This window comes from Schistocerca nitens, chromosome 11 (assembly GCF_023898315.1).
Source record: "Schistocerca nitens isolate TAMUIC-IGC-003100 chromosome 11, iqSchNite1.1, whole genome shotgun sequence".
In the NCBI taxonomy this organism is placed as follows: domain Eukaryota; kingdom Metazoa; phylum Arthropoda; class Insecta; order Orthoptera; family Acrididae; genus Schistocerca; species Schistocerca nitens.
This window is the reverse complement of record NC_064624.1, coordinates 136,555,331-136,699,509: the sequence shown is the minus strand read 5'-3', so window position 1 is coordinate 136,699,509 and position 144,179 is coordinate 136,555,331. Positions and strand designations below refer to the sequence as shown.

At 41.0% G+C, this 144,179-nt stretch overlaps 2 protein-coding genes across 2 annotated transcripts; one reads left to right on the top strand and one right to left on the bottom strand.

Moving 5' to 3' along the window:
• Positions 1-55,291: 55,291 nt before the first annotated feature.
• LOC126213584 (10 kDa heat shock protein, mitochondrial) lies at positions 55,292-57,065 on the bottom strand. The gene is made up of 3 exons (XM_049941432.1): positions 56,911-57,065; positions 56,581-56,748; positions 55,292-55,719 (listed from the first exon to the last, which is right to left on the bottom strand). Exons 1-3 carry the CDS (start codon positions 56,911-56,913, stop codon positions 55,576-55,578), a joined length of 315 nt encoding a protein of 104 aa, XP_049797389.1. The 5' UTR covers positions 56,914-57,065; the 3' UTR covers positions 55,292-55,575.
• A 521-nt stretch (positions 57,066-57,586) lies between these two features.
• Positions 57,587-130,148, top strand: LOC126213582 (heat shock protein 60A). Its single transcript, XM_049941431.1, has 11 exons — positions 57,587-57,745; positions 57,975-58,136; positions 76,037-76,289; positions 84,866-85,014; positions 92,217-92,340; positions 104,174-104,342; positions 108,772-108,979; positions 110,744-110,899; positions 113,679-113,835; positions 125,388-125,566; positions 128,829-130,148. The coding sequence occupies exons 2-11, from the start codon at positions 57,975-57,977 to the stop codon at positions 128,985-128,987; spliced, it is 1,716 nt and encodes a 571-aa protein (XP_049797388.1). The 5' UTR covers positions 57,587-57,745; the 3' UTR covers positions 128,988-130,148.
• The last annotated feature ends 14,031 nt before the right edge of the window (positions 130,149-144,179 follow it).

Genomic DNA, 144,179 nt, shown 5'->3' with positions numbered 1-144,179 from the left:
GCATTCAACAGACACTTGGACAGACTTTGCGAAAACCATTCTGACGGCAATGTGATGGGGGCAACCTCCTAGGAAATGAAAACATAGATGGTGGAACGCAAATTGTGATCTAGCCATTGAAAGAAGAACACAGGCACGGAAGAAATTCAGCAGTAACAGAACATCAGAAACACGGAAGGGATTTTACGAGATTCAGAAACAATCAACAAAGGACATCAGAACAGAAAAACGGGCATATGACAACAACAGGTTGAAAGAAATTGACGAAGATATCAAGAGAAATAACATTAGAAATTTTTACAGAGCATTCAAAGAAAATATGAAGGGTTATCAACCTCCTAGCCTCTGCTTCTGAAGAACAGATGGATCCCTCGAAACGAACACGAAAGAAAATCGTAAAATCCTCAAACAGTACTTTGATGAACTTCTGAATTGCAAGAAACCCACAGAAAAATTAACCTTCCAAAAGGCCACAGCCAACCCAGATTCTAACCCACCCACAATAGAGGAGATAGAGAGAATCATCAAATAAATGAAAAATAACAGAGCAGCAGGAGAAGATGGTATTATAGCCGAGATCTGGAAGCCCCAAGATGAAAACATCAAGAAGCAAATTTGTAAGATTATCTCAGAAATTTGGGTCAGAGAGAAGTTGCCAGAGGAACGGAAATGTGCTTTGATCTATCCTCTACATAAAAAGGGTGATAAGTCAGATCCAAATAATTACAGAGGTATTTCTCTAGTACCAGTCACATACAAAATGCTCACAAAGGTGTTATTAAACAGGCTAGAACCACAAGCTGATCTGCAAATAAGGGAATACCAGGCAGGTTTCAGAAGAGGGAGATCAGGCATAGAACAGATCTGGAGCTTGAGAACACTTTTGAAAGTCAGACAAACAAGAAACACTGTAGTAGTCTTTATTGACTTTAAAAAAGCATACGACTCCATAGACCAACAAACGCTCTTTGACATACTGGAAGAATACGGCATCGACAGAAAAACCAGTCAATTATACAACAGACGCTCACAGACACCACCTAGAAGATTAAGTTCATGGGAGAAATTTCAGAACCCTTCCAGATATACACAGGTGGCCGCCAAGGAGATGGGCTTTCACCAATCTTGTCTTAGACAAAATTCTCAAACAATGGGAAGAACAAGTTAAAGGAATACAGCAAGGAAGAACACGTGAAACAAGAACAATCATAAAATGTCTGGCATTTGCAGATGACACAGCCATACTTAGTAATAACACACAGGAGGCAAAGGAAGCACTGGAACACCTACATGAAATAGCTGCCAAAACAGGTCTACAGAAGACTCAGTACAAGGAACGACAAACCGACAATGTACACATCATGTAAACCATGTATGGATCCCTAAAAACAGTCAAAAAATTTAAATATTTAGGGAAATACAAACAAATAGGAGGATAAAACAAGGCATCCAACATAGAATGAACAGAAAGACTCCAGAAAGCATACAAACTAACATGATCACATTATAATAAGAAAAGCATATCAAGACAGGCCAAAATTAGACACTACAAAAAGTTGCATTACCGGAAGCACTATATGCGTCAGAAACAACCACAATTGGAGCATCAGCCTTTACAGAGACAGAAAAAATAGAACGCAAAATTCTCAGGAAAATATTCGGACCAATACACAAAGATGGCATAGGGATGAAAAGACATACCAATCAGTTATACCAACACACTAACAGACTCACAAACATGATCAGAAAACACAGACTAAATTTCTATGGACAGATACAGAGAATGGACAACACCAGACTTACAAAGAGAATCTTTGATGTAATAAAACATTCAAGCCTTAAAACAAATTGGTATCATGAAATAGAGGAAGACATAAGGCAGCTGGGGATCAACAAACAAATGATAAAAGACAGAAAGGAATTCAGGAACAAAATTAGGAACACAAAATTTATGGTAAATGAGAAGAGGAAGACAGGAGCATTATGGACGGAACAAAGGAAACAAGAACATAGTCGAAGGATGAAGAGATTTTGGGAAGAGAAAAGGAAGAAAGGAAAGAAGTGAAAAGTGTGTTATCATGAGATATTTGAGTTCAAACACTGTCCATAAGGGCAAAAATGATATGAATGATTGAATGAATTAATAATACTTTTATTGTATCTAAAAACAAAGATGATGTAACTTACCAAACAAAAGTGTTGGTATGTTAATAGGCACACAAACACAAACACACACACAAAATTCAAGCTTTTGCAACCCACGGTTGCTTCGTCGAGGGAAGGGGAGGGAAAGACAAAAGGATGTGGGTTTTAAGGGAGAGGGTAAGAAGTCATTCCAATCCCGGGAGTGGAAAGACTTACCTTAGGGGGAAAAAGGGACAGGTATACACTCGCACACACACACATATCCGTCCGCACATATACACACACAAGCAGACATACAATAGGAACCACATTTTATAACAGACTTCCATCTGAACTCGCATATGGTGTGGCATTCAAGGAGACCACAACACTTGACTGGTTTATTTGGCTCCCAGACTAACTGGTCAGCTGTATTTGCAATTCTTACAGAATGAACTGAATCTTGGGATCTCCTATAAGACATTGCTCCTAGAAGATATTGCACTTCAGTTTGCTATGAGGGACTGATTTCAGCATGGTGGTGGGCCACACCATTATTGTAGACAGGTTAGGGAATATCTCAACAATGTGTACTTTGAAGATTAGATAGGTTGTGGTGGTTGCATTCGGCGGCCAGTGAGATTGCCTGATTTAACGCCTTCGGATGGGGTTACATCAAAATGGAACTGAAAGATCGACATGTGTTCAAAGAATAAACTGCTGTGCTTGCACTTCAGATCTGCAGAAATATTAAGAGGTGTCCGTGCTAACACCGAGCGATGCTTACGTCAGTGCATCGAACAAGGCAGACGTCTATTTGAACATTTGTATTATGAATAATGCAATTATAAAACTGTCAGTCTATAAAATAGGCTTAAAGGAACATCATTTATGATATTCATTATGGTCACTGTTCTGTATTGCAATCATAGATAGGATAGCATTTATGTAATATTGCCAGTTGTGAAGCCCGAACTGGTGCCTTACGTGTTGTTAACAATTAGCTGTCATATGTTGATATGCCTTGAAACAGATAATTAATATGCTTTGTCCCTTATGTGGTCAGGGACAATCTTTCTTCTACACAGACACCTTTCTTGAGCCCAGGAAACGAACCCAGCACTTCTTCTACAGCAAAGAAGTTTTCTAGCAACAATCTGTAGGACCAGTTACAGCTGTAAAGTGTTTGTTTCTTACATTTAGCAGAGTCTCTTCTTTGTTGGTGTGGAGTCCCCTTTACTGTTCTGCTTAGGCACACTTTTCAGCATCTGCAGTACTCAGGATTAACTAACGTCATCGGAGGACAGCATGTGTGGACCACCTGGTATATACATACATAAAAAATTTTGCATCACCCCAGTTCCCATAACTCCTGAAGATGACGTTCTGTGGATATTGTATCACAGACATAGTCCATTTGATTGTTCAGAGATGTCACTAAACCTGTCCAAAGCTGTAAACAACCATGCATGAGCAATGCCTATTAGACAGACGGGGTCTGACAGCCGATCAGTTCCAGTCATTCCACCAGGAAGGAGGTACACGGCTCGTTTTGTCTGTAGTTCAACCGTGCCTAGACGGTCAATACCACGGTTCGATTGCATCCGCATTGTTACTTGGTGCCAGGAAGGGCTCTCAACAAGGGAAGAGTCCGGACATCTCGGAGTGAACCAAAGTGATGTTGTTCGGACACGGAGGAGATACAGAGAGACAGGAACTGTGGATGACATGCCTCACTCAGGCCACACAAGACCTGCTACTGCAATGGATGACGGCTACCTACAGATTACGGCTCGGAGGAACCCTGACAGCAATGCCACCGTGTTGAATAATGTTTTTTGTGGAAATAATGTTTTTCGTGGAGCCACAGGACATCGTGTTATGACTCAAACTGTGTGCAATAGGTGGCAACTTCGTTCCCGATGCCTGTGGCGAGGTCCATATTTGCAACCGTGACACCATGCAGCGCAGTACACACGGGCCCAACAACATGCCGAATGGACTGCTCAGGATGAGTATCACATTCTCTTCACCGATGAGTGCCGCATATGCCTTCAACTGGACAATTGTCAGAGATGTGTTTGGAGGCAACCCGGTCAGGCTGAATGCCTGAGACACACTGTCGAGTGAGTGCAGTAAGGTGGAGGTTCCCTGATGTTTTTGAGTGCCATTATGTGGGGCCGACGTATGCCACTGGTGGTCACAAAAGGCACCATAACAGCTGTATGATATGTGAATGCCATCCTCTGACTGATAGTGCAGCATATTGGCGAGTCATTCATCTTCATGGACGACAATTTGGGCCCTCATTGTGCACATCTTGTGAATGACTTCCTTCAGGATAACAAAACCGCTCAACTAGAGTTAGAGTGGCCAGCACGTTCTCCAGACATGAGCCCTATCTAACATGCCTGGGATGGATTGAAAAGGGCTGTTTATGGACGACGTGACCAATCAACCACTCTCAGGTATCTATGCTGATCGCTGTTGCAAGAGGGTGTGCTACTGGGTATAGGAGATCCCGGTGTGTACGGCAGTCTGGACCACCATCTCTGAAGGTCTCACTGTGTGGTGGTACAACATGCAGTGCGTGGTTTTCATGAGAAATAAAAAGGGCGGAAATGATTTTTATGTTGATCTCTATTCCAACTCGCTGTACTGGCTCCGGAGCTCTCGGAACCGAGGTGGTGTAAGACATTTTTTGATGTGTGTATAATAATTGTTTCCCAGCTCTGTTTAACAACTAAGTGCTCTCACAGACCCAACCAAAAGACTATCCCACATCTGACAATCAGATCCAGTTTAAGGTCATGGGACATAAGCCGCACTTGGGGCACCAAGCTGAAAGGTGCCACAAGTGTATGACTTTTGTACAGGATGTATTACAACTAGTAGCAGTCACCTGGGGCACAAAGCTGACACAGGTGTCAGAGGCACCTAAGTGCAAGATCTGTATACAGAACGTATCACAGTTAAAAGTGAGAACTGACACAGGTGAAAATGTACGGGTGGAACGGGAAGGCATCAAATGACAAGTATGGAAAAATGTTCTCAAATCAGCACTGCATATAAGATTCTAAATTTCCCAAACAAAGGTGTCATAAGGCAACCCCCCCACACCCACACAAAAAAAATCTGGAATGAAAATGATAACATCAGCTCCACTTCAAACACATATACTTGAAAATCAACCATTTTGTGAGGATAAACCTGTAAAATCACAACTTCTTCCATTTCTCACTGCTCACTTTGATCTGACTTTTATTTAACTCTATAGGCTTATATCGTGTACAGTGAGTGTATGTGTAACACAGGGCACATAAAGAATGAAAAACATTATCATGACATGAACCATGGACCTTGCTGTTGGTGGGGAGGCTTGCGTGCCTCAGCGATACAGATAGCCGTACCGTAGGTGCAACTACAACGGAGGGGTATCTGTTGAGAGGCCAGACAAACATGTGGTTCCTGAAGAGGGGAAGCAGCCTTTTCAGTAGCTGCAGGGGCAACAGTCTGGATGATTGACTGATCTGGCCCTGTAACACTAACCAAAATGGCCTTGCTGTGCTGGTACTGTGAACGGCTGAAAGCAAGGGGAAACTACAACCGTAATTTTTCCCGAGGGCATGCCGTTTTACTGTATGTTTAAATGATGATGGCGTCCTCTTGCGTAAAATATTCTGGAGGTAAAATAGTCCCCCATTCAGATCTCCGGGCGGGGACTACTCAAGAGGACGTCATTATCAGGAAAAAGAAAACTGGCGTTCTACAGATCGGAGCGTGGAATGTCAGATCCCTTAATCAGGCAGGTAGGTTAGATAATTTAAAAAGGTAAATGGATAGGTTAAAGTTAGATATAATGGGAATTAGTGAAGTTCAGTGGCAGGAGGAACAAGACTTTTGGTCAGGTGAATACAGGGTTATAAACATAAAATCAAATAGGGGTAATGCGGGACTAGGTTTAATAATGAATAAAAAAATAGGAGTGCGGGTAAGCTACTACAAACAGCACAGTGAACGCATTATTGTGGCCAAGATAGACACAAAGCCCATGCCTACTACAGTAGTACAAGTTTATATGCCAACTAGCTCTGCAGATGATAAAGAAATTGATGAAATGTATGATGAGATAAAAGAAATTATTCAGGTAGTGAAGGGAGACGAACATTTAATAGTCATGGGTGACTGGCATTCGAGTCTTTGAGCTTCTTTGTAGAGTTACTGTCATGTGTATTTTTGGGCAGATGTATATGAACTTCATACCACACCTGAGTAACTAGTCCTTTTTATTTTTTTGAAGCATTTTCACTTGGTGGAGTGAAACATAGTTGATTTCCATACTTTCTGATTATGTACACTTCAAACTTTATCCAATATGAATTATTTTCTTCTTCTGGTCATATTTAGGGTGTATATAAATGAATGATGTGGTTTTAAAAATTAATAATAAGTCGATTTATTACTCTATATGAGTAAAGCATAAGCAGTGGGAACTGTCCAAGTTTTTGATGTGTTAATCACAGTCCTTCAATATGTGCACCCTTGGTCACACAACACACATCTACACGGTAATCAAATTGTTCCCATACTTAGAATAGAACAGAATGAAAGTTTATTGTCTCATAATTTCAATTTTTTTTTGGTCATCAGTCTACTGACTGGTTTGATGCGGCCCGCTACGATTTCCTTTCCTGTGCTAACCTCTTCATCTCAGAGTAGCACTTGCAACCTACGTCCTCAATTATTTGCTTGACGTATTCCAATCTCTGTCTTCCTCTACAGTTTTTGCCCTCTACAGCTCCCTCTAGTACCATGGAAGTCATTCCCTCATGTCTTAACAGATGTCCTATCATCCCGTCCCTTCTCCTTATCAGTGTTTTCCACATATTCCTTTCCTCTCCGATTCTGCGTAGAACCTCCTCATTCCTTACCTTATCAGTCCACCTAATTTTCAACATTCGTCTGTAGCACCACATCTCAAATGCTTCGATTCTCTTCTGTTCCAGTTTTCCCACAGTCCATGTTTCACTACCATACAATGCTGTACTCCAGACGTACATCCTCAGAAATTTCTTCCTCAAATTAAGGCCGGTATTTGATACTAGTAGACTTCTCTTGTCCAGAAATGCCTTTTTTGCCATAGCGAGTCTGCTTTTGATGTCCTCCTTGCTCCGTCCGTCATTGGTTATTTTACTGCCTAGGTATCAGAATTCCTTAACTTCATTGACTTCGTGACCATCAATCCTGATGTTAAGTTTCCTGCAGCCATTTCATCTTAGCTTCCCTGCACTTCCTATTTATTTCATTCCTCAGTGACTTGTATTTCTGTATTCCTGATTTTCCCATAACATGTTTGTACTTCCTCCTTTCATCAGTCAACTGAAGTATTTCTTCTGTTACCCATGGTTTCTTCGCAGCTACCTTCTTTGTACCTATGTTTTCCTTCCCAACTTCCGTGATGGCCCTTTTCAGAGATGTCCATTCCTCTTCAACTGCACTGCCTACTGCGCTATTCTTTATTGCTGTATCTATAGCGTTAGAGAACTTCAAACGTATCTCGTCATTCCTTAGTACTTCCGTATCCCACTTCTTTGCGTATTGATTCTTCCTGACTAATGTCTTGAACTTCAGCCTACTCTTCATCACTACTATATTGTGATCTGAGTCTATATCTGCTCCTGGGTACGCCTTACAATCCAGTATCTGATTTCGGAATCTCTGTCTGACCATGATGTAATCTAATTGAAATCTTCCCGTATCTCCCAGCCTTTTCCAAGTATACCTCCTCCTCTTGTGATTCTTGAACAGGGTATTCGCTATTACTAGCTGAAACTTGTTACAGAACTCAATTAGTCTTTCTCCTCTTTCATTCCTTGTCCCAAGCCCATATTCTCCTGTAACCTTTTCTTCTACTCCTTCCCCTACAACTACATTCCAGTCGCCCGTGACTATTAGATTTTCATCCCCCTTTACATACTGCATTGCCCTTTCAATATCCTCATACACCTTCTCTATCTGTTCATCTTCAGCTTGCGACGTCGGGATGTATACCTGAACTATCGTTGTTGGTGTTGGTCTGCTGTCGATTCTGATTAGAATAACCCGGTCACTGAACTGTTCACAGTAACACACCCTCTGCCCTACCTTCCTATTCATAACGAATCCTACACCTGTTATACCATTTTCTGCTGCTGTTGATATTACCCGATACTCATCTGACCAGAAATCCTTGTCTTCCTTCCACTTCACTTCACTGACCCCTACTATATCTAGATTGAGCCTTTGCATTTCCCTTTTCAGATTTTCTAGTTTCCCTACCACGTTCAAGCTTCTGACATTCCACGCCCCGACTCGTAGAACGTTATCCTTTCGTTGATTATTCAATCTTTTTCTCATGGTAACCTCCCTCTTGGCAGTCCCCTCCCTGAGATCCGAATGGGGGACTATTCCGGAATCTTTTGCCAACGGAGAGATCATCATGACACTTCTTCAATTACAGGCCACATGTCCTGTGGATACACGTTATGTGTCTTTAATGCAGTGGTTTCCATTGCCTTCTGCATCCTCATGTCGTTGATCATTGCTGATTCTTTCGCCTTTAGGGGCAATTTCCCACCCCTAGGACAAGAGAGTGCCCTGAACCTCTATCCGCTCCTCCACCCTCAATTTATTTAACATCAAAATATTTCTTTTCCACTGGATAGTCTTTGAGCTTCTTTGTAGAGTTACTGTCATGCGTATTTTTGGGCAGATGTATATGAACTTCATATCACAACTGAGTAACTAGTCCTGTACTCAATGTACAGGATCCTCATCAAAACACAAAAACTGGTTTACAGTTTTCTTTATAATATCCATAACATAGTATGCGGAATGGAATAATTACTTAATTAAGCAACTCATAATTTTTCTTCAAAAGTAACAAACTTTTAAAAATTAACAGTCTTATATACTTGTTCTCTCCTGCTCAAATTTTCAGGTTGTCATTTATGAATTCTTCTACTGAATAGTAACATTTCTGCACTAGTTTCTCATATAAGGATTTTTCCAAAGTTTCTATTGTAGAATGTCCTCTGTGATGGTCTGCAATGCATTCTTTATCTGATCACATGCTTCCTCAAGGGACTCAACCACTGGAGCTGTACATAAATTCAGTTTCAAACCACTCAAAAAGAAATCGCAGGATGTTAAACTCAATGAACGTGGTGGCCAGGGAAGAAGGTTGTTGTCTGCTGTTGCAACAAGTCTGATCCAGCATTAGTGATGAATACAATTAAGAAGTCTCGTACATTTCTGTGAAAGTGGGGAGGAGCACCACCCAGTTACAAAATGTAATCACCACAACCAGTGTTCAGCTGGGTAACAACCAGGTTTCCGACATGTTTCAAAATGAGTTACCAGCCTCCATTTGTTGTTCAAAGACATATAGTGCACTTTCTCACATGACACCGCACAGAAAAGATACATTTCTGGAGAGTCACAGTGATGCTCCATCAGCATGTGTGGTTTCTCACTTCCCCAAATAAGGGCACTTTGTGTGTTCACCTTGTCATTTACACAGCGCTTCATCACAGAAAATGTGTCTTTGTACAAAATCAGCATCCTCTATTTCTAACTACAGCTCTGCACAAAAGTCACACTTTTTCACTTTGTCTGCTAGTGTAAGGGACTGCACAAATCCCACTCTGTGTAGTTTAAAATATAGTCGCTTATGCAACATCTCTTATACTATAATCTTCGGCACAGCTTCCTGCACGCTTTACTAAATGACTTGCAAGGACTTTGGAGAGTGCCTCGCACACTCTTTCAACACTTGCATCAGACACACAAGCTCTTCCCCTTAGAAAGGCATTCAGTTTCCATAAACTGTCACTACCAACTACCCTTGTTATTCTTGTGGTGGATCTTTCCTAAACCATGTATGAAACTCACACTGCACTGTAACCACAGATCTGGACATCTTGAAAGAGAGTACTCAGAAAGCCTTTTCTTGCTGCAGCAGCATCTTGGAAACAGATGCTGTGCCTGTGCAGAAAACATGACAAGCAAACAGTGGGTAGTGCATAAAAAAATTTGACATATGGTTTGCCCATATAAAATAATAAATTGATTTACGAGGTGTATGGGAAAAGTAATGAGATTGATTTTTTTCTCTACAATTTTTTAAAACAACAATATTCTCCCTGACAAAGTAGTTCCCTTAGGCAGCTATACACCAGCAGAGTCATTCTTCCCAGGCTTGGTAGCAGCACTGTGAGGCTTCAACTGATGGCACCTTTAACATGTCGGTCACATTCTTTTGAATATTCTCAGAGTCCCAAAATGACGCCATTTTAAGATATTTTTTCAATTTCAGGAAAATAAAAAGTCGGAAGAGCTCAGATAAAGTGAATAGGGGGGCTGTAGGACAATAGGAATTCCTTTTGAAATCAAAAATTCGACGATGGAAGTGGTCGCGTGACAGGGGACATTGTCACAATGCAGCATCCAATTGTTTGCAATGGCCGGTCTCACTCAATTCGCGCTTTTCCTGAGCCTTTCGAGGATATCTTTTTGAAACACGTCGTTGATTGTTTGCCCTGGAGGAACAAATTCTTTATGCACGCTATGCTTACTGTCAAAAAAGCAAATCAGCATTGTTTTGATCTACTATTTGCTGATTCGAGCTTTTTTCAGTTGAGGAGATGTGTCAGTGTGCCATTCCTCACTTTGTCACTTTGTCTCTGGATCTTACTCAAAAATCACCTGTGGTCAAACAACTGAACCATTGGTGGTTTTTGGTAATCCTGTCAAGAAGATCAATGCACACGGTTCTTTGATTGCCCTTCTGCTCATTTGTGAGGGCACAAACCTTTTGAATGCGCAAAACCTCAGTCAAAATTTGATGAGCATTGAAAGTGTTTGAGTTTAGCGCATCAGCCATCACAATTATTGTTAAATGTCAGTCTGATTTCACAAGAGCATGCACACTTCAACGTTCTCATCAGGTTTTGAAGTTGAAGACCTCCCTGAGCAAGGTTCATCTTCAGAGTGTACTCAGCTTTACATAAATGATTTGTGGCAGCGAAAAACTTGTGCTGTTGATAAGGAGTGTTTCCCACATGCCTGTTGCAACTTTTCAAAAGGCCACACTCACAGATTCCCCAAGTTTAACACAACTTGATGACATAAAGTTGCTTTAAATTCCACTATTGCTTTTTTTCACACACACACACACACACACACACACACACACACACACACACACACAAGAAGAAGAAGAAGAAGAGAGAGAGAGAGAAAAGAAAAAAAATTACACTGAACTTGCACTGTGCATCTGGAAGGGATGAACACACTAGTCTACATAAGCAGAACAACGCAGCGTTTCCAGATCCCTTAAAGTGTTGCCATTCTCATTACTTTTCTCAAACACGCCATACTGCTAATTTTTGAAACTGTTCCATTCTTTATAAACACCCTCTATGCAGAGAGATGTAATGATTATAATACCTAGATTTTGAGGGAATTTCTTTCTTTTTCTTAAAATTATCCAAACAGCCTTTTCTCCTTTAATATGTTATTGCTGTTGTTGTTCTTGGGATCACTTCAAAAACTGCTTTGATGCAGCTCTCCACAGTAGTCTGTCCTGCGGAATCTACATCCTTTTGAACCTACAAACTTAAGTTAAATGTTGATCCCTGTCTACAATGTCCCCCTCTCCCTGTTCTCTCCATACCAAATTGATGATTCCTCAATGCCTCAGGACATGCCCTATCAACTGATCAATTCTTTTAGTCATGTTCTCCAATAAATTGCTTTTCTCTCTAATTTTATTTGGTACCTCCTCATTATTTATTCAATCTACCGATCTAATATTCTAAATTCTTCTGTAGCAAAAGCTTATATTTTTCACTCCCATTCAATGCTGCACTCCAGACAAACACCCTCAGAAAAAGACTTCCTAACACTTAAAATTATATTTGATATTAACAAATTTCCCTTTTTCAGAAACATTTTTCTTGTTATTGTCAGTCCACTTTCCTTTCCTGTTTATTTTGCAGCTATTTTGCTGCTCAAAAAGCAACATTCATCTACTACTTCTAGTACCTCATTTTCTGACCTCTATCTGTCAGCGACAAGATATAATTTGACTACATTACATTACCCTCCTTTTACTTTTTTGATGTTCATCTTGTGCCGGTGGCCACCCATTTGGAGGAAGTGGGGGTTATTTACCAAATTTTTTTATTCTGAACAATATTATGAAAAGGATAGTTGGTACTCACCATATAGTGGAGACACTGAGTTGCAGATAGGCACAAGAGAAAGACTGTCACCAAATTAGCTTTCGCCCAACAAGGCTTTGTCAAAAATAGGCAACTCTCTCTCTCTCTTTTTGTTTTGCCTATCCGCAACTCAGCATCTCCACTATATGGTGAATAGCAACTACCCTTTTTATAATATTGTTACATTTCATGCTGAATTTTCCACTGTTTCTTTCTGTGATAGAGTCTGCTGCTTGTTGGGAGTTCTCTCTCACAACCTGTTCAACATCCCAGCATGTAATTGTGAGCTAAGCACAGTTCTCACAGTAATGATTGATAATAAGTGGATGCCCTGGCAAGTGCCATTCACAACCCTCAACCAACAGGAGTGCAGGAAAAGCTCACATGGGATCTTGGGGACTGGCAGCCAAAGACCAGCGCAGAAATACTTCACTCTCTTAGATGCTGGCTCCTAATCTGACAACACGTCCTTCTCCTGCTCTCCATTCTTCTATCCAGAACTTTAATGGCCTCAGTTGGGTCATAAGAATCTCTAATGACAGAAGAAATGCCACAAGGTTCTTATCAGATTCACCTTGTTTTCATTTTGCAACTTAACCACCCTGGATGTCCACTGGCAAACCTCAAAGTATAAACACACTTTTTATTTCCTGTATCTTTGAGTTTCCCACACATACTGCAGTTGAGGTTCAAAGAGTTTACACTATACTATACACAGAAGCTGTTTGTCTGCATACTGCAGTAGCTGTTTTATAATGAATGCAACCGAGTTGAGTTTCTTACAGAAATTGTTAATACATTGTTTCCATTTCACCCCAAAGTGCTCAGTAATCCACGAAAACTTACAGTTCTTCAATTTCTAAGCTTTAGACAGTGCCATAAAATCAAAATCCCTCCATCCATACATCAAGAATTTTTTTTATAAATAGCAGCCTCTGCACAATAATGGAGACAAAGAAATACATACAATATTGGGTAGGCATCCAACAAGGCCTAATAGGCTGTCTAATGTTCTCAGTGTACACAAATGAAATATCAAATAAGGTCAGCAGCAATTTGAGAGTTTTTGTGATATCTACAAAGCAAGAGATGTAACTAATTTATTGGGAGAGTTGAATAATGAAACACCTAATATCAGATTCATGAAGGAGAAACTGCTATACAGGGTATCCGGGTTAAAGGTATACAAAAACATTAGTTCATATTTCAGTACCTGGTAAGGTTTCAAAGTTTATTTGTCCAACATTGTACACAGGAGATCAAACATTTTTACACATGTTGTTACAGCTCCATGTGGGCATTGTTTGTAGCTTAACAGGTATTGAAATGGTGCTTCACTTCGCACCACATGTTCATAAGCATGACAGGTGTTATGGTCTTATTGCAGTGTAGATCCACTGTCTCAAACCTACCAGATCTCAAACCCTTGTTCTATAAACAATGTCCTTCATAAACCCCCATGCACTGAAATTCAGCAGAGTCAGACTGGATACCGGGCGTGGGGGGGTGGGGGTGGGAGGGGGGGGGGGGTGGGGGGAGCTGGGGGGGGGGCAAGCAGTTGGACTCCCCCCCCCCCTTTTTCCAATCCAATGCTCAGAAACATTTCATGGAGAAATGTGGTAACATCCCCATAATAGTGAGCGCAGGGGGAAGGGGGAGGGGCGGGGGCAAATGCAGGAAAATGACATCAGATGGAATCTGTGGAACTGTATAGTTCGCCAACGTGTTGGCTCAACTGTGCAGTCATCAGCACCCGTACTATGTCCCAATCTTTACACAGTCCGATTTTAGCCATGTTCACAAATAATGATGATGATGATTATGGTGCAATGATGGAGACAACACAAATACCCAGTTCCTGGACGGAGAAAATCCCCAACCTGGCCAGAAATCGAACCCGGGACCCCGTGATCCAGAGGCAGCAATGCTAACCACTAGACCACGAACTGTGGATGCCAACATGTTGAGATAGGTGTGCCTAGTCACTGGTGTGCACGCACCGTGCGATTCAGTGCTATTCATGAAATGGTGAGGATCACATCTTGGCTATGTGTCTCTATTGATCACGTATTTACCCACCACCATAAAATGCTGAGATCTTTAATTATAAGGATTTGTTTGTGTTTATCTCTATCTTAGAGACCCTGTACTTTTCAAGTGAAGTATTCCATACACAGATTTTTTGTTGACTAACATTCATGATCATGCCCCTTTTTGTCACACATATTAATTATTGTTTACCATCATTTACAGTAATTTAACGACTTTCTGAAGGCTAAATTCATCACCTTAGTTCATATGCAAAAATACAAAATTGCACCGATTGAAACTTCATGTACAAATAATTTTGTTTGGTCAATTTAGTAGTTTCAAGCACAGGAAGACAGAAACACTGTTATGTGAGGCAGATTTTGTGTAAAATACGCAAGTTTAAACTGTAAAAATTACTAGAAAGCATAGCTGCAACATGGCATTATTTCAAAATGTAAAGATCTCAAATATTTATAACATTAACACAATTTCAAAGACAGTTTTACTTATGAATTAATAATATTTCAGCACTGGAGCACCTGTAAATGAAAGCAATAAAAATAGTTAATTGATTTATTCACCATTTGTATATTTCTTATGTCCTTGTTTAAATATTAAATATCACTATTTTTTGTAGAAAAGAGTAATGTCCAACAAAAAATATTATTGCAGATGTTTTACTTTTTCATGCAGAATATGCTGTCCTACATAAAACACAGTGAATATTTGGTTATTTGTTGTAGATCAGTACATGTAAAAACAGCACCAATGAATGACTTACCTGTGATTCTTACTAAAGTATTTGAGGAATAATGCCGTATACATATGAATTTCGAACAGTATTCAATTCCAGCTAGCGGCAATCACGAGGAAATGTTTGTATTAAGTTTTGTATTGGTTGTGCATCAGTTTGTGTCAATTTTTGTGAAGCAGTTATCTATGATCCTTTTTGACAAAAACATATATGACACAGAAACCAATATTTCATTCCACAGTTTGTATTACAACCTGAACTTCATACAGACCCAAGACAATGTGTCATTTTCAGCAACTAAGAATTTTATAAATTCTAAATAGTCCTTCTACTGTAAGTGCTAAAATAATTTTCCTTGATTAATGGTACTGTTGCAGCAGCATATTTAGCTGTATACAAGAGGAGATATCAGAGGCAACATCACTGAATGTTTCACTGAATGTTTGTACGGTAATGGAGAGTGACTTACATGGTATGTCTGCTTACTGTCTCGAATAGAAATTTTTTTGGAAAGTCAATAAACGCAAGAGTGCTCATGAACAAAAGAAAGAAACTGACAATACACAGTTATCAGATTAGTGGTCAACTGAAAAGAAAATGTGTAACACAGGTATAAAGTACACTCCGCCACACATTGTATTGTGACCCCTAAATCGTATACATTATGCAAGTGAGTCAAGAAAGCAGATTATTTTTATATATTTACTGGAATACTCTGAAAATGAGGTGCACAGAGAAGGTACTTTCCATTGTACCATGTAACAGGAAATTTTCCAGTTGCATATGCATATGGAACACAGGAAAAATGAGTGCATGTACTGTAATTAGTCCAATCTTGTCTTCAAGATTGGTACTGAGTGATAGCTAATGGGATGAAGGAAGTCCTTAGATTCTGCACTTATTAGTTGTTTTAGAAATTGGTATCTACATTCAAGTGTCTGCCAATTCAGGTTTTTCCATGACACTCTCCCTTGAGCCAAATAAACTTGTAATCATTTGTGCTGGCATTCTTTGTATACCACTCAATACCCCTGTAAGTCTTATTTGGTATGAACTGAAGTCTGTTTCACCTATTATTAAGTCTCTGTGGCCATCCCATTTCATATCCATACAAACATTTACCTCCCAATTTTTGTAAGAGTTGGCTGATTCCAACTGTGAATCACTGATATCCTAGTTGTGTGGCTCTATGATCTTACCATAGTCAAGCAGTTTCATTACAGATAACTGCATCATGTGCAAAAAGACAGAGGTTACTATAATACTGTCTGTTAGATCATTAACTTACAATGCAAATAGCAAGGGTTCCAACATAATGCCTACAGCACACTTAATATTATTGCATATCAATTTTTGCTGCAATCAACATAGGATGGTGTACGGTGCTATTGACAATACTAAAGTGCACATCATTTATGACGGCGGCCGAGTTTAGGTTCGTTCTGCGCATCTGACGTCACAAAACACAGTCAGCCAATGAACAGAGAACGACGTTGCCAGAGCTCGACTGCAGCGCAGAGCACGGACGAGTGTCTTCAGTTTTAGAAACGTTCAGTCATAAATAAAGTACTTGAACAAAAGCAATGTCTTGATAGCAGACAATCTTTTATAGAAAGTTTGGAAAAAGCATTCTTTATACCAATTGCTTCATATTCTATTAATTAATTAAACCAAACATGCAATAAGCCTCCTAATTCAGGCGATAGCAAGGAAAGGTGTTTGTATCATTCTCACTAACCGCTTTATCGCAATAAAGAACAGCGGTAATTGTTTATTTCCTATTGTACTTCGACGGAACGTGAGTAATTTATAATCATACCAACAGTGATTGTCGGTATTTTGCATGATATTTTAAAGTCCTCCAGGAAATATAATTGAATGACGAGCTGCGTTAGCGTAATGGTTCAAGTGTCGCCTGCACGGTAGCTCAGCGTATTCGGTCAGAGGGTTAGCACCCCTCTGTAATAAAAAAACTGAGCTAATCGATCAACAACAAACTTAAATGGATGTCTTACGACGTCCGCCCCGAGCAGATGCAACGAACAAAAGTGAACAAAATGAGATTTTTTTTTAAAAAGTGTATGGCTGCTAAGCGAAAGGTTCTGAGTTCAAACCTTGCTCGGTGCTTAATATTTTCTTTATTTAAAAACGATATCGAAGTGTCTTACTTCATGAATTTTATTCGTTCGGATGTAATTTTTTGAAATTTTTAGTGGCAACTAAAATTGACCATACGGAAAGTATACGCTATGGACTTTTACCTCTGCAAACTCTTCAAAATTTCGTGCAATGGTTTACTACATCGAATGCTGCACAATAACTGCGTTGAACATCGAAACAAAATTAAGTCATTTATGGGGGGAAGGTATCAGTCAAGAAGATGTGTAAAAATCAAATTTTTGGGCCAAATAGTTTTTGTGAAATCGAATGATAAAGTTTGTCAAAGCAGTCGAAACACCATGTGTCTGCACAGGCGAGCGGTGCAATGATGACAAAATCGCGGAATGCGGGGAGCACGTCTCTGTAGCAGCGAAAGGGTTAATGTGGGCATGGTGGCTTTACTTCATAAATTGCGCGCTCCCCCCTAAACGTAAGTTTGCGAACTGTACTATGGCGCTGCTTCTCTTGGCGTGTACAACTGGCAACGCAGCAATCTCCCGCGTCTGGGCGGGCATGCGCGAACCGCCAAGATAAAAGAATTGAACTATAATAAAGGAGCACTTGTCAGTACTACTGATAATACTGTGAAACTACTCCCATCTAAACTTTTCTCATCCTTCTGAAGATACTACTTTTGCAGTGGTCCGTGAGTATTCACAACCATATTGACTGCAGAACAGTACTAAAATTGCTGCTGCATCAAGGAATTAGCATGGTTTCCCCTCAACACCGTGTGGGTGTAGGTGTGGGGCAGGAGAGGGAAGGGGGAGGGGGGAAGAGAGAGAGAGAGAGAGAGTTTCCCATTGCCCTTGGCAATGTTAAATCTGCAGTTTAATAGTCATACACAATCACTGCCACAAATACATAAGAATTGTTCAAGGGACAAAACGCCACTATCCCAAATTCCAGCAGGTTTTTTTAATCCGTGGGAGAATGTCACAGAGATAATAAAGGAACTGATCTGGAAGACTCTTGAAGACAGACGTAAACTATCCCGAGAAAGTCTATTAACAAAGTTTCAATGATTTCTCTAGGGATACACTACAATCCCTACAACTCACTCACATAGGGATTGTGAAGATAAGATTAGAATAATTACTGCATGCACAGAGGCATTCAAACAATCATTCTTCCCACGCTCCATACATGAATGTAACAGTAAGAAACCCTAATAACTGGTACAATGGGACATACCCTCTGTCATGCACGTCACAGTGATTTCAGTGTATAGATATATATGTAGATGTAAGGGGAAAGTGCTCTGTTTGTCCCTATTCTGCCCCCCCCCCCTCCCCTCCTATCATGTCGATGCCTATGACAGAAGCAAAACTTACGGGATTTGTCAACCTATAAAAAGCACCCAACAATGTAATATAGTGGTTAAATTATTTCAAATCCACAGGAAAATAGGCATTATCTTCAGGATAAGATTGAGTAACATACAACATGAAAAAAAAAACAGTTCAGATCAATAACCACAGATGGCCACAACAGAAGGCAAAATTAAGTCACCATTTAGTCCTTGGGGCACTCCATATGACTCCTTTGTCTCTTCGAACAGTCACCATTCAGGACAATGAATTGGGTTCTATTACTTAAAAATCTTTGAAACACACATATCTGACAACCTATTATGTGTGTTCGAACCTTTGTTAACAGTCTGCAGTGGTGCAGAAATCTAAGAATATGGAATCTGCCTGTGGTTCACAGGTTATTGTGCGAGAAAAGGGCAACTGAGTTTCATACGAGTGATGCCTCCTAAACCTGTGTTGGTTTATGACCAGAAGGTTTTCTGTCTCAGGGAAATTTATTATATTCAAATTTAGAATATGGTCATGAATTCTGTGGTGAACCTTGTCAAGGATATTACAAATCTTGAATGCTTGATGTTTTGTAGGTTTTACATATTTGCTAAAAGACATCTTCTAAACACCATGAGATGCATTTAAATGTTTATTAGCCAACAAGTACTTGGGTGTATAAGTGGCATCTGATATCTCTATATCAATGACATGCGTGTGAGTTAGATATTATTTATGACGTTCAACTTGATATGAGCTCACAGTAAAAAGGTTGTCATGTATGTTGCTGCTGACAAATCTTAGGTATTGACAATTCTCGATTACAACTACCTAAAATTTGACAGCAGTAACATACATGTAGTGTAAGAGGCACATCAAGCTGAACATTGTAAAGAATTTATAACTAGCACACATGTCCTTAACGCAGAGATACATAATATGGCACTGACAATGGGTTATACAACCAAATACTGTTTGGCTAATAAACATTTAAGTGCAGCTCGTGGTGTTTAGAGATTTCCTTTAACAAATTAAGGATATTGGTCTGTAATATGGCCAACACCCTCCCTGCACAATGTACACATGGAAGCAGTATACATTCCAATACCTGTCCACAGTCCCCTTAAGAATGCCTCATCCCCTTGCTGGAGAGTGAAATCACAACATTAGTTTACTGTTTCTTTGTGGATGAAGAAGACCCATAATAGCTTGCCAGTCTACATCCAGTTCTACAAGGCTAAGCTGCTGTAATAGACTCGGAAGAAAATGGCCGTAAAGGTGTGTACATCTATACTTGACGTATGGACCCGAATGCACCAGTCCAGATCAAAAACTATAATTTTGTGTCTCACAGGGGAGAAAAGAGAAGTGTAAAATTTTTGTGTCAAAAAGGTACATCTCCAGTAATTGGGATCTTTCTCAAAGTCTAAGGAGTGTAACACAGTGCAACATGGAGTTACAGCATTATGAATTCTGCAGTCCAGTTGGCATGGCTGAGGAAAAACTTGTGAAATTGGAGAAATGAGGACTGCCTCAGCTAAAAATTGTGCCTACTGGCCAATCTGAGGGTAGTTTTGGGAAATTTTCAATGTCATCTTGTGTTGTACAAAACCCTACACTTTACCAAACAGACCAAAGAATTGTAGTTTTCATAACATATTTTGTCCAACTTTACCTATTCCATTCAACATTAAAAAAAGGCATGAAAATAATGCAATAAACCCAGTGACAGGGTCAGATCTGAAGGTCTGTTATCAAACAAAGTGTCCCAGATCATGTCAAAGTACGAGGGGGTATCAAATATAAATGGGATTTTTGTTCCTGAACATCAACAGTTGGTAGGACTAGCCCCACATTTCTGTTATGCTTAGGCAGGACCATTAGGCGTGAGGAGAGTGTGTTGTTAGACATTTCCCACCATTTCGTCAGTAACGCTCATGATGTCCGAGCAACAGGTGCACTCCTCCATTGCGCAATGCATAATTATCAAATTTCTTGCTTGTGAAGGAGCTACGGCGGCGGAAATTTGCCAAATACTGACTGCACAGACTGGTGATAAAACATTATCAAGGACACGTGTGTTTGCCTGGGATAAAAAGTTCACGCAAGGACGAGAACATGTGGAAAGTCAGCAACATGATCACAGTCCTCATACCAACATTACAGACAAAAACATTTGTGCAGTTAAGGATATTATTCACGACGATCGATGGACGAGAGTATCAGAAATTGCACAAAAAGTCAGAATCAGTTATGGGAGCTGTCAAGCGATAAGCACAAATGACCTACAGTTCCGTAAAGTGTGTTCCAGACGGGTCCCTAAACTTTTGACCGAAAATCTGAAGTTGAGTTGTTTGGAGGTCTGTCAGAGGCTTACAGCAAGGTTTGCAGAAGAAGGTGACACATTTTTGAGTCGGATTCTCACCTGCAACGAAACGTGGGTTCACCACTACACTCCAGAATCCAAATGAGCCAGTAAGGAGTGGCCGAGGAAAGTGGAAGTAGCACCAGTGAAAGCCAAGACTCGACTGTCAGCTGGCAAGGTTCTTTCAACCACTTTTTTTCAATCAGCGAGGCATTTTGCTGATTGATTTTTTGCACAAGCGATGCACAATCAGTGCTGCTTACTACTGCAAACTGTCGAACAAGGCTAGAGTAGCATACAGCCGCACAAGACGAGACCATTCGATTTGACAGGTCATCCTCCTCCACGACAATGTGCGACCTCGTACTGCAGTTCTACCTCTCTGTGAGCTACAGGAAATGCACTGGACTACACTCGATCATCCTCCTTACAGCTCAGACTTATCGCCCTGTGATTTCCATTTATTTTGACCACTTAAAGAAGCTCTAGCAGGGCAACGATTTGAAGATGACGAGAGCATGGAAGACTTCGTGTGCAACTGGCTGGTGACACGACCCAGTTGTTTCTATGATGAGGGCTTCAAAAAGCTGCCCATATACTGGGAAAAATGCATTACCAAAGCAGGAGACTTTTTGGAAAAACAAATTATTATTGCCTCGAATTTTTCAATAAATGAATTTAAATAAGAAATAAAATCCCATTTATATTTGATCCCCCCTCATAGAATAGGTCTTTTTGAAATTTATTCCCTGTTTCCTGAGGAGTAGCTTTAATTTGCTGTTTTTATTGATCTCTAAGAGGATTTCCTCAATTGTTCTTCTTCTGATACTCCAGACTTTTAATGTCATATATACGTGTATCTGTTCTTTTGGATATGTCACCACTTTGATCTAGCAGATACTATAAATTACAACAGAAAGGAATTAAAGAAATTAGCTGAAAGTGGGCATTGACTTATGTCAATGGGGCGAGCAGAAAAATTTGTGCTGGACTGGGATTCGAAGCCAGGTCTCCTGCTTACGAGGCAGATGCGCTGACCTCTACACCATCTGGACACAGTGCTCACTGCAACTGCACAGACTACCCAGTACGCCTCCCATCCGACCCAAACTCTCAACTTATCCTCACACTACTAATGTACTGCCACTTGCCCATTATCCTCACTAGTCACGGCATTTTGCAACATTCTGCAAGGGTTCAAGCCTGTAGTGCATCTGCACAGAGGAGATCACTAATCATCCTCACCTTAATTATATACAAATGTTGTGCCTATTCTTTCAGTTACCATTTCCTTTTCAATTTCTTCACACTTTTCCTGCAGCCATTTCATTTTAGTTTCCCTGCTGTTCCTATTGCTTTCATTTTTTTGTGAGTTATATTACTGTGCGCCTTATTTTCCCAAACATTTTTATATTTCCTTGTTTTGACAACCAATTGAAATATTTCTTGCAATATCCAGCACTTCTTCACAATTATGTTTCTTATATTCATATCTCTTCTGTCCAACTTCTATTATTACCCTTTCCAGAAATGTCAGCTCCTCCTCAACTAAACTACCAACAGTAGTATTCAGTGTTCCAGTCCCAAAGAAAGCAGGTGTTGACAGATGTGAAAATTACCGAACGATCAGTTTAATAAGTCACAGCTGCAAAATACTAACGCGAATTCTTTACAGACGAATGGAAAAACTGGTAGAAGCGGACCTCGGGGAAGATCAGTTTGGATTCCGTAGAAATGTTGGAACACGTGAGGCAATACTAACCTTACGACTTATCTTAGAAGAAAGATTAAGAAAAGGCAAACCTACGTTTCTAGCATTTGTAGACTTAGAGAAAGCTTTTGACAACGTTAACTGGAATACTCTCTTTCAAACTCTGAAGGTGGCAGGGGTAAAATACAAGGAGCGAAAGGCTATTTACAATTTGTACAGAAACAAGATGGCAATTATAAGAGTCGAGGGGCATGAAAGGGAAGCAGTGGTTGGGAAAGGAGTGAGACAGGGTTGTAGCCTCTCCCGATGTTATTCAATCTGTATATTGAGCAAGCAGTAAAGGAAATAAAAGAAAAATTCGGAGTAGGTATTAAAATTCATGGAGAAGAAGTAAAAACTTTGAGGTTCGCCGATGACATTGTAATTCTGTCAGAGACAGCAAAGGACTTGGAAGAGCAGTTGAACGGAATGGACAGTGTCTTGAAAGGGGGATATAAGATGAACATCAACAAAAGCAAAACGAGGATAATGGAATGTAGTCAAATTAAATCGGGTGATGCTGAGGGAATTAGATTAGGAAATGAGACACTTAAAGTAGTAAAGGAGTTTTGCTATTTAGGGAGTAAAATAACTGATGATGGTCGAAGTAGAGAGGATATAAAATGTAGACTGGCAATGGCAAGGAAATCGTTTCTGAAGAAGAGAAATTTGTTAACATCGAGTATAGATTTAAGTGTCAGGAAGTCGTTTCAGAAAGTATTTGTATGGAGTGTAGCCATGTATGGAAGTGAAACGTGGACGATAACCAGTTTGGACAAGAAGAGAATAGAAGCTTTTGAAATGTGGTGCTACAGAAGAATGCTGAAGATGAGGTGGGTAGATCACGTAACTAATGAGGAGGTATTGAATAGGATTGGGGAGAAGAGAATTTTGTGACACAACTTGACTAGAAGAAGGGATCGGTTGGTAGGACATGTTTTGAGGCATCAGGGGATCACAAATTTAGCATTGGAGGGCAGCGTGGAGGGTAAAAATCGTAGAGGGAGACCAAGAGATCAATACACTAAGCAGATTCAGAAGGATGTAGGGTGCAGTAGGTACTGGGAGATGAAGAAGCTTGCACAGGATAGAGTAGCATGGAGAGCTGCATCAAACCAGTCTCAGGACTGAAGACCACAACAACAACAACAGTGTCTAAAGAGAACTTCAAACACACATCTTTATTCCTTGATACTTCAGCATCACACTTACTTGTATGCTGATTCTTCCCAACAAATCACTTAAATTTCACATTTCTCTTCATCATTATTAAATTCTGATCTGAATCTATATCTGTTCCTGGATACACCTTACAACCCAGTATCCAAATTTGGAATCTCTGTCTTACCATGATATATTAGTGCATGCTGAAATGTAATTCCTTTGCATTTTTTATGTGAAGACTTTTAAAGCTTTATTAAAAAACTCTAAACATTTTACATTTTCATCCCTCATGTCTACATGTTTATTTCTCAACATTCTCACCCTAGCACTGAGCACATTTCTCCCAACAAAAGACCAGTTTGTTAATACCATCACAACTTCACCTCTGCTTGCACCACTTCAACACTATTAATGTGAAGTCCTCAAAAGTGTTTTTTACATTTTGAAAACACATGAAAATCAGACGGGGCCTAGTTGGGACTATGTGGAGGATGATCCGTGACAGTGAACCCAAGGCGTCAGACTGTTGCAGATGTCACAGCACTCGAGTGTGTCCAGAATGAAATTTTCACTATAAAGTGGAGTGTGCGCTGATACGAAACTTCCTGGCAGATTAAAACTGTGTGCCAGACCGAGACTCGAACTCGGGACCTTTGCCTTTCGCGGGCAAGTGCCAGGAAGTTTCATATCAGTGCACACTCCACTACAGAGTGAAAATATTCTGGAAATATCCTCCAGGCTGTGGCAAAGCCATGTCTCAGAAATATTTTTATTCCAGGAGTGGTAGTTCTGTAAGTTTTGCAGGAGAGCTTCTGAGAAGTTTGGAAGGTAGGAGGTGAGGTACAGTGTGTAAACTTTTAGACGGCAGACCTCTCCCTAGTCCTGAATCGGCAGAAGTCGGTAAACGTCGGGAGGCTTCGGTAGGCACGCAGTTTAGACTGCTGCCGACATTACGTAGCTGACCGTGTTGTACGAGGTAGCCATTGTCGTCTGCTTAGTTATTGTTTTGCGCTGTACTGTTCTGCGTGTTTTTATTGTGCAGTCGTGCTAAACATTATCAAAATGAGTGAAGAGGCAGTTGCTGGCCCATCTCGGGAGTCGCCAACAACCCCTGCCGGTAGGCCTACGGTTAGAAGGAAACCAGTATTATGTAGCGATGCTCGCAAAATTATATTGCGTGTGATTGAATGCTGCGAAAGGGAAAGGGAGCAGAAAAAATTGCTTCACCCCATTTACAAATCTTCAGTGATAGCTGCTACATACACAGGACAAAGCATGCGTAGCATTGGAAGATTCAAACAGTTTTCCAAGAATCATCCTGGCGTATCACCACAAACGCCTGGCAAGAAAAGGTGAGTTTCCATTTCAGATATTTTGTTCGTGATCACTTTGAAGGAATCACCAAAATTTCATCACAATCGGATGAATGGTTTTGGAACGAACAGAGGGCAGACACACATACATTCATTTTTATATATAGAGGTTGACAGTTACGTTATACTATATGACCTGTTTAAGGATATTTAAATTTTATAATTAATAGTTTAACATTGCGGGGAATGAAATAAAATGAAAAAAAAATTGCGAGTAATGGGAATCGAACGCGTGACAAGCCTTTACCTAATCAATTGCACTACGTATAAAATGGTGACCTAACTGTAGAAACAGTGCCCATTACTGTTTTCGGGCGTTCGGAGAACAACTCACCAAAGTTTCATTGCAATCGCATGAATGGTTTGTGAGCGCATAGTAGAAACATACATACATTCATTTTTATATATATAGATTTTAATGTACATGACGATTTCAGTTTCGTTTACGAACAACATTTAAAGCGAGTTTTACTTCCAAGCCTTTCGTCTGCTTTCGTGTAAGCATGACACACAATTTGTAGTGCCAGCACTGCAACTGGTAGGCGTGCCTTGTCAGCCCCAACGGCTCCTCTCCCCTCGCCAGCCAATGCTTGCTTCCTCCTCTCCCCGCACCCCCCCCTCACAACTCTGTCGTCTTACAGTTAACACACTGTACTGGTGGAAGTGAAGCTGTGAGGATGGGGCGTGAATCGTGGTTGGGTAGCTGAGTTGGTAGAGCACTTGCCCGCGAAAGGCAAAGCTCCCGATTTCGAGTCTCGGTCCGGCCCACAGTTTTAATCTGGCATGAAGTTTCACTCAAGCGTGGTCTGACATTGTCATGCTGAAAAAGAGGGTCCTCCGTGTGTGGGCAAACTCTTCAAATTTAAAACTCGGTTACAGCATACTGTTCCTCTTGCACCAATGTATTTATGATACACACCACCATGTTAGGTGCAACAATTTGTAGCCAGCCCTCTAGCAGCATGAGGCTGAAAATATGTAGATATGAGGAATAAAGATGTAACAATATTATGAAAAGGAAAGTTACTACTCCCCATATACTGGAGATGCTGAGTTACAGGTAGCCACAACAAAAAGACTGTTACAAATAAAGCTTTTGGCCAGTAAATATTTGCACGAGAAAGTAGTTGTGCAATAGGGGAATTTGTGATGTATATCCGAGTGAGCTTGATTTTGTAAAAGGCAGCCAGAAGGGGTGTGGAGTATTAAATACAGGGTGTCTCAGTCAAACCTCCCTGATTTCAAGGACCCAGGAGAGAAAAACCACAGTAGGTACAACAGTGAAAAATGCACCACATTGTAGAGCATCTCAAAGAATTTATATTCCCACATCAGAAGTGCCAAGTATCATCGCCAGAGTACAGCGTGGTCACATGAAGTGAAAATGGCGACTCCACAGCAGTGCGCACAAGCAGTAGTGTGGTTTGTAGAAACAAAATCCTGGAAAGATGTTTATTTTCAGATGAGGCAACCTTTCATCTATCAGGAAGGGTTAATAGGGATAATGTTCGGATTTGGGGTTTGCAAAATCCACACATTGTCATTGAACATGTTCTTGATAGCACCTAAACTAAATGTCTGATGAGGGCTAATGCACAATAGGATTGCTGGACCATTCTTCTTTGTGGAACAAACAGTGAATGGTTCAGTGTATCTGGAATGTTGGAGCAGTTTGTGTACCCTCAGATGCAAGACTTGCAACCCATCATCATTTTCAACAAGATGGAGCTCCATTGCATTGGTCAATTGCTGTTTGCAAGTTCCTGAATAGGAAATTTCCCAATCGTTGGATCAGACACTGAGGACTCACTGCCTGGCCACCACATTCACCCGACACTATGCTGCCTAATTTCTTCATGTGGGGATTTGTGAAGGACCGCCTGTATGGGACTGAAGTGGATGATATTCCTATGTTGAAACATCGTATCACTAATGTGATTGCAACAGTAACAGAGGAAATGTTACAAAGAACTCGGCAAGAAAATGAATATAGACTCGATATTCTTCGCGCTACAAATGGTTTACATGTAGAGGTGTATTGATGACAAATGAATAAATTCTTCCAGGTGCTCTCCAATGTGGTGCATTTTTCATAGCCGTATCTACTGTGGTTTTTTTTTCCTGGGTCTTTCAAATCAGGGAGGTTTGAGTGGGACACCCTGTATATCATAATTTATTTTGTGGAAAGGAATCATACTGGCTGAAAGCTTTATTTGTGACAGTCTTTTTGTTGTGCCTATCTGCGACTCAGCATCTCTGCTACATGGTGAATAGTAACTTTCCTTTTCATAATATTCAATAAAGATGTAGAACTTTAATAATATTTCCAGAATGAGATTTTCACTCTGCAGCGGAGTGTGCGCTGATATGAAACTTCCTGGCAGATTAAAACTGTGTGCCCGACCGAGACTCGAACTCGGGACCTTTGCCTTTCGCGGGCAAGTGCTCTACCAACTGAGCTACCGAAGCACGACTCACGCCCGGTACTCACAGCTTTACTTCTGCCAGTACCTCGTCTCCTACCTTCCAAACTTTACAGAGGCACCCCTGCGAACCTAGTTCTCCAAGGTTCGCAGGAGAGCTTCTGTAAAGTTTGGAAGGTAGGAGACGAGGTACTGGCAGAAGTAAAGCTGTGAGTACCGGGCGTGAGTCGTGCTTCGGTAGCTCAGTTGGTAGAGCACTTGCCCGCGAAAGGCAAAGGTCCCGAGTTCGAGTCTCAGTCGGGCACACAGTTTTAATCTGCCAGGAAGTTTAACAATATTTGTTTGAATTTAAAATCTTTAAGAGCTTTCACATAAAAAATTCTGGGGCCTTAATTTTTAGCACACCCTCATAATTCAGCTTGCATCTTTCTGCATCTCGTAATCTCTTCAAAATATTCATCCTCTTGCAATTTTTGAAAAGTGTATTTACTGCTGCTAGATAGAACTGATTGCAGAACTCAGAGAGTCTTTTGGCTGTTTCATTCATTTGTATAAGCCCATATTATCCTACTCCTCCTCTTATGACAACATACCAATCCCCCATGATTATCAGATTTTCATCTACCTTTACATACTGAATTACGAGGTCAGATCCTCAATATTTTCCTATGTCTTCATATTCTGCTCATAGCACTGGCATGTGTACCTGAGCTATTGTTGTTAGTGCTGCTATCTGTTGATTCTGATAAGAATAATCCTATCACTACACTGTTCACAATAACTCACTCTCTGCTCTACCAGTATAACATGTCCTCCTCCTCCTCCCTTTTTTTTTTTTTTTTTTTTTTTTTTTTTTTTTTTTTTCCCTGACCAGAGATTTCTATCTTCTTCCCCTTTCACATCACTGACCCCTAGATCCCTAGTACACCTTGATTCGGCATTTGCATTTTTTTTTTTCAGATTTTCTAGCTTCTCTACACTGTACCGGGTGATCAAAAAGTCAGTATAAATTTGAAAACTTAATGAACCACGTAATAATATAGACAGAGAGATAAAAATTGACACACATGCCTGGAATGACATGGGGTTTTATTAGAACAAAAAAAAAAAAAAAACAAGTTCACAAAATGTCCGACAGATGGCACAGGACAGCAAAATGTCAGTGACTGCACATGACAATTGTGTATAAAAGGAGCTGTAATGAGAGAGAGAATCAGATGCACCAGCAGTCGCAGCATGTTGACATTACCTGAAAAGGCGCTTTTAGTGAAGCTGTATTATCAGAATGGGGAATGTGCTAGTTCAGCGTTACAATCCTATCGCCATAGGAAGGGGATTCGAACGGGTAAAGGTCCGTTGACAAATGCAGCTGTGGCGAGAATGATTTCGAAGTTTGAAGCCATGGGTTGTTTAGATGATAGACCCCATTGTGGCCAACCGAGCACAAGATGTAATGCTGCTGAGACAGTTCAGGAAGAAATGGAGACTGTAGCAGGTTCATCTATGCACGGGGAAGCCAGTGTTCGTGCAGTCACATGTCGCACCGTCATTCCATACACTACTGTTTGGGTGGCACTAAGGCGTACCCTCTGATGCTATCCGTACAAAATCCATCGGCATAATGACCTGGCGATTTAGTGAAGCGGAGGGCATTTGCGGTGTGGCCGTTTCAAAAGATGGTGGAAGATGACGATTGGTTGAGTAACGTGTTGTGGACCGACGAAGCTCATTTCACGCTCCGAGGGTCTGTCAACACCCACAACTGCAGAATCTGGGCTACCGAAAATTCTAGAACTGTCGTGGAAACTCCATTGCACGACGAGAAAGTCACGGTATGGGTTGGATTTACCACATCTACCGTTATCGGGCCTTTTTTCTTCGAGGAAATGCGTGATTCTGGTTTTGTAACTGCTACCAAGACGGGTGAGAGGTACGCCGATATGTTATAGAATCGCATTATCCCCAGCCTGGCTGATAAACACCTGCTGGAACGTACGATGTTTATGCAGGATGGCGCTCCACCCCATATTGCTAGACACGTGAAAGATCTCTTGCGTGTGTCGTTTGGTGATGATCGTGTGCTCAGCCGCCACTTTCGTCATGCTTGGCCTCCCAGGTCCCCAGAGCACAGTCCATGCGATTATTGGCTTTAGGGTTAACAGAAGTCGCAAGTGTATCATGATCGACCAACATCTCTGGGGATGCTGAAAGACAACATCCGACGCCAATGCCTCACCATAACTCTGGATATGCTTTACAGTGCTGTTCACAACATTATTCCTCGACTACAGCTATTGTTGAGGAATGACGGTGGACATATTGAGCATTTTCTGTAAAGAACATCATCTTTGCTTTCTCTTACTTTGTTATGCTAATTATTGCTATTCTGATCAGATGAAGCGCCATCTGTCGGACATTTTTTGAACTTTTGTAATATTTATATATATATATATATATACAAAGATGATGTGACTTACCGAACGAAAGCGCTGGCAGGTCGATAGACCTGATAATGTGTGTCTATCGACCTGCCAGCGCTTTCGTTCGGTAAGTCACATCATCTTTGTTTTTAGATATATTTTTCCCACGTGGAATGTTTCCCTCTATATATATATATATATATATATATATATATATATATATATATATATATATTCTAATAAAACCCCATGTCATTCCAAGCATGAGTGTCAATTTGTACCTCTCTATCTACATTATTCTGTGATTTATTCAAATTTGTACTGACTTTTTGATCACCTGGTATAGATTTCTGACATTCCATGTTCTGACTTACAGATTGTAACCCTGTAATTGGCTTTTCATCATCATCTCCCTCTTGGCACTACCCTCCCAGCTGGGGGAATAATGTGGAATCTTTTGATAACACAGATATCATCTGACATTTTTTCAGTCCTTCTTATCTTCCTGAAAGACTATTTACTCCCTGTTATTGATCCCAATTTTTCCTTGACCTTATTTGCTTTTTGGTTTTTATTTCTGTATTTTCACTGGTAAATTTTACCTGTACTTTTACTTGTAATCTTTCACTCTTTGTAGTTCAGTCCAATATCTCTTATTTTCTTCTGCCTTTTTATTATAGTGCATATGTTTAAACAATGGAAAAGCCAGAATGGAATATGACAATATTATAAAAAGGGTAGTGTGGTCATGTTTGCGTGAGTTGCATTTGTGTGAGTGTGCATGTGTATGTTGTGTATTTCCAATGAATGCTTTGTTGGCCAGAAGCTTACTTTCTGACAGTCTTTTTGTTATGCCTATTTGTGACTCAGTATCTCCACTATATGGTGAGTAGCTACTATCATTTCCATAATATTATCATACTGCCTATGTTTGATTTATTTGTTATTATGTCCCTTCTTTTTACATCATTTGGTACTTCCTAGAAATGTTGTCTCTGTACACTGGACATGCGCCGATTGTTTACTATATAAAATTAACTTTCATATAATAGTGCTAGTAGAACCTGCCAGGGTAGCCGAGAGTGCTAACGCACTGCTTCCTTGACTCGGGTAGGCACGCCGGCCCTGGATCGAATCCGTCCGGTGGACTAACGACGAGGGCAAGTGTGCCGGCCAGCCTGGATGTGGTTTTTAGGTGGTTTACCACATCCCACTAGGTGAATACTGGGCTGTTCCCCACGTCCCACCTCAGTTACACGGCTTGCATTATTCCGCGGATTACACTAGACGCAGACAGTTGGGATACACAAATTCCATTCCGGGGGATACGGGTTGGCGTCAGGAAAGGCATCCGACCACCCCTTAAAATTAACATGCCACATCCGATTAACCATAACAGCAGACCTCACAAGTCAAGATTAATGCTTGGAAAGAGAGAGATAATAGTGCTACTAGAGCAACAGTCTTATAAAACTTCAATTACAGATGTTTGAGAATTTTATGTGTGAGATAGCAGGTGGTTTTCCCAAATATTGGTAAATGTGTTGAAACATATTAAGCTAGCATAGGGCATGTTGGCCATCCTGGTATTGGTTACTGCTTCCTCCTCCTCCTCCTCCTCTGCCCCTCCCCCCCCCCACCCCCCCTTTGGATTTTTCCTAGTAGCACTGCATAGTAGGTGAGGATCAGTGCTGAGAGCTAGCTGCAGCATGTCGTATCAGAGCCTGCTAAGAGCAGTTTTGAAATCTGTTCTCTGTGTGGCTAAAAGAGACTTAGACAGGTGCTAGGGGCTGTTCTTTCAATTTGAGTAATAATGATTTTTTTGTGAAATTTACTTATTTCTGTGCCAGTTACAGTGACAAGCCAAATTTCCTGTGAATACACACACTGTGTCTGGCAGGTATATGGGCTAGGCATGTGATACACTAATGTAGGAGCCAGTGAGGAGAGGTGCACACTAAAGGTGACTTGGGTGTGTCAGTTGGCTAGGAGTGAAAGGGTAGAAGTAGGGGAAGAAGGGGAAACTGTTCGATAGAGGGTGTAGGGACAATGGGTGACAGGTAACCCACCCCACTACCCTCATCGCTACCAGTCCATCTGCGGAAATGCAGCACTGTTAGTCCATACAGCACCAAGCAGGAGCCTGTATATCTGTGGTGTTTCTTTTTTTCTACTCTAGCGCATAAAAGGATTAAACAGAAACTGAAATACTCTGAACTGTGACATAAACTGTTCCAACAGTTTATAATGTATTAAATTATTAAGATTTGTCATCTTGCAATGAAAGCGTAGCTTGCTGTCGAGCTGGGGGGAGAGCAGATTTTGTTCGGTTCTCATACTGGCACAGCTGACGCTGGCTATTGGGCCGTCTACTTGTCTAACGCTGCGTGCAGTATGTTACACACACTCTCTATGAATCTGAAGAAGTACTATTAAATATTAATTGATCTTTTTCATACTTACAATAATAAATTCTATGGATAACACTACCATACCATTAAAATTTCAAATCAATAATGTCAATACTTCTGGAGATATAAATTTTTGCCTAAAACACATAATAACCGTGCTGGCATTGTTAAACTGAGTTAGGGACTGTAATGTTTTCATGCATAGTATAAATTCAAACTACAACCTGGAGGATAGGTTCACATAATCTGATTTTCCAAAATTTTCTATAGTTTCATTACCACATATTTCTGATGTAGTTAAAAGTACTTTGGAAAATTATTATTTCATCATGTTTTAGTTCTGTGAGCAATTTGGAGAGACAGAGAGAGTGAATGGAGGACATAAGTAAAATGAGAATACGATATTGTATTAAAATTATGTAAATATATGCGTAAGAAAGTTGTTGTGGAATAGGGGAATTGGTGATTTATACCCAAGTGAGCTTGATTTTGTAAAAGGCTGCCAGAAGGGCTGTGGAGTATTAAATATATTACCAATGACAACTCGCATTAATTAGATCCTTTTATCGCCCACATGACTCATCTCCTGCTTTAACAAAAAACTTCAGAGAAAACCTCAGTTCACTTGTACGTAAGTTCCCCAGTCATACTTTAATTATCAGTGGAGACTTTATAATAATCCAACAATTAATTGGGAAAATTACAATTTTGTTAGTGGTGGGCATGATAAGGCATCCTGTGAAACTTTACTAAATGCCTTCTCTGAAAACTACCTGGAACAGACAGTTAGGAACTCCACTCATGATGAAAATATACTGGATCTAATGGCAACAAATAGACATGATCTCTTTGAGGATGTCCGCATCAAAACTGGTATCAGTGACCATGCTGCAGTTGTGGCAACAATGATTACCAAAGTACAAAGGATAACTAAAACAAGAAGAAAGATACGTATCTTCAGTAAACTGGACAAAACATCAATAATGTCATATCTCAATGGGGAACTTAAAACTTTCAGCTCAGGTAACGAGCAAGTAGAGGAACTCTGGCTCAAGTTTAAAAGAATAGTTGACCACCCACTGGATAGATATGTACCCAGTACAACAGTTCATAATGGGCAGGAACATTGTATACAGTCACTGTAAAGAAACAGAGATTACTGCATAATAGGTGTAAAACAAAGTGTAGGGCTATATATAGAGAGATGCTGAATGAAACACATTTGGCTGTCATGAGACCAATGCATGATTCCTTCAATGACTACCATAGCAGAATATTGTCAAATGACATTTCACAAAATCCATATGTAAAGGCTGTTAGCGGTACCAAAGTTAGTGTCCAGTCCCTAGCAAATGAGAAAGGAACTGAAATTGAAGGTAGCAAAGCAAAAGCTGAAATTCTTAATTCTGTTTTCAAAAGTTCCTTTACAATGGAAAACCCAGGAGAACTGCCCCAATTTAATACTCATACAACTGAAAATATGAAATTTCCTGGCAGATTAAAACTGTATGCCTGACCGAGACTCGAACTCGGACCTTTGCCTTTCGCGGGCAAGTGCTCTACCATCTGAGCTACCGAAGCACGACTCACGACCGGTCCTCACAGCCTTACTTCTGCCAGTATCTCATCTCCTACCTTCCAAACATTACAGAAGCTCTCCTGTGAACCTTGCAGAACTAGCACTCCTGAAAGAAAGGATAATGCAGAGACATGGCTTAGCCACAGCCTAGGGGATGTTTCCAGAATGAGATTTTCACTCTGCAGTGGAGTGTGCGCTGATATGAAACTTCCTGGCAGATTAAAACTGTGTGCCCGACCAAGACTCGAACTCGGGACCTTTGCCTTTCACAGGCAAGTGCTCTACCACATCTGTCTACAAGAAGGGTATAGAAGTGATCCACAAAACTACCATCCAATATCCTTGACATTGATATGTTGTAGAATCTTAGAACATATTCTAAGCTCAAACATAATGAGGTATCTTGAACTGAATAACCTTGTCAATGCCAACTGGCACAGTTTTCGAAAACATCGATCATGTGAAACCCAGCTTGCACTTTTCTCACATGACATACTATGTGGTTACATCAAAGACACTGTTTCCATGCCTCCACTTTCCCACAACATCTCTAACTTATGAGGCTGTACCAGGGAAGCTGTGACTTACAGCAATGCAGACACTTTGGGGGAACAGTGAGCCTAGCTGGACAATAGGCTGGATATGTGTCGTGTGACTAACGGTTCACAAGATGAACATTTGTGAATATGATGCAAAAAACTTTGGGAGTTAGTGTTTCTATACATATATTACCTTACCTCAATACAAACACTTTTTGCAATCACTTGAAAGAGTCTCAACATTTTGAATACCCCTGCACTTACAACAAATTATGACCAGTGCTAACCTACTTACACTGACCACTATGGGAATTACTACAACATTACTTTATTAACACTTGAAAAGCAGCTATGTAGGAAAACATAACTGCCCTCAAATAGGTGTCACGTTACTTTCAAAATGGTCAACAAGTAACTGAAGTCAATGCACGAGAAGGAAACAGTATACATGTATACCAATTAGAAAAACAGAACATTAAATATGTTGTATCCCACAGCTTAACTGTAGACCCAATATGGGTCCTACTTTACATATATGACTAAGAAAAATCCAACCTTTTCCTAAACTGTATGAAATTTCCAGATGTTAGCCCACATATCTCATAATCAGAAAGAAGACTGCAGATGAGCTGCAGAATGAAATGGAAGCCTGTGTATCAAGGATTTCACAACAGTTCTTCAAAAAAATCACACAATTAGAAATGCAGAAAAAACAGATGCAGTGCAATTTCATCCTTCACAAAGGAAATGCCTACAAACTCCAGAAGTAACTCCATTTAAAAAGAAACTAGAAATGGTATATGCCATTAACTTCCTTGGTCTGCAGATACAAGATAATTTAAAATGGGATGAAAGGGAGAATTATACAAAAATTACACTAATTACTAAACATTATAGTGTTTTTCATATTTTTTTATTTTTTTTATTCATCTCTCCACATATCATCCAGTAATGATGTAGGGTTTGTCATCACAACACAATGAAAATAAGAGGGTAGTTTGGAAAGTAAGTTCCCTTTTGATTTTTCTCAGCAGCACTGCTGCAATTGCAGCTCCACTCATAAACAGTAGTATCTCTGGTTCCAGCAGAATGAAATGATGCCATTTTGAGCTTTCTCTGTGTTGTGTCTTTCTCTGTGTTGTGTCATTCATAATCATTGTTCATAATGGTATCAGTGATCAAAAATCCCACAGCATGTGAATTGAGATCTGTAGTTTGTTTTCCAAATGTTAAGAAGATTAAATCAAATGACATTCAATGACAAATCTGTGACGTTTGTGGAGAAAATGCAATGAGTGCTTCAGCGCTGAGAAGATGAGCCCGACAGTTTAAGCAAGGGCACGATCAAGTGCATAGCGAAGAATGAAGTGGACTTTCATTTGTGTCTTCTGATGAATTGGTTAGTGCAGTCAAAGAAATGATTAAAATCATAGGTTTACAATTAATGCTATTGCTTATCAACTTCCACAAATTTCACAGTGTAATTTATGAGATTGTTATTGAAAAAACTGGGTTTTCTTAAACTTTGCACATTCTGGGTGACAAAACTTCTTAGCGAACAACACAAACAACAGTGGATGGGTAGCACACTTGATATTTTGACATGTTACAATGATGATGATGATGATAAATTTTTATTCCAGATAGTCACAGGGGATTAAACTTAGGTTCCTTATGACACCCCTGAAATGAAACAATGATCAATGGAATGAAGGCACACTTTGTCCCCAGGAAAGGATAAACCCAAGCAACTCTTGACACCCCAAAAAGTCATGTGCACAGTGTTTTGGGACAGACAAGGCATTTTACTGGCTGATTTTTTACTGCAAGGTAAAACCATCAATAAAGATGATAACTGCAAGATGCTTAAGAAATTGCACTGTGCAGTACCAAACAAGCACAGAGAAATCCTCTCAAAAGGTGTGGTTTCCATTCACAACAATGCCTGACCACACACTACAAATGTGACAAAGCAACTCCTCCAGAGCTTTAGCTGGGATGCTTTTGGCCATCCTCCATTCAGTCCCAATCTCACTATTAGCAGTTTTCATCTCTTTCAGTATCCGAAGTTGCTCCTTGGTGGTAAGCACTTCAGTAATGAAGAAGAGGTAAAAGGAGATGTTACCACATGGTTGAAAACACAGGTGGCAACATTCTACAGGGTGGTCCATTGATTGTGACCGGGCCAAATATCTCACGAAATAAGCGTCAAACAAAAAAACTACAAAGAACAAAACTTGTCTAGCTTGAAGGGGGAAACCAGATGGCACTATCGTTGGCCCGCTAGATGGCACTGCCATAGGTCAAACGGACATCAACTGCATTTTTTAAAAATAGGAACCCCCATTTTATATTACACATTCGTGTAGTACATAAAGAAATATGAATGTTTTAGTTGGACCACTTTGTTCGCTTTGTGATAGATGGCGCTGTAATAGTCACAAACATACGGCTCACAATTTTAGACAAACAGTTGGTAACAGGTAGGCTTTTTAAATTAAAATACAGAACATAGGTACGTTTGAACATTTTATTTCGGTTGTTCCAATGTGATACATGTACCTTTGTGAACTTATCATTTCTGAGAACGCATGTTGTTACAGCGTGATTAACTGCAAATACCACATTAATGCAATAAATGCTCAAAATGATGTCCGTCAACCTCAATGCATTTGGCAATACGTGTAACGACATTCCTCTCAACAGCGAGTAGTTCGCCTTCCGTAATGTTCGCACATGCATTTAAAACGCGCTGACACATGTTGTCAGGCATTGTCAGTGGATCACAACAGCAAATATCCTTCAACTTTCCCCACAGAAAGAAATCCGGGGATGTCAGATCCGGTGAACGTGCAGGCCATGGTATGGTGCTTCGACGACCAATCCACCTGTCATTAAATATGCTATTCAATACCGCTTCAACTGCACACGAGCTATGTGCCAGACATCCATCATGTTGGAAGTACATTGCCACTCTGTCATGCCGTGAAACATCTTTTAGTAACATCAGTAGAACATTACGTAGGAAATCAGCATACATTCCACCATTTAGATTGCCATCGATAAAATGGAGACCAATTAACCTTCCTCCCATAATGCCGCACCATACATTAACTCGCCAAGGTCGATGATGTTCCACTTGTTGCAGCCATCGTGGATTTTCTGTTGCCCAGTAGTGCATATTCTGCCAGTTTACATTACCGCTGTTGGTGAATGACGCTTTGTCGCTAAATAGAATGTGTGCAAAAAATCTGTCATTGTCCCATAATTTCTCTTGTGCCCAGTGGCAGAACTGTACACAATGTTCAAAGTTGTTGCCATGCAATTCCTGGTGCATAGAAATATGGTACGGGTGCAATCGATGTTGATGTAGCATTCTCAAAAGCGACGTTTTTGAGATTCCCGATTCTCACGCAATTTGTCTGTTACTGATGTGCGGATTAGCCATGACAGCAGCTAAAACACGTACTTCGGCATCATCATTTGCTGCATGTCGTGGTTGACGTTTCACATGTGGCTGAACGCTTCCTGTTTCCTTAAATAACGTAACTATCCAGCAAACGGTCCGGACACTTGGATGATATCGTCCAGGATACCAAGCAGCACACATAGCACACACCCATCGGGTATTTTGATCACAATAGCAATACATCAACACGATATCGACCTTTTCCGCAATTGGTAAACGGTCCATTTTAACATGGGTAATGTATCACGAAGGAAATACCGTCTGCACTGGCGGAATGTTACGTGATATCACGTAGTTATATGTTTGTGACTATTACAGCACCATCTATCATAAAGCGAAAAAAGTGGTCCAACTAATACATTCATATTTCTTTACGTACTACACGAATATGAAATAAAAAATGGGGGTTCCTATTTTAAAAAACGCAGTTGATATCCGTTTGACCTATGGAAGCGCCATATAGCGGGCCAACCATAGCGCCATCTGGTTTCACTCTTCAAGCTAGACGAGTTTCATTCTTTGTAGTTTTTTTGTTTGATGCTTATTTCGTGAGATATTTGGCCCATTCACTATCAATGGACCACCCTGTATAACGAAGGAATACATAAAATTATACCACACTATGAGAAATGCTTGGAAAATTATGAGGGCTATGTTGAAAAGTAGTGTGTTACACATTTTTGTGAAATAAATTGCTTTCTTTATCTGTATCCAATTCCTTTTTTATTACCAAATGGAACTTACTTTCACAATTGCTTTTGTAAATAGCTCAACCATGCATGCACATAGTATAACAACAATGAAAATTCCTGGATGGAACAATACATAAAATAACAGAAAGGCAACTCTTCACCTATAGCCGATTGACACTAAAAAGCATTTATACTACCTTTCAAGCCCTTGCTCTTTCTTTAGTAGAAGTACACACTGGTGTGCATGGTACGCATTTCTTATAGCCTGTTGTGTTGTCTATCCTGTGAGAATTTTGATACAAAATGATACTGCAGAATAGGGACTAAATGGAAGAGGCAGTGCTGTTGTTAGGACACTGACTTCATATATGTCTGGCCATCCTCATTAAGGATTTCTCTGGTTTTCCTAAATCTTTTCATTTCACGCAAATGCTGGGATGGTCCCTTCAGCAAGGCCGCAGCTGATCATCTGTCTTATCCTCATCAAATTTATTTATTTATTTATTTATTTATATACTTGTTCCATAGATCTGTACATGTGAGCAAGTCACTCAGATGTGGAATGTGTCAATGTACATAATAAAATACAGTAAATAGAATAAAGACATTGTTATAGTATTAATAACAGTGCACAAAAGTCATACTTACTAGCTTAAAAACTAGTCAACATAAATGTGAAGATAGCAGTTTCATATTTAGGGCATTATTGCATCTATTTAACCTTGAACAGTAATCAACTTCCCACTTTGGGTTTAAAAGTGACCCAAAAATGGAAATGAGAAAAACAGGAATTTTTACATTAGGGCATTATTACATTAGTTTAACAGTAAACAGTGTCAAAAAATTTAAAAACATCTTTCCAATCTGGGTTTTACTTATTTCTCTGAAAGAATTCCTCTAGTGAATAAAGTGAGGTCTCAAGTAAATAATTTTTCAAGCTACGTTTAAATACTGATGTACTACTCCTTATACCTTTGATGCTGTTGGGTAGCGAATTGAAAATTTTCGTTCCAGCGTACTTTACCCCTTTCTGAATAAGTGTCAAGTTCTTTAACTCACAGTGGAAATCCTCTTTTCTTCTGGTGTTATGTTCATGATGTAGGCAATTCGTTTCATACACAGTGGGGTTATTTATTATGAAGCACATCAGTGAATATATGTACTGAGATGTTGCTGTCAGTATTTCAAGTCGTTTAAAAAGATTTCGACACGAGGTTCGTGGGGGTACACCACAAATGATTCTTATTGCTCTTTTTTGTGCTGTGAGGATTTTCTTTGCGGCAGGTGTATTGCCCCAGGAGATGATGCCATAACACGTGACTGAATGAAAATAGCCAAAGTAAGCTGACTTTGAGACGGTAATGTCATTGAAGCGTGGCAAAATTCGTAAAGCAAATGTTGCCGACGTCAGCCGTTTTAGTGTTTGTAGAATGTGATGTTCCCAGTTCAGCCTACTGTCCACGTATACGCCTAGGAATTTTGATAAGTACACTTGCTTTATCATCTGATCATTCTGTGTGATAACTATTTCTTTTGGGTTTTTGTGGGTTGTCTGGAACTGGATAAAATTGGTTTTTTTTCAGGTTTATTGAAAGGGAGTTAATACCAAACCAACCCAGAACTTCTTTAAGGATATCATTGACCTCGGATTCTAAGTCAGTAGTTGACACATTATCCACCACAATGCTCGTATCATCAGCGAACATTGTAAATTTACACTGCTTATTGATGGATAAAGGCAGGTCATTAACATATATGAGGAAGGGCAAGGGCCCAAGCACTGATCCCTGTGGCACTCCATGCTGCACAATTCCCCACTCAGAGTCCACTATATATTGTGATACACTATCTGAAACATCTAGAATAATCTTCTGCTTCCTATTTTCGAGGTACGATTTTAACCAGTTCCCTACAGGTCCTGTAATTCCATAATGACAGGCCTTCTTGAAGAGTATCTGGTGACCTACACAGTCGAACGCCTTTGATAGGTCGCATAAGACACCAATTGGCAGCCTCTTGCTGTTTATAGACTCTAGAACATCATTTGTGAATGAGAAAATTGCATTATCTATTGAACTCCCTTTTGAAAACCAAACTGCTGACTGTTAATGATGTTCAGGTCACCAAGGTGTGCCACAATCCTGTTGTACAGAGCTTTTTCTAGGACTTTTGAAAATGTTGTTAATAGAGAGATAGGGTGATAGTTTGACACATTTGTAGCAGCATCCCCTGCTTTGTACAGGGGCCTGACAACAGAGTATTTCATTCTGTCTGGAAACCCTCCTTGTTGCATGAATGTGTTGCAGATGTGAGACAAAACTTCGGTCACTTCACTACAGCAAGCCTTCAACAGCTTGCTTGAAATATCGTCGATACCAGCAGAATGTTTATTTTTCAAAGACTGTATGATTTTTTTGATTTCATTGGCAGTAATGGGAAGCACACTTATTTGACTGAAAGGTTCTGGAAAATTGGAAAATTATTTTTCATTATACAGGCAGCTTTATCTACAGAACCATGGCAACCTATCTGTGTTGGGACAGTTAAAAAATGTTGGTTAAAGATTTCAGCAATTTCCTCACTATTAGTTATCTCTGAGTTGTCAACAGTTAAAACAATATTTTTGTCTTTGGTGTAGTTTACAGTCCCTGTTTCTCTCTTTATCACATTCCAGATTGTTTTAATTTTATTTTCAGAATTAGTAATTTCAGGTGCTATACACATACTTTTAGAGTTTTTAATTCCTTTGGCAAGAATTTTACAGTAGAGTTTATAATGTTTTAGCTGAGCAGGGTTGTTAGAAGTCTTTGATGCAAAGCAAGAACTCAGAAGCTGCTGTAAATACAGTTTCTTGTTGTGTGTTTCTATGTGTGCAATGTTCTTTTGTATGAAAATTCTTATAGGTTACACAGCACAGAAGGTTATAAGAAGTACGTACCATACACAAGTAAAATCATTGTTAAGATATGGAATCATTTTTGTGGGGAAAATATCCTGAAAATAGAAACAACTTACAGAAACTCATGCAAGCCACTGTTTAAAAATGGATGGCCCCTTACATTGGCTTGCCTATATTTCTTTGAGATCACATAATTTGCCAAGAAAATTCTAGAGAACAGAGACAAACTTGTTTATACAAACCAGGGTGTTCACATATACAAAACCAGACAAAAGCTGCAACACACAAAATTGAAGCAAAATGGACCACTACAACAGTGAAAAAGCATTAGAACAAATTACCTGGCCACATTTAAGCAATACAAAATATTACATGCTTCAAGACAAACATCTAAAGTGCACATTCTATGATAGTGCTATTATAAAATAGTGCAATTACAATGTCAATAAATATTTAACAGTATAAAGTACAGGGTGTCATACAAGTCTTTTCCTGATTACAAACATGCATGAGGCAGAGAATATGATAAATAGACACATATCTTTTGTCTTTAAGTTCACGTAACAAATATAAGTTTTTGTGCATTCTCTCTCTCTCTCTCTCTCTTAAAAAAATTATTGACATGTGCTCCTTCCATTACTCAAAGAATATCCAAACAATATTCCAATTCCACCTGTGTGTTGGTCTACATTTCATGGACGATGGATGTTATGATGTCATTAACTCTGCATTTGGTGTTTGGTAGACATGATCTCTGGCCTAACCCCAAAGTAAGAAATCCAGTGGTGTTATGTCCATTGATCACAGAGGCCGGTTGATGGGATCATCACACCTGATCCATTTCACCAGAAATGCTGTATCAAAACAGGCAGGAACATCTAATGGCCAAGAAGGTGGTGCAGCCTTGTTGTAAAATTAAATCTGGAATGTCCTGAATCTGTGGCACAACAAACAACTGGAACATATTAAGATAGGTATTGGCTGTGATTGTCATTTCACTGAGGAAAAATGGTGCTACAATTTTATGGTGCATAAGACCACATCACATGTTCAGCTTCAGGCCACACATGTATGTACACAAAAACTTGAATATGTCACATGCAATTCAATATAAAAAGTATTTGACTATGTGGCATATTTTATACATTATGAACATTTGCAATGAGGGAGACACTTCTGGAACACACGGTATTGTGTGCCAATGGCCTTCCAGTTGTTATCGACATTTTTAACAGTTTGTTAATATTACTTGTTTAATTGTCAGCAGAACTTCATTTTTATGCCATATATATAAACTGTAAAGTGGTAAATGTTACTTAGTTAACAAAACATATTGTTAGTACTAAAATGGTTAAGACAATATGCTGTATAATATGTGAAAAGCTGTATGATTTTTCACTATCTACTATTGCTAAATTTTGTGTGACTCAACACTGGCCCCTATAGCTCTATCGGTAAGCACATACCTGAAAACCGAAAGGTCCTAGGATCAAAGCCCAATTAGACTACAGATTTTTCAGTCTGCCTTTTAACTTATCATTCACCTCTCTTGTGGAGACTTGCCAGAAATGACAAGTGGTTCAGATTCTTGTTAAACCATAGGACCCCTTTCTCTGGCTGGATTATTGGAGTAGGTTAGGGTCACAGAATCTACTGAGATGGCATCCAATTGAAACACTTGCACCCAATCACTGAGCCACACAAAATTATTTATTGCTATTCCAAAGGCACTGCAAAAGTTGTATCCATCATATCATACTACTTTACTTTCATGTATCTCACTGTATCTATGTACACAAAAAGATAAGACAATATCAGTAAAATACAATAATATATTTTTCAGTTGCTGCTTTTATCTAATATTTCAAACAGAGCATTTATGTAACAATACCACAGAAGGAAAGTTGCTACTTTCCATATAGCGAAGATGCCGAGTTGTGATAGGCACAACAAACAGATTCACACAAATAAAGCTTTCAGCCATTAAGGCCTTTGTCAGCACGCGCGCGCGCACACACACACACACACACACGCACACACACACTCTCTCTCTCTCTCTCTCTCTCTCTCTCATGGAAATGCAACTTGCACACACGTCTGCAGTCTCAGAGAGCTGAAACCACACTGCGAGCAGCAGCACCAGCGCATGATGGGAGTGGCGACTGGGTGGGGGTAAGGAGGTGGCTGGGGCGGGGAGGGGGAGGGATAGTATGGTGGGAGTGGCGGACAGTGAAGTGTTGCAGTTTAGACGGAGGGTAGGAGAGAAGGTGTGGAGGGGGGAGGGGGTAAGTAGGGGAAAGGAGAAATAAAAAGAAATTAAAAGACTGGGTGTGGCAGTGATATGGTGGCTGTGTAGTGCTGGAATGGGTACAGGGAAGTGGCTGGATGGGTGAGGACAGTGACTAACGAAGGTTGAGGCCAGGAAGGTTACGAGAATGTAGGATGTATTGCAGGGAAAGTTCCCACCTGCGCAATTCAGAAAAGCTGGTGTTGGTGGGAAGGATCTGACACGTTCAGAGTACCAGGTAGAAGGACTGGTGGTGCGCGTAAACACATTCAGAGCACATAGGGACAGGTACACAAAGGCGCACGTGTTAAGACGTCCAGAGCAGTTAAAGGGTTAATCTGCCAGGAAGCTTCAAATGAATTACACATAAATCCAGAATTTTGCAGTTTTTATTCAGTTATAGTTGATCAAACTGCCCTGATAGCATGTTAAAGTACTTGCTTCCGGGACACAGGAATGTGCGCCAGCCCCAGATTGAATCTGCCTTGCAGATTAATGATGGGATTTTGAGAATGAAATCATGGTCCAAGCACACTGTATTCTTTTTACTATCTGTGCAATTGGAAAATTTCAATTTTTGGTCACTTTCCAGCGTATCTCTTAAGGGGCTACGGAAAGGCTCAAAATCATGAAAAGTTCAATTTTTACTTTTTTGCGTTTTCTGAATCTGCAGACTATTACTTTTTAATAGATATATAATTGATTCAATTCCGAAGACTACAACTATTTTTAAATTTTTTTTGAAATGTGTTCTACATGGGCGTGACCCACTGTGGCGCTGTTAAACTGCTGTCAAATGGTGTTATTATTAACGTCCGTGTTCATCAGGTACATTTTAGTGATGTGAGATAAAGTATGTGTTGTGGCTAACCTGTGATGGTTCAATATATATCGCTGGTGTGATTGTCGATTGTTTCATGTTTATTTACTCTGTTGTTATCTCGAAAATATTCGTAATTAATTCTGTTTCTTGAGTCTCTGTTTTGTTGAAGTATAATAATGAGTAAAAGTAAAGTTATTAGAAATCCTCTGAAGGCTTTTAAGAAAAGGAGAAATTTTGGAAAGCCAAAGGTATTTAGAAATATGGGAATGAAGATAGGTTCTAACATGGTACGAGCGATGCTTGCTTTAGACAAGGAACGCCTTCGGGCTGCAGACAGGGCTGTAAAGAGTCTAGAAATACAAGCAAGAGTAAACAGGAGGAGGAACAAGAGGAAGCTGGAGGAGGAGTTTGCAGAGGATGAAGATAATCCATCCTATGGACCTGAAATGCACTAAAAAGTTAATCCAATCTTTGTCGCTCGATTCCCAAAACTTTTATTTTCTCATACTAATTACATGTTTTCTAAGGATCTTCCCAACATATTTGTTTCAAACTTTCAGTAAATGTTACACAGTACCTTCTGCATAATTTAACACAGCCTTTTTCCAAAAAACTGTATATTTTTGAATATATAAATAAAAAATTGCAAAAAAATGTTGTGAATTTTCATTACAATTGAAAAAAATCATCTTTAATAACTGAACAAAAATTTTGTAAAATCCCTGTGTTAAGTTGTAGCCCATATTCCAATAAATAATCTGTAAAAAGTTCAACTTCCTACCTCAAATACTTTGTGAGGAAAGATGTAATTTATAAGCGTTATTTTAACATTGCAAGTATAGGGCGTTCCGGAGCCCCTTAAGCTTTCAGCTTTATTTTGCATTATAATAATATAACCCTGATACATTTGGGAAGCATAGTTCCATACTCTAATGTAAAATGAAGCTGGAAGCTTAAGATAAGTGCTTGAAATTGACCAAAGATTGAAATTGGCCAATTGCATAGATAATAAAAAGAATACAGTCTACCTGGACCTTGTTTTAATTCTCAAAAGAGGTTGAGGCTGTGGCCCCCACAAAAATAAAATTTTCAGATACTAACAATGGGGCCCGACATGCCCCCTCTGGTGTGCCACAGGTGAGTGTTATGGGACCATTGCTTTTCACAATATATAGAAATGACCTAGTAGATAGTGTCGGAAGTTCCGTGCGGCTTTTCGCAGATGATGCTGTAGTATACAGAGAAGTTGCAGCATTAGAAAATTGCAGCGAAATGCAGGAAGATCTGCAGCGGATAGGCACTTGGTGCAGAGAGTGGCAACTGACCCTTAACATAGACAAATGTAATGTATTGCGAATACATAGAAAGGAGGATCCTTTATTGTATGATTATATGATAGCGGAACAAACACTGGTAGCAGTTACTTCTGTAAAATATCTGGGAGTATGCGTGCGGAACAATTTGAAGTGAAATGATCATATAAAATTAATTGTTGGTAAGGTGGGTGCCAGGTTGAGATTCATTGGGAGAGTCCTTAGAAAATGTAGTCCATCAACAAAGGAGGTGGCTTACAAAACACTCGTTCGGCATATACTTGAGTATTGCTCATCAGTGTGGGATCCGTACCAGGTCGGGTTGGCGGAGGAGATAGAGAAGATCCAAACAAGAGCGGCGCGTTTCGTCACAGGGTTATTTGGTAAGCGTGATAGCGTTACGGAGATGTTTAGCAAACTCGAGTGGCAGACTCTGCAAGAGAGGCACTCTACATCGCGGTGTAGCTTGCTGCCCGTGTTTCGAGAGGGTGTGTTTCTGAATGAAGTATCGAATATATTGCTTCCCCCTACTTATACCTCCCGAGAAGATCACGAATGTAAAATTAGTGAGATTCGAGTGCGCACAGAGGCTTTCCGGCAGTTGTTCATCCCGCGAACCATACGCGACTGGAACAGGAAAGGGAGGTAATGACAGTGGCACGTAAAGTGCCCTCTGCCGCACACCATTGGGTGGCTTGCAGAGTATAAATGTAGATGTATGCCAGACAGACTGAACTTTGTTTTTAGGCAGTGTTTCACATGCACTTAGAAAATACCTGGCTGCTTCCAAGACTCCGCATCAGTTACACGATGTACAAACACTTTAAAAAATGATGTCACATCTGGCTATGTGATATACACTAGATACAGACAGAAGGCACAGGTATGCTCCCCAGGGCAACTGGTGACCCCACTGAAACCTCCTGGCAGATTAAAACTGTGTGCCGGACCAAGACTCAAACTCGTGACCTTTGCCTTTCGCGGGCAAGTGCTCTACCAACTGAGCTACCCAAGCACGACTCACGCACCGTCCTCACAGCCTCACTTCTGCCTGTACCTCATCTCCTACCTACCAAACTTTACAGAAGCTCTCCTGCGAACCTTGCAGAACTAGCACTACTGAAAGAATGGATATTGCGGAGACACGGCTTAGCCACAGCCCGAGGGTTGTTTCCAAAATGAGAAAAAGAGAAATTTGTCATCATCTAATTTAAGTATTAAACAACGGAAAATCCAGGATAGTATGTAACAATACTGAGTCACAGATAGGCAAGACTTCACAATGTGTGTGTGTGTGTGTGTGTGTGTGTGTGTGTGTATGTGTGTGTAGAGAGAGAGAGAGAGAGAGAGAGAGAGAGATGGTGAGTAGCAACTTTTCTTCTCATAATATAATTTAAATATTAGTAAATCTTTTTTGAAGGCATTTGTCTGTAAGGTAGCTGCTATGTTGTCCGAACAACACACACGCAGGGCTAAAGCACCACAGGTGCAAAGACGCGAGGTGGTGTCAGTGCCATAGGGACTTGTGTGAGTTTCACCTGCGCCACGGGTGGCACTGAGGATGAAGATATCGACCTCGCCTCACCAAATTGCCAGCCGAGTACAATCCGCCAATGACTGGACGACAACAGACAGAAGCCTGCTCGGAAGATAGAAGAGCAGCTCTTGCCCACTTAGTTATAAATCATCGTCACGGCTGACTTAAGACAGGGAATGTCATTTAGTGAACTCTTAGAAGTGAACTCACAATTGTTGTAAATTGCATTTGCTATGTGCTGTGAAGTTTACCTACAGTTACTCAGCCATTGAGGGCCTTTATTTTGTGTTATACAGGGTGTTACAAAAAGGTACGGACAAACTTTCAGGAAACATTCCTCACACACATAGAAAGAAAATATGTTATATGGACATGTGTCCGGAAACGCTTACTTTCCGTGTTAGAGCTCATTTTATTACTTCTCTTCAAATCACATTAATCATGGAATGGAAACACACAGCAACAGAACATACCAGCATGACTTCAAACACTTTGTTACAGGAAATGTTCAAAATGTCCTCCGTTAGCGAGGATACGTGCACCCACCCTCCGTCGCACGGAATCCCTGACGCGCTGATGCAGCCCTGGAGAATGGCGTATTGTATCACAGCCGTCCACAATACGAGCACGAAGAGTCCCTACATTTGGTGCTGGGGTTGCGTAGACGAGAGCTTTCAAATGCCCCCATAAATGAAAGTCAAGAGGGTTGAGGTCAGGAGAGCGTGGAGGCCACGGAATTGGTCCGCCTCTACCGATCCATCGGTCACCGAATCTATTGTTGAGAAGCGTACGAACACTTCCACTGAAATGTGCAGGAGCTCCATCGTGCATGAACCACATGTTGTGTTGTACTTGTAAAGGCAGATGTTCCAGCAGCACAGGTAGAGTATCCCGTACGAAATCATCATAACGTGCTCCATTGAGCGCAGGTGGAAGAACGTGGGGCCCAATCGAGACATCACCAACAATGCCTGCCCAAACGTTCACAGAAAATCTGTGTTGATGACGTGATTGCACAATTGCGTGCGGATTCTCATCAGCCCACACATGTTGATTGTGAAAATTTACAATTTGATCACATTGGAATGAAGCCTCATCCGTACATACTGACAAAACTAAAATGAGCTCTAACATGGAAATTAAGCGTTTCCGGACACGTGTCCACATAACATCTTTTCTTTATTTGTGTGTGAAGAAGGTTTCCTGAAAGTTTGGCCGTACCTTTTTGTAACACCCTGTATTACAAGTTATGTTGCAAACTTCATTATTCAACAAGTTAAAAAGATCAGTAAACGTTTTTAACTCACTTGCGTGACTTTGTCACTAATTTGTTGGGACCGATGACCTTAGCAGTCTGGTCCCTTTAATCCCACAAACCAACTAATTTGTTGGAGTGTTGTAGATCCTTCATTCTCCTATCATGTTACCTGACTCTGGGGTACAGCTGTGTAATAGTGGCAGGAACACATTGTCTTAGCAGCGTACTGCACCAGAAGCCGTTTCATGAACTCACAAACTCGCCTACCGTAACAACGGTGGCAAATCAGCCTCCACAGCAGCAGTGATGAAGCCTTTACTAAGCTGGCGACAGGGGTTAACAAAAGTAGCCTTCTATGTGGGTGAAACACGAATGATAACACTTAAGACTGGAAGAGATTGGAACCTTTCGAAACGTGGTGCTACAGATGAATGCTGAAGATTAGATTGGTAGATCGGATAACAAATGAGGTGGTACTGAATCAAACTGGAGAAAATGAGGTCACAACTTGAATAAAACAAGAGATACTGAGGCATCAAGGAACTGTCCATTTGTTAATGAAGGGAAATTTGAAAGGGGGGAGGAAGGGAGGGCGGGAGGGAGGGGGCTAAAAATTGTAGAGGAAGCAAGGCATTAAAACGGTACGCAGGTTCAAGTAGACATAGGCTGGAGTAGTTATGCAGTCATGATGGGACATGCAATGAGTACATTAAGATGGAGAGCTGCATCAAACCTGTCTTCAGAGTGAAGACAACCGCAACAACATCAGTCTATCAGCAGAAGGCTGCTACAATTTTTGGCTCCTGAAATTATGTAGTGGTCAGGAATTCCGTCTCAATTGATAGTTTTCGCAACTGAATTTTCCGTTGATATAAGTCTTTGTGAGACTGAACTGCTTGTGAGATGCACTTGCATTCCCTTTGAGTTATTACCTGTGCTGTGTCTGGTAAAGTTGAGTTTGGCCCCATGATTACATCCACATCGATACTCTGCAAACCACCATGAAGTAGTATGTCCCCCATTGCACCAGTTATTAGGTTTTCTTCCCAGTCCATTCATATATGGAGTGTGGGAAGAATGACTGATTAAATGAATGCCTCTGTGCATGCAGTAATTATTCTCTCTACTCTTATCCTCACAATCCCTATATTAGCGATATGTAGGGAATTGTAGGACATTCTTAAGAATTCTTATTTAAAGCCAGTTCTTGAAACTTGTTAATAGACTTCCTCAGGATAGTTTATGTCTGCCTTCAAGTCTTCCAGTTCAGTTCATCTCCCACATATTAAACAAACCTGTGCCCATCTGTGTTGCCCTTCTCTGTATACATTCAAGATCCCCCATCAGTCCTATTTGGTACAGTCCCACACACTCGAGAAATATTCTATAACCAAGTTGCACGGGTTATTTGCAAGCAATCTCCTTTGTAGATTGATTGCACTTCCCCAGTATTCTGCCAATAAACTGAAGTCTGCCGCCTGCTTTACCCATGACTTGAGCCTATGTGGTCAGTCCATTTCATATCCTTTCAAAGTGTTACACACAAGTATTTGTGAGTTGGCCAATTCCAACAATGACACACTGATATTATAGTCACAGGTCACTAGGCTTCTTTCTTTTTCATTTTGTGAACTGAACAATTTTACATTTCTGAACATTTAAAGCAAGTTTCCAACCTTCCCACCACTTCAAAATCTTCAGATAGTACTTCATTACAGATAACTGCATCGTCTACAAAAAAGTCTGAGGTTACTATTAATATTGTCTGCACAGTCATTAATATACAATGAACAGTAAAGGCCCCCAAAACACTTCCCTCGAGCACACCTGAAGTTACTTCCACATCTGATGATGACTCCCCATCCAAGATAACATGCTGTGTCCTCCCTACCAAAGTGTCCTCAGTCGAGTCATAAATATCGCTTGATACCCATATGTTCATATTTTTGACAGTAAGTGTAGGTGTGGTACCGAGTCAAACGTGTTGGTTTCTAAATCTAGATGCACTGCATCTACCTGATTGTGTTGATCCAAAGCTTTCATTATGTCATCAGAGAGAAGTGCAAGTTGGGTTTCACATGATTGATGTTTTTGGAATCAATGGTGGTTGGCATTGAGGATGCCATTCTGTTCAAAATACCTCATTATGTGTGAGCTCAGAATGTGTTCTAAGATTCTGCAACAAATTGATGTTAAGGATATTGGATGGTAGTTTTGTGAATCACTTCTTGTAGACAGGTGTTACCCACGCTTTTTTCACAGAACTGGGCATGGTTTTCTTGATAGAGGTATCTATAGATTACAGCAGTTAGAAGAGGGGTGGGGGGGGGGGGTGCTATCTCAGCTGCAAATTCAGTACAGAATCTGACAAGGATTCCATCTGACCCTGGAGCTTTGTTCAGTTTTAACAATTTCAGCTGGTGCTGAACACCACTAGCACTAACATAATTTCATCCATTTTTCAGTGATACTAGGACTGAATTGGGGAATTCTCCTGGGTTTTCCATTGTAAAGGAACATTAGAAAATGGACCTATGCATTTAAGCTTTCACTTTGTTACTATCAATTTCGGTTCCTGTCTCATTTGCTAGGGTCTGAACACTAACTTTGGTGCCACTAACAGTCTTTACAAATGACCAGAATTTCTTTGTGTTTTATTAAATTTCATTTGAAAATATTCTGCTACAGTAGTCATTGAAGGCATCACATATTGCTCTCCTGGCAGTCAAACACGTTTCATTCAGCATCTCTATCTATAGTCCCATGCTTTGCTTCACACCTGTTATGCAGTGGCCTATGTTTCTTTACAAGTTTTTGTACAGTGGCTGTATACCATGGAGGTTCCCTCACTTTAACAACTGTGCCATGGGCAAACATTGTAATTTCTGTATGAAATTTTAAAATTACTAGATTATTTGTGTGTGATCGAGAAGCTCATTAACATATGAAAATGCAACTGTTCACGAAGAATGGAGGTAGAGAGGTAAAAATTGACACACATGCCTGAAATGACATCAGGTTTTATTGAAACTGAAAGCAAGTGCAGAAACTGGCCAACAGATGCTGCACGACAATCGTTTATAAAATGAGCTGTAGCGAGAGAAGCATTCAGATCACCTCTGGCCTGACTGTTAAACAACTGCTGGAAGGTAATACTTTTATGTAGCACAATGCTCCTCCCCATAGTTCTAGACATGTGGACGATCTCTTGCATTTGGTGAGATCACGTGTTGAGCCACCACACCCACCATGCTTGGCCACCCATGTCACCAGAGCTGAAAAAGTGTGATTATTGGTTGTGGGGTTACCCGAAGTTGCAAGCCTTCTGCGATCACCTGGCCTCATTAGGGATGCTAAAAGACATCTGATGGCAATTTCTCACCATACCTACTGAAATACAGTGCTGCACAATACTGTCCCTACAATATGTGTACTGTTTAATAACGGCCAACATGTTGAGCATTTGTTATAAAGATCATCATCTTTGCTAAAAATCAACCCATTTGTTGGTCATTTTGTAGTTTTCTTTTCTGTCAATAAAACCCCATGTCATTTCAAGTAAGTGTCAGTTTTTACCCCAGTGCTTAGATTATTCTGTGAAGTATTGAATTCTCAGGTGTTAACAGATTTTTTGGTCACTTTGTGCATTAAGAATAACATCAGTCACAGTACAGATCCTTCTGAGGCACCTGGAGTTTTGTTCCCCCATACTGAGGTTAGTTTCATTCTTGGGACAGTCCGTCAATAATCCCCTTTTTTTTCCTCTTATGAAGCCCTCCACACAAGAGGGAAGTTGTTACAGTCATAACGTTTTAGTCTGCCTTGTAGAATTCCAAGTGTCCCTCCATAGCTGAGTGGTCTTAGTAGATGGCTGCCACACAATGGACTTGGGTTCAATTCTCGTTACTGCCAAGGATTTTTCCTCAGTGAGATGACTGGTCGGGGTGCACTCAGCCTTGTGACGTCAACTGAGGAGTCATTTGACTGAGGAGTAGCAGCTCTACAGTCTGCACAGTAAGCAAAATGATGGGGGAATGGTGGGCTAATCACTTGCACAACCATAATGCATATGTATGACACCTCATGACAGAGGATGTCACAGATGACACCCCTTGCACCTACTTGGTCTGGATGAGGAGCTCGTTTTACGTAGCATTATGTGGTCTGCACAAAGGATTTGGAAAGCTCACAGAATACGTTGTAGCTGCAGTCACCAGCCCAAAGAATAGTCTGATTCAGCTCTCCACACTAGTTACACTGTGGAAATCCCATCATCTCTGCATGTATACTGCAATCCACTTATTTATTGAAGCCTCGTCTGTCTACAATTTTTACGCCAACCCGCATGTCCCTCCATTACCAAATTTGTGATTTCTGGATAACTCAGGATGTGTCCTCTCCACCAACCCCTTCTTTTAGTAAAGTTGTGCCACAAATTGCTTTTTCTCCTCCATTACTTGACATTCCCTCTTAGTCTTCAGCCTTATTCTATAGCACTACATTGCAAAAGTTTCTATTCCTATCTCATCTGCTTATCAACCATGTTTCACTTCACTTCAATATAAGGCTACCCACAAGACAACCACCCTGAAACCAAACTTTCCTAACAATTTTATATTACATTATAACAACTTTTTCTTTTTCAGTGTTGCTTTTTTACAGCTGTCAGTGTTGAGTTCATGTTGTTGTGGTCTTCAGTCCTGAGACTGGTTTGATGCAGCTCTCCGTGCTACTCTATCCTGTGCAAGCTGCTTCATCTTCCAGTACCTACTGCAACCTACATCCTTCTGAATCTGCTTAGTGTATTCATCTCTTGGTCTCCCTCTACGATTTTTACCCTCCATGCTGCCCTCCAATGCTAAATTTGTGATCCCTTGATGCCTCAGGACATGTCCTACCAACCGACCCCTTCTTCTAGTCGTTGAGTTCATACTGTCTCTAATTCAGCCACCATCAGTTATTTTGCTCCCCAAATAGTGAAACTCATTTACTTCTTTAATGTCATGTTCTCCATCTAATTCTGTCAGCATCACCTGACTGAATTCAATTTCATTTCATTAACCTTGTCTGACTTTAGTTGATGTTTACCTTTTAACCTTTCAAGACACTGTTCCACTCAGCTGCTCTTCCAAATATTTTGCCATCTAAGATAATTACAATATTAAAAATACAATTCAAAGATCAGAAAATCACAGTATTCATGAAGACATTACAAATATTTCTCTGTGATACCCAATGCAAAGTACAACCTTAAAATGTCACAACAGTTCGTTTTTATTTCAAGCGCAGTACTAATCTAAAATTTTAGTAGAATATAGTTTCATGTTTGATGACATGCATCATACTCTTCCACCACCCCTGACATTTACGAATTTCACAGCTGCATTTTTTTTTTTTTAAGGTAGGCATACCTAACGAAGTACAAATTAAAGAGCGAATAACTTGCGCTCGCACACTACGTAAATCTTTCCTTAATGTAACACTAGCAACTTCTAACTCATTAGGTGTATCATTGGATATCACGCGCGGCGAAGGCAATCATAATCAACATCTCTTGCACATTACTTGAATTTACTTACGTATGTATTACAACTTGCAAAAACCACTAACCTAATGATTTGATAATATGATCTTATGAGTCAATTTGCCGCTGCTGGTAGCGCATTACACGGGGCGTTATTTCAGCGCTCCTATACCCCGGTACGTCTAGTCCGCGCGTCTATTATATGCACGCGAAGCGCACCACGATGAAGACGGATTTGTAGGCGAACGATTACAGATAGTGCATAAGAATGACGCCCAGAACTTCACATTCTCAGGTCAGCCATCTCATCCGTGAAATGCTGGCCCGACAGTTTATCGATTAGCATCAGCGATGTATGTACGTCGGTACATTCGCTACCTTCAAAGATTACACAGTCTCCCGCTGCGAATAGGTGTGACGAAAGCAGTTAACCTGTACACATAGATAGCAATTTTCGGGCAAATTTATGTCACAAAAAGTCAGTATTACACTTGTGAGCTGCGTTTCCCAGTTTTAAAGTGTTACTGTAATGGTGGTCCTAGTAGAAACATGTTATAAGGAAACCCCAAACAAGCTTTTACGGCAATTAGCTCGCACATGCATCATTCTCCAACACACAGAATCTTTATCGACACTCTGCAGCTTGCTTCACGTTCCACGAAATTAAAGAGGTAATCATGGAAAATTAGTTGGGGGCAGGCGATGCGTACTTTAAATGCATTCTGAACAATCTCGATGCCACAGTCCACAGATTATCATGTTTACCGTAAGAATTTGTTAAATTTAACTCCCTAAAAATGGCCAGTTGGAGGGTTTTATAAGATCAACTCTTTCTCATCTTTCCAGAAAGCTTTTATTGAAAACTTACTGTAAAACAGATGAACACAGCTTATACTTTATATAACACAATTATAGTTACCTAACGTTCGGCAAAATTAACTCAATAACAAAGATAGCTCAGTTTCAGGGCTGTCAGATTTAACATGTGCACACTGCACTAACACAGTTCCTGTAGTCCAACATTCACTTCCAACACAAATTCATGGTTCAGATCGCACAGTTCTAAGATTTACTACATTTGCACATCTGATTTTAGCTTCACAAACTTAATATATCAACCGTCTAGTTTAGCCAAAATGTCTGACTCCTTGAAGAGATGGTACTCTCTATTTTCATCCAAAATTACTTTTGTTCCCCCATATTCTGGTAGCAAGACTTGGTCGCCAACTTTTATTATTGGGGGAATGTGTTCTCCTTTCTGGAAAAAAAAGAGGCCAGCATTAAGTACAATGAACACACAATTCAACTACTTTTAACAACATTGTAATTTTAACAAGCAACTAAAATGCACAACATACGTTTGTGCTCAAACTGACCAAATACAGAGCGAACATAACTGGCTACACTACAGATCAATCTGCTAGGACAACATATCTGTCATTCACAATCATTGGTTATCACCTCAATCTATCCTAGACCTTAAGCTACACCACATATCGGTCTGTCATCACCAAATTTACCAAATTCGGCTAAACGCCTGTTTTACCATACTCATTTTTGCGATTAACGTAATTTTTCGTGTCAAATTATTTCATGATTACAGATAAACATTGACACAGTTCTAGATAGTTTTGCCTTGTACAACCATACAGAAGCTGAGTTTAAGACTGATGCCATTTAGTCATTCTGGGCGTATATTTGCTGAATTGCCACTTTCCACTGTTATATTATTAATCAACTAGCACAATATTTTTCGTTGTCTATAATGCACCGAAATGTTTACAGTATTAAAGTTGTGATACTATATCCCCCAAATACGACTTCTGCTGAACTACTGAAAAGTGACAGGCCGGTACGAAAGTTTGATCTACCTTTCTCCAACAAGTTCGTGTGGATGCACGAATCGTACACAATCTACTGGTTATGTTTAACTAATTATTAAGGCACACCATAGTCCAATAAATAACACCAAATAAATACTATTTCCCTAGCAACTTCACTAACAGTGAAGTTTACGAACATTTCACACGTAACTCCCCGTACACATACGTACTTTTGCGTGTGTTTCGTAATTCTAGCATAAGAAGAAAACAAATTTTTCTTACACGTTACTACCTACATTGTTTCTTACGCCAGGTCCTACAGCTACTACAGTCGCCTTCTGCACTTTCTCCTGCGCCTTTTCAGGGATTACAATTCCTCCTTTCGTCTTCGTTATTGCCTCTGCCCTCTGAACCAACACTCTATCAAACATAGGAAGCAATTTCTTCGCAGCAGCTGCAGCAGCCTGTAAATTAGAATGTAATGCGTAAACACCTTCCTGCTACGCAAATTAAAACATTCGAAAACAAACTCAGCGTAAGTAACATTTCCAATTTTAATCTTTTGGCGCAGCCCAAAAAAGCTGCACACCTCGCATTAATTCCAACCAGTAGAGATTAGTTCTTACCATTTTCTACAATGTGCACCTCTAAAGTTAGAATAACACCGGCTTTTCCAGCAGCTTCGTTTCTACCACGCGATAACCCAAAGTTCAAGACCGCTACAGATCCCAGTTGTTTCTCTTTCCAATAGACTGTTAACATCTAATGACACACCTAGGCCCAACTTGCTGGCGACATCTCTTAAGCAAAGTTTTTAACTACATCTGTTTTCTAAGTGATAATACGAATTACCTTGATTCGTTATTAATTTTCAACACTAGATGGCAGCACAAATAGTGAGTAGGACATTTCTGTCTACATGCTACTCTTCAATTTATTCATCAATGAAAAGATAAGAATGGTCATTTAACTGTGTAAACAAATATTACCTATCGATATATCAAAATCTGAAAAGTTATTAGCATTGTAAAATGCTTAAATCGAATAAAAATTTATGAAAGAAGATTAATATCAAAGAGACCGATACTTTACACTGTTACATCATCTTCTGCAGTAGCTTCTAGAATGAGGCCCTGAATCAAGCATTTACCACTTTTTTAACTCATAAATTTCTTTCCTTCGAAGAACTACAACTTGTAAATGGCCGTAGCGCTTTCTGTAACCACATTATAAGTATCTGGGATGGATATAAGTCCTCACAGGAAACATTTTTCGTCACATATCTGGACACTTTATTAGGTATATCAACAGACATGCTCGATTTAGGTCCTCGCATGATTTTACACTTCCCATGTGCCACCACTTTCATCTGAAGCTGCGTGCGGCGTGGGAGAAGCATCTTGCCGGCGTTTGGTTTACTATAAACGTATAATTCTATTAAGTTTAGCAATATTAAGCAAGGTACGTATGAAGTAAACACCCCCATAGCTTAAGCAACGTATACAGTTAAAATATGTTTATTATTTTCACGTATCTATTGGAAAAAGAACGAAAGGATGGTAGCCCGGTTTAGGAGCGGCGATGTTTCATAACTATGTAAAAAAACAAGTAATATTGGACTGGTATTTTTCTTATACTGTTAAATTACTTGAGGAAGGCATAATACAACATTATTTGTTACGCGTTTCAGATGTACCGCCTACCTAGAGTACTTCGATCAAATGCTTTGCAGCAAATTTATCAAGTGCGATCTTTCGCAAAAGATGTTCGGTTTGGTCCAGAAGTAAGAGCATTGATGTTGCAAGGTGTAGATATTCTAGCAGATGCTGTTGCTGTTACCATGGGACCAAAGGTAAGTCTACGGCCAAGTTGCTTACATTTTAGTTCAATGTTAATGGAGCTCTGGTTAGGCTACAGAATAAAAGTAAACGTTTACGAGAATTGAGTCTAGCATAAAAAATAAACAATATATATACGTAACAATGCATAACATACCGTCCTCTTTAAAGAGGAATTTTTACATGTTCGTACAGCAAATATATTTCTCTATGTATGAAGTTGACAAATTGTACACAGTTATAAAATGATCATTGAATGAATAAATAGCAACGATCTAAGCTAACGCGAAATCTCGTAGTGTACACAAGCTAGAGCTTAACTGGTCACTTTCTACAACAGTTGATCATGTGTAAAGGTGTAGAAAATAGTGCTTAGTTGTTCTGTAATGCAACAGAGAAACGAATAGATTACGGAATCAATGTTCTTCGTTCATCAGAGTTTATGTTCCAGAAAATATTACAGATAAGCTCACAGTTATTCACAAATTGAAGACATTGTGTGCTGGAATTTTGGAGTAACATGATCATGTAAATCATCTAGAAGCAGTGAGGAATTGAATGCTAATCAATGTGTCCTGTATCAGAGGATGAATACAGTATGATAAAGGAAGCCACTAGTCAGTTTCCAAAACACACAGTTGATCTTGAAGGACACACAGTTTGCTTGATTGAGCAATTCAGTTGTTTTATTTTATATGTGGCCTTCCCTTACACCTGTTGACAAATTTCCTTCATTTGTTTTCAGTTTTATTTTCAGCAACATTTTAGTAGTAGCCTACTGTTAAGTATGGTGAGTAGAGTGAATCGTCGCATGTATGTATCATAACAAGGTCCGGTCTCAGGAAAGAAAGTCAACTTTTAGGGCTTATCTTATACAGAAATGTTGCAATACACAGTAAAATAGCTGCATTGCTAAGTTATCATGAGCTCTGTTTTTGTACAACTGTAATGAGATACCTAACATGATTTCACTCAGTCCATGACAGGAGCAGATAGACATTCATTCACTGTCTAGTATATCTTTAGTGTTGTTGCTGTGTCATTGCACGTTCTCTAAACCCTATCACATACTTGTTGCGCATCATGGTCTGTGATGTACTAGTTCTTGTACCTTGTATACTCAAAATGTTAAATTTGTCAATTTTAGGTACGTTTTTAGTGTGAACTGAACTGCCCATGATAATGTTATTACATTGTAATTGCTGGTAGAGGAAGGGTTTCTCTCTCTTTGCGCTATTTTTATAGATAAGTAGCTTGTATAATTTGTTTTTAATGAACTTTTTGCGAGGTGTAATAAAAATGTTCAAATATTTAAGTTTTTTAACTTTCTAAAATATTTAATTTACCATCATTTTAAAAAATGAATCAATGAAGTTTGTACCAATTTCTGTAAGATGTTGAACTATTACTTTTCTATGATGGTGAGTTCCTGAGGAAAATATACCTTAATGTTAAAAAATAAAATCTCAGGAAACAGGTTTTAAAGTTGAACATAGTTTGTAACTCGCCTCAGAAGATCCATGCACCATATCCTGAGTCATCTGCGTTTTCATCATCCTCCCTGGTCCTCCCAGCATTCTTTGAGTGCATTCTTGCCTTCCTAGCTAGCATAGTCATTTCATAATTTGCTTTCTTCACGCAGACAGCATCCAACTCGTAACATACCATCACCATATTTTTCCTAGGTTGTATGTCGTATCTTTTGAAGCATCCTAATACTCTCACGTTGCCATCATTAAATGAAAGAACTGCATCATAAACACCCAGATTCAATGTGTCCTTAGGCCTATCTAAAAGTACAGTTTTAGGAATTGTAGACCATACGACGCTCTTAAATGATTTGATTTTCGTGTTTTTCCATACAAACACTTACGCAACAGGTTTTGATCAGTCAGACTTCTTAAAACAGACTTAATTATATTGTACACTCCAGCAGGTAATGAGTCCCTATGACTGTATACTGTTCACCAGCTGCTAAAGCACTGTTGTAGTTGTAAAACACAGTTGGCACTTTTGGGTAAAAGGAATGACAATGCTCCTCATCAATTGATAGTAAATTGCCCAGATATCCTGCTTCATTTTCATCATACTGTCACAGTTCCATCCAATTTCCGTACCATAATTATTATGCTAACTGTCTCTCCTTATCTGTGAGATTACCTTTCACAGATAGTGGTTTTCAGTCCAGTAATTTTATGCCTTTCATATCTTTCTTCAACTTGCGGAGGGGGGTTCCCATTATTTTCTGGACGTGCCCAATACAGTCCAGCTTTTCTGCACTGACATCTCCATACGGCTTTGTTTCTACCACAATCTCGAAGCTCTTGGTGTTCCGTACCCTAAATCTGTTGCATACCTTAGCCCCAACATATCAGCTGACCTGGAAAAAATATTTACTGCACCTGCGGCTCCAATGTTCCCCTTAAACCCTTCAAAATTTACACCACATTCAGAACTCCCTTGAGATTTAAGTTTTTCTTAACCCTTTATAAATGCATACTTATGACAGTACTTACGCAGTACCTCTACATATAGCCCTCCCCCCATGAACCATGGACCTTGCCGTTGGTGGGGAGGCTTGCGTGCCTCAGCGATACAGATAGCCGTACCGTAGGTGCAACCACAACGAAGGGGTATCTGTTGAGAGGCCAGACAAATGTGTGGTTCCTGAAGAGGGGCAGCAGCCTTTTCAGTAGTTGCAAGGGCAACAGTCTGGATGATTGACTGATCTGGCCTTGTAACAATAACCAAAACAGCCTTGCTGTGCTGGTACTGCGAACGGCTGAAAGCAAGGGGAAACTACGGCCGTAATTTTTCCCGAGGGCATGCAGCTTTACTGTATGATTAAATGATGATGGCGTCCTCTTGGGTAAAATATTCCGGAGGTAAAATAGTCCCCCATTCGGATCTCCGGGCGGGGACTACTCAACAGGACGTCGTTATCAGGAGAAAGAAAACTGGCGTTCTACGGATCGGGGCGTGGAATCTCAGATCCCTTAATCGGGCAGGTAGGTTAGAAAATTTAGAAAGGGAAAAGGATAGGTTAAAGTTAGATATAGTGGGAATTAGTGAAGTTTTGTGGCAGGAGGAACAAGACTTCTGGTCAGGTGACTACAGGGTTATAAACACAAAATCAATTGGGGGTAATGCAGGAGTGGGTTTAATAATGAATAGGAATGCGGGTAAGCTACTACAAACAGCATAGTGAACGCATTATTGTGGCCAAGATAGATACAAAGCCCACACCTACTACAGTAGTACAAGTTTATATGCCAACTAGCTCTGCAGATGATGAAGAAATTGACAAAATGTATGATGAGATAGAAGAAATTATTCAGATAGTGAAGGGAGACGAACATTTAATAGTCATGGGTGACTGGAATTCGGTAGTAGGAAAAGGGAGAAAAGGAAACGTAGTAGGTGAATATGGATTGGGGCTAAGAAATGAAAGAGGAAGCCGCCTGGTAGAATTTTGCACAGAGCACAACTTAATCATAGCTAACACTTGGTTCAAGAATCATGAAAGAAGGTTGTATACATGGAAGAACCCTGGAGATACTAAAAGGTATCAGATAGATTATATAATGGTAAGACAGAGATTTAGGAACCAGGTTTTAAATTGTAAGACATTTCCAGGGGCAGATGTGGATTCTGACCACAATCTATTGGTTATGAACTGCAGATTGAAACTGAAGAAACTGCAAAAAGGTGGGAACTTAAGGAGATGGGACCTGGAAAAACAGAAAGAACCAGAGGTTGTACAGTGTTTCAGGGAGAGCATAAGGGAACAATTGACAGGAATGGGGGAAAGAAATACAGTAGAAGAAGAATGGGTAGCTTTGAGGGATGAAGTAGTGAAGGCAGCAGAGGATCAAGTAGGTAAAAAGATGAGGGCTAGTAGAAATCCTTGGGTAATAGAAGAAATATTGAATTTAATTGATGAAAGGAGAAAATATAACAATGCAGTAAATGAAGCAGGCAGAAAAGAATTCAAATGTATCAAAAATGAGATTGACAGGAGGTGCAAAATGGCTAAGCAGGGATGGCTAGGGGAAAAATCTAAGGATGTAGAGGCTTATCTCACTAGGGGTAAGATAGACACTGCCTACAAGAGAAAAGAGAACCACTTTTATGAATATCAAGAGCTGAGATGGAAGCCCAGTTCTAAGCAAAGAAGGGAAAGCAGAAAGATGGAGGGAGTATATAGATGGACTGTACAAGGGCGATGAACTTGAGGACAATATTATGGAAATGGAAGAGGATGTAGATCAAGATGAAATGAAATGAGAGATATGATACTGCGTGAAGAGTTCGACAGAGCACTAAAAGACCTAAGTCAAAACAAGGCCCCGGGAGTAGACAACATTCCATTAGAACCACTGACAGCCTTGGGAGAGCCAGTCCTGAAAAAACTCTGCCATCTGGTGAGCAAGATGTATGAAACAGGCGAAATACTCTCAGACTTAAAGAAGAATACATAATAATTCCAATCCCAAAGAAAGCAGGTGTTGACAGATGTGAAAATTACCAAACTATCTGTTTAATAAATCACAGCTGCAAAATACCTACGCGGATTCTTTACAGACGAATGGAAAAACTGGTGGAAGCCGACCTCGGGAAAGATCAGTTTGGATTCCGTAGAAATACTGGAACACGTGAAGCAATACTGACCTTACGACTTATCTTAGAAGAAAGATTGAGGAAAGGCAAACCTACATTTCTAGCATTTGTAGACTTAGAGAAAGCTTTTGACAATGTTGACTGGAATACTCTCTTTCAAATTCTAAAGGTGGCAGGGGTAAAATACAGGGAGCGAAAGGCTATTTACAATTTGTACAGAAACCAGATGGCAGTTACAAGAGTTAAGGGGCATGAAAGGGAAGCAGTGGTTGGGAAGGGAGTGAGACAGGCTTGTAGCCTCTCCCGATGTTATTCAATCTGTATATTGAGCAAGCAGTAAAGGAAACAAAAGAAACATTCGGAGTAGGTACTAAAATCCATGGAGAAGAAATAAAAACTTTGAGGTTCGCCGATGACATTGTAATTCTGTCAGAGACAGCAAAGGACTTGGGAGAGCAGTTGAATGGAATGGTTAGCGTCTTGAAAGGAGGATACAAGATGATCATCAACAAAAGCAAAACGAGGATAATGGAATGTAGTCAAATTAAATCGGGTGATGCTTAGGGAATTAGATTAGGAAATGAGACACTTAAAGTAGTAAAGGAGTTCTGCTATTTGGGGAGAAAATAACTGATGGTGGTCGAAGTAGAGAGGATATAAAATGTAGACTGGCAATGGGAAAGTAAGCGTTTCTGAAGAAGAGAAATTTGTTAACATCGAGTATAGATTTAAGTGTCAGGAAGTCATTTCTGAAAGTATTTGTATGGAGTGTAGCGATGTATGGAAGTGAAACGTGGACGGTAAATAGTTTGGACAAGAAGAGAATAGAAGCTTTCGAAATGTGGTGCTACAGAAGAATGCTGAAGATTAGATGGGTAGATCACATAACTAATGAGGAAGTATTGAATAGGATTGGGGAGAAGAGAAGTTTGTGGCACAACTTGACCAGAAGAAGGGATCGGTTGGTAGGACATGTTCTGATGCATCAAGGGATCACCAATTTAGTATTGTAGGGCAGCGTGGAGGGAGACCAAGAGATGAATACAATAAGCAGATTCAGAAGGATTTAGGTTGCCGTAGGTACTGGGAGATGAAGAAGCTTGCACAGGATAGGGTAGCGTGGAGAGCTGCATCAAACCAGTCTCAGGACTGAAGACAACAACAACTACATCTAGCACTTCTGCCAGTACCCATGTGCTTGTTATACACTGAAGAGCCAGAGAAACTGGTATACTTGCCTGATATTGTGTAGGGCCCCCACCAGCATGCAGAGGTGAGTACAACATGACGTGGCATGGACTGAACTAATGTCTGAAGTAGTGCTGAGGGGAACTGACACCATGAATCCTGCAGTTCTGTCCATAAAAACATAAGGGTGCGAAGAGGTAGCAATCTCTTCTCTCATACTTTCCTTTTAATGTATGTGATATACGAATATGTATTTAATATGAAAAGAGGAAATATTACCAAAAAATCTCAGAAAAGTACTTTACTGATTTACTTCAAATTTTGACACATTATTCAAATAAACATTCAGATGGATATAAACTTCCTTCATATATGTACAAGTGACACTTCGTTACCAAAAATTTCAAATTTCTTGATTATTTTTTTCAAATTTTCACACAAAACTCTAATGAATGTCTGAATGGACATAGGCTATGTATTTTTTTACTATGCGAATACATATGCAATATGTAAAGAGGAAACATTGTTACAAAAAATCTGTTTGTCAGTCGTTTACTTCAGATTGTTACAGAATACGCTGAATACATTGAGTTATGTAGGCTCTATATTTTTGTAAATTAGCAATGCATACATTTTCTGTTAAACCTGACTGCAAGAGAGAAAATGCTGTGCTGCACTTGTTGTCAAAATGTGGGTTTGTTTTCTTTCTCTCAGTCAGTTTTAACTACAGTAGCCGAGCATTAAACCATTTGACAAATTTTCTCCCATATATATACCTACTTATGATATATATTTTTTTAAAAAAAATGTATACACCACCATGTGGAATTTTTGTTTTCTTTCTCTGTTGGTTGTAAAAGAAAACAGGAAAGTTACAGGCTCATGCACACCGCTACAAAATCTAAAATTAGAATGACAATAAACAAGGCTCAGGATGAGAGAGTGAGAAGATAGGTGGCAGCAAGAGGAACATGGTGATGGACATAGGAGAGGGTTTGGGGGGGGGGGGTTCGAGGAGGAGATTAGGACATATATTTAGCAGTTGGAAAGCATCCCTGGGTCTGCTACTAGTTTATTAATTACCAAAGAAGAATTCAGTGGATTTTCTTGTGAAAGTCTGTCGCAAATTCTTTCCGTCCCTGAGAACTGAAGGAATAGGAAAAGTGTCAGCCAAGCAACCCCCCCCCCACACACACACACACACACACACACACACCAAAAAAAAAAAAAAGTCAAATTTCTCAGGGATCCACCCTCAAACTTCACGCCGTGCAGGAACTAAGAATTCACGGGGTTGATAGAGAATTGAAAATTGGGCATGTTTTCATCAGTATATATGAGAGGCTGACAATATTTTCCAAGAAATTGAGGAAAGAAGCTTTTACGACTGTCGCTTATATATCAGTAGGAAAATGTAGTTAATTGAAAGCATTGCTTTCATAAAAACCAATGCGTCTGGTATTGGGGCACAGAACCTGTGTTTGATTCCCAAATGCATTCTGCAGTTTTTTGTATTTTTTCCACTTGAAAATTGGTAGGAGCAGGAGGGTTAATAAAGTAAGGAAATCAATAAGGAATAATAAGCTAGGCAGCTAAATTTCTCAAACTACTTGGATTATAAAAGAATTTTTGGCTTCATTGTGTGAAAAAAGTTCAGAATAAGACTGCTGCAAAGACAACATTTGACATGCATTATTGCAGGAGGGAGAAAAATGAACCCTTGTTGCATTTAGTAGTATGTACAAAATAACACATTTGTACATGGCACAGTATTCCACCATACCATCTGTAATATAGTTGTCTAAAGTTTTCTTGTGAAAGTGATTAGTAATTTGGTCCTTGGGATATAGAAGAGGTCAGACTCATTGAAAAAAGTTTGTCACTTGTTCTGTGTCCAGGAAATTGAGTAATTCAATTTGCAAGATTTACTTTGAGAAAATTTTAAAACCATATGTTGCTGATAACTTCATTCATGTAAGATTCATGGGGTGGGCATACTAATGTCAAATAGTGCATTTATTGATGACGTGGGTCAGCCGACTTGCACGGCAGAAGTAGTACCGACATAAGGCATACCTGTGTGCCAGCCTTATGATTATTTTTATTACAGAGTTAAAACCTTTGTCAAGCCTTCAGGCAATCTGCTGTTGGAAACTCAGTGGGAATTTCACAAGCAAGCAGATACAATGATTCATAGCATAATTCGTGCTCAACTTTACTGGTATTGGCATCATCTGCATGTTACACATCAAAATTAATTCCCAAAAAATAAATATTTTTAAACGTAAATGAAGACCATTTTCTGCCAAGTCTTCGGAAAGAATGATGTAGTTGCACAAAGATTGCATTGATCAAAGGTTCTTGGCATGCTAAGTATATTTGCTTGGAATGTTTATATGACAAGTAGCAAGCATCTATTTGTTCTGAGGAAATTGAGGACATTGTGAGTGAAAGAGCCAGTGTAAAGTGATAAGGATTAAAATTTTAATTCCTTAAGAATCGAAATAGATTGAGAAATTTATTGGCCCACCTTGTTATTATTACTTATTGATTTACGTACAGTATTGTATCGTATTAACCCTCCTATTCCTACCAATTTTGTAATAGAAAAATGAAATTGGAAAAAAAAACTGCAGAATCATTTGGGAATAGAACACAGGTCCTTTACTGCATAGGAGGCCTGAAGTGCTACATCAGCGGCACTTTATTTTACAGTGTTTACATTACAGGTACATATGTGGCAGTTGTAAAAGTTTCTTTCCATGATTTATACAAAATATGCATTTGTGGACCCTAGATTTTTGGTAATCCATTGAGCCTGTGAATTTTGAATTGTTTGTGCATTTTGAACTTTAGGGGTCATTTTCTCATAAATGAGGGCATTTTGAACAAATATCTTAAGTTTTCATTTTACGTTTTACGCAAGTGACCTGCCAAATATGAACCAAATTGATTGGGTGTGTCTTGAGCTGCCTCTTGTGAACCAAGTTAGTTTACGTCTCTGGCCGGTCTCGCAGTGTTCACATCTGATTTGATTGCTTGTCATGTTGGTGTGGAGATTTAAAATTTAATGTTACTTTATGACATGAACAACCAAGTGGTGAATGACACCACCACAAAAGCAAAACAAATTCTCATTTTTTTCTGTCTCCCCAGTCTAATTTATTTATTTATTTATTTATTTTTTAATTTTTTTAATTTGACACTCGTGTTTAGAAAAAACAGAACACCTTGAACGATTGGAGATAGGACGTGCATATTCGCAGAACATGTACATTAGTATGTTCTGCAAAAACGATTAGTATTTCAGTCATCTTGGTTCAGCATGTGTCCTGTTACGTAGTAGGGACACGGTCCGTATTAGCAATGATAACTTGTTCTATGCCTGAGGGCATCAAAACCTATAAGGCACGAATAGGGTCCTGTGGTATAGCCACCTGTGTTGCATTCATGTAGTTGATGGTGGACATGCGCTGGCTTACAGGAACAGAATGGGAGGGTAGATTGAGCTGAAATTTGCTTTCATTTATGTTGATGTGTGTGTGGTGGCCCTGAAAAGGGCCGATTGTTTACCTGCGAAGCTGGGGTGCCGGTGCATTGCATGCAGGAAGCACACAGTGCTGGGCGGAGCCAGGCCGTGTCAGTGTGGTGTTTACACTGAGGAGAAGGCCTAAATGGCACGCCAACGCGGCCCCACCCTGCCCAGCCAAAGTTCATCTGTGATGGTTGGCATTGGCTTACAGCACTGCTTCCATTGTTTCACTGAATCCCACACATTTTCAGTTGGTGACTAGTCTGGTGACCTGGCGACTAGAGCAAAATGTTGACATCCTGTGACACTAAGAAGGCACGTGTTCATGCAGCAACATGTGGTCACACATTCTTTCTGAAAAAGGTATCTGGGATGTTGTGCAGAAAGGGTATGGCTACAGGTCTCAGGATGTCATTCACGTAGGTCACACTGGACGCAGTGCTCTGGGCACACACCATCTGTGATGTGTGGTTGTACCCCCACATCAGAAGGCCCCAAGTTGGCGTTGTATATCTTGTGTGAATGCGGTCACTGCAATGCCAGTCCCCGTCTGTGGTAATCATTTTCAAACTAACTGTATTCGTCCAAAAACACTATCTGGTGCCATTCCTGTCCCCAATGATCTCCCCCTCACCAGGGGGCTAATGGTCTTTTAGTCTTTTCGCGAGTACGTGTGTGGCGAGCACGAGGCCCCGAGCTATTGCAGCCTTCCTTCCTTTCCTGGGCTGCATTTCCTTTCCCTTCCCTTCCCCTCCTTTCCTGTCCTTGCTCCTTCCCCTCCACCCTCATCTCCCTCTCTTGGTGTCCTTGTTTATGTTGGCCCTGCTATCCTCCTGGTTATGTTGGCTTTGCGATTTGGTTTTGTTGAGTAATTACCTAATCCTTTTATCATTCTCTGGTCCCCCTCTGACCTCCATTTCTAAATTTCTGTTCTGTAGTGTGAGCCATTCTGGGAAGAGCACTTTACCTAGTGTCTCCAGCGTGTGCCCTCCTAGTTCCTTCCATCTTTTCCTGCACATTATTGTCTGATGCTAGGGTACATAGCCATCACGGTACCCAGCCTCCTGCAGTGGGGTCGCTATGTACCCTTTCGGTTGAGCCCCCTGAAAACACAGGGATCACACTTCTGATACTGAGCTGTGACCACCTCATGTAAGCCTAGGAGTGGTTGCTCATCATCCTGGAGCATCAGAACTCCCGGCAATGGCCACCGTGCCTGTTGGACCTTGCAGTGGCTGGGTGGCACCTGTGGGGAGAGCCCCTGATCGGACTGGGTGGTATCAGGGCGGACGCTATGCAAATAAAATGCATACGGGTCCAGAACTCTGCCCGTTCTACTACAGCCGTCTCTGTGAATGGAAATTATTCTTTTTGTGCTGCCTCTTCTGCCCCTTCGGCCTTCCCTTCCATGGCTACCCCATGGGAGGAGGGTCAGGCTCGTTGACTAGGGGCGAAACATGTCCCCCACTATCTGGTTTGCGCCAGGACTGATGGGGATACTTTCACCAATACCAAACCTTTATTTTTTTGTGGTACACATTGAAGACAAGTTTGGTGAAGTGGACTCTCTGAGCAAAATGCGGTCGGGTTCATTGTTGATCAAAACTGTTTCAGCTACCCAGTCTGTGGCCCTTTGTGCCTGTGACCACCATGGCACAATTCCTGTGTCCATTACCGCCCACCAGTCTTTGAATATGGTTCAAGGTGTCATTTTTCACAGGGACCTCATCCTTCAAACTGATAAGTACCTTAGGGACAACCTAAGATGTCGAGGTGTTCACTTTGTTCGGGCGTGTTCACAAGGGCCCGTAGGACAATCGCATTGATACTGGTGCCTTTTCCTGGCCTTTGAACGGGGTACCCTCGCTGAGAAGGTCAAGACTATGGTTTATCGATGTGACATGAAGCCGTACATCCCACCACCTATGGGATGTTTTAAGTGCTTGTATTTTGGAAAGTTCTTCCCACTGTTCACAGACCCATCTGTGGTGACTGTGGACGTCCACTCCAAGAGGGGAGTTCCTGTGTTCCCTCACCTGTGTGTGTTAATTGTCATGCTAATTATTCTTCACGTTCACCAGATTGCGCTGCTTATAAGAAGGAAAAGAAGATACAGGAGTATAAGTCCCTTGATTGTCTAACCTACACTGAAGCTTGTAAGAAGTATGCACGTCTTTATCCTGTGTCAATGACGTCTAGCTATGCTTTTGTTACATCTTTACCCCTTCCTCCCCCAGTCCTAAACCCCTCTCCTCTTCCCCCCCCCCTCCCCTGTGGTTCCCACACCCTCCCCTCTGGGTGCCGCTCCCCCTACCCAGCCGGAGAAGTGTCCCACTTCTTCAGCATCTGCCGGTCAAGGGCACCCCTCCCAGGACTTCCCCTTCCCGGCACCTTTCCAGGCCGAAGGTCTGCTGCCACGCGACGAGAGGGGGGGGGGAGGAGGAGGAGGAGATTAGGACATAGATATTTAGCAGTTGCAAAACATTCCTCGGTTTGCTATTAGTTACCAAAGCAGAATTCACAGTGGATTTTCTTGTTAAAGTCAGTCTGGCAAATTCTTTACATCCCTGAGAACTGAAGGAATAGGAAAAGTGTAAGCCAAGCATATCCCCCCCCCCCCCCACACACACACACACACACACACACACACACACACACACACAAAGTCCAATTTTTCAGGGATCCACTCTCAAACTTCACGTCGTGCAGGCAACTAAGAATTGACGAGGTTGATAGAGAATTGAAAATTGGGCATGTTTTCATCAGCATATATGGGAGGCTGACAAGATTTTCTCTTTCTGTTCCCGATCTTGCTGCAGCTGGGTCCATTATGCCGCACAGCCCTCCTCGATCTCAAACAGAAAAGAAGAAGAAACATAACTCCCAGAACAAGGAGCCTCTGGTGTCGCCAGAGGTCCTGTCCCCACCCTCGCCACCTGATTCTGACCTGCTGTTCATGGATGTTGCCCCCTCCTTGTCGGTGACAGCTGGTGACCAGGCAGCATGACTGGCTTTGGTCTGTTCTTTCCCCCCTCCCCCCCCCCCCCCTATTTGAATCATCATTCTGTCGTTATCCAATGGAATTGTAATGGATATTACTGTCACCTGCCGTAGTTGAAATCCCATATTTCGTTTCACTCTGCAGCTTGTGTGGTTCTACAGGAATCTCATTTTACTGATGATCACCCACTGACCCTCTGTGGGTCCCTCGCTTTCTGTCGCAATCGGGTCTGCCCCCTGCGGGCCTCTGGTGGTGTTTGTATGTTGGTCCGTACGGACATTGCTAGCACGTGGGCCCTCTTCAAACTACCTTGGAAGTGGTTGCTGTTAGGGTCCACCCAGACTCTGGAGTCACAGTTTGCAGTCTTTATCTCCCTACTGACAGGACTCTTACACCTGCTGCCTTAACTGCCCTTCTTCAGCAACTTCCTTCTCGGGGATTTTAATGTTCATCGTCACTTGTAGTGCAGTGCATTTCCTTCTAGTTGGAGTCTTCTCATAGACAAGTTTCTTGCAGACCATGACTTGTGCATTCTTAATGATGGCTCCCCTACCCATTTCAGTGCTGGTCATGGTACCTTTTCCGCCATTGATCTTTCTTTTTCTTCTCCCTCCCTCTCTCCCCTCCTCTCTTCATTACACTGGCTGCCACATGACGACCTTTGCAGTGGGTGATCACTTGCCATTGATTCTCTCACTCCCTTCCCGCTCCCCTATGGACAGGTTACCTCGTAGGTCTTTCCACCGGGCCGATTGGCTTCTATATACTGCACAGGTCATTTTTTCTCCCTTTATGTTGGTATTGATGATGTCCTACGTGACGTGTTTGATGCGATTGTTCACGCTCCTAGCCTTGCTATCATACACTCACCTGGACCGTTTCGCTGCCAGCAAGTCCCGTGGTGGAGTGCGGCCATTGCCATCTGTGATCGCCGTCAAGCTTTGCAACACATTAAGAGGCATCCATCCTCTGTCAGTCTTATTACCTTTAAACACCTTCGTGCCAAAGCCCGTTACTTAATGAAACAGAGCAAACGGGTATGTTGTGAACGCTCTATTTCTTCCCTAGGTTCTACTGCCCCTATGTCACGAGTATGGGCTACACTTTGCTCTCTCCAAGGTTGCCATTGGCCGTCAACCCTCCCGGGCCTTGCCCTCTCAGATGACCTTTGCACGGACCCGTTGATTCTCGCAGAATATCTTGTGACCCCATTTTCCAACAGCATCAGCATCAACCTGCTATCCAGCTGCTTTCCTTCACCAGAAACAGTGGGCAGAAGCTTCTGCCTTATATTTTACCCCTTGTCAGTCAGAATCTAACAATGAACCTTTCACTGAAAGGGAACTTCTTTCCGCACTTTCTTCTTCTCATGATATGGCCGTGGCCCAGACTCCATTTGTAACCAATTGCTTCAACATCTCAGTGCTTCACGACGACATCTTTTCCAGGTATTTGGCTCCAGGGTGACTTCCCTTCTCAGTGGAGGGTTAGCATCGTGGTTCCCGTCCTTAAGCCTGTTAAGAACCCCCTGTTTGTCAAAAGCTATCGGACAATTAGTCTGACAAACATTGTTTGCAAGTTACTTGAACAGATGGTAGCCCGTCAGTTAAATTGGCTTCTCGAATCTCGGGATCTGTTGTCCCCTTACCAGTGCGGCTTCCGAGAGGGACGGTCTCCGATCATTTACTTCGCTTGAAATCTGCTGCTCGGCAGGTTCTTTCCCAGCGCCGCCTTTTGGTTGCAGTATTTTTCGACCTTCGCAAGGCCTATGACACGGCTTGGCGCCATCATATTTCACTTACATTTCATGAGTGGCGTCTTTGGTGTCCACTCCCGATTTTTATCCGCCAGTTCCTGTTCCATCAGTCATTCAGGGTTCGGGTTGATACTGTTTTTAGTTCTCCATGGACCCAGGAGAATGGCATCCCACAGGGTTCCGTATTGAATGTACTACTTTTCCTCATTGCTATAGATGGACTTATGGCCTCAATTAGTCCTTTGGTCACCCCTGCTCTGTATGTGGATGATTTCTGCATTTGGGCGAGTTCCTCTTCGATGACCTCTGCAGAGCAACAGCTCCATGGTGCTATACGGCATGCCTCTGCATGGATCCTCGCACACGGGTTTCATTCTCTCCTTTAAAATCACAGGTGGTCCACTTCTGTCGCCGTACTACAGTCCACCCCAATCCAGAGCTTTACCCTGATGCACGATTACCTGTGGTCCCACAGTTTAGTTTCCTGCGTTTTGTTTTCGACAACAAGCTCACTTAGCTGCCTCATACCAGACTTCTGAAGATAGGATGTTTCTGTAAACTTAATGTCCTTCGCTTCCTTGCCCACACCTCTTGGGGTGCAGATCGTTCCACTCTTCTTCACCTTTATTGGGCTTTAGTGCTGTCTCGTTTGGACTATGGCTGTCAAGTTTATGGTTCAGCTGCTGCTTCCACACTGCACCTTTTGGATCTGGTCCACCATCGTGGTATCCCGTTTGGCCACCGGTGCCTTCCCTACTAGCCCTGTAGATAGTCTTCTGGTTGGAGCTGGGATCCCCCCCCCCCTCCCTCCTTTTGTTCTGCTGTCTCAGCTTCCGGTTTCTTATGCAATCACTGTCCGTTCCTCTCCCACTCGTCCTTCCTATTCTATCCTGTTCCCAGACCAAGGACGTCGCCCACCAGATTCCTGCCCTTGGGCGGGTCTTCCTTCTTTGTCCTGTCACCCACGTTACCTCCCCAACACCACCCCCCCCCCCCCCCCCCTGGTTAGTTCCTCGGCCCCGGATTCGGATGGATCTCTGCCGAGGTCCGAAAGATTCATTTCCCCCAGTGGTGTTCCGTTGTTTTTTCCACTGAATTTTATGGGAGTTTTGGGATGCTGTTGATTTTTTACTCCGATGGCTCTAAATCTGCTGATTGTGTGGGATATGCCTTCATGTCCTCTGTTGGCATGGAAAATAATCTCCTGCCAACTGCATGTGGGGTGTTCATTGTGGAATTGATGGCCGTTTCACAGGCCCTTACCTTTATTAAACAGTCGCAACTCAACCGCGTTTTGTTGTGTACTGTTTCAGTGAGTGGCCTTTAGGCTATTGATCGGTGTTTTTCCCGCCATCCCTTGGTCTCGGCCACCCATGACCGTCTCGCTGATCTTCACCATGCTGCTTGTTCCGTTGACTTCCTTTGGGTTCCTGGTCATGTGGGTATCCCAAGTAATGAGCTTGCTGATCGTTTGCCTGGGGAGCAGTCTCTTACCCCGCCTTCTCTGTAATTCCTCCTGTGGCGGATTTATGGCTTCATATCAAATCCCCCTTCACACAGTCATGGGCCAATCTTGGGAGGTTATCTCCCTGTCTAAGGAACTCCGTGCGATTAAGGTGACACCTGTCCCATGGCGTTCTTCCTTTCGCCTCTCCCGAAAAGACTCTACCACCCTGTGTCATCTCCGCATCGGCCATACCAGGCTGACCCATGGTTTTCTTTTGCGTAGTGAGCCACCCCCACTTTATGGTCGTGGAGGCTTCCAGTCGGTAGCCCGCATTTTTGTGAAATGCTCCCTTCTTTTGGCTCTGCGTACTATGTACTGACTTCCCTGCACTTTACCTTTAATATTGGCAGACGATTCCCAGATGGTTGAACTGGTTCTCAGTTTCCCCTGTGAAAGTGGTTTTATTTTCAGTTCTAAGGTTTTTAATTTCCCTCTGTAGGAGGGCAGGGCGGTGAGGGTTGGGGTGTCTCCCACTGTAAGCTGTGTTTGGAGATTCCTGATTCCCCTCCCTGGCAAAGATCCTCTTTTCTTTCCCTTTTACTCTGTTTTTATTGCTTTTTAGATTTGGTTAGTCTCCTCCTACAATACGCACTTTTACATTCTAGCAGGTGAACGCTTTTGAATAGCAGGTGGTCTTGCCTGTACTGCATCAGTGGTGGGATATTTCCTGCCTCTGGCATAGCGTTGGGGTTGCCCACCTGCGGACTTCCCTCCTTTTGTTTTCACCATTGGCAACACAGCTGCACTTTTAAGTTTTTTATCCTTTTACTTTTTATCGTGTGATGTAAATCTGTCCAAATAGACCACCTTTGAAACAAGGGACTGATGACCTTGCTGTTTGGTCCCTTCAACCCCCAGTCAACCAACCAACCCAGTGATGTCATTCCACACACCATTGCCATCTAGCATGTTTGTGCTCATTCATCAAAGGTAGTCCGAGAAGTGGGCAACAGCCACATAACCCATGCTGTAATAAATGGTGACAGACTGTCATCCCTGACAGCGTACAATGTATTACATTGTTCCACCATTGTGCCAGAGGCGAGGATGACACAGATCTGTTCTGCAGTGGCATTCGGATGAGGTGTCAAACTCGGGAGGTGGTCTGGGTGGCGCGACTTGACCCATCTCTTAGTGTTCTGTGGCCTTCCGTGAACCATTCTGCACACACCTGTTGCACTGCCAAAACACTTCTTCCCACACGAGCAGGAATTTCCCCGCATCACATTCTCTCGTGGCAAAAATGCGCCCTTCTTCAAACAAACTGATCTGACGTTACAGTTCGTGCATTCGTCTGTGAGGCATTTGCGCATCCATTACCTTCGGGTCATAGAAACAACACGAGCCTCAGGCACATTTTGCTGGTAGGTTGTGTTGCACCATGATACCGATGTTGACCTCGAACCCTCAGGCCGACATGACTCAAATGCTAAATTATTTCTGCAGAACGTATTAATGTACATATCGTGTGAATATGAACGTCCTCTCTAGTAAGTCAAGGTGTTGTGTTTTTCCTGAGCAGAAACATATTTTGAAGAATCTTCTTCTCCCAATAACATGAGAAGAGAAAATATTTTTGTGATTTAATTCCATATAACTCCTATTAGTTACAAGCAAAATTACAGAGTAATTCGCTGATGTCAGTGTTTCAACTTTTTTAAGGTCGATTCCTGCTATCGTGGCCTCCACCCACACCCCTCTCGGAGATACTTCAGAATAATTTGACTTGTTCACTTTCCGAAGATAGAAAATTCTACTTCTTATCCTGATGTACCGTAAAAGGATTTTTTTGGATGAAGTAAATGTCCCTCGCAGTTTAAATTCCAGTAATTCTTCACTATGAGAACAATTTTATTGCAGAGTGTTACAGTAACTGCAATGTACAATATCGGATCACATTCGTGAATAGTAGACTCGGCAAGAACATACTACCACAGAATTCAACCTGTTAAAACATCTTTTGTAACATATTTTGATAGTTGATATTATAATAATATTCAGTGAAGCTCTTTACAATGCAGGCAGTATCTTCTTCCAGTCGCAGGCAATTGGCAGTCATATTGGCCTGTATCGTGGCATCTGCTGAAATGCACCAGGCCTCAATGTCCCAAGGTCATGTGCTCAAACGAAACAGAAAATCCACAAATTCTTTTTATATGTTGACATGTTGGATAAAATACTTTATACGAAACTTATATAGATTCATCTGTCGTCACTCAGCAGGAAAAGCATTAGTGTTACAGGGAATATTTTGTAACTCTACAATCTTTACTTTTTTGAGTAGTATTTTGACTCAAATCATCGTTATAGGGCCGCAACGTAATATTGGAGCAGTCCTGGGGCAGTCCGAAGATAACCAAAGACGGCGTGACTGTCGCGAAAGGTGTGGAGCTGAAGGACAAGTTCCAGAACATCGGTGCCAAGCTGGTGCAAGATGTCGCCAACAACACTAATGAGGAGGCTGGAGACGGCACGACGACTGCCACCGTGTTGGCACGCGCCATCGCCAAAGAAGGCTTCGAAAAGATCAGCAAGGGTGCCAACCCTATAGAAATTCGCAGAGGTGTGTACCGTCTCACTTAATTTCCTGTTGGTAAATGTTTCTGTATAAGAAGCCATCTTTCTGATGTAGGGGGTGAATCTGGGTACAGTGTAGGTTTACAGGCTAGGCTTTGTGTTGATGGTAAATAGTTACTGAAACTAGTTTGCCTTCTTATTTCAAGGTGTTATGACCCATGTTGGGCCTAATCTGTACCTGCAAAGTTTCTGATTGAGTAATTCATCCGAAATATTGAGGTATTTGTATGTGCGACTTTACAGTGGTGGGGAGGGGTTACATGTGAATACAAAATCGTTTGCGTGAGAAACAATTTTACTACAAACTATAAACAAAATATATTAGGGTGCCACTCATCAGAGATCTTTCCAAAACTCATTGCTTTTTGCTTGGTTACATTTCCTAAATTGGTGGGAAGTTCTACACCAGTGTATAAAATCTTCACGATTCGAAGGAAGTTTTACAGCTCCGAGGGAAAGTACATTGTCACTTAACTTTAAAAAAAGTACTTTTGCCAGCAGTGTAGTGTCTTTTCACCTGGGTAAAAGTGTATTTTTATCTGGGAAATCTGTGAAAAATCCAGGACTTTTTTTTTCCCCTGTGTGCGTATATACCTGCAATTGTAGATATTGTGTAGAGGTTGTCAGAAGTTTGTGTGTTTCTGTAGACATTGTGTATAGGCCCATTATATAAATGGCTGAATTGTAAGGTGGGGAAAGTAAGGAAAGTATCCCTCGAACTTCATAGCATACAGACTCCACTGTCGCAGCTCGTGTTAGTCCCCAGTCCGGCAGACGTCTGAAGTCTTCGGGCTAATAGTACGTTTACATTGTGGTAGTTGGAGCTGCATGTAAGAAGCAGTATTGTTGTACAACCAGTTTCAGTGACTGCTATCTGTTGACAGTGACAGTGGGAGGCATTAGGGCTTCCATCACCACCGCCACCCTCCCCTCTTCAGTTTCCGGTTTGGCTGTCCTGCGCTATACTTAGTGGGTCATTTCATCTGTACTTCAAAGTGTAGAAGGCTTAATGGAGTTATTGAATGTGTATAATATGGGGGGTTTTATAGGAAAAGAGACACTTACTTCTAGCTGCTTAATTAGCAACACTTACTGTGTTTTGCAATGTGTTTTGGCACCTTTGTTTCTGCAGCAAGTTGACAAATTGGCTTGTATGCTTTTCAAAGAGGTGCAATATGAAAACTGCATTGCATAACTACCACACAGTTCCTTCTCCTGGATGTGTGGATTTAATCATTGCAGACATTTTATGTCAGTGGTTTTAGAAACACGCTGTAGGTTACTAAAATGACAGAACTTCTAAAATCATCAACAAAATGAAGAAAGCAACTGTTCACCTTTAGCTGCTTGATGATGTGCATTACTCGTGTAAGAGCACAGAAGGTGGTGCTACAGGGTGGAGCAGATAGCTGTAGCCATGTAATTATAAAGGAAATGCAATGAAATTACAGAAATTGAGAGTTGAAATGGACTTATCATTCATTTACAGTGAAAAATACATTTATAGAAGATGTTGAAAGTGACCCCCTGCCACATCAGTACACAGCTGTGCACGTCTTAGCATATTCACATACATCCGGCGTAAAGTTCAGATATCAGTGGCGACAACTACACGGCTGCTGCTGTCATTCAGTTCCTGTATTGTGTGTGTGTATTTGTATCGTTGGCCGTGCTCTTAGTGTCTCCACAGGAGAAAATAGCATGTTGTTGGATCTGGCAAATGTGGTTGCCATTAATATTTGCTGACACTTCCTTCCTCAGTGAAGACATCGTGGACTAGCTCCAGGGATACTCTAAACCTGGGGCCTGTTGCCCCATCTTGCTGGAAGAGGTAATATTGTCTTTCATTTTCAGTGAGTTGAGTGCAAAATGTGTCAAATTTCCGTATATGCAACCGTTTTGAGTGTAATGTCAAAAATATATCGGTCCAGTGGTGTGTGTTCCTGTTACACTGCAACAAACGTTGACTTGTTTTCGTTATATAGTAGTTACTGACGCACAATGTTAGAATTCTCCATTGCCCAGTACCTTGTGTTCTGTGAATTCACATGACCAGAAAGATGAAACCATCTTCTTCACTCAAGATGTAATGGAAAGTATCTAACAAACCATCATCAATGTTATTCAAGAGCCACATGAAGTAATCTTTAAAAGTTTCTGTGAGCCTCCCATAAATGCTGTACAACTGTCACACGATATGGCTTCAAATTAACTTTTCGATAGCCACTGGCAACTCCTCCCCAATTTACCTGTAGACTTCTTTGGACTCTGAATAATTATTCAGTGAATGTCTGCAATAACTTGTGGTGTGCGAACTGAAGGAAGTCTGTCATTTTACGTTTTGCGCAGATCCGTAGGTCCGCCAATTTTTATAGAGACTCTGAATTGCTCTCTGTGCTGGTAGTCCTCCATCTGGATACTTGACCTGAAAATTTTGAGTTTCCTGAATCAGACCTGTTTTCACATTTGCTTCCGGAATTTCAATTCTTTCATCTATTGAGGAAGTCATTTTGCACACCACAAAGAGAAATGTCTAACTTGACTGATGAAATAAACAGAAATGCCGACAGAAGAATGCTAACAGTGGATTATTGCATAAAACTGTCCATTGTCATAGCTGTGTACTCCATTTCAGTGGCTGAAATATTGCATTCGCATTCAAAGGGTATGGGGGACTACTTTTAACTGTGCTACCCTATAGCTTCTGAGTTGTCACTGTGTGTGTGTGTGTGTGTGTGTGTGTGTGTGTGTAGCTGCAGCCACATTTTTAGGTTTCTAGGGCTAAAAATGCATGCACGCGCACTTGTTCCTTTGTTTGCCATAGTTACAAAATTGTCTTTACTGCTAATGAAGAACCACATAGAGGACATTGTATAATTGACAATGCAGGTAAAAATGACAAATTGTGCAGTATGATATTGGGCAATGAAAACAGCGCAGAATAGTTGACTCCATAGCCATGTTGAAAGTAAGGGTAAAGTCTGTGTCACATGGGATTAGGTTTGCTGTAAGTTTGCTCTGTGACTGGTGTAACTGGTCTCGAGTGGATGCCACAAACTGCTATGTTGTTTATCCGTTCGCAGCTTTGCATGTTTCCAAATTATAGCATGTGGAGACTCTTTAACAGCAGCAGAGCTATGTGCTGCAGCCAATCAGGATTCCTGTTGGTGTCTGATAATGCAACCTGAGGTGTGACTGCACTAGAAAGGTGTGTAATTGAAATGTAACATCAGAGTTAGTTTTAATTACTGCAAGTGGCGCCACAGTGCTGTAAAGAAAGTGCTATTGATTTGATTTTATAAAGGCATCAGTTGTGCTCATATTCAGAGAAAACTGTGTTCTAGCAGCATATGGTGTATGAGCTGAAACTTCGGCTAGAGTTTAAAGTACTAAGTGTCTTGATACCAGCTATAAGTTTCACCAGTGACATGGGGTGGTGAAACATGGTAGGGGTGTGTTAAACCCCACTGTCTGCACAACTAGCTGGTTATTTGCAGAGGATTTTTTTTGACAAAGTCGTTACATGCTGAAAGCATATTACCAAAATGCTGAAGATATGGTGAAAACAGGACATGCCTTCCTGCATCATTTTAAGATAACTGTGTAACTGGATTGTTCCATCAGGTGATATTAATAAAATTTTGATAATCAATGTCCACAAACTGAATCAATTTCTAACAAAAGTGGTCACAAGTGAAGGACTGATAGATCTGAAAACATCAGAGTCGGAAAAACATGATAGAAGTCTGTACTGATCAGACAATATGGTGAAACATCATACTAGAAGTGACACATGGTGATTCTCCATGGAGCCTCCAGTTATCATTCTTACAAACTTCATATACTGTACTCTCTTGACCTTAGGCCATTATCCATGACAAACTTATGTGGCAAAGTGCTCCAGATTATTTGGAGACCAGGCACTTAATATTAATATTGGATCTAGGAAACTGGCCATTTGTGCTTTTATTAAAAGTGTTACTGGCACATACATAATTGATGTGTCTTCAGGAGTAATAATACTAAAAAGGGCCAAGCTTCAAAATTTATTTTTCATATTTACTGTGGTTCTTTGAGAGAATACAAATTTTAAATAAGTACAACAAAGTATAATTATGCTCCCAAGAAAAAAGCACGAGGTGAGTTATTGAGCAGTTTCATCCACTTGAGCTTCTGAAATCTCTTGCTCACACGGCAAATGTGACATATTTATAGCAGAATTAAGGCAAACTGCAAACCCTAACAAATGCACACACAATATTACATTAATTCAATTTTATTGGCTCACCCATTCGCGATGGCTAATGCTTCTTTCAATATAATTCTAGAAATTTGCAACAGAATGCTGCACCAGTTAAGTGGTAGGTAGCGAGATGTCCCTACATTGGTCTTATATGAAATGAGTCCAGTTGTCGAGCGATACATGGCTCACGCATCTAAGAAATGTGGCCCAACCTATATTCAGGTGTGGGCTTTGGAACACAGTTGTGCCCCAAGCTATGCTCAGGCTTGGTCTCAAAAGTGATCATTAAAATGATGCAAAAGTGAACAACGTAGGATGAGTGAGTGTGCGCGCACGCACACACACACACACACACACACACACACACACACACTCACTCACTCTTCTATGGTTTACTTATAAGAAGCCTCTTTATGTTCAGGAAGTTAGTGTGATGTGCAATTTTCGCAAATGGCTTTGTGGATTTCTGTCCTTTCCATCAGTATAAGAACAGTAAGGATAGTGATGCAGTAACTGTTAATTCTGTGCCGTATGTTAAAATGATTCCCTAATTTCTAACTCGACAACTTGCCCTTTATCCAGTGAATGATGACACATCTTTGGCAATAAGATGGAGCTACAAGCAACACAACAGGAATGTTAATGAATGGAAACTTCTGACAGATTAAAATTGAGTGTCTAGCTGGGACTCGAACCTGGGACTTCTTTTAGTAGAGTGCTCTACTGATAAAGCTATCTGGGGAACTCAGGGGTATAGAGACAAATTTTTGTGAAAATTTGATGGTAGGAATGGAAGTGACACCGTATGGGCAAGTCATGAGTCACACCTGATGTAACGAGAAATGATTTATTCAGCTGGGCAGCTTATCCACAGTCCATTCTCAGTGACCTACATCTATGTGATTTCTCTGCAATCCCATGCCCACTGGAGCCATAATTAACAAGGTTGTTGGGTTAATGTGGGAACATGTTTGACATGTGCTCAACTGCGTGCAGTGATACACTTCTGCCTGCAGCAGCATTTTACCCTGTCATCGAATCTTCCAAAACTTGTTGCCTAGCCTGCTTAACCGAGAAGGTAAGCTTCCAACTTCCATGTTGTGTGATGAAGTGTGGACATTTAATACCTCGTCACCTACTCACGGTTTCACCATCCTTCAACTACTTTGCGTAGTTGCTCGCAACAGTAGAACAGAAACAGCTGACTGGATTTGCCATTTCAGAAATGCTCATTCCCATGTGCCAAGCCATTCTTTGTCAGAGTTGCTTATCCCCTTACTTGATCCAGAAATACATCCATGGTAGAGGCAGCTGACCATTCAGATTAAACACAACTTTGAAATATGGAAAGTTCTTGATTACGCATGTTTGTATTAAACGTTACACATTTCAGAAGTTCATTATTAGACTGAAGCTGTGGAAAAAGTGTAGAAGAAATTTAGCTATAGCATATACGTATACAGAATTTTCAATTAGTGTTGTACTTACATTTAAATCCAGCTTTAGTACAAACCTTATGAAAGTGAGCATGTAGACTGAATGTAATACAGATATCATCTAATGTAGGCACATTTGACAATGCCACTGTCAATTCGAAGAGAACCAGTGCCAAACTGTGTTGTGATTAAGCTATCAGAGAACTAAATGAAGGCCAGTACCTTTACAAACACTTAGCATTGCAATTAATTAAATGTCAGATCCTTAAGAACAACTTGACATTTTATTCCCCCCCCCCCCCCCCCCCCCCCCGAGAGGAGAAACTTGTCTGCTGACAGCAAGAAATGTGCATCGTTAGGTAGCATCGTGAACATTACCAAGATAGTCTCTGGTCACTAATCAAAACAGAAGAACAGAAGACATATTTTCAACCAATAACTGGTGCAGTACAGTAGAAACATAAAACCGGTGTAGATAAGAAATAAAAGAAAAGTTGTGAAAGAATAATTTTGCAAAATGTTACATAAGTTTCACCAAATGAAGTCATGTTACTATAGACGAACATACAATAATTGGTGAAACTACCTTTCTATGGTTAATGCTAGGGGCACCGACTGGTCTTTGTTTACTTCTTTGATAGCTGAATCGCTGCACTCAATTTGGCACTGGTTCTCTCCAAATAGACAACAGCTCTATCAAATAAGTCTGCAAGAGATAGGGTCTATGAACTTTAGTACTCAAGTTTGATTTAAATGTAAGTACAGTACTAATTGAAATTTCTGTATGTGAAATTCTATTATGTACATTATTATGTACATTTTTGCTTTTCATAAATTTTCTTGTACAATTGTCACAGCTTCAGTATGCTGATGAAATTTTGAAACACGTAACACTTAATAAAGAATAGTGCAACGAAAACCTTTGTATTTTTCAAAGTTGTGTGAAGTTTCTTACATCAGTGCACTTCAGCCCATATCATCACTATGATTATTCCCCATTCATCTCTGTTCTGCTTATATACTTCCCCCATTGCTTCATGTGCTTGCAATGCCATCAGGTGGCATTCAGTCATGCAGTGTACAGTGGTTGTAAATGTTTTAGATCATTAATATATTTGAATGTGAATCCACATGTGGAATATTTCACTAATGCAGGAGATGAGCATCTTGTGGCCAAATGAAGGTGATGAATTAAAGGAGACATTATGCCCAAAAACGACCAGTTTAGTCCTTCAGAATAGAGTTGTAGCTCTGAAACGTGTTGGACTAAAAGATTGCAACTGAAGGCAGCTTATTAATAATAAAAGTAAACTGACTGATCAGAAGTATCTAAATACCTGTTAGTGGACATTGTGAGGTATATTAATCCTTCCCCCTGTTGGCTAGAACTCAGTTGGGGACACTTTCAGTGAAATGTCTGAATGTTTGTAAGAGAACGACAACCCATTCTTCCTCAAGAGCCAAAAGAAGAGTAGGTAGTGATGTTTGACACTGATTGTGGATGAAATGGATTTCATAACTCATCCCAAATGTGTTGCATTGGGTTTACGTGTGAACTGTGGGCAGGTTGGTCCATTTCAGGGATGTTATTGTCCTCAGACCATTTCCTCACAGATGCTGCTTTGTCAAGAGTGCATTGTCATGCTGGCACAATCAATCGTAGTGTCCGAACTGTTCCTTTATCGTAAGCAATACACAATGTTGTAAAATGTGTTCATCTCCTGCATTAACCATTTTCTGAAGCGCAATAAGGGGACTTAATCACAAAGACCACTTCCATACAGTACTTTTGTTGGCACTACAAGTAACGTTTCTCTGGCATTCGCCAAACCTAAACCTTTTCATCGAAGTTTCACAGATTGTAGCATGATTGATAACTCCATATCACTCATTTCTAGTGATCCACTGTCTAGTGGCATCGCTCAACACATCACCTCTGGCATCACTTAGTAATGACTGTAGAAATAAGAGACTTGTGTGGAGTAGCGTAAGCATTGTGTCACATTTAACTCCCTATGCACACTGGACTGCTGGTAACACTTCGGAACTCAGGAGTGATTCATCCCACTGATATAGAGTGATCTTCTGTAACTACTCTCTGCGGTGCTAGATGGTCACTGCATGCCAGAACAGTCTTCCTGGTCTCAGTTTAGCTGTGGTTGTTCCTTCACATTTTCATTCCACAATCGCACCACCGACAGTGGACTGTGGCAGCTATAAAAGAGTTGAAATGTAACTGATGGTTCTACTTGACTAGAAGGCATTTGTTTTGGCTGAAAACCCAAATGTATAGCAGGTTCCCCCCCCCCTCCCCCTCCATGTGCGACTCAATGTTTCCTTTGTATCATGAATAGCAGTCAGACGGTATCATAATATTATTATTAAATAATTGAGGCAGCACTTCTGCAAGTGCTACTCAGAGATTAAGAGGTTGATACAGGCGGAAAAGTTGTGAAGGGTGCGGAAAAGTTGTGAAGGGTGCAGCAAGCTTGTCAGAAGACTGAACACCCAACAAAAAATGAAATGCACTGTGACAGTTAAAACCGTTTTTGTTCGTAGTGACTTTTATGCGTTTATCCAGTCTGGAGCTCAAAGGTTTGCTATTTTGGCAGACTCATTTTGTTCTACATATGTGACTGTCATGGAAATTGAGTTTATCTATTTTGTGATACTCGTGCGTATGTCTGTTCTGTGATACAGTTATTCACTATAACTGTGGATATTTATAGTGAACTTCTGTTCTGTTGGTGTGACACAATTGAGAAATGTGTGTTCATCTGGTCTGTGTTAGTCTCAAAATGTTACTTTTATTCAGTGCAGGTGTTCGGTAAATGTGTGTATTGTAAAAGTATCTCATTCTTAATGTGTCGCATTTGCCGGCAGGTGTGATGATGGCCGTTGATGCCATTATTGATCATCTGAAGACACTCTCTAAGCCGGTGACCACACCTGAGGAGATTGCGCAGGTGGCAACCATCTCTGCCAATGGAGATGAGAAAGTTGGTCAACTTATCTCGGAGGCCATGAAGAAGGTGAGTGTTTCAGAATTTGACAAATTCATTTCAGGGTAGTGATTTTCTGGAAAATATGGGAATGGAATTTATTGGAAAAATTGGAACCATGTCTAAGCATGTTCCCCACAGGCAGCGCTTTACCTTCCTCCGCTCCTACCCTGCTATTTCTCCCCACCCCCATCCCAGCCGCCTCTTTACCCTATCACCGAGATTGCTTCTCCCATCAGGCGCAGTAACTTGCAGTCCAGCCTCAACGGCCAGAGGTAGGTGTGTGTGGGGGGGGGGGGGGGGTTGTCTATTTAAGTAATTTCAACACGTTTGGCAGTACTTTTGTTGTCTTGTCTGCAATTCAACATTTCCTCTAAATAGATAGTAGCAGTCTTCCCTTTTCATAATATAGTGTGCAAAGAATATGTGGGCAATATAAATTGAAACTGTGTGTTTCTGACATCTGAAGTAAATGTTGTCACAACAGGATCAATGATACAGCATCAAACAAAATGCACTATATTGTCACTTAGGAGGTGTAATTAGATGTATGACGAACACTAACTTCACTTAATGAAGGTTTATTCAGCACTTGCACATACAAGAGTGCGGAGCAAACTGCCTCTGGCCAGAACACACACAGTATATATACAGCTACAGAACATTCCAGTACAATGATTCTTGACATGTGTGGATACTTCTGGAATGTACTTTAACCGAATATAGAAATTAAAATTGTACAGTCCAGGTGAGTTTTGAACTCGTGACCCTCCATGCAGCAGTTTAGTATCATAACCACTACACCACAGTGCTACTCAGCTTCTTCTGCAACATTGCTCCCTCCTTACGAGAACAGCATCTCAGTGGTACATCGTCCTAGTCCGGGAATGAGTCATTGGTCCTGCTTGCTCAAACTTCTGATGACTGATTCTCACTCTGGCGGTGTTCTTCTTAGAACTTCTTTTGCCGCTAAGCTCTTCGTCGCCTTTGCGCTTGTTGCCTGTCGCTGGAGTTTCGAATTTACCCTGGGTTGCAGGATTCTTATAGGGCTTCATATGAAGTATGTGTACAGTATCTCTGATCTTTGTCGTCTTGTCTTGGTCAAAATCTTCAACTTTATAAGTAACATAAGACAACTGTCTTACAACCTTATAAGGTCCAAAGTAGCGCCTGAGGAGCTTCTCAGAGAGACCAATCTTCTGAATAGGAGTGAAGATCCAGATGAGGTCACCAGGCTGGTAGACAACAGGGCAGTGGCTTGCGTCATACCTTCAGTGATCGTTTTCTTGAGCCTGCAGCATGCGGAGTTGAGCTAGGTGCTGAGCTTCCTCAGCTCTGGTTAACACCTGGCCGATGTAGTCGTCGTCCACTTCATGAGCATGTAACGGAAAGTGTCCATCGTCATTGTCGCTTCACGCCCATGCTCCAGGAAAAATGGCATATATCCTGTGGTGTCTTGTTTGGCGGTGTTGTAGGCAAATGTCACAAAAGGTAGCTCCTTATCTCAGTTGCTCTGCTCAACATTGACGAGCATTGATAGCATGTCAGCCAAGGTCTTACTAAGGCGTTCAGTAGGCCCGTTAGTTTGTGGATGGTAGACAGTCGTCATGTGATGAGTAATGTTGCACTGACAGTTTCTCTGTCACAAGATTCGATTGAAAAACTTTCCCTCGATCTGTAATTAACGACCTTGGAGCACCGTGTTTTAATACAATGCCATCCACGGTGAATTTGGCTACCTCGAATGCTTCAGCTATTTTCACAGCTTTTGTAATGGCACAACGTGCCAGATAATCAGTGCAAACAGTAATCTATCTATTGCCACTAGCAGACGTTGGAAATCGTCCAAGGAGGTCAATCCCAACACACTGGAAAGGCATTTTGGCTGGTGGAATTGGTATGAGTTGGCCAGGTGGTTTCTGAGGAACTGCCTTTCTCCTCTGGCACTCTGGACTGTGTGACACAATGACGGACACTCCTAAATAAACCTGGCCAGAAAAGTCTCTTGCGGATCCTATCGTATGTCTTAATAAATCATTAATGTCCAGCCTCAGGTGTGTCTTGGCATTTCTGAAGAACATGTAAGTGCATGTGTTTAGGAATAACTGCTAGCCACCTCTTTCGAAACGGATCAGTTTTTCTTGCAAAGTGATCCATTAACTGTCTTAAATTGTCCTTTCACATTGTCTGACCGATTTAAGGCAAGCATAATTTGAGATACCTTGGCGTCCTTCTGCTTAGCAGAGAGATTTTGGAGTGCAGCGAGACAGTCACTACCTTCATCAAAGTCTTGATAGTCTTGCACAGGGTTTCTTGAGACACAGTCGGCATCTTGGTGTTTTCTTTCACTTCTGTACACTATGGTAATGTCATACTCTTGACGACGTAGTGCCCACCTGGCGAGTAGTCCTGTTGGATCCTTAAGACCTGTCAACCAACAAAGTGAATGGTCTGTAACAACTGTGAATGGCCTTCCATAGACTGTCGAAATTTGCACATGGCCGATATCACAGCAAGGCATTAACTTTTCTGTAGTTGAGTAGTTTCTCTTGCCTTTTGTAAGTATCCTGGAAGCATAGGCTATAACCTTCTCTTTTCCAACCAAAATTTGCACCAGAACAGCACCGATCAGATACCTGGTGGCATCTGTGTGTAGTTCTGTAGGTGCTCTCATCATGCAGACCAAGTACAGGGCCAGTCAGTCGGAGATTTTCGCAGAACATCGAAAGAATCTTGTTGAGCACCACCCCAGATAAATTTAGCATCAGCTTTTAACAACTCTTGGAGTGGCCTGGCTTTGATACGAAATTCTTTGACAAAACGATGGCAATAAGAACACAATCCGGGGAAGCTTCTCACATCTCTAATACTTTTAGGAATAGGAAATTCCGTTATAGATCTCACCTTTTCTGGATCTGGCCGCACATCTTCGTTTGACACAAGGTGTCACAGTATTTTGATTTCTTTGTCTCCAAAGAGACACCCTTCAGACGATCTGGTGTATCGTCAATTCGTGGAAGAGGGTAAACGTCATTTTTAGTTGTCTTATTAAGCTTCCTATGCTCTCTGGCTTATTGGTTGATGGTCTCCAGTGCTAATCCGGTGCTTCGCCGTCAATTTGTCTAATTTGCTCTTCACCTGTCGATTGAAGCATTCAGAGAACTCTTGAAGAATAGCAGGTAGCTTCTTCTGTTGTTCCTTAGTGAGATCTGGTGATAGTCGAGCTAGAAGATCTTGTCTTGTAGTGGTAGCGCTAATTTCGCCACAGACGCGGCATGGGAGGTTTCTATGAATGATACTTAGCTGTTTTGCAATTAACGGCTCATTGTTTGCTATGCACTTGCGTGTTGGAAGGATCTACGGTTCTCAGTGACAGTTAACTATCCACAATTCACCTAATCTGTTCTTAAATGAGGCAACAGAGGCTGGGATGACCAAATTATTCTTCAGTGGTATGATTATCTTACATTCCAATACAAGACCCATGGGTTGATGCATGGCTTGACATGTGACAGTTACCTCTCTACCACTGACTGCAGGTATGACCACTTCTTCCAGCACACAGTCTCCATACATTCGGATGCACGTCTTCCTGTCAACAGTATCTCATCCCGTCTAGCATTATCTTCGAGTGAGCACAATCTCTAGTTGCCTGAGAATCTTTCAGAGTCCCATCCAAGAATGTCATCATGACTACACTCTTGTAAGACAATGAATTCTAAGGGCTGTGTATGACCACTTATACCGACAGGAATGCTGTAGGTTTTACATATTTCCCATTACACCTTCAGCAGAGATGTTTTGTTATTGACAAATACGGTTTTCTGCTACTGGCGAATGTACTTCTCCGAAATGACTGAATATGATGCTCCAGAGTCCACAAGAGCTTGGGCCAGTCGGCCATCCATGAGGATATCAACATAGTTTCCTATCATTTTTGTAATGATGGACGGCGGAGGATTTTTCTCATCGGCGGCCTCACCTTCGAGGAAGGTTGCACCCTTTTTAGTTTCCCAGGTTGCAGCGGCTTGGTGATCGGCTGGAGCTTCTAATCGGTGATGGAAACCGTGACCAGCGTGTTGGGGAGTGTCCTCTCCAGCAACTAGCTTGCAGCGATGGTGACCTACATCGTCCTGCACCCACATCTTCTGTCTTCTGGCGCTGCAGTCATCAAATATCCGCTGCCTTTCTAGACAATAGCACACCACCTGACCTGGTCGTCGGCAGTGGAAACATAATGGTTGGTTATCCTGAGTCCTCCAGACGTCAGTCTTCCTTGGTGCCCAAACAGGTTCCTCATGCGGCATTGTAGGAACGTGACTTTGCCCGAGTCTCAACTTTTTCACTGTTTTAAAGGGAAATGAAGGACAAGACATTGGGTTCAATGTCTGTTCCACTTCCTCCCTTATGACCTCTCGAAGTGTCTCGGTTGTTTGTTCGCCATGCAATCAGAGTGCCTTCTGAGTTTCCTCTCTCACTATCTGACGAAGAACACTTGCGAAATCAGTTTCTTCTTCCATCACAGACATCGATACGACGTTCGGAAGCCATTCTAACTTCTTGCATGTAATTCTCTTTAATGCATTGTCTCGATATACCTGCACCATTTTATGAAGTTGTCTTCTGTCAAAACCTCCTTCAGGAGTAGGGCTTGATACATGTCCTCAGCAACACCTTTCATTAGATGTGCAACCTTATCTTCCTCCTTCATTCTAGGATCCACTATTATTACACAGCTCCAAGATACTGTAGTTTCTCGTGAACGCTGCCTTGCACTTCTGTCGTTGTGTGTCACCGAAATACTTGTGCAGTTCTGCCTGGAATACTTCCCAGCTTGTGAACTTCTCATCGTTGTTCTCATACCATTGCTTGGCAGTGACCTCCAAGTAGGAAAAATACTTTAGCCTAACACATGGTGTCATCCCATTTGTAAAATTTGGCTATACGATCATATACCTTCAGCCACTTGTTTGGATCTTGGCGATCATCAACAGAGAACCCAGAAGGATGTGTTATGTGGTGGCACACAGTTGCTGTCATCGTAACTTCCTCTTCTTCATCTGTCTCCGATAGATAGCGATCTGTTGAATATGGCTCGAACTCAGGTTTTTCGCCATGTAAACGGTGGCTGTCGTGGCCTGATGGGAGCCACTGTGTCGGCGATATGTGTGCTGTCAGAAGTTCCAATAGCCAGCATCTCCACCAGAATGTCGCGTAGAAGGAGGTGTAGTTAGATGAATCACTAACACTAACTTCACATAACGAAGGTTTATTCAGCACTTACACATACAAGAGCGCGAAGCAAACTGCCTCCGGCCAGAACACGTACATTATATATACAGCTACAGAATGTTCCAGTACAATGATTCTTGGCATTTGTGGATACTTCTAGAATGTACTCAATCCGAATATAGAAATTGTACAGTCCAGGTGAGTTTTGAACTCGTGTCCCTCGATGCAGCTGTTTAGTATCATAGCCACTACACCATGGTGGTAGTCAGCTTCTTCTGCGACGATATGTTGAGCATAGGCTGCAGAGAACAGTGTAGGGGAGCTACATTAATTTCTGTTGTGTATCATCTACAATCGAAATTGATAATTGTCTGTGCTCATCATCAGTTAATTTCTAAATGGGCATTTGCCCACTAAAACAAGTAATTTTTGTAAAAATTCCCAGTTTCCCAGCTCTTCCAGTGGCCTCTCTCTCTCTCTCTCTCTCTCTCTCTCTCTCTCTCTCTCTCTCTCTTTCTCTCTGTGTGTGTGTGTGTGTGTGTGTGTGTGTGTGTGTGTGTGTGTGTGTGTTTCTTCTTTCCATAATGCTTCCTTTTCATGTCATTCACTGCCACGGCACATGATACAGTGGCTCCAGTGAAAGCAAGGACTGCCAATTTCCTTTTAGCGCTTGACACCAGGGTAGCTTGCTCTTTGCACATGCAGGAGTGGTGGGCGATTTGTGGCTCATCCGACCACACACAACTCGCAAGCCTCTACCCCCATTCACTTTTTGCCATGTTGAGTGCTTTAAGGAACATATAAAGTACACTAAAGAATGGTGAAGTAGTTCATTGAGTTGTAGCAATGTTTCTTGCTCAATCGTGTGTGTTTCCTGCGTGCTTTGTTGTTGGGACTCTTCATAGTTGTCAGTGAGTTCTCAGGCTGAGAGGCCATTTTCGAATGCATGATGACTGAAGAATTGTTTATAGAACCTTACACAGTATAGTGTGTTAGGACAGCACTCTCGCCACATGTTATTAGTTTCCATTCGATAAGCTATTTGAATGGGAATAATAAGTCTAGTCCGAGCACAATTTCAGCACGAATTTGTTAGTAGTTGCTGAAAGATTACATACCCAATAACGGCAGATCTCGTTCGTCTAGAGACTTTCATCGTTTTCTTTGTATGCAAAATGATCATTCCAACATCTAGCATGGCCTGGGTTTTCTTCCGTTTAAATAAACTCCACCGGATTGGAAATACTTGTCGCTAAACATTATATTTATTCAAACTTTTTGTTCCGAACTACATTCTTTGCAATGTAAGTTTGCACTTCTTAGCATTTTTACTATCAGCATTGTTTATCTAACTCCATTATCCATCACTGATTACAAAAGCACGACTGTCTTCATCCAGGACTGAAAAAGAAGTGGCGGGCAAGCCAACATGTGTCTGGAAGTTGCAGATATTCCCACTTCTTAGCTTCTTTGGTCTACTGACCTTATACACTCCAAAGATTATATAAATAATCATTTAACATCTTAAACAAGTTCATTATTCATAATTAAATTAATAAATTAAGCACGCTTTCTGGCAGCATAATACAGTCTTAAAATTATTCAACTCTCTACTATGGATATCGCACTCTTCACTTTAGATAAACCTTATTTCCAGCAGTTGATTATTACGCTACCAAAACAAGTAGCATAAAACTTGCTCTCAGTTACAATAAAAATTGATTCAGGAAAATCTAGAGTTTAAACCTGGGAAATGCCACCCTGCTTCTGCAAGGAAGGGGGGGGGGGGGGGGGGGGTGACGGAGCAATGGTTAGTGTTACACACAGTGACAGTGCAGTGTCATCTGTTGTAGGGAAACTTAATTCATATCCTGTGAATGAGTATCAGGGTGCACAGTCTGTGGTGTTCTCCTATTGTAAACCAAATTTTAAAATTGTGAGCAGTAAACTTAACATACTTATAACTTAACACTTGGACATATTGTACTCATTTCTTCCAGGTTGGAAAGGAAGGTGTCATCACGGTTAAAGATGGAAAGACTCTTCAAGATGAACTCGAAGTCATTGAAGGAATGAAGTTTGATAGGGGCTACATTTCACCATACTTCATCAACACTGCTAAAGGTAATTAAACTTTGTTGTAAAGAGCTGCAAGTACTGCACATGGCTACACCAAGTGGTGCTGTTGTAATGTAGTAGGAGTTTGTCAGCCAAGCCTTATTTAGATTGTAACTTCCCCTTCACTGCTTTTGTAGTTCAGTCATGTTTTCATCCCAAGACTTGCTTTTCCATTACTCAATCCAGCAAACTGTGTTTGGAATAATAATGGTTCTTTCTGGAACTACTCTAGGTCCAACTGCAGGGAGACAAACTAGATGATTGGGTAAACATATCCTGGCCACTGTTCAGATTTTGAATAAAAATAATTATCAATGACAGCTGAAGACTTTGTTAGAAAGGGACACCTTTTGCTGGCAGCAGCATTACCAAAGTTGGTGAAGGAAGAGATAAGGATTCAGGGCAACATACTGGTCTTGAGGTGAGAAACTTCCACCTAAAGGTGGGAGAATTGGTAATTATCAATGACATGAGGAAGCAGAAGGCAATGGAAACAACTGTGCTGGTGATTGTCTTCAGCCTGAGGACTGGTTTTGATGCAGTTCTTCATGCAAGTCTCATAACTATTTCAACCTTTATCCACTTGAACATGCTTACTGTATTTTAATCTTGGTCTCCCTTTAAAATTTTTGAACCTCCACACTTTCCTCCATTATCAAATTGACGACCCTTCATGCCTACCAACGAGTCCCTTCTTTTAGTGCCGGCCGCTGGTGGCAGAGCGGTTCTGGCGCTACAGTCTGGAAACGCGCGACCGCTACGGTCGCAGGTTCAAATCCTGCCTCGGGCATGGATGTGTGTGTGTTGTCCTTAGGTTAGTTAGGTTTAAGTAGTTCTAAGTTCTAGAGGACTTATGGCCTCAGCAGTTGAGTCCCGTAGTGCCCAGAGCCATTTGAACCCTTCTTTTAGTCATGTTTTTTCCATGAATTTCACTTTTGCTCAGTTTGATGCAGTACCTTTTCATTTGTTCGCTCTACCCACCTACCCTTCAGCATTCTTCCATAACACCACATTTCGAAAGCTTCTATGTTCTTGTCTTAACTGCCTACTGGCCGTTTTTTATTTCCATGCCATGCTACTTTCAATATAAATATCTTCAGAAAAGGCTTTACAGCAATTAATTTTATCATAGATATTAAAGCAAATTCCGCTTTCTTAAGAATGCTTTTCTTGCCATTACCAGTCTGAATTTCAAATGTTTCGTACTTGTCAGTTGTCAGTTATTTTGCTGCCCAAATAACAAAACACATCTACTACTATTAATGTCTCATTTCCTAATCTAATTCATGTAGCATTGCCAGTTTGCTTTGACTACATTTCATTAGCCTTGTTTTACTTTTACTTATGGTCACCTTATAATATCTTTTCACGAAACTACTCATTCTGTTCAATAGATCTCCAGAGTCATTAGCCGTCTGGCAGAATAGTCATCAGCGAACCCCCAAAGTTGTAATTTTTTCTCCCTGGACTTTATTTCCCTTTCCAGATTTCTCCTTGGTTTCATCGACAGTTTTCTCGATGTTAATTGTGGCACTGGAGTCACATTACTCTTACCATTTCAGGCTGAAAAAAGTCATAGTGTCAGCATTGCCTTGTTTTCCTACATTTCTCTGGAACTCAAACTGATCTTCCCCATTGTTGGACTCTACCAGTTTTCCGTGTTCTGTAAATACTGTGTCAATATTTTGTAGCCATGATTTATTAAATTGATTGTTCAGTAGTATTCACACCTGTCTTCTTTGGAACTGAAATTACAGCATTCTTACCAGTGCATTAAAGACACACAATTTTTATCCACAACTTTAGGTCTTTAGCGTTGCAGTTGTCATTGTTTTCTGCGTTCTCATGCTGTTGATAAGTATATCTGCAGAAAATAATTCAGGTGGCCCAGGGTATTTCTGCCTTTTCCTACAAAAGCAGAAAAATATGTGAAATTGTGCTGGACGGCAGGTACTTGGTAGAGCAGCTAAAGTAGTCTGCCAGGAAAAACTGCCATATGTATTCTCATACAGGTTCTGTAGTGTCTTGTGTAACAAATGGGTGATGGCTGAGTGGGAAACAGTAGCAGGAAGGGAGAAGCATGATGATGCAGAACGACAACCCGACCGTGGCACATTTCTTTAAGTCACAAAGAAGGGATGAAGTGGCCAGTCTGCCCACTGGCACAAACTTACTGCTTTTTGTACAAAGACCATTTGGAATACAGTATTTAAGCTAACATGAAAGTGAATTGTGTTTTAAAATCAGTTTTATACGCTGAGAAGAGAGATGTTTTGCCTTCAGAGTGATTGTGTTTGTAGATACAGTCTTTATTTTTAATTTTAACAGTGAGTACTTGGGCTGCTGTATTAAGAACAGGCACTGACAACCATACTGTTTAGCACTCAAAATTAAATCCACCCGAATGGCCAGGAGTGATGGGCTGCACAAAACTTGTCAGAACACTAACCAGTAGGACCAGTGAAGTATTTGACTGATTTTACAAATTCAAAAGGAATAAAATTTTACCTGTAAATAAAGTGAGCTGCAGTAAGACTAAAATAAAATCCATTGTTTTCCACTTTTTAAAGTGGTGAGCCTAGGTAGTAGTGTTCTGTTTGGACGGAAACTATTGTGGCACTGGAGGCACAATTACTCTTAGGATTTAAGACTGAAAAAAAAAGTATCGTGCAGTGGGGGCTGTTCCAGCTTGAATGCCTATGTATGTGCAGGGGTAGTAGACGCTTTACATGTAGACAGCTGAGATGCAGCCTTCAGTCATACGCCGCGAATGAATGCCCAGAAATGGGGGTGGGCAAAGGCTCAGTCAAATGGCAGAAGGAAGCAAGAACGTGGTGCAAAAGGGCCACCAGATGGGTATCCTGTCTGGAAAGTGAGTCGCAGGTACCTTTGTGCGGAGGGCTGGGGCGAGGGTAGGGGAGGGGGACGACATTGTTGAACCAGCCTCTTGTAGTATGATGAAAATTACTTAGAGCTATTGACAAGGTGGGTGTGAGATGAGGTGTAGTAGTTTTGCTGTTATGTATAGAGTTCTTCTATTATTTTAGAGCAAAATAGGGACATTTTCAAAATATCACACCAAAGAAAACAGTGATAATTGGAATGTGATAGTTTTCACGTGTGCAGATGTACTATTTATTTGTAGGAAATACAACTTTATTTGGCATACAGCTTTGATAAGACAAAAATGAGTAATAGTCGTAAAGTTTTAATTATCCCCTTGAAAACATAGGTAATTTATTTATTTAAAGGTTTCTGTCTGCTGTTATAGTACATATTGAAATAACTGAACCACATTATTGTAGCATGCTGTTCATCACTAGAGGAGCCAAAAGATGCAGGTATTCTCCACTTTGTCAGTGAGCTGTGCCATAACGTTTTGACTCTTTTTTCACACTGTGTTACGGCACTGTGGTATGGGGACCGGCATTGATGGGAAATGCCTGACAAACAAAAATCTGCAACGTTATTTTTCAAAGTGATAATTAGAAAAGATACATTCTACATACTGGAAATTTTTCTTTAAATATAAAAGTAATAAGTATGAGACTAAATTGTAATTTATTCTCTTTATTATTAATGGTTACCAGTTTCTGTAATAGTAACCATTACTAGACTACACAAAGAATTGGTGCTTGGAGCTGTTGTGTACTACCGTGAAGTACCATCACTAGCTGTGTAAAGCTTTGAAATTTTGACTACCCCCTTGTAATAAGTCTTCTGAAGGCAAAGCAGTAAGTTTGTGACAAGAATCATTTATCAGAAATGGAACCACTGAATAAAGTGGCTGCAATCATTAGTAATTACTTAAATAAATTGTGCACTTTTACAGTGATAATTATTCATAGCAAATTGATAACTTCTGATCGAATAGTGGTTTGTGTCAGCTGTGCAATTGGTCAACCTAAAACAGTAGTGGTACTTCCATCTGATACGCAAATGTACCTACTTGCTTTTCGCTCCCTGTTTTTTACCTGTGCTGCCTGCCTGTGCTGAGTATTCCAGTCAGCATTGTTAAAAGCATTCTCTAAGTCTACCATTGCTATAAATGTAGGTTTGCATTTCCTTAACCTATCTTCTAAGATAAGTGGTACAGTCAGTATTGCCCAGTGTTTTCATATATTTTTCTGAATTCCAAAGTGATCCTCCCCAAAGTTGGTTATCTGCCAGTTTTTCCATTCATGTCAGTATTTTGCAACAAGAACTTACAAAACTAACAGTTTGGTAATATTCACAACCAGTCAACAGCTGCTTTCTTTGGAATTGAACTACTACTTTCTTCTCGAAGTCTGATGGTATTTCACCTGTCTCGTACATCTTGCACACCAAGTGGGATAATTTTGTCATATCTCTCTCTCTCTCTCTCTCTCTCTCTCTCTCTCTCTCTCTCTGCCTAACATCAGTAGTTCTGGCAGAATTTTGTCTACTGCAGAGACATTGTTTTGACTTAGGTCTTTTAGTGATCTGTTAAATTTGTCTTGTAGTGTCATCTTTTCTGCCTCATCTTCACATAAACCCTCACCCCTTTTACAACATCAGCTTCAAGTTCATCTCTCTTGTACATCCCCTCTGACTTTCCCTTGTTTGCTTAGTACTTGTTTTCCATTTGAGCTCTTGACATTCACACAGCTATTACTTTCTCCTCTCCTCAGTTAAATTTAATATCTCCTTTGATATTCAAGTATTTCTACTGGGCTTCATCATTTACCTATTTGATACTCTGCTGCCTTCACTATTTAATCTCTCAAAGCTCTCTTGTTATATTCCTTTTCCCTGTTTCAGTCAATCACTGCATAATGCCCCTGTGGACCTCTCAACAACCTCTCGTTCTTTCAATTTATGCAGGCTCCCTCTCCTTAATTTCCAACCTTTTCGAAGTTTCTTCAGTTTTGATCAACAGTTCTTAACCAGTAAATTGTGGTCAATTTACATCTGCCCCTGGAAAGGTCTTACAATTAAAAATCTGGATCCTAAATATGTATTACCAATATGTAATCAATTCGAAACCTTCTGGCATCTCGAGGTCTGTTCCAAGCGCACAAACAACTTTCATGATTCGTAATCAAAATGTTATTGATTATTAAATTGTTCTCTGTGCAAAATTCTGCTTGGTGGCTTTCTCTTTCATTCCTTTCCCACAATCCATATCCTTGTATTACTTTTCCTTGTCTTTGTTTTCTACTATTGAATGTCAGTACCCAATCAAAATGAAACTTTTCTCTCCCTCAACTATGTGAATAATTTCTTTTAGGTTATCAAGTTGTTGTATATTCAATCAATCTCTTAATATGTGTAGCTAGCTAGCATATAAAATTGTACTACCATGGTGGATGTTGGCTTCATGTCTGTTAGTCTGTTGAAATGCAAATTAAAACTGGTCATTAAGGCAGAATGAATTTTTAAAAAATATGCAAGCACTGTTCTAGTTTCATTGACTGAAAAATGTTAGGTAGAAAATTTTAGGAAGGCTGCCAATGGGAGTCAACATTTCTAGAGCTCTGAAGAATTAAGAAACTGTAGACTTAAATATGAGAAATGACGCTTTAACAAATATACTGGAAAGAGTCAGACATATTACAAGAGTGAAAAAGAGGAAAGTTGATTTTTTTCTGGCTCTCGTGCACAGACAGAGAACATATTTATGTTTAATGAGGATAGGATATGTTGTTGGCCAGTGTCTTGCTTGAAGGGACCATCCAGGCATTTCCAGAAATTATTTAGGAAAATTAAATAAATCTGAATGGCCAGAATGAGCAAACTTCATTCACCCGAAATTGAAATCGTCTTCCCTGTGTCATTCAGTTTATCCTTATTGTACAGTGTTCTTCTGATCATACACAAATTGCACAAACTATTTTACAAGTTCGGCATTGTGCATCATTGGACATCCACTCGTGACCTCAGGACACAAACATGCTACTATGCCCCATGCACATCTCTGGATCATCCGTTCAGTCCACCTGAAAAACTGAGTCAGCATCCCCCCCAAGGTGAGAGAGATGTTGCACTCAGGAGAAAGAAGAGATATTACTAGCTTGCATTGTAGATCTTGGCAAATGATTTTCTTTTTTAAAAGTTACATTGTGAGCATATATTGTAATGTGGTAGGGTGTTGTAGTTGCCCCTTCTGTCATTAACCTCTACTGTTGAGTTTTGTAAGTAATCTTTGTGTAGTATGCATTACTTATGCAGTGTGTTCTAGCTGCTCTTTTTAAATAGAGATTTGTTTTAGTAAACTTACTCACTTCCTTGTGCATTTCTTTTCTGATAGAAAATGCTGGTTTTGAGTTTTTTTGTTTGGTTTTTTCCTTGGCAAATGCAAATCTAAAATGGCTCTCCCACCATGATTCTATATATAAGTATTAGTGAAACACTAACTAATATTTCTCCTGGAAGAGAAGAGGGAAGAATTAAAAGTACTGTCCTCTGCTAAGAAGAGTGAACAGCATGCAGTAGCAAGCCTGTGCTTTTTGAGACTCATTAAAGGTGCTGTTCTGTTGACATTTTTGAAAGTGCAATTATGAGACTAACTGGATGAAGTTTGATTGACATAATATATTAAATCTTCTAACCTCTTCAGAACACTAATATTTTTTGGAGCAATATTTGTCAAATTCACTCTTCTTCAGTAGTGTTGAGACTGTACGGATTAAGTTACATTTTGTGAATGTACGTTCCCTTTTTTGCACCTTGTCTCAGCATCAAGTTGTCAAGTGACTTGGCTGCTTTGCGTATGGGTGCAAGAGGAAAAGTTCAGTGCATAACTACCACAAAACTCCTTCACATGGATTGTGGATTTAATCATTGCAAACACTTGATTAAATTGCTCTTTGGTGTTTCTGAAATCATTACTGTTCTTGTAATGTGAAGCATGAAGAACCCCCTCTTTTGATATTTGACTCGCTTTCTTTTACGGCTTGATAGATGCATGGTGGTTGACTGTTAGTGCCATTTGGGCAGTGAAAACTTGCTATTTTTGTGTCTAACCTGTTGTTGCTTACAGAAATATAATGGCTTTAAGTCAAATAAAGGAGCCTATAGAAAAGGTTCTCTGGGAGAGGGGGAAGGAGCTAATCTTTGTGAGTGGCTACTTGTAAGATTCCTCTACTGTGGTTCTTTTATGTGTAATCCTGTTCTAGGGCAGTTTTGGATGTGGTAAATAGCTTTGAGAAATTTTACTGAAACATAAAGATAGAACAAATGGATATGACAAAAAGCTCCCTTATTTTTAGCCAGGTGACAATGTGGAGAAACTGTGGCATTTCAAAAAGTGCTGTGTTAGTCACCTTTTGGCAAAGTTTTGCGATATCACAGGTGTCCTTATATTAATATTTGAAAGCTGCTGTCCCCTCCATCCGACTGTGGGCGATAAGATCACGCTTGGGTGGGACAGAAGGAAGCGGTTGGGCATTCTCAATCCTTCATGGCTACCCATGTCATACAGATCGTAAATGAGATAAGTAAGAGTTTCAAGTTGAGTGTTAAATACGTCAGGAATTGAGAGGCACTGTTAAGTCAGTGCTACACTCGCATCCATCCTATCCATTGTAGTTCCAATGAGCATAACAAGTCTGAGAATGGTGGCACTGTGATCAGTTCCTGCTCTTTGACTAACTCCCACATACTAAAGTGTGCAGGACTGTAAAGCCATGATGTACCACAGATGCTGAATGTACAATCTTGCTGGTGAAGTGCAGCAATAACAAGGTCAAAATGACAAACTTGGACTCAGATAGCTCTAACAAAGCTATGTTTTGAGAGACCGTGTGGGATGTTCAGTGCTATAGTCGACACTTGAGATACAGAGTTCATCCAGTGTAAAGAAAATGATTCTATTCTTGTTTAATAAATTTACACTAGCCTTCAAAATACATTTTTGAGCACGCACGGGGGGAATATTCACTGCTAACAATTAGTCAGTGTACTGATAATTGCCGTGCACCGAGCAGTTGTGTGTGTAGTGGCAACAGTGAATGTATCTAAAAGTTCATGTACTGTCACCATTCTACACTAGTATGGTCCACCTGTACCTGACAACAGGCTAAAGCAAGAAGTTTTCAGTTAGTAGCAGAGACAGGTGACTTGTCTCGGAGCATATGGAGGCAGAGTTCAGAGACAGTGAGGATCTGCCGGTGAGTTAAAGTAAGTATACAGACATCATTTCTTATCTCTGCGGCCTCATTTAGCATGCTGTGAGCACATTATTGGTTAGCAAGCAAGAGAATTGAGAATGGCCATACAGAGATTTGAGACCACACATAAGACTGATGCCCACAGCAAAGAGGAGAGGGTAGTCCTGCCTTACATAGAAGTATAGAGGAGTCTGCAGAATCTAGACACGTTACCAGAAGATAGCGTGTATGGTGTTTGTCAAAATGTTCTGTACCTCTGTTCTGCCACCTGGCCAGGAGAGACTATAGAGATGATTCTCAGCATACTTGCCATGTCAAATAGGGATAAAAACTAAAATGTTTGGTGTGACAGCCAGCTTTGTCCCGACTACTGTTGTCATGCTGCTGGTGATCGTATTGTCTACAGTGCTACTGGTGCCTGCTGGAACATAAAAAGTGTAGCCAATTTCTTTAGTCTCTTTGACGTGGAGATGTGTACGGTACCAGTTTCATCCTGCTCAGTGTGTGTCACCTACTGGCCCGTATGGGTCACCCCACAGGCCTGGCTATCTACAATGCTGTCATCTACATTGTGCTCTCCGCTTATGTCTTCGCCTGAGCTGAGGCGCGTTTTGCATTTGTCGGCAGTGACAACTTGCCAGGGGGAAATGGCAGTTTGACATAGTATACTACTTGGCATCTATGACACATCATGATTGTCAGAGTGCACCCTAAAGGAATGGAAAGCTTTTATTTCCATCAGCATATGCTCAATGTGCAATATATAGGAATTAAGGAGTATAACTAAAATAATCTACAGAGCTCAAAAATATTTTGTAATATTTATTTCTGACACGCGCACACACACACACACACACACACACACACACACAAATTACAAAATAAAAAATACCTAACATGGATACGGTAACTGGGTGGAGGTGGACAGAATAGATACTGGCATTAAAGGGAAACAGGCAAACTTGACCATCCGTTCAGCTGTCGACGTCCCATTGAAAGAAAAGTAAAGGATGATACGGGGATTTTCAGATGGAGGTACAGTGTAATGCAGCGGACTTGATAGGCCAGCTGAGATTACTTGACTTGGCTGGGGCAGCGAAAGGCAGGGAGGCACGTCAGCTTGGCAGATTGCGCTTTGCTGCTTAGTCCGGCAAAACAGTGTCCCGAGCAGGCCAGTCCACTTAATGTGGATTGGGCGTGCTGAAATGCACTCTGTACCGATCCAGTTCAGGGCCCGCTTCTACCCACCACTAGCGTTATGCCCCCTGCTAAACATTCTAGTGTGTACTGTAAAGTCCTTTTTTGTTCCGCCAAGCATACTGTTCTGTGCATACTAAATCACAGTTACTAATGTGCCATTGGTGCCTGGGAAATCGTAGTGATCAATTGAGCTATTTTAGTTGCTTCTGCTTTGTCAAGGGGTGTTGGAAATTCTTGGTACAATGAGGCAAAGACTGTTCTCAACTTTATAAAGCTTCCACCTTTTTTGTCCCCAACATTTGAAGCTTTAATGAAAAAAAAATTGGTTACACATGTATCATTCAAAGGCAACGGCCTTGCCGCAGTGGATACAACAGTTCCCGTCAGATCACCGAAATTGAGCCCTGTTGGGCTTGGCCGGCTCTTGGATGGGTGACCATCCAGGCTGCCATGCATTGTTGTCATTTTTCGGGGTGCACTCAGCCTCGTGATGCCAATTGAGGAGCTACTTCACTGATTGGTAGTGGCTTCGGTCGAGAATGCCATCGTAACGACGGGGAGAGCGGTGTGCTGACCACGCGCCCCTCCTATCCGCATCCTCATCTGAGGATGACACGGCGGTCAGATGATCCCGATGGGCCACTTGTGGCCGCTGGCCACTACTTTCCCCCATCTTTTGTGCAGTGTACGAACCCCGCGTCGAAAAAATTGTTCATCTTTTGAAGCCATCCACGAATCGATCCAATTTGTGACTTCATCATGAGATCAGAAATGTTGGTCAGCCAGGCCAAGCGCCATTGATCTAAACAGGTGATAGTCAGAGGGAGCAACGCCTGGAGAATACAGCAGGTGGGGTAGGACTTCCCATTTTTAACATTTCCAAGTAAATTTTGACCTCTTTTTGCAGTGTGGGGTCGAGCATTGTTGTGCTGCAAAATCACTTTATTGTGCCTCTTGCTGTATTGCGGCTGTTTCTTTTAACGCTCTGTTCAAATGCATTAATTGCATTTGATAACGAGCACCTGTGATTGTTTCACTTTGTTTTAACTCCTCGTAATACACGGCACCGAGCTGGTCACACCAAATGCAGAGCATTATCTTGGAGCCATGCCTGGCCGAAATAGCTCCACGATTTTTTTGCGTTTAGGATTATCGTTGTGAACGCATTTTCCGTCCCCGGTCACAATGCGATTCAGAAATCCCTTCTGTTTCTGCCTCTGAAGCAATTGTTCACAAACACACACATGCCGTTCAACATCTCTCGGTTTCAGCTCACATGGGGCCCAAGTTCCTTTTTTCTGAATCATGCCCATAGCCTTGAGACGTTTTCAAATGGCTTGCTGTGTCACTCCCTCTAATCGTGCCAATTCTTCTTGAGTTTGAAGCGAGTCTTCACTCAGCAATGTCTCCAATTCTGCATCTTCGAAAATATTCTCTCTTCCACCACTATGCCAGTCTGACGTTAAAATCCCCATTCTTGAAGTGTTGAAACCACTCGCAACACGTTCTTCCACTGATAGTGTCCTTACTATATGTACTTGAGAGCATTTGATGAGACTCAGCCGCTGTTTTCTTCGTATTGAACCAAAACAGTAACACCTACCGCAAATGACGAGAATTATGCTCGTAAACTGAAATTTTCAATCGAGAACAACTTTATGATGCAGACACAAATTGACTAACGTGTGAATGAGGTTATGTTGACAGAGGTCCAACCTAGTTGTCTGACATCTGTGATCTGTTTCTTCCGACCGCTACTTACTGTTGTTGCCACCTATCGGCAAACGGCGGAAGCAAAGTTGTACACCTTTTATGTTTTGACATTCGCCACTAGCATTGCAGGTGCAGGTACAGTCTTGTGTTGTGTGAGAGGGGGAGGGAAAAAAAACCAAAGGTCAAATTTTATAAAAACAGTAGCTATTAAAACACTACATGATAGTCAGTGATTGGCTACAGATGACAAGAGCCACATTTAGTCTTTCGTAATTAGTTTCTTAGAATGATGAAAGGGTGTAATGCACTGAGAACACTCTGGTAAGACAGAAGGGCCATACCTACCTTGCTGCTGGAATGAAATGGAAGGTGGTAGAAGAAACTGGAATAAATGCACGGTAAGGATGAATAGTGATAGGGACTACAGTTCAGAGTGTGAGACAGGAGAGAAAATTTGTACTATCAATGAAATTGTTAGGCTCAAAATAGGCTGATGTGCAAAATTGTTCTGCTGTTTGAATTGTGTTCCTATTCTTTTCAGTTTGTCCTTTTGCAGTAATATACTTGAATTATGTAGCCCAAATGTATATTCTAGAAATCTTCATTCAGTGTAATTCTGCATGTGAAGATGGTGGCAGAATGTATTGTAGTTACGTGAATAGTGTTAAAATTTTGGGTACTAATTGCTGTACGCACCGTTACCTTTTTGTACTGTATTCTTGTCATATAGGTTGTAACTCTCCCCATTTACCAGTTCAAGATTCATTTTTAATGGCTCTGGTTTTGTTTTCTAGGTGCTAAAGTAGAATTTCAGGATGCATTGTTGCTACTTAGTGAAAAGAAGATATCCAGTGTTCAGTCAATAATTCCAGCATTAGAACTGGCTAATTCTCAGCGCAAGCCCCTTGTGATAATTGCTGAAGATGTCGACGGAGAGGCACTGAGTACGCTCGTTGTTAACAGGTAAGAATTGTTATCGAGCTCTTGAGTAATAGCTACATGTACTTCTTTTCTTTCTAATGGGGGGGGGGGATGATATGCAAGAGAAAATGCTTTACAAAAATGAAATTACTGCAGAATGTTGGTATAGTTATGGAGTGGTCCTTATCGTTAACTTCCTGTTTGCCATAGCAGTAGTTTCACTTTCATAACTTTACTATAAGTTAATGTAAAGTTATTGGTGACCTGCATACTATAATTAATGCTCTCCTCCTCTGCAATTTTTACCACCCACACTTACCTCCATCATGAAATTAACGGTTTCTTGACGCCTTAGGGGGTGCTCCTATCAACCAATATCTTCTGTTAACGAAGCCATCATTGTCCCTGCCCCTCTCCCTCCCAATTAAGTACTTCTTTAATTAGTGATCTGATATATCCCATCTAATTGTCACCATTCTGTAGAACCACATTTTGAAAGAGTTTCTTAATTATCAGTGTTCATTGACCACATATCACTTCCCGTAAAAGCTACACTTCAAGCAAATAACCTCCAGAAAACACTTCTTAACACTTCAATTTCTATTAAGTTAAAATAATTACATGTTCCGAAAGAAAAATTAATAAATTTTTCTTTTTCAAAAGCATCTTGCTATTGACAGTCTGCATTTTATTGCCCATTGTTATTTTGCTGCCCATTTACTCATGTCATCCTTGCATTACTGTTGTTGTTGTTGTTGTTGTTGTTGTTGTTATACCTTCCTTCTAAACTGTCCATTTGACAAACTGGAATGATTTGCAAATGTTTCCATTAAGGAGGCTATTATGTCCCAATTCAGCATAACTGAAATATTTTGCAGTTCAGTGGGAAAGTATGGCCTAACATGTCAAACAGGCATTGTAAAGACTTCACTGATAAAATCGCATTGTAAAGGTGAAACATTGGCTCAGAAGTGTAGTATTTTAGTAGCATAAGTGATCAGAATGCAAGAATCCAAGGCTACTGCACAAATATGAGTCATTCACAGAACTACTGAGCTTAACAAACTGGAATTTGTGTTAAGGCACTTGTTCATCAATAGTGACCGGTGTCAAAAGTGAAGTCCCACTCTGTGACTAACCATTCAATGGGGTGGAATAATACTGAAACATCGCCAACATCTGTTGGTCGAGTCCATGCTTTCAATAACGGAGCAGAGAAATATAGAAAATAAGCATTTTATGAAGACAGATATCTTGAAAACAATACGGTACATAGATTACAAAATAAGTAGTAACAAAGATTTTAACTTCTCGCTCTACATCTTATAATGACATTGATGCAATAAATAATGGATATTTGTAGCTTTTTCCCTCACCATTCCATCCACCACCTCGTCACTGTAGTCTCAATCAGTGCCATAGCAGTCTTCATGGTTGTCTCACAAAGACTAATCAAATAAATGTCTTAGCCCACAATTTTGTACAAGAATACATTTAGAGCCTGGACTTGCATTCGTCTAGTGCTTTGTAATGGAAATCTGTGCTTTTCAGCTCTGTTTTTAGTGACTTTTCCCACCCTTGAAAAGTTAATTTTTTTTTAATGACACTAGTAACTTAGTTCTTGTAGCATACTCTTTCATATTGTAGTAAGCATAACTAAGCCTGTGACGTGTACCAGTCTTGAAACAACCTAAGTCGATGACATGGTGAGGCCGCTTTTTCTTCTTTCCAGGAGTCGCTAAAAATATGTTACCTGATCCAGACCGTTTGGAATAAGTACGGCCCATGTCTACAGCTTCAACTTTTGCAATAATACATCTGCTTACTACTATTTTGCACTGATTCCAAGAGTGTTTGATGTCTGTTCCACTATTTCATTGGCAGGAACTGATGGCTCTCCGTGAATGCTTGCATATTCTTTCTCCTGCACGTAAAAGTCAAGATTTCTCTGTAGTAACTTAAGTGCCTCGCTGTCTAGCTGCACATGTTGACACAAAGAATTGCAAACAAAATTTTTTTTTTTTAGTATCAGAATTTTCTAAACCGCAGTGAAACTAAGCGCAGTACAGCACAAGCACATGTTAGAAATGATACACAGTGCACATTGTTAATGTACACACAAAACAAAGCCGGCAACACAGGAGCTTTGAAATCACGACCAGCAGCGATTACCACACTGGGATTAGTTCATGCCATCCATACACCTAGTGCCTCGTATTCTTGTTCTTCACTTGTTAACCCTTTAGAAATGAATACATCAAGTGCAAAGTTTCAGCAGCTTGGGTGTAAAAGGCCAACAGTATAGTTGTCGGCAGATTTAGGTGGCTGTTATTGACTGTTAGTAAGGGTGTCGATAATGGTATCCCTACAACACCCCGGAAGAGTTACTTGCACATACCTTTTGCGAAATCGGTGCAGTTGGAAAATTTATTTGGAAATTTAAGTGAAAAGAGGGGAAGCAATATGGTACTACCTTCCCGAGTACACTTCAAAGTGGTTTGTGGGGCATATATGTAGATCATGTGAACCAATGCAAAATAAACAAAAAAATCTAGTATAGTGGTCAACATGTAGAAGGCATGTTTGTGGGAAATAAGATTCTTATCTTTTAAACCATCAAGATATATGTTTCCATGCTTTTCTTACAAGGGAACCTCCCCATCGCACCCCCCTCAGATTTAGTTATAAGTTTGCAGAGTGGATAGGCCTCGAAAAACTGAACACAGGTCAATCGAGGAAACAGGAAGAAGTTGTGTGGAACTATGAAAAAAATTAGCAAAATATACGAACTGAGTAGTCCACGTGCAACATATGCAACTTCAAGGGTAACTTGCAGTCAGGAGTGCCATGGTCTTGTGGTTAGCGTGAGCAGCTGTGGAGTGAGAGGTCCTTGGTTCAAGTCTTCCCTCGACTGAAAATTTTAATTTTTTTGTTTTCAGGCAATTATTACATGTCCGTCTGTCCGTTCGATGCGATCACTTTTTTGGGAGTGATTATCACATCCACAAGAAAACCTAAATCGGGCAAGGTAGAAGAATCTTTTTACCCATTCGCCAAGTGTACAAGTTAAGGTGGGTCGACAACATATTACTGTCATGTGACACACATGCCGTCAACAGTATCGTATAGAATATATCAGACGTGTTTTCCTGTGGAGGAATCGGTTGACCTATGACCTTGCGATCAAATGTTTTCAGTTCCCATTGGAGAGGCACGTCCTTTCGTCTACTAATCGCACGGTTTTGCGGTGCGATCGCAAAACACAGACACTAAACTTATTACAGTGAACAGAGACGTCAATGAACGAACGGACAGATCATAAGTTTGCGAAAATAAAGAAAGTAAATTTTTCACTCGGGGGAGGACTTGAACCATGGACCTCTCATTCTGCAGCTGCTCATGCTAACCACAGGTCCACGGCGCTCCTGACTGCACATTACCCTTGAAGTTGCCTATGTTGCACGTGGACTTCTCAGTTCGTATATTTTGCTAATTTTTTCCATAGTTCCACACAACTTCTTCCTGTTTTCTCGATTGATCTGTGTTCAGTTTTTCAAGGCCTATCCACTGTTCCAACTTGTAGCTAAATCTGAGGGGGGTGCGATGGGGAGGTTCCCTTGTTAGAAGCCAGGAGGTTCTTTTTACCAACCAATGGGCTCGCTCTCTCTCTCTCTCTCTCTCTCTCTCTCTCTCTCTCTCTCTCACTCACTCACCCCCACCCCCTTTTTCCCAAAATTCAGATATAATATTGGTTTCAAAATTTGACAAATAATTACAAAAAATACCCCAAAGGACTTTGAGTATAAGATCCTGCCCCCAAGTGGAACATTCAACAACAACACATGCATGAACTCAAAGCATGTAAAAACATGTTAAACATATTGTTAAGGATACTTTGTATACTGTCTACATACCTGAACAGGTTAACTGAGAAACCATAATGCCACTGGTAGAATTTAAGTGCATTTTGTCTGGGTTTGGAAATTATCTGTTGGTGTAACTCAGGACCTCTGTTTTCTTGGAAACTGCATTAGTACCACAGCTCTGTAAGGAAACATTTCTGTGTTGGTTGAGGGCAGCATTTGGTTACATGTGTGAGTATTAATGGAATGTTGCCAAAACAGATTTGTTTTGTTAATTTCCATCTGAGAGTTGGAAACATTGTGTGTTCCAGTTTCAAACATTGGAAGTTCTTGTTGCACCATTGTTATAATATTGTAAACATTGGTAAACGTCAGTGAGAGTCATGTCCTCTCACTGCTCTTCCTTCCTTTCTTTCTTTCCTTCCTTCATTCTTCAATTTGTTTCATTCCTCTCCTTGTCTGACCTTTAATCATCCCTTTCCTTTTTCTTCCTTTTTTTTCTGTTCTCTTTTGATAGTAAGACTATCCTTTGTATTCATAGGTTATGATGCTACGATTTGTTGTTGAGTTTCTCCTGGTTTTGTTGAGTAACATAATTACTGTTGTAGGTTGAAGATTGGTCTTCAGGTGGCAGCAGTGAAAGCACCAGGGTTTGGTGACAACCGTAAGGCTACACTGCAGGACATCGCAATAGCGACGGGTGGCATCGTATTCGGCGACGAGGGGAACCCAGTGAAGTTGGAGGACTTGCAGCCGTCCGATCTCGGCCAGGTCGGAGAAATTGTCATCACGAAAGATGATACACTTATGCTCAAGGTATGAGATGGTAACAGAACCTCATTTTGAAATTGCTGAAGTGTGTTATATGCAGTACTGCCATAGTAACAACAGGATAGATTGCTGCGTGACACACGGACCCGGTGTTGACAGACAGGCACCCGTTCCAGGTTTCAGTGTGTCCTAGCGATGTATTTAGGGGAGCAGAATTTTTCGATCATGCAGCTATCAAATGTGTTTTACTGTGCATACCAACACAATTCTTAAGTTGTACAACCAAGGTACAAGTGCTCTATCAGAGCATTGTCAAGGGAACTACACAGATCCTTTAAGGGTTGAGCACTAGTTTCGCAGTCAGCCGATTGTCGAGTTGGTGCCAGTGGTAAAAGCAGTCTTCTACCATCAGATAGAAATGATATTTTGATCTCAACCTCTGTGTGGCCATTCTTTCAAATAGCAACAGAACATGACTACCTTCGTTTGAAACTTGGGCATCTGCAGTGTATAGTTGGAACACTGACAGCAATGTTCCATCTACAACATAACACACAATCATTGGAAATGTAGTTAATGGAATTATACAGTCATCTCTGACAAAGATATTTGAACTGTTAATAACTTCAACACTTGTTAATAGAGCAATGAAGAATACTATCATGTCTTGACAATGATTGTCTAGTGCTTCATACTTTCATTAGAAGTTTGAATATCTTTGTTGACAGTATTGTAATGTGACAAATAAACACAGTTCCCCTTAGTTTATATTTCACACTTATGAGCTTTTGTTGTATATATTTAAAAATTGTAGGCTTTTCTTAATAATAATAATAATAATTATTATTATTATTATTATTATTATTATTTTAAGTTTCTTTGTTTTGGTACCTAATGTATTAGCCCTTTCTTAACCCCGTGGCCTCTCTGCCATGAGTGAGACTCATTGTAAAGTTGGGCCGTAAACAGTAAGCACGAGCCTGCCACACACTTGGTGTGGACCACATGTACACAAGCCAAGCCTGGTCCCTTAGTTCAGTTTCGGGTACTCCTTCATTGTATGAACATTTCAGTTATAAATCCCTAAAGTAACTAAAGAACCCATATTCCCATGTCATGTCAATAAAAAAACATCTAAAATTGATGATAGTAGTGATAAGTGAGTTGTTATATGGACAGTAATTCAGTAGATTCTCCCAATAGTGATATTGGTGGTCGCGGTATTGTATTTCCTGCCCAAAAGTCCAAGGAGATTAATCATTGAAAATGATTCCCAATGAAGACAGTAGCAGTCATGGAAGCAATGGGTTTGGAAAGAAATAAGACAAAAATCTGGGAGTGTATGCCAACTCTTGGGGAAAGAGCACTAGTTTTAGAGCAGACTTCTTTATATATAATGTCCAACAATGTGTTTTTGGATAATATTGTTGCTGAAATGAACCAGTACACAGAACAAACATTGATCAGTGAAAATATAAGAAAGAAAATTGATAAGAAATGGATCTTTGCCAATTGTAATGAGATTAAAATGTAAGTTGCATTACGTGTAATAATAGCTCGTGTTAAAAAACAGGTGTACTGGTCTAAAAGAGCCATCATAGAAGCATGCCACTTAAAATATTTTTAAATTTTGTAACTAACTGTTCCAGCCCTCTGTAAGTAGTTACGTAGGTGAGTAGTGTGTCACCTTTCCCCATTTAAATTGGTTCCTAGTGTGAATTGAGAGTTAAATTTCAATTTGAGCACATGTTAAATGGATAAACATTGCACCTAACGATTGACTGTCAATATTCTTTGCCACATTAACAGGGCAAGGGCAAGAAGTCGGACATCGACAGGCGCGCTGACCAGCTCCGCGACCAGATAGATTCGACAACGTCGGAGTATGAGAAGGAGAAACTGCAGGAGCGGCTGGCCAGACTCGCTTCTGGAGTCGCAGTCCTGAAGGTCGGCGGATCCAGCGAGGTCAGTAATTGCAGTGTGTGGTCCCGAGCAAAAGTTTTAATGTCCTGTGATGGAGTAATCAGTGTTATTCTGCAGTGCATAATGCAGATATTCAGACAAAAAGCAGTTGCTCAGCTTTAAAACATAAAATACTAATTTTAAACAGAGTAGGAAGTCAGTAGTTCAATGAGACAAGAATGCAGAAAGGTTAGATCTCAAAATAAGCAAAAAGCCCAGGAGAAATCTTCAGATACGACTGAAGCATTCGGGGAGGGGTTCTGTTTGAGAGAAGAATGCTAGCAGCTTTTTGTATTTGGAGGGGGTGGGGGACTTCTCCTCATATCAGGAAATGTGAACACCATATTTCCAGTTCTACAAGATTTATTGAGCAGTTGAATTCTGTGACTTGGTCCCTTGGATTTGTTTGTGAGCTTGGATGTATTGTCTCTTTCTACTGTGGTTCCTCTTAAAGAATCCTTGATTCTAATTTGTGAAAATCAGAATATGGAACTGACAAAGCTTGGCCATCATGTGATGTCTACATAACTTCTATTTAATGACAAATACACTCACGATCAGAAAAAAGGACACCTCGAACAATTAGAGATAGGAAATTTCTGTAGAAATGATCAGCATTTGAACCACGAAAGCCTCTTCGTCGCTATAAACCGAAGGTAATGAATCGGAATGACTTGAGCAGATGTGCAGTATGTCACACAGATGTTACACAAACCATACTGTCAAATCGGTGAGTTTGAAAGAGAGCACATTATTGGCATGAGAGAATGTGATACATCCATCTGGGAAATTTCTGCTCAAGTTGGACGAAGTGTTCCGGCAGTGCAAATGGTGTGTGCAAAATGGTCATAGAACGTGACGAGGTAGGTCACGTCACGCCGCCCAGACTACTGCCGCCCCTGCTGCTGCCACCACCACCACCACCACCACCACCACCACCACCACCACCACCACCACCCCACACACACACCCAAGAAGATTGACACCTCATCCAAAAGGCATTGCTGGATAGATCTGCATCTTCCTTGGCTCTGGTGGCTACAGTGGAACACCGTAACACATTGTACACTATCAGGGGTGACAGTCTGTCGCCGTTTATTACAGCTCAGGTTATGTGCACATTGTCCATTTCTCTGCCTACTTTTGACGAATGTGCAGTGCCGTGCTAGATGGCAGTGGCATATGGAACGATGTCACTGGGGACAGGAATGGCATCAGATAGTGTTTTCGGACTAATCCAGGTTCTGTTTGTTCGAAAATTAGGGTATCATTTTGGTTTGCCACAGACTGGAAGCGGCATCGCAGTGACTGTAGTCACACGAGACGTACAGTGCCAGCTCTAGGCCTTGCAGTGTGGGGTGTTATTGAGTACAACCACAAATCAGTCGGTGTGTGTTCAGGGCACTGCGAGCAGTGTAACCTACGTGAATGACATAGTGTGACTTGTAGCTATATCCTTCATACGCAACACCCCAGACACCATTTTTTGGCAAGACAATACATGGCAACATGTTGCTGCTCGAACATGTCTTTTTTTGTGTCACGGGATGTCAGCCTTTTGCCCTGGCCCACCAGATGCCAGACTTGTCTCCAGTCAAAAATGCGTGGGATGTGGTGAAACGATGGGTGCAGCACTGTGAGCCAGTGCCAACTACCACAGATGAACTTAGAAATCAGGTGAATGCAGCACGGATGGCTGTACTGCAGGACACCATTAGTGCCTTACCGTGCGTCGATACCATCACACACGGAACAATTTAATCTTGGCTCGTGGTGGACCCTGTGCGTACTAGGCAACTGGACATAATGTGTGTTTTTCTGAACATGAGTGTGTATGAATAAACTGATGGAGTGGCTAGAGACACTCCATTACCCCACTGTCACGAACATATTTATGGAAGATTTTGAAGACAGTATACTTTGAATCGTGGTTTTAAAACATACCTGTTTTTGGAGGAATATTGATGTTTTTGATGTGGCCTTATGGAATTAACAAAGGGCAGAACAATGTGTAATTGTGCTCCAGTTTTATGTTTTTCTAGTAAGCTTGCTTTTCCTCTCTGCATACTGTCAACCCCCTCCCCACAACCATTACCGTGGGAGAAATGTCACCAGTCTGTCTAGTGACCTCGACAGCTTGGCAGTTAAGTGTTGCCCCTTCTCACCCTACCCAACCAGACGGCATGAAATGTCATCGGGATCTGGACTGTGACTAATTAGCCAGAAGTTATAACTGAGACAAGTCGGTGGCATTCCTCTCTGTCACCACCTTCGTGTGCCATGGGGTGCTAAGGCATGTCTTACTCCCCACTTCCCCTATTGCCCCATACAGTGATACACGGATCACACTGTATCGCTTAATTGAGTGTATTTTGTATAATGATAGGAAAGAAGCAGCCTGTTCATTAATAGATCCGTCCCTAAATTTTGTGATGAGGAAAGATTATTTGTTTTGTGTGGCATTGACCAACATAAACTGTTAAGTACATTTAAGTGTGTGCAAAGGATGGCCAGCATACCCAGTTACTGGCCAACCCCAATGTCCAGGCTCACTCTTCTTTCACCATTCCTGTATTTTCATTTTAATAGTGCATCATAAAAACCTTAATGTAGTTTGTTTTACTGATGTGTTCTGTCACGAGCATGGGAAAGAGCAAGTGTGATTTTACATACCTTTTGACATGTCGGCATTTTAAATTTCGTCCACATTAATCTGGTAAAGTATTTATAAAGGAACTGGAACTCTTGAAGAGTTAAATTAACTGCATGGACTTCGTTGCAGGTGGAGGTGAACGAGAAGAAGGACCGCGTGAATGACGCGTTGAACGCAACACGAGCGGCTGTGGAGGAGGGTATAGTGCCCGGGGGTGGCACAGCACTGCTCCGTTGCAGCCCGGTACTCGAAAAACTAAAGCCAACCAATGCTGACCAGGCAACAGGTGAGTGTGTACATTTCTAATCTGGCCTTTATCTGCTTTTTTTTTTTTTTTCCCCAGATGTTCACCCAATATCTGTAATAATGCATTACCTCTTTGCTGTAATGTGACTGGTGGCCAAAGAGGACACTAGTGTTGGTGCAGAAATCATATCACTGCAGGAGGGGACTTAGATGAATGTGTCATATTTCTCTCCACATAAGATTTTTATGAACTCAAGCTCTACACAACTTCATCTGTTGCCATGACAGGATTTAACCGTTGTGTACTAATAGGCCATGAGGTACTTTAATGTTGTGGAAATATCATGGAGCTTCTGCGTGCTTGATGTCTGTGATGGAGGAATGTTAATAGTTGCTCTCCCCTCCCCTCCAGCTTGGGATGTTCAGCTGATTGCTAGTGGCAGATAGTTTGCCACCTGCAATAGAAGATTAATCTGTGATGATGGCAGCAGTCAAATATCCCGAGAGAAAAAAGCATATAGGCAACATGTCAACAAACCCTAAAACGTTAATAATTTTGTAACACTAGTAGTGATACTGATTCTGTTAGACAGTGGATAACACAGTTCTTCTGTGTAGCATTTTGGCATTGAGCGCCCATTTCCTTGTGCCATTAAGGCTATAGCTGCTGTCCCAATTAAACTGGTTGTTGCACATTGTGAACTCAACAGCTTCTTCAATGATAGACTCACGGTTGGTACATCTGTTGTATAAGATTTTAGTTTATCAAACATAATTGTGTGTTTATGAGGCTGCATTTGGCTGCTGTAGAGCTGTCAAAATTGCTGAATTTAATGTGATGTCTGTGCTTCATGCATTCATTAGTCTGAAATTGTGCATAGACTGTCCTGTTTATCTGCTATCACATTCACAAGAAATTTTATGAATTTGTAGGAACTCATGAGACCAAAGCTGTCTTTTGCTGGGTTCTAATTTTCTTTCATAGACAGAAAAAGTGTTGAATAGATTCTATGCCTCAGGCTGCACAGTTTGTTGGAGCTCCAAAGAAAGGAAATGTGCTACAGGATGATTATATTATGATGATTATCTCAGAGTTTTATTTCTTTGAGGTGGATAATCAGGGTTGCCACAAGTTCTGGAAATCAGGGAATTTCAAATGCGTCACGGAAATCGGAAATTAGAGGGGGGGGGGGACGCTGGGAAAAAAATAATTGGTCTCATTTCATCAACATGGTGTCTGTGACATGTAAATAGCTGGCCACACAATTCGAATTCCACGACGGGCCAAAACCACAGGCCATTTCTGTGGGTATCTCTAATGGATCGCCCTGCCAATCTGAAGCCCAACATTTCCCACTAATGTGTAAGCCCTGCCCATTGGATCTAGTCTCGCCAATCTGCCTGCAGTTGGCGTCTTCGTGCATGTCGCATAATGCGGAAGATTTTCATGGTTTATCCAAGGACCCAGGAATGGTGCTCCTTGGCAGACCAGAGGCTACAGGTGATTGATTTCAGGAATTGTGACTGTGTATTGTCCAGTGCGGCATTTTATACGCTTTCATTTATTCTAGTACATTTTGTCACTTTGAAAATAATTTGTATATTAGAAAGTACGGACGACAAGAAGAAGAAAATTGTGGCAGTCGCTGACGATTTGTATGCTATGTACTCGTATTTCTGGAAAGAAAAATTACACAATACCTGTAAAATAATAGACATAACACAGTGACTAATATGAACATAGTAGAACCAACATTTTATTGGTGGTCCCCCATAGTGTTGGTTTATACACCTCTTCCCTGCCTTGTACACTTATTTCAAGAAGACTACTTTTTTCTTAGGTTACTTCTGAAATCAGTGAAGGTATTTTATATCTGTAATCCACCTCCAAGGAAATGCGTATTTTTGTCACAAATGTGTTTAATTTTATTGAAATAAAATAACAGTGGTCTTTTTGGAACACACTTACCATTTGCCTTGCTTTCTCCATCTAAAAACAGTTCATTATAGAAGATGTTGATGTTAATACTTAAGATTTTTGCTCCCCGGGGGGAGAAATCTACCACCTCAGCCTTGGCAGCATCTTTTCCCTTCTGTGCTACATGTCTATCCTCTTGCTGTTCTCTTTCCCCCCGTCTTGGGGAACATGTCTGGGGTGTTTCTGGGAATGTTCTGCACTGTCTGTAGCTGACATTAGTCTCACCACTGTTCTGCATGCCTTTTTCCATTCTTTGTTCACCTTCTCCTATCCTCCCTCTGCTTCAGAATTTGAGGCTCCTTTTTTCTTCTTCCTTCCAGTGCACTCCTGAAGGCAACCCCATGCATCTGATGCGTAACAGGTGACTGGATAACGTGTAATTCCCAGCCCCGGGTCAACAGGTAGGGCTCGCATGTACCCTGTAGCACAGGCCAGGTCCAGAGGGGTGGTTGCCTGAGCTGCTACGTTCTCAAATTGCGCCAAATGGAGGTGTGAACAGGTACCTAGGGTGTGTGTGCCCCCTTGTGTAGGAGGACCCAGTTGGAAAGAGTGTGCAATCAGAGACGCTGGAAATCGTGGGGAATTTTCTCACAATGAGCCGATCATCTTCACAGTTGACATCTACAAAACAAATGGAATGAGGCTAATGATTCAAACTCTCCCAGCTGCACCACGGTTCCTCGTGGTTTTACATATTGAAGGCAGTCAGTCCTTCACAATGGTAAATCCGTTTATTGTTCAGGAAGGTGTTGATGCAGTTGCTGGCCTTGTGAAATCGTGTTCTTGTTTACAGAATAGCACTTCGCCTTTGGAGACTACTACTGGTTCTCGAGCACAACTACTGCTTGCCGCTTCACTCCTCCACGGCTATACTGTTCGTGTAGAGGCCCGTCAAACACTTAATTCTTCCTGTTGTGCTATTTACACTAGGCTGCTCGACGGTCTGACAGAGGCCAAAATCCAAATGTGCCTCTCTAATTAGGGTGTCATTGCCGTCCATCGGCTGATGAAAAGGGTAGATCCGTCTCGAGTGTCCACACACACACTTTTTTTCTCAAGTTTGATAGAGTGGTGGTTCCGTCCAAGATCAAAGCAGCCAATGAGGTTCTCATAGTCTAACTGTGCATTCCAAACCTGTTGCACTACCACCAGTGTCATCATTTCGACCACACTTGAATGTCTGTCAACACCTGGCCAAATACGTAACCTGTGGTAGGGATCCACACCAGGGCGATTGTCCACCTCCTCCCTGCTGTATCAATTGCAGTGGCGACCGTGCCACTTCCTCTGGAGAGTGTCTCGTGTATCTCGATGAGCGGGCTCTCCAGGAGACCCGGGTAAAGGAAAAAGTTCCTTACCCAGTTGCTCGCAAGTTATTGGCTAGTAGCAAACCCTGCGTTCTACCGTCTGGCATTTACAGTACTGTTCTTGCTACATCTTGCTCCAAGAAGGACATAGCCACACACACATGCGACCTCAAATTCTGCTCTGAGGTTGTGAAATTACCCAGTGTCGTGGTAGTATTGTAGTCCCCTTGTCCAGCTGTGCAACAAACTATCAAGCTCTCGCCTCACTCAGTGAGGACTCTGCAGGCCGACAGTAGAAGAAAGCTGACCCTTCTGTGGGCCTCATGGAGCAGAATCCTCCTACCTCAGTGTCTTGTAGCAGGAAGTCTTTGAAGGCTTCGTTTTTTCCTCATCGTGACTCTTCCAATGAAATGTTCACAGCCTTCCATCCAACAAAGAGGCTTTATGGCTGCTTTTAAAATTGCAGCGTCCTCGCGACTGCTATGAGCTTTTGCATTTCTTCCTTGTCCATTTTGTCGTTCAGCGAGTTTGTGTGGACCCCGGGCCACATCGGCATTCCGGGAAAAGAACGTGTCGATCGGTTGGCCAAGCAGGCCACCACTTCCCCACCCCTGGAGTTTGGTCTCGTGGAAAGAGACCTCCGGTCAGCCCTACATCGCAAGGTCCGCTATGTCTGGAGCTCTGAATGGTCTGTCTTGAACACGCCAAATAAGCTCCGCATGGTAAAGTCATCCACGGCCGTATGGAACTCATCCTTGAGGAGCACGCGGCGGGACTTTTCTCTGCCGTCTCCGAATTGGACATAGGCGGTTGATCCACAGCTATCTCCTTCGCTGTGCTGCAGGGCTGACAGTGGTCCATCTTCTGATGGACTGCCCCCTTGCGGCAGTCTTTTAATTTACCAGCTGCACTTCCTTTAATTCTCACTGACGATGCCTCTATAGCTGACTGAGTTTTACGTTTAATCTGTGCAGCTGGGTTTTATCACTTGCTCTAGTGTGGGTGCTCTCGCATGATTTCTCAGGCTACATCCACTCCAGTGACTTTTGTGACGTGGATACCAAAATAGTGTCTTTCATGGTAACAAGTTGTGTTGGTACCTGTATCAACACTTTCCAGTTGGAGGTTCTTCATTTGTAGTTAAGTGGTTGACCTTTTACCTGATCCATCAACCATTGTAGTCTGTTTCACTCTAGTCAACTATTTGCTCTGGTCCTTTTAAGTGTCCCCTATTTTGTGTTACTGCGGTGTTCATTTTAGCTCTGTACCCCTTGGTGTTCCCTCCCTCTGGGTGCAGAGGTTACGCTTTTACTGTATAGGCCTTTTACAAGTATGTCTGTTTGGAACTGGGGACTGATGACCACGATGTTTAGCCCCCATCAAAACCAACCAACCAACCCGGTCCATTTTGACCTTCCGCCCGAGGTCAGCATTCCATCTCGTGGGGGAGTCGTGCTGCTCATAAAGAATGATGTTCATAGCAAACCCATCTCCCTGACTACCCATCAAGCTGTTGCAGTTTGCCTTTTCCTTAGTCACTTGACCTTTTCCCTTTGTACCATTTACATCCCTCCGTCATTCGTTGTCTCCAGGGCCGACTTCCTCCAGCTTATTGGGCAGCTACCTCACGCGTTTCTGCTGCCCACTGTCCCATTTGAGCTTCTCCCAGAACCTGTCAGAGCGGTGCCCTCTTGGCTGACCTTCTTTAATCAACTAAACGTTTTCTGCCTTAACACAGGAGTACCCACATTCCTTTCAGACTCCTCGCACACCTATTCCCGTGTGGACATCTTCTGCACTGCCCCATCGTCTTGAGTGGTGTGTCATGTCAATTTGCTGACTCCTACCCCACCTCTGCCCACCCAAATCGCAGCTTACTAAGGCTGACTGGAGGCTTTACTCCTATCTAGCGACCTTCTACAAACACGGCTACCCCAGTTCTGATGACCAGGCGGAATATCTTACAAACATTATCCTTACCGCCGCACAATGTTCCATTCCTAGCACTTCCTCTTTACCACGTCATGTCTCAGTCCCGTGGTGGACTGAGGCGTGCCGCAACGCAATTAGTGCACGGAGACGTGCTCTCCACATTTTTAACAGTCATCCTATGGTGGCAAACTGCATTCGTTATAAACAAAAGTGTGCACAGTGTCCGTCACTTTCTCCAGAATAACAAAAAAAGCTAGCTGGATTTCATTCACTAGTTCTTTTAACGGTTCCATTCCCTCTTCTGTCATGTGGACTAACCTCCAATGGCTCTCTGGGATCGAGATCCATTCCCTGGTTTCCGGCCTGACTGGCAGATGATATAATGGACCTTAGTGCTATCTCCAACACCTTGGGTTGCCATTTTGCAGAAATTTCGAGTTCCTCCCACTATCACACTGCCTTCCTCCATTGGAAACTAGTGGAGGAGGCTCGGGCGATACCATTCTCTTCTCGGAATTGTGAGTGTTACAGTGCCACATTTACTGTGAGGGAGCTAGATCGTGCTCGCACTTCATCCAGATCCTCTGCCCCAGGGACAGATGCCATTAACATTCAAATGTTGTAGTACCTTTCTCTTGTGGGCAAGCACTTTCTGCTTAATACGTACAACCGCATCTGGGCAGAGGGCAAGTTTCCCAGACGCTGGTGTGAAGCCAACCAAGCCCGGTAAGGACAAACAGTTTCCTTCTAGCTACTACTCCATCTCTCTCACCAGCGGTTTTAGCAAGGTGATGGAACATATGAGTCATACCCAGCTGGTACTGTGGCTCGAGTCTCGCAATTTACTAATCACTGCACGGTGTGGATTTTGAGCTCACGGTTCAGCAGTTGACCATCTTGTCACTTTGTCCACCCATGTCACAAATGGTTTTCTGCGGAAATCCCAGACTGGACACGTTTTTAAATTTGGAGAAAGCGTGCGACACCTGCTAGAGGACTTGTATCCTCGATACTCTCTACACGTGGGGCTTTCGTGGCCACTTCCCCATTTCCTTGCCGAGTTTTTAAAAGACTGAGGTTTGAAAGTACGTGTGGTTCTGCCTTGTCAGACACCTTTATCCAGGAAAACAGTGTGCCTCAGGGTTCAGTCCTGAGTGTCTTCTTCTTTGCTACCGCCATTAACTCTCTAATGGCTTGTCTCCCGCCGGGCATCTCCGGCTCCCTTTTTGTTGATGATTTTGCCCATTATTGCAGTTATTCATACACCTGTCTGATTGAGTGGAGTCTTCAGCAATGTCTCGAATGTCTTTACTCGTGGAGCATGAACAGTGGCTTTTGTTTTTCCACTGGCAAAACTGTTCGCATGAACTTCTGGCAGCACAATTGATTTCTCCCATCATCTCTCTATCTTGCGCCTGTTGCTCTTCCATTCGTTGAAACTACGAAATTCCTGGGGCTCCTGCTCGATAGGAAACTCTCTTGGTCCTCCCACATGTCTTACCTGGCAGCCCACTGTATGCAGTCCCTCAATGCCCTGTGTGTCCACAACAGTACTTCCTGGATTGTACATCGAACCACCGTCCACATCTTGTACCGGTCCCTTGTCCTTTGGAAACTAGACTATGGGTGCTTTGTTTATGCATCTGCACGTCCGTCCCTCTTATGTCTTCTCAATATTATCCATCATCTTGGCATTCGTTTGGCCACTGGCACCTTTTACACTAATCCAGTTGAGAGTCTGTATGCAGAAACTGCCAAACTAAACTACTGCTGTCCTACAGCCATGACTTCCTGTTCAGCAGGTATGCCGTTTGTCTGCCATGCGTGGCCACCTATCCTACACCTCCTCCTTCAGTGACTCCTTTGATCGCCAGTATGGGGTGTGTCCCTCTTCTCTGTTACTTCCTGGAGTTTGCTTTCAGCTCTTGCTCCTGCAACTTCCTGGTGGGTGTGGAACCTTCACCACCTTGGCTTTGTGCTACAGCCTGTGTTCACTTTGGCCTTTATTCACTTCCTATCACCTTCAGTTTCACAGCCTTCACACGGAATTTCGCAATAGTAACTTTTTGTACACTGATGGCTCTGACTGATTGTGGTGTCTGATGTGCTTTTGTCGTTGGTGCCGACGTTTTTTGGTATCGGCTTCCCGCACACTGCTCAGTATTTATGGCAGAGCTCTTTGCTCTGTGTCAAGCCACGGAGTACATCCGGTGACACAAGTTTCTCAGTTGTCATCTGCTCAGACTCTCAGCATCCTTCAAAGTCACTGTGCACTGTAAACCATCTGTTAGTGCAGTGGGTCCAGCAAGCTTCTTGATGGAACCACTGTGATGTTTGTGGGTTCCTGGTCATGCCGCTCTGACAGGAAACATGGCTGCTCGCGCTGCTGCCAAGGCTGCAGTCCTCGTACTTCAGCCCACTAATTCTTACACTCCCTTCGATGATCTCTGTGTTGCAATTTGTCAAAAGGTGGTCCTCCCTTCATGTGAATAAGCCCCGGGTTATTAAGCTTCTCCCAGCAGCTGGGATGACCGCCTCTCGCCCCCTCCCTCAATGTGAGGTCATCTTAACTAGGTTGCGTATGGGGCACTGCCTTTTTAGCCGTCGCCATTTAAGTGGTGCTCCCCAAGCACTTTGTGCAGTTTGCTCCCCAGGCACTTTGTGCACTTTGCTCCCAAATTTTAACTTTCGACCATTTCCTGGTAGAATGCTCTTTTTTCACCAGTTACGTTCACGTTTGAGAGTGCTGTCTGAGTTATCGGCCGTTTTAGCAAACGCATAAGCTGTTGACCGCGTTTCTCTTTACCCATTGTAGCAATAGGGTGAAGGCCATTTAATTTTTAGTCTGGACTTCCATTTTTCTATGGTCTATTTTATAGACCTTTCTCTCTGTTGTCCTTGTTTTCTAGCTGTCTTCACTTCGACAAACTGCCTATTGGCTTCTGTCTCGGGTTCCTCGGCCGACGTTCATCTAATGATTTTTCTGACGTTTTGCCAGCACGAGTGGCAGCCACGTCAGAAAAATCATTAGATGAACGTCGGCCAAAGAACCCGAGACAGAAGCCAATAGGCAGTTTGTCAATAAGTGGCCACGAAAGCCTTAACAATTTTGTGTCTTCTTCCATTGTTGGGGTTTGACATGTAGTAGTTTTGAACTCCTCTCTTTGTCTTCATGTTTCAGTTTTGGCATGGGTGCGTATGACCCTAGTTGTTTTTGTACCACAAAAGAGAATAGAATAGGGGATTAATATGGAAGTCCTTACCTTACCCTTTTACTTTTTTTTCCCCTTGATCTCAAAATTTTCCCGGGGAAAAATACTAAAAGTTGTCTGGAAATCAGGGAAATATCTGGGAATTTCACTTGGGGAAACTTGTGGCAACTCTGCTAATATGCCTTGTTTAGTTTATTCATGTTTCTGGATCACAGTTTTCAGATATGATCGTGAATGCAGGTGGTGTTTGTTCTTTGTCTAAAAAAATCTTACAGTGCACATGTGGTTCATTGCTTTACTTTTGTGTTCATTGTTTCTGTCCTGAAATATTTAGGAACCCATTAAACACTGGCCTCAATCACCATGGATGGGGCAGCTGGACCACTGTTTTTAAGATTTTCAAAATCCATTGCTTCATAATTGTGAACACAATAAATTTGTGTGGTGTTTTGTGAGTCTTATTACAAGAGATAAAAATTCGCAGATATACAAAAAGTTTTAGTGAATTGCGTTTTTATTCCAAATTTAAAAGAATGCACACGTTTCATACCCATAATTTGTAAGGGTGTTATTTTTGGGAGCACTCAAGCATACAGAGAGCTAAATCACAATTTGGATACCATCAAGACATATATTTTCAGTTTGTTTTCCCGCCTCTGATATCGAATCCGTTTGCAAATGTGTATTGGGTGCAGTGATATGTAGGTGGTATATTTTCAGTAAAATGTCAACCCCTTGGTATATTCATTCCAAGAAACTGAGAAGAATGCATGTTGCCTTGTGCCACAAGAGAATTCTCTAATTAATGAAAGAACAGTTGTGTTCAGCATTCTCCAGAGCGTTAAAAACATCACCCTCATCAAAATTTGCCATCTCGTAACTACGTAGAGCATGAGCAATGGGCCAACAAAGATACAGGTAGCAGACAGAAGAGGTACAGGACTAGCCACGTGGCAACATACGAATTGCTGTGGAGTACACATATTTCAGAATTGAAATGCTATGTGGTATTACACTGTGGAGACCCTTCCTTGTGTAGTCCTCTTAGTTACCAGCAGAGGGCAGGAAGTGTAACTGCCACCCGTAGTCCTTTTTGGGCTACACCTACAATGTGTTCGTAATGAAGGAGAGTTCAGACCAACGAAATTAAAAAATCTGAAGCTTTGTGCTTCTATAATTTGTGCATATCAGAACACTCGAGACAATTCATGAACTTCCTTAGAAACATTTGTTCCAGGAGACACCGTGCAGTGGTGTAATTTTTTACATAATTATATTTTATTTTCATTCAGGGTTTAAAAAAAGTTTGTGATTTTAGTATAGCTTCCATTACTGTTAAAGAAAAATTGGTTTGTAGTTTCAGTTAGAGAATTTAGAAACCAAATTAAATCTTCTGTTAATTTTTGCCACAGGGAATAGAAGTTTAACAAGTTACTTTACACTTACTCTTCCAACGGTAAAATAGCCTGGTTAGAGGACCATTGTGTAAGACTCTGCTCATTACCGATTCATGCAGTTGTTAGGTGTAAGATACTGTGAATGCATGTTTCATGGGTGAAACATAGGATTAAAGGTTAAATTATTCATTGCTTCAATACCAGCATTTCTAAGCTGCTTGTATTTAACTGAAAAAAGATTATACAGTATACTTCCTCGGGCACTATCATACCTGAGAAATTTTGTCGAGCTACAGTTTACAGTGAAACCTCGCTAATGGGGGCAAGTCCCAGTGCAGATTATGGAAATAATTTCTATAAGAATTATCTTGGACTATAAATAAGAGTATATAACAGGATATGTATTGGTTAAATGAAATATATATAAACTAGAGGTCAGCAGAATATAGTACTAAACTGCCTGAAAAGAATTTTGAGTTATATCATAGTATATGTTGACTAAAGTCTTCCTTGAACCAGTCAGAATATACAGTCTGAGTCTGCCACAGTGATGATAGGTGGTGCCAGGTAGAGCAGCCTATGTTCTTCCATTTTCTCTCACCAGTTCCTTTCCTTTTCTGCACTGCATCCTATAGGTCGCTGCTCGTCTACCTGTTTCCTACGAAGAGAAATGTGCCACAGTGGACTAGGGACCTCAAAGTTGAACAGTCGAGGGCTGAGGGCTTCTGGTTTCTGAATAACTGTTCGGTAACCTGAGCTTTTCTGGTAGATTTGTAGATGACTGGGAGATGCTTCATAATATTTTAGGTTGTCCCTGAGTTACAGATTTCCCAATTAAGTGATTTTAAACAGTGTGTGTCATCAGTACTAGTGCACAAGACAAGATTCATTGCTTGCTTTACATTTAGGTGCTGAATTGTCTTTCCTGTCACCCTATTAGTTGCAGAGGTGAAAACGAGCCAGTTTTGTGTGTGTTGTAGATCTGTGCCAAAGAAAAATCTCTCTTCTTAAATAGTCTTCAGTTATTTACTACGCATCCCTACACACTTTGAGCTCAGACACTGAACTGATTACAGTATTTGAACAGGTGTCCAATAGTAGCCTTGAAAACTTTGGCCTAATTTATCTGCAAATCTTTCTTCCACAGCCTGCAGTCAGACTCCTCTTACAGAACATTGTACCAACTGTACACAGCATCGTGTATGATTGTCTGTTATCTTCATTTTCTAGCTAGTTTGTCTTATTTCAGCACAAACTCCAAAGTTTAGTGAGGTTTTGTTAATGTTGTAAAAAGTCAACATGGCAATTAAAACAACTTTCATAACAGGAGAACTGGCTCGGATATTACCAAGCACTCTTATTGTATCGTCTAAATGAAATGGTTTATATTTGTTCTTGACATTCATCGTGGTTGCTGTATTGTACTGTAAAAAACTTTAATCCCATTTTAAGCAGCCACAGAGACAGAATTTGATACAACTTGGCCTGAGAGCTTCAGCAAGCAAACAAAATGGACTTTGACTGTGTTGCATGCTTGTGACCAACAAGATTTGTATGCTGTTTATCAGTCACAGGTAATGTGCATGGGAAGGGAAGGGGTGCTTTCAGCATTTTGCAGCGTATGAGCTAAGCAAAAATGATGATTGGTACAATAATGTGGCATTTCACTTTGCAGTGGAAAATCTGCCCAAATTATTGAGGTTTTACTGTAATCATGGAAAGTGACATAACCAAGCATCTCAATGAGTGTTATTGTTTTCAAACAGGAATTGAAATAGTGAAGAAAGCCCTGCGTATGCCGTGCATGCAAATTGCAAAGAATGCTGGAGTGGATGCTTCGGTCGTCGTCTCGAAAGTGGAAGATGCCACGGGAGACATGGGTTATGATGCTTTGAACAATGAGTACGTTAACTTGATTGACAGAGGCATTATTGATCCCACAAAGGTGAGTGATACATTGTCTCTCTCATATGTCTGTGCAATTTCCTTCTTTGTGTACTAACAGATTGCAGTGTTTTGTTGCACATGGTAGTTTTGTATTTACTATGGTAAATTTACATAACATTTTTCATGTCAGTCGTGGAATGTTTCTCTAATGGAATCCAGTGCAGTTTGCAATTATCTATTGTTACTAATCTGTCTGTCTGGGAATAGAGGAAAATATTCGAGAATGAATTTGTCATTAGCGCACCTTGGGTACAGCTGTCAGTTTGAGCTGCTGGACAGTTACCCTCAGTTTTCATTCCAGGTGCGAGATGAAGTGAACAGCACTGTAGGCTAGACTACTGCAGTCTCGGCAAGTGAAAGAGTGCAGCTTTAAGTCCTACACACAAATTCAGTGTACGAGTGAATGTGTCTCAACTAATTGATGGTTCAGGAGGAGACTGGGACACAGGCGAGCTCCCATCTGCAGCTACAGTACTACTATTAACCCTTTCGCTGCTGTGGGCATGTATACACGTCTTGCTCCACAATTCCCCACCATATATGCGCTTTGTTATGACCATGTAATTTCAGATTTGCAGATGTGGAAATGGGTGTATTGGATGTGACCATTGGTCTGATATAAAAATCAATTACTCGAGAATGAAAGGAGATACTGTTCTGCTCTCAGTTTTAAATAAAACTTGAATATCTTTCTATATCTCACATGTTTCAATGTGTGAGTTAAAATCAGCCATATGCAAAGTTTACACAATGCTTTTTTACCTCTGCAAGCTCTTTAAAATAATGTGCAGTGTTTTATGCAATTTGAAGCAGCATAGTAACTTTGACAAATAGTAAAAAGAAATTGTCCTTTTCTTAGGCGAAGATACTAGACTGTAAAATGTGCAAAAGTGGAGCACCAAAACTGAAACTTATTTGGGAGATACCGAATTCCCTTTCCAAACTCTAAAGACACTGTAAATGAAAAAACTAGTTTGTCAAACTTAGTGTTTCCTGTCAACAGGTTTGTCAAACAAGTGTATATGTGTACCAACAAAAGTTTGTCAGATTTAACCTCACTTTTGAAGCAGCTGTGGATATTGTATCGTTAAATACTCGTATTTTGAGACTAGTGGTAATGACTACCAATGCAGACAAGCATATCTAGCATTGACTCTAGCGCTGTCTATAAAAAAGAAAAAAAGATGCTGGTGCAATGATACATGAACTTTTATTTTTTAGTTTATTGCACTCCCATTTGCATGTTGTGTATCAAATTGGAATTTCTTCTTATAGTATTACTTTGTAATTTATGGCCATACAAAACACCACCACCACTACTATTTTAGTAATTGCCAGTGTATTTTGTTTATTAATATAACCTTTTGAATGTAGTTATAATTTTCACAATTCTGGAAATTCACGATACAGTGAAATAAATTCAATAAAAACTCTTTCTCGCCAAAAGTGCATTGTGGAAATTTGACAAACATCAGACATTTTGTTAACATGGGGCAGTCAATCAGAATTTATATTTCACCCTCCAAAGCTGCCCACTCCCAAATCACAGCTCTGAATTTCTCTGTCCTGAAAAAGAACAGTGGAAGCTGTAACATTAATGTTTAAAGTCTACAGTATACCGACACAAGTTGAATCAATGGCCTATTTCTCAAGTACTGTTAATAAAGATATTGATACATTCAGAGGTTTTCTTAAAAATGTGAATCACAGCCAGTGTGGTAATTTTTACTCATTCCTCCAGTATATTTCATTCACAATTTATATTCAGCGTTGTTTATATGCAGTTCATGATAATTTGTTAGTGTATGAAGATTGATCCAAAAGTAATGTTCCCAAAGTGGAATTTATTGGTGTAAGAGAGTTGGTATAAAAGGGTCTGCAAGGGAGTTGCAAAGCAGAATTTGCCAACATTCCCATGCACAGCAGCTGCCCCATTCTAAATCCTAACCTTCCCCACTTCTTTCAGATGTTGCAATGTTCACATATCAGCTATCTGCATAGGAAGTTGTGATTGCCGCTACCATCAGGTTTGAAATCTGTGCAGTTATTTGGTTTTTAAACACGGTTGGTGGTCCACATAGCCAATCGTCATCAATTGTGCGAAATTTGACTAAAGTGTGTAGCTCTTAAACATGTCTGCAAATGGTGTAGGGAGTTATCTGCTGTTTGCATTCATAATGAAGGCTGGAGCTGAAGACCTTCCACTTCAGACAAGACTGTCAAAAAGGTTGAGAGACTAATGATCAAAGGATCACCATCTGAGAAATAGCTCTTCGGGTTACCGAGATTTCATCTAGCTCAGTTGAGACAATTTTATGTAAAAAATTGACGATATCACAAGATGTGTGCGTGGTGAGTCCCACAAATGCTTCCAGAAGACCACAAGCAGCAGTGGGTTGATTGTGCCCACCAATTTTTTCAACAGTGTCTGAAAGATTACTCTGCAGTTATGCTTAAGTGTTTGGCAGGGTATACATACAACCACTTTTATTTCTCTACTGCTTCAGTATGTGGAGAAAAAATGAACCTCTAAATCTTTCCACGAAAGCTCTGATTTGTCGTATTGTATCACAAAGGTCACCTCTCCCTGCAGTGGAGGTGGAGAAAGTTGGCAAATGTAACTTTATGCACAACAATAAACGCTTTTATATTAATGATTGCCATCCCCATTCACTTACCAAATCTGACGATGTCCCCAGTTTTCCTATAATACAGAACAAACTGCCTTTCTTTGAACTTCTTGATGTCCTCTATTAATCCTATCTGATAAGGATATCATACCATGCCATGCAGCAGTAATCCAGAAGAGGATGGACCAAGCAGTGTAGCAGCATCTTTAGTAGGATAGTTGCGTTTTCTGCCAATAAAGTGCAGTCATTTAGTCAACATTCCCCCTAAAATTGTGAGTGATGGTTCCAGTTTAAGTTGTTCATAATTCAAATTACTGGGTGTTTGCTTGAATCGAGAACCTTTAATTTTGTGTGCTTTAGTGTCGCGTCAAAATGTGACAAAAAATTTTAGCCCCTTTTTTGTCACGGATACTTTTTAACTATGCAGATGTCTTGCCTAAATAGTTTTGTATTGTTTTTTTTATATTTTGATTTTATGTGGCAGTAAAACATGGCATCATTTGCAAACAAGTGTTTTAAGATTAATGAATATCTTGTTCATTACAGAGAAATAAAGGCTATTATGTCTGTAGTCATTTATGTATTTGTAGGGATATAATTTTGGTAATGGCTCAATTTCCGTACGTGCAGGTGGTGCGAACGGCCTTGACAGACGCTGCAGGGGTCGCGTCGCTGTTAACGACAGCGGAGGCCGTAGTGACGGAGATCCCCAAGGAGGAGACGGCGCCAGCTGGCATGGGCGGTATGGGAGGAATGGGTGGCATGGGCGGTATGGGTGGCATGATGTAAAAGGGCAGTGACCCTGGTGCTCCACGACACCGCCTTTGGATCTGTGCCAATCGTCTCATCAATTCCAGTGTGACGCCTGTTTGTGTCATCGCAGGAGGTGCAAATGTTCTACTGTGACAGTTTTACAGAGCTGCAAAATTACTTGTGTTTGTGTGACTTGTGTTATTTGTGTTATATTTAGTGTTTCTAATGTTCATGTCTCGCCATTTGTGTTAGGAAAATTGTACCACCCTGTAATTAGTGATATATTCAGATAAGTCAGAATCTCCTTGGTGGACTTCGGAAATCGGAGCATCTAAGGTTTGGACATTTGGTTTCCAAGAAAAGTTGTGGGTACAGTGGAACCTTGTGAGCATTGTTTTACATAGATCTCGGTTGGGCATAAATGTGCTGATGCATGTAGAGATCTTGCCCAGATCGTTAAGAGAAACTGAGCATCTCTGTCTCTTACCTGCACAATGGCGAGACTGCTAACATTTAGAAACTGATGATAAGTGGGTTGATCTTACCGTAGCCTGTGAACTGTCGGGAGAACTACGTGGCGCCTTCTGTGGTGACAATAGTTAAGCAGCTCGTTTCCAAGTTTCTGTGACAATTGCAGCCCCTGCACTAAGTTTTTCTCGAGGAGTGAGCTTATGGGAACTGCATCGGTGACAGAAATGGCGAACAGTGCGTTGTTTCTGGAAGTTCTCCTACTGTAGTAATACCAGACTAGCTTTCTGTAGTGTCCACCGCGCGCAGATTCGGGCAGAGTTGTGGCTGCCGTGCAAAGACTGTATGTGTCTGATTGTCGAGCTGTTCGTAGGCATTTGTTTGCTGTCATTCCAGAGTTTTATAGTGCATTGTTTCCCACGGGGCACGTGCACTGGATCAGCAATGGAGAGGAGGGTGCATCTTCATTCAGTCCCAACTGACTGGTTCATCTCATTTCCATAATCATAAACTGCAGCTTTAAATAAATTCTGAGGAAGATCGTTTCCGTACTGTTTTTCTTATCGACTGTCCCAACTTGTTTATAAAGACGGTTGCTAAGAAGGTGTCTCTTCCCTGTTTGTGTTCAACACTAGTTTTTGTCTTTCTCTTTTGTTACTTTTCATCACAGCACAAAATTTGTAGTTAACATGTTTTTGTTATAAAAATAAAGTTTATATGTGTATTACAGTCATTGTTTTATTTTTCCCATCTGCACCTGCAATTTGATCCTGTATACCATTCTCGGCTGGATATCCTTAATGCTCCCTTAGTCTACCATGTTAGGCTCTCAGCTGCCTGGTAGTAAATAATTTCTTCATGTACTCACCACTTACATTATTATTGTTGTTGGGCTCTGGCTGGTAGTTGGAGTGTGAAAAGTGTTTACTTACACTATTTACTGCAGTGTATAACAGTACATTCTTTCAGCAACTCATCGGTTAGATTTATGCAAAACTAAAAAAAGTTTTTCACAGGTCCATCAAAAGCATCCACACTGAACTGACTAAAAGAACATTTATTTATACTGCAACACTATCAGACAAGTTTAGAACAAACTGTGTACTGAAAGTCTACCAGTACTTCAACACCACAGTTGGTATTGTATTTCACCATAACTAAATGTACATCTCGGAATTTTTACAGAAATTGGCTGCACTATGGACAGGTCAGCACGAAACTCCATTTGTTGCTAATTCACAGTTTAACAAAATGACAGGATTCTGGCTCCAGTTTGGGTCCTCACTTAAAGGTGCTAGTAAACGCAGAATTACTGTTATGGGGATGATTACATACATATACAATTTTCTTGTCTTGACAGGTAATCTAACTCCCAGGCTAACTTTCCCCTCAAGTCAGTTCATCTCAATACCACTTACTAGATCAGTTGCCAATCTCTGAGAAGGAAAAGAAATGTATGTATCCATAATACCACAGTGCAATGAACCACATTGGGACCATTCACACAACAGGTTTACCCTTGTCCATTTATAGAAATCGCCATAGTGTCCCAAAATATTCATTGCCATTTTAGTCTTATTCTATGTCTGCATATGTGTGACATCCTGTTTTCTGTAATGCTCCGAATAAAACATGTACACGGTAGGATTATAATAGTGGAAGATCCCATTAATTCTGTTTATTACTGTTATTGGCTTGCAAAAGCATCTTTTAGCCCTTTTTCCCCCTCCAATGTTGATGGCTTATTGCAAGTTGAAATTGTAATACCACCAATACTAAAATTGACTTTACAACTTTAGACTTAAATAACTTTTAAAAGAGCTGATGGGAAAATATTGGCCTTGGTGCACTTTGTCACATTAGCATCAGTAGTACCAGGGCTGAACGGCAGCCATTAGTGGTTGGTGGGCCGAAATCTACACATTCTCACATAGTTGCCATTTCTGCTGCACTAAATTTAAGTAGCTGGTTCTGGACCTTTTTATATATCAGCAACTTGCTTGAAAATACACAAATATTCAGTTATTCAAGGGTACATGCGAAAATTTAAAATGAGTATGTCCCAAAATCTTATCACTCACTCTCACACAAATTAAAAGTGGAATCTTCTCTTTCGAGCAAGAGCAGCATTTTCAATGAGAACTGTCAACTTTCCATGGTTGTATACAAAGTCATTGGGAATGCATATTTAAAGTTCCTTGTCAGATTGCACTGAAGAGATGCAAACCTTACAATTTTTTAAAAAAAAGTTCCTTCTTTACAGCATAACTATATACATGCATCAGTTCAAGTATATACTTCCCAGTGTCTGATGTTTCAAAATTCTTCCTTAACACCACAGGGTATTCATAAACGTCCACCTATTTATCAAATGTACCTAACAAGTACACTTGAGTCCTCAGGGGCACTATTTTAATTCAAAGAATTAAGTTGCACCATATCTTAGAATTGTAATACCTTTTCTTTTCCACTTATATTTACACATAGTTGGTGGTAGCAACTAATCTACTTTCCATATTTGTCATTCTAAAACTTAACTCAGAAATATGTAATCTGTAATGTTAAAATACATATTGAATCAAAACTAAGAATGCATCAAGAGTGTTGAAAAGTCTGAGAGTGTTAAGACTGGAGGCTGTTGCTTGATGTCAATATTGCAATCGTTTGTTACACTGTGGGAAAGTTTATTCTGAAATGCTCTTTTTTTCTGATGAAACATGGCTCCATTAATCGGGGTATGTAAAGTCGCAGAACAGTTGGCATTGAAATTTGAAAATTCTCATAAGTTAATCTAGTCTCTGGATGATGAGAAAACAGGAGTGTGGTGTGCAATTAGTGAAAGATGAATTATTGGATTAGTCTTTTTTCATGAAACAATAACTTTTGATTGGTATGTGAACCGTATACTGTGTCTTCTTCTTCACACCACCTACGGTTATTTCATGCAGGACAATACAAGACCACACACTGACACTTCTGACAGTAATATACAGTGTTTTTGATGATGAGATAGTTGGCTGATCTCCTCATTCTCCAGATTTAAATCTGTGTATCTTCAGGAATGTTAAAAGAAAAGGTGTATGCGAACAATCTCCATACAAGTGAAGGGTAAGTAAAGGTAAGCTTAATTTAGTCAGACTGCATAATTGTTTACGCTCTACTTGGGAAGCGCGCACAGCCATCTTGGCAGGAGGCAACAGCCATTTAATCTGCTGTGCCAGCTGTGGGCTTTTCCCCAAGGTTTGTACATGAAGCACCCCTATTTACTTTAATAGGTTGCCTGTATTGGTTATTTAATTTTTCAGTCATAAGCACCTCTTACATTCACAGGGTGCCAGCAGTTATAAATGATTTGCATAAAGAAGCGAAGATGTTGAATGCAGCTGCAGTTTTTTCTCTAAAAACCTTTTGTCCTAGGTTGACATTTTTGCTTGCCAATATTTGAAGAAACAAGGGCCTTAGATACAGCAAATAAAAATTTTGCTGAGAGCTCTTTTCTTTCTTGTACACGAGTTCTCAATACTCAAAAGCTGCAGTAACTGTAAGATCAAAATTGAGAAACATTGTTTCAGCAACCCAGTTGTTACGAGCACATTTAAGTACAATGTTCAGTGTCAAAACTCAGGAATGACTTTCTAGTACTGTCAACAGGGATACACAATATGTATAAGGCTGCAATACACCACTGTATGTAAGTAGCTTGTAAGCTTTTAAATTTACTGTACTATTATCCAATACTGAAGCTAATACAGTAAATCTGACTTCCTCTGCCTCATTAATTACAACCAATCTGCAGCACAGAGTCCCAATTCAAGTTTTGGTCTGCCACAAAGTTTCAATCTGCCAGGAAATTTCAGATCGGCACGCACTCTGTTTCCAGAATGAAATTTTCACTCTGCAGCAAACCCCAGTCTGAGACTAAGCCATGTCTTTACAGTACCCTTTCTTCCAGGAATGCTAGTCCGTCCCAGTCCCCACCCCACCCCCGAAAAAAAAAAAGAAAAAAAGTATTTAGTAGGTAGGAGATTAGGTGCTGACGCAAGTAAAATGGTGAGGGCAGTAAGTGTATCGGGCTTGGAGAGCTCAGTTCATAGAGCAGTTGTCCGCATAAGGCGAAAGTCCCAGGTTCGGGTCGTGGTCAGGCACACAGCTTTAATCTGCCAAAAAGTTTCAAATTGGTGCACATTTTGCAGTGCTGTGAAAATTTGTGCTGCGAATAATGTTTTGAAAAGAATTCCTACGGTGAAAATTGCAAAAAGTAAAACCAGAATAATGGAATGCCGTCGATGCTGAAAAAATTAGTTTAGGAAACGTAGATCACTTTCACTAAAAGTACAGCAAAATAACTGATGACGGCAGAACTAGTGATGACACAAAATGCAGATGCAATGGTGCGAAAAGCATTTCTGAAAAAGAGTAATTTGTTCATCATTGTTCTGCCAAAAGGCAGGTTTTCACATGGTAGTTCTCCAGGCTGGCTGGTCTTCTGCCATCCTCTTCAGGTCTGCATAATTTCCTCTTCCCTTTATGTTGTCTATCATCTTGTATCTCCTTATTCCTCTCTGTCTTTGCCCACAAACCAATCCTTCCAAAGCATCTTCTAGCAAGCACTCCCTTCTCAATGAATATCCCAACCAGTTTTTTTTTTTTTTTTTTTTTTTTTTTTTTCCTTTCTCTTACAAACTTCAGCAGACATCATCTCCCACAAACCTTTTCCAATAATCTTTCATTACTCTCTTTCCATCCAGCTTATTCTCTCCATTCTCCTCCACATCACAAATGCTTCTAACTTTTTTCATCTTATCTCAGCATCCATGTTCCTGCCTCATGTAGTGCCACACTCCAGACAAAACATCTGCCAAGTCTTTTCCTTAGACCCTTATCTAATTTTCCACATAAGAGCCTCCTCTTTCTGTTGAATGCCTCCTTGAATGCCTCCTTCGCTATGGCAATTCGAGTTTTCACCTCCTGGTGACATCTCAAGTCTTCAGTTATTGTGCTTCCAAGATATTTAAATGCACTTACTTGGCTAATGATAGATTGTCCTATTTTAATATTGGACAGTTTGCGTCTTGTACTGATGACTATACTCTTTGTTTTTGCTGTGTTTATTTGCATCCCATATTCCACACAAGCTCCATTCAGATCTTTCAGCATGTTATTCACTGTCCGCTCACTTTCTGCCACTAATACCACGTCATCAGCAAATCTTATACATTCTATTCTCTATACACCAATACATTTTCCTCTTTTTCCCATTTAAGCCTTTCGCAATAATCTCTTCAAGGTATGCGTTAAACAGTGGGGACGGGCAACGACCTTCTCTAACACCTCATCCAACGCTGCTTCCTTGGGACATTTCATTTCCATTCCTTATCCTTACTTTCTGGTGTAAATATGATTCTGTGTCAGTCGTCTCTCTTTCCAATCTACTCCTTCCCTCTTCAAAATATCCGTCAGCTTGTTCCACTGAACTCTGTCAAAAGCCTTTTCTAAATTTTTAAAAACGGCAAAGATTTCTCTACGGTTTTCCATATATCTTTCCCCTGCAGTTCTTAACATGCCAATAGCATCTTTTGTTCCTTTTCCTCTTCTAAATCCGAACTGCTCCTCTGCAATCCCCCTATCCAGCTTGCCATATAGCCTTCTATTCAACACTCTCAGCAAGACTTTAGCTGCATGAGAAATTAGACTGATGGTCCTATTGCTCTTCCCGTTTTTTAGTGTTCCTCTTTTACTCTATCAGTATCATAACTGTTGCAAGGAAGTCCTCAGGCCATTCCCTTTCGTCATATATCTCGTTACAGAGGTAGACTATTTCATTTCTTGCCTTGTTTCCCAGACTCTTCAACACTTTTGCTGGAAAATAATCAATTCCACATGCCTTCCTATTCTTCATCTCCTTCAGCACCCTTTCTACTTCTGCTTCCAAGATGGTGACTCCCTTTCCATCTTATGCCACACATTGCTTCTCTTCAACCTTAATTTTGCTCTGTATTTCATCCTCGATGTACAGACATTCAATATATTCTTGCTTTCTGTTCAAAACCACCTGTGGTTCTTCTGCTTGAGTACCATCCGCTCTTTCTATTTCCATGTTGTTCCTCTTTCTTTTACATTCAAAAACACTCTCACTAGCCAGTCCATACACCATTTCATACTTTCCCTCTTTCTCCATTTTCTCTATTTTATCGCATTTCTGTTTCATCCATTTTTCCCTTGTTTCTTCAGTTTCTCTCCTTAATTCATTATTCAGTTTCCTGTACCTCTTTTTGCCTTCTTCATTTTCTATATTTTCCACTTTCTCCGCTCTTCCATCTTTTCCAACATGTTTTCTGTTATCCATTATTTCCTGGTACTTTGGGATATTCTAATTCCTAGTACTTCTTTGGCAGAGTCCATGAATCCTTCCCTCATTTTTATCCATTTGTCATTAACACTTTCATCAACACTACCTCTTTCCCATTTTTCCATAAATCTGTTTTCCAAATCTGAAGCCTTTCCTACCTCTTTGTGTCTTTGTATGTTTAGTCTTTCTTTTGCTTTACCTTTCCAGACTTTTTTCAACTTCACTTGTATTACTCCCACTGCTAAGTTGTGGTCTGAATTTATATCTGCTCATGGATAAGCTTTGGCATTCTTCCAACTGCTCCTAAACCTTTGTTGTATCAGGATGTAGTCCAACTGATATCTTTCCCCTATTCAAATTTGATATCCATATGTAATGTCTCCTTTTGTGGTGTTCAAATAATGTGTTAATCACTGTTAATGAATTTTCTTTACAGAAACTAATAACACTACTGGCCATTAAAATTGCTACACCACGAAGGTGGCGTGCTACAGACGTCAAATTTAACCGACAGGAAGAAGATGCTGTGATATGCAAATGATTAGCTGTTCAGAGCATTCACGCAAGGTTGGCGCCAGTGGAGACACCTACAATGTGCTGACATGAGGAAAGTTTCCAAGCGATTTCTCGTACACAAGCAGCAGTTGACCGGCATTGCCTGGTGAAACGTTGTTGTGATGCCTCGTGTAAGGAGGAGAAATGCGTACCATCACGTTTCCGACTTTGATAAAGGTCGGATCGTAGCCTGCTGCTCGCGCTGATCAAGATTCAATGACTGTTAGCAGAATATGGAATCGGAGGGTTCAGGAGGCTAATACGGAACGCCGTGCTGGATCCCAACGGCCTCGTATCACTAGCACTCGAGATGACGGGCATCTTATCTGCATGGCTGTAACGGACCGTGCAGCCACGTCTTGATCCCTGAGTCAACAGATGGGGACATTTGAAAGACAATAATCACCTGGACGAACAGTTAGACGACGTTTGCAGCAGCACAGACTATCAGCTCGGAGACCATGGCTGCGGTTACCCTTGACGCTGCATCACAGACAGGAACGCTTGCGATGGTGTACTCGACGACGAACCTGGGTGCACGAATGGCAAAACTTCATTTTTTCGGATGAATCAAGGTTCTGTTTACAGCATCATGATGGTCACGTCCTTGTTTGGCGACATCACGGTGAACGCAAATTTGAAGTGTGTATTCGTCATTGCCATACTGGCGTATCACTCGGCGTGATGGTATGGGGTGCCATTGGTTACATGTCTCGGTCACCTCTTGTTCGCATTGACGGCACTTTGAACAGTGGACGCTACATTTCAGATGTGTTACGAGCCGTGGCACTACCCTTCATTCGATCCCTGTGAAACCCTACATTTCAACAGGATAATGCACAACCGCATGTTGCAGGTCCTATATGGCCCTTTCTGCATACAGAAAATGTTAGACTGCTGCCCTGGCCAGCACATTCTCCAGATCTCTCACCAACTGAAAACATCTGGTCAATGGTGGCTGAGCTACTGGCTTGTCACAATACGCCAGTCACTACTTTTGGTGAACTGTGGCATCGTGTTGTAGCTGCATGGGCAGCTGTACCTGTACACGCCATCCATTCTCTGTTTGACTCAATGCCCAGGCGTATCAAGGCCGTTATTATGGTCAGAGGTGGTTGTTTATCATCTGCATTTCTTCTTGGTGTAACAATTTTAATGGCCAGTAGTTTAGTTGTTCACCTCTCTCATTTCTTATTCCTATTCCAAATTTTCCTACTGTATCTTCATCTCTTCCTTCACCCACCATTGCTTTCCAGCCCCCCATGATGACAAGGCAGGCATTTCTATTTTCTTTCTCGATGAGATCTTGTATTTTCTCATAATATTCTTTAACTGCATCATCTCTATGCTGGCTGGGTGGCATATATACCTGTTTTAACACCAGATCTTTTGAACTACCCTTCAGTCATATCATAGTCAGTTTTCCATCAATATATTGTATCTTCATTACCTTATTTTTGTTACCTTATATTTGTTAACATCAGATATAAATTTAAATGTTCGGAAGTCTTTCATGAAGGCACTGGTGTTGAGTATAGCCTTGTATGGAAGGGAAAATGGACGAAACAGTTGAGACAAAAAGAAAATAGCTTCTGAGATCTGGTGCTACAAAAGAATGCTGAAGATTAGACGGGTAGAGTAAATAACTGGTGATGAGGTACTTAACCGAACTGGGGAAAATGAAATTTATGGTGCAACTTTACAAAAAGAATGTATAGAGTGGTGGGACACAATGTGAGGCACCAAGAAATCATCAGTTTGCTAATGGAGGGACCGGTCACAAAAACACAATGGCAGGGAGAGCGGTGTGCTGACCACATGCACCTTCGAATCCACATCTAGTAACACCTAAGGGCTGACATTGAAACAGTGGCCTGTTGGGCCCTCAAGGCCTGTTCAGATGGTGTGGTTTTTTTTTTGTTTTCTCCTTGTGGGGAGAGAGGTGGTTGGGGCAAAATATTGTAGAGGATGACCAAGGCTTGACTATAGTAAGCAACTTCAAATGAATGTAGCTTGGGATAGTTAGGCACAGATGAAGGAGCTTGCACAGAATAGATTAGTGTGAAGAGTTGCATCAAACCAATGTTAACTGCCATTTCCCTTCTGCACCGGTGACTGTCAACGTGTTACGACTGAAGATCACATCCTACACATACTGGATGCCTATTGTACAGGGTGTCTGAGCTAGAGATACATAAAAACATTTGTTTATATTTCAGTACCTATTAAGCTTTGTAAGTCTAACATTGTACACAGGAACTCAAACATTTTTATTCACAGTGGTACAATGGGCACCATTTGTAGCTCGACATATATCGAAACTGTACTCAACTTCTCCCCATATGTTCATGTGCACGACAGGTGTTATGGCCTGTATTGTGGTGGAGATCCGTTGTCTCAGATCTGAGAGATCTCAAATCCTTGTCCTGTAAACAGTGTCCTGGATAAACCCCCAAGCACTGAAATCCACCGGAGTCAGATCGATGTCGAATGGCAACTGTGGAACATCGAGGTAGGTATGCCCCGTCACTGGCGTGCGCGTGCCACATGTCTCAGTGCTGTTTGTGAAACGGTGAGGATCACAACTTGGAGAGTGTGTCTATTGATTGCATATTTTCATTTTGAGTACTTTTGTTATAAGTATTTGGTGGGTATACCTCTAGCCCAGACACCACGTATGAGAAGTGTCTGTAATGAATGGTTTCAGTCATATCTATCAAAGGGCAGCTAGGAAAAGTAACACCACATGATGGAAGAACAAGCTATTCAGATATGTTAGGAGTCCCGCAGGGCTCAAGCTTAGGTCCCTTCATCTTTCTTCTCTTTATTAATGACCTCTCAAGAATACCTACCCACAACAATACCTGTGTTAGTTTGCCAGTGATACAAACCACCTCTCTTGTAACATTTCTCCACGGCAAATGTGAGCCAACTTAGTTGACAGCAGCAAAAGGCTTGGTTCTGTGTTAACAAACTAAACTCCATCCAAACAGGCCTCAGAAGGCCCGACACCACTGTGTCGTACTCTGCTCTCCCGTCCGTTGTCAGTTTTTGTGACCGGAGCCGCTATTTCTCGATCAAGTAGCTCCTCGATTGGCCTCACAGGGGTTGCGTTCACCCCACCTGCTAACAGCGCTCAGCAGACCCGAACAGTCACCATCTAAGTCCGTCTATGTTAACAACCTCCTACTTAATACGCAAAAAGTAGCACATGTAATATTCTGCCCATCAAAGATCCATACAAGGCATACAAAACTGTTAGTCATAGACAAGAAAGTTATCAAACGGGTCAGTGAGACTAAATTCCTGTGACTGGATAGACAACACACTCCAGTGGAATATCCACAGAGACAGACTACTGTGTAAAATGAGTAGCCTCTTCTAAGCCTTTAGAGTTCTCAGTCAAAGGTGTGATGTGACTACCACTAAAACTGTGCACTTGCACTAGTTGAACTCAGTCATCTCATATGGCATTCCTTTCTGTGGGTCAATAAATTAGAAAATATTTGCTAAACAAAAACAAATTGTCAAGATCATGATTAAAGCATCACTACACACACCTACCAAGCCAATCTCTAAAGAACTGCGAATATTACCTGTCCCACACATACATCCTAGAGACTGTTCCATTTGTAAATAAGAATGCCCATCTCTTTAAAAAAAAATAATGGTGTACACGTTCTTCACACCTGTGGTGATAGTAACATTAGTCTGAAAAATCAGACTGAGTAAATGCCATGAAAGTGTGAGGCACACAGGGAGCATACTGTGTAATAAGTTATCTGGCTGTCAAAAATGATAACTCCTTCAGGAAGAATGTTACTAATATAATGCTCCAGCATTCCTTTTGTTCTGTTGCTGAATTTACAGAGGTCAACTTATGTCCCATGTAACTAACTTTGTCCAAAATGTATTAACCATGAATGCGAAGGTTTACGCTTCTTCAACTATGTACTGCTCGAACATGATTTCGTGGACAAATAAACAGATAAAAATCAACAAATATGTGAGGAAAATATTAAGGATGAGATTCCATAAAAGTGATTGTTTGGATAAGGTTTTCAGACATCTCATCTCGAACTACTGCTATGACGTACTGATTACTGACTGCTTGGGCCATATTGTATATTGTTACTGTATAACTTTTTTCTTGAATCTTAACAAGAAATGGCTGTATCATTACCATTCACATCAAATATTATTGTATGGAATCATGCAGTAATTTTGTGTGCTCATATGTTTATATCCATTATACACTGTATATGCTATTGCATTTTTTGTAATGTTACTAATTTAAATGTATGGCTTTTCTGCATAGTGTCATACAGTGTTGACTTACAGGTTGTACCAAAAGTCCCATTATCCCACACCTAACTGTGAACTAATTCCTGTTTCTTGTTGTGAATGACTGATGAATCCAATTACACCCTGGAACAGTGAATCGCCATGAGTACCTGGGTTCATTAATAATCTCACACTATAGAAACTCTTCCAATCCATATGTGGCATACAGCAAAACAGTGCTTAACAGTATTGGTTAAAAACAGTCTTGGTTGCAATTTTAGTTTTTTTATTTTTTTCAGCTACGCGTTTTGCCTTATTTAGGCATCTACAGGTTGATCTTAATTTGGTATTTCTTAGAACAGTCTTTTATACAGTGTAGCAAAAGGGCATCATCGTATACATCAGGCCAACATCGCCTTCGTTAAACTCAGTAAACACTTTTCTAGGTGGACGCGAGTGACTCAAAGACCTGCATAACACGTTCCCGTTCACAGGAGCGAGTAACAGAATAAGATGGAGCTCAGGTAGTGCGTTTAACGAAGGCGATGTTGGCCTGATGTATTCAACGATGCCCTTTGGCTACACTGTATAAAGGATCGTTCTAAAAAATACCAAATTAAGATGCCTAAATAAGGTGAAATGCGTAGTTGAAAAATAAAAAAAAATAAAATTGCAACCAAAACTGTTTTTAATCAATCTCACACTGGTAAAACACCGAGAGAGATTCGAAATGATTTCACGATTAGATTAAATATGGCTGCACCACTGAAACAAACAATATTACGTTGGGAAAAGATGCTAGTTCCGTAAAAGACAGACCACGTTCTGGAAGACCGAGAAAAACAGCAGACAGATATGTGGAAGTTGCAGGAATGGTGGAACATCCTCTACAAAAGTTACTTAGCAAATGATCAAGGGAAATGAACATCCCATTAACGAATCTACATCAGCATTTGCGAGCAGACTTAAACCTAAAACCGTTCAGACCCTCCTCAGGGAATGAATTGAGTGACAAAAACTTGGAGAGTCAACGTAACACCTGCACGTGGTTACTGGAGGCATTGGCACAATTCCCAAACATGGAAAAGTTATGTTCTCAGACAGATGTGCTGTGTGCCATAGAGCAAAAGATACACATGTTTATTGCTGGAATCAGGAGAACCTGCACTTCTTTGAGGTATTGGAAATGAACCTGCCCCATGTCACGATACGGGCTGCAATTTGTGCCACGCATATGATTGGTTCATATTTCTTTGAAAATTCCGAAACACATACTGCCATGCCAGTGAATCAGGGAATGTATCTCTCCATGCTACATGACTGGTTTGTACCAGAATTGGAACATTTGGAATTTCTTTGTCATATCTGGTTCCAACAAGGTGGAGCACCGGTGCATTTTGTAATATATGTAAGGGAATACCTAACCGATGTATCCAGAGACAGATGGATTGGAAGAGGATCACCAATGTTGCTGACACCTCTGAAATCCCCCCCCCCCAAGATCCCAACCCGACATGTGCTAATGCATTTTGGAAACACATCAAACAGAAAGTCATCCACAAGTATTGTCAGACACTGTTTGGACTGGATTTTCTTGGTTGATTTATTTAGGAGAGGAGACCAAACAGCGAGGTTATCGGTCATACCAGATTAGGGAAGGAAGTTGGCTGTGCCCTTTCAGAGGAACTGTCCTGGCATTTGCCTGAAGCGATTTAGGGAAGTCACAGAAAACCTAAATCAGGATGGCCGGACATGGGTTTGAATTGTCGTCCTCCCGAATGGGGGTCCAGTGTGCCACCTCACTCGGTGCATTTCCTTGTACCACACCAACAATACTGCAGCGAATTTCACATTACACCTGGAGGCGAATAATTTTGTGCCATGAAAATGACAGTCTGCGCACAATAAATGGTGGTGATCTGATGGTACACCCTCCTCTCCTCAGATCCATGCTGTTGGAAGAACATTTCACACCAATGTATGCCTTGTAGAGGGGGTAATAAGACTTTTGGAACAGCCTGTCCTGTACACACTGACATATGCCTAAATTTTCATTGCATTCTGCATTCTTTATTGTATCTAACTGTGTGTTGTAAAAACATCCATATGACATTGCATTATATCTGGACAAATAAATGATACTCATTTTCGACACACAAGTATAGTCACAGAGCATCAATTGTTTTAAGGCTCAACAAGTTCATAACAGAAACCAAAACTGACAGAAAAAACTTCATAAAAAATTTTAAATTAATCTTGTAAACCCACTAAACCACAATAATCATGTTAATGCTCAATATGAACCTTTTACAAACAAAAGAAGGTACAGTGAAAAATATTTTAATTTTGGAAAAAGCTGTCATTAGGTGAAGATGGTGGCAGGGGTATTGAGGTCTTTAATAACACTTGTTTTCCAATATGCATTTTGCTCCTTAATCCTGTAAGCACAAAGGTCAATTGAAGCATGTCTTCACTGTGAGAACTGTCTTATGACAGGTAATAAGTGACAGTTAATAAGTGGCACAATCCTATTCTGTACAGGAGTTCCTCATAGTAGTCCAGAACTTTTTTCTCATAATTTTATTTATTCATACACACCCAGACAATTTGTTTAGTGTTTTATTAATTATTTTATTTTGTTTATAAATTTTCCAATCAGTATTCTGTAAACTATACACCGACTTATTCCATGACCAAGTAGTTTGCGTACGGTCCCACAGAAAGTGATATAATGGAAAAGCAACAGCAATTCTTTGTACATGGGTGGGTCAACCTTTCTCACCTAAATGAGCCCATATGTCAAAGACGAAGTTGTTTGATGTACTTATGTAAAATAAGAGTCACTATCTGCTGGGGTCTTGTCCTGTCAATTGGACATCCTTGCAGTGACGGAATATTGGTGAATTGTCTTCAGAGACTTGCAGTTAAAAATTTTCTTTATTGGTGATCTTTAATCAAAAGATGCTTTCTTTTTGCTTCAATTCAGTGTCCCCTCATTAATTACTCAATTTACCCATCTATTCAAATAATAATAATAATCAGCAGCAGTATACTGTAGCACCACACTTCGAAAGCTTCTATTTCCCTCTTGTCTGTATGAACGACTGTCCATGTTCCACTTGTATGTATGGCTGCATTCCAGACAAGTCTTCCTAACACCTAAATTTATATTAGACTAGCTGACCACCTGGTGTTGCCCAGGTATGTATTTACTCCAATTCTATTATTCCATCTCCTCCCCCTCTCCTCTTCCTGTCCATTTCCTCATTCTCCTTCTCTGTCTGTCCCTCTCTTCCTCTTCTCTGTTCATGTTAATTAGCAGAAGGTTGTTGGCTCCTATCCCCAGAACATGTCTTTCCAGAGAAAGTAATATACCAGGAGATTATAATTAAAGATAGACACCCACAGAGGTCCAGTGTGAGCTGTAAATATCATGTGTCAGCAAAACTTGACAAACATGCTAATGCATTAATGCAGAACTGATTTACTCTGGGGAAAAAAAAAATCCAATTTTGGCCACCAGGTGCAAATCTTGTGCAGTACAGGATCTTGTTGATGTCTGTGGTGCCCAC

Coding starts and splice junctions, on each gene's coding strand:
- LOC126213584 (XM_049941432.1), bottom strand. Junction 55,720..56,580: donor GACCTGGCGTAAGAAACAAT/GTAGGTAGTAAC, acceptor TTTTTTTTCCAG/AAAGGAGAACACATTCCCCC.
- LOC126213582 (XM_049941431.1), top strand. CDS start 57,975: ATGTACCGCCTACCTAGAGTACTTCGATCAAATGCTTTGCAGCAAATT. Junction 108,980..110,743: donor ATGATACACTTATGCTCAAG/GTATGAGATGGT, acceptor CCACATTAACAG/GGCAAGGGCAAGAAGTCGGA. Junction 125,567..128,828: donor GCATTATTGATCCCACAAAG/GTGAGTGATACA, acceptor CCGTACGTGCAG/GTGGTGCGAACGGCCTTGAC.